We start from the raw sequence: 144,179 nt of genomic DNA on the forward strand, positions 1-144,179 counted from the left end.
CAAAAAAAAACGCCAAAAGCTCCAAAACCATCAGTTTAGGAGCAGCAGTGTGCATGAGTCCTTAACTTTAAACTGATTTTCACAAACCTTTTTTGAAATGTACAGCTACTAAGGACACTATACACTTATTATGAATGAAGATTTGGTTGTATGAACAGATCCACATATTTTACTGTTAGTAATACTGAGATATGGTACTGTATATATATATATATATATATATAATTATTTTCCTATAAAAAATTATCAATAATAACAAACTATTTACAATTGACAGAAACTACAAATATAATTAACAGAAGAGTAAACATCAATAAACTGATCTTGCAGGTCTTCAGTCAGATCCCACCACTGGTGGCTTTGGAATGTGACGTCACTTAAGCACTAGTGCGGTGCCCTGCTGCAGCTTATTTCCGGGATCTTTGCTGTTATGTTAGTTGCCACGTCAGAAGACTGTGAATTTCCATCACCATACTTTTCTAAATTTGATGACCTTGTTTTTAGATAACTGTCCTCACAGTGATTTTATTATAAGGTGATGACCTCTCTCTGGTTTCCTAAGACCATGGCAACAGCAACAAACAGCAAGATTTAACCTCAGCATCCACCTTGAACAAGATCATCCCCAGAGCGTTTTGTCACTGTAAGGGCGGTGAAAATCTGAAAGCAAACATAATGTTGACATATATTAGAACAGTGAACAGTCTGTCCTTTAATCTAAGTTAGGTATTCTTACACACGTTGACCCTTTTAATAGGAGTTATAAGGTAATCTCATCATCTTTCGTGTTTGTAATCAAAGGGAGGCGTACTGCGTTATTAGAAGGAGCCACACTGAGTTTAAGTCCTTTGTTCTTGAGGCGAAAGGCAATTAAGGAGCATTTAACTGTCACACACCAATCAAAGTTAAATGCTTTATAAAAGTGTGCAGCATGAATAGAAATTTCTCTCTAAGTGTGCAGAATTATTCAGCGAAATTCAGCAGTAAGCAGCAACAGTCACAATTTGAAAACATAGAATGTCATGGCTTGCCAAATCACATATTCATTAACCTTCTAGGATGCCCCCTAACTTAATGCATGATAGCCTAGGTCTACAATATCTAAATCTACCATCATAATTACTGTGTGAATGGGCATGAAATGATAGACAGGGGACCATATATGTAAATTGGTTAGAGAGGGGTATTCCTTTAGCTATAAAACAGTTCTTTTTAAGGTACTGAATGAGTTAAAAATATATGTGACTCAAATTTAAATATGGAAAGCACAACTGCAATATGTCATGCTGCATAGTATAAATTAAAGAGAAATTGCAGTTGTAACAGAGTAATTATAGGGAATCACATTGTGTCAGCCTATGGTTCTTCAAAGGCTTTAATTAACTGTATCAAAAATGTCTTTTGTAAGAGCATCAATGTACTGCATGAACAAGTGCACTGTACAGTTTGTCAGCTAAACATGTTTGATGTCTCTTCATTGAAGCAGCCTCACAGAAGGCCACGGCATCTTTCAATAGCAAAACAATTAAGCACATATTTCCATGTCAAAATACAGATAGGGGGGTAATATTAAGCAGAACTCCGTGCAAACACAAAAACCCTTTCAGCTGAGATTAATACAGTGGCTTCAGGTGCTTTTAAAAATATTAGTTGCCATCTGGTCTCAAGATGTTAACCGACCTGGAAAAAGCATGGAAATTAGACATTTAGATTGAACACAGAGGTTTTCATCTGCAAACTTGTTCCAGGTCAGTGTCTCAGAAACAACTAAGACCACCAGGTCAGCATAACGACCAGGAAACTAGCATTTTTAGACAAGGTGTTCAGCAATAGCAGCATCCATAAGTGGAGGCTTCATCTCCCACCATGATCAAGGAAAGGAGAGATCTGTGCTGAGCCAGAAGGTGGTTGGAGAGCAAGGCTGAACCCACTCATTCCGAGGACTGAACTGCTACAAGGAACTGGAGATGGACCAGAAGCTGCTGGGAGCAGTGAGCATGTACCAAGCCAGAGAGACGCCAGGGTGTGGCAGATCAATATAGGGCACAGCCACAAAGAACTGTGTCCAGAGCTGCTAAGTGTTGTTCAGAGCTTCTGAGAGTGAAACTGCAGACTCCAGAGGTGAGAGGCAGGCACCGAGGAGCTACTGTGGCAGAAAAAAAAAACAAAGCCGAGCCACAGATAGTCAGGGAACCTGAGCCACAGAGAGACTGGGACTTCTGGAGAGGGGGGTCTCTATTCTAGCTAACGCTGGTTGAGGGGGGAGCCCAATAAGTGCATATCTATTTGCAAGGGCCTATAGAGGACTGCAGGAGACCAATATCATATTTCTAGTGAAAGGTATTTTGACCACCCATTGTTTCTGACACTTTGCTGACACCCTCAATTGAGTGCCTCCCCAGGCGTATCATAGCACCAACATTGGCAGACTGTTTATGGACCCACTGGTTGGTGGCTAAAGGGCTGTGCATATGAGCCGAATATTTGGCATCATCGGCAGGTTCAACAAAAACTGTCCGACATTTGGCGTGTGTGTATGTAGCTGGTCCGACGGAAGCTGGCTATTCAGCTGGCTTTTGTCAAAAGGTCATGACTGCAAAAAGAGAGCGCTGACTAGTGTGTTCTGGAGGGGAGAGGGGGGGCACCCCCTTTTTAGAACACAATAGCTCAACGAGGGAGATCGCTGTACTAACATCAAGATGTCAGTACAGTGGCTCCCCCTGAGCTCTTCAGTTTTTTTTGTTCAGCCCTCTGGATTAAAGGAAAAAAAAATACTAGTGTGTACAAGGCTTTAGGCACGACCCCTTTAATTCTTGGAGGTCTGGTACATTTATGTTCGGTTCTAAATTCATCAGTGATTTAGTATTGTTTCTGTTCTGTTGCTGAACATCTCTGCAGGGTTTTTGTTTATTAAAGTATAAATTTCTACTTTAATAAAGCCCACCTTAGGCCACAAGTGTGTCATTGCATTTGGGTTCAGACAGTGTGCATCATCACTAGGGAACAGCAAAAGAACCTATTTATCCAGCAAAAATATGGGGGGTAGCTCTACACATCTTCAACAAGTGATTAGGTGTCAAAAGTAGATTTCAGTCTTTTAAAATCTGCAGCTTTTATTAAAATAATACCTTGTGATCCTGCTACGAAGGCCCTTGTTCTCCCTCCTATACGGTGACCGTGTTTTTTTTTCCTGCCTCCCTATTGCTTTACTGTCTGTCATGTGCGTTAACAATGGAGATTTCCAGTACACATTATGCTGAAATGTTCCTCTATTATCACCACTAAGAAACCCCCCCAGAGCAATATTGTGCAGCCAAAGCAACAGCCAATGCATGTACAAAATGCTTTTAGGGGCCACAGGAGAAGAAGAATTCGGAGGCAAAAAAAATTGAAACAAAATAATAAGGCCTGTAAGGGTCACACACTTCCATCTATCGTATTAGCACTATGCCCAGTAGAGTGGCGTCCTGCATCTTAAATGCTAGCACTCTTGAAATAGAGAATCTGATGCCTGCTCCCATTTCCTGCACACCGGTAGGGAAGTATTTCTGCCTCGGCTTGGATCAGCGGTTTAAGCCCTTCATGTTTAATGGAATAAGTCTTCATGCACACTGAACACTGTTAGGGGCGATTGGCATTTTTTTTTCTGCCTCTAAACACCCCTGAACGTTAGTGTTAGTTTGTGTCCATGCACACATAGGCATTTACAGGAGTTTAGAGGCGGGGGCGTTTAGAGGCAGAAAAAAGAAAAAAATCTGCCAGCATGTCCAGGAACAAAGTTTTCGCAGAAATGGCATGTAAACGCACTTAAAGGCACATTAATGCTAGCGCATCAAATGCCTGAGCGTTAAAGAGTCATTTTTATTGAAAAAAAAAAAAATTCCATTCTGGGTGATCTCTGTAAATTACAAGGATTTTAACAAACGTTGTTGCAGATTCCTAACTTTTGTTATTCTGAAGAAATCACTGTGGTGCAACACTACATATAAACCAATCAGCTTTCAGGTTTTATTGCCAAACTTAAGGGATAACTCCACTTTTGTGAGAAAAAGAATAGCAAATAAAGAAAAAATATTATAGAATATACAATTGCGACAAGTCATATTGTAATTGAATTTTATTAAAAAATTACCTTTCCTTTTTAATCTGCAGCCACTGTAATTTTCTGAAAATGCAATACAATATGGCTACTTGGAGGTATTCTGTACACAGAATGTGTACTGACCACACCCCAGACACAACATTTCCTGCTTGTGTGATTGGCTCACCAATTTTCCCAGAAGTCTGCCTAAGATACAAGTCAGATGAGATATGTCATTTTTGGTGAGATACTCCCAATAGGAACACGTCTAAAGGGATGCAGGCCCAGCAGATTTTTTCATTAATGCTCTGCAGCTGCGCAGCTAATTGATAATTATGAAACCACTCCCATTAGGCTACCTCAGCACATGGGAACAAACAGAGATTTCTTCAGAATAACAAAGGGTAGGAATCTGCAGCAAAGGTTGTTATAATCCTTGTAAAGTGCATAGATCACCGAAAGGGGAATTTCTTTTCTCATCAAAAGTGAACAAGCTGAAGTTAGAAGCTGATTGGCTACCATGTACAGCTGCACCAGATTTTAAGTGCACCAGTTTTAGTAAATCTACCCCAGTGTGTTTCTCTGTGTTGATATGGAAAGTGAATGTGAACTGGAGTGGTGTCATAATTATCAGTCAGCTTCTGCACTTGCAGGGCTTTAATGAGGAAAATTGCTGGGTCTGCATCCCTTTAGATGTGATTTCCTATTGGGAGTATCTCACCAAAAATTACATTTTTGTTGCAGGGGATACCTGAAATTTGACTTGTATCTTAGTGAAGACTAAGGAAGGAAATTATGTTTCTGGGGGTTGTTCTGTACATTCTGTGTACAGGACACCACCAGGTAGCCATATTGCATTGCATTTTACAAAAAATTACAGCACTGCAGATTGAAAAGGAAAGGTAATTTTTAATAACATCTAATTACAATATGACTTGAGTCACAATTGTACAGTATATGCTATATATTTTTTTTATTTGCTATTTTTTTTTCCCATAAAACTGGAGTTCCCCCTAAAATTTATTTCAATGGCCAGATTAATGGGATTTTTGTACTTACCATAAAATCCATTTCTCTGAGTTCATGGACGGACACAGTGCTCCATAAATCATAACTACTGGGTTATATTGCCTCCTCCAGGAGTAGGACTAGGCAGAAAAAAAAACCCTGTCTATGCCCATGGGCCGTCCTAAGCTTGGTATATAACCCCCTTCTCTGCTCTAGGTAATCAGTTTAGTAGCAAGCAATATTAGAAGTATCAGAGCTCCATAGAGGGGTGGGTGCTGTGTCCGTCAAACTCAGAGAAATGGATTTTACGGTAAGTACAAAAATCCCATTTTCTCTTTCGTTCATCGACGGACACAGCACTCCATAAATCAAAATTACTGGGATGTCCAAAAGCAGTGCCAAAAGGAAAATGAGGGGTGAGGAAAATAACCCAAGGCTAAACATAAGTGCCCTTAACCAGAACACAGGAGCCTTAACTGGGTCACAAGAGCCCTGTCTGAAAAAATAAAAGTTTAAAGAAAAACACCCCTCAAGAGGGAACAGCCCCCCTTAAACAGCAGCCTGCAAAACTCTGTGGCCAAAAGAAGCATCCGCAGATGTCAAAGTATCTACATTATAGAATTTTGTGAAGGTATGCACCGACGTCCAAGTGGCCGCCTTGCAAACTTGCGATATTGATGCCTGATGACGGAAGGCCCAAGAAGCACTCAGCGCCCTAGTAGAATGCGCCGTGACAGGGAAAGTTGGAACCTGACTTTTAAAGGAATAGACCTGAGACACCATCTGTCTGATCCATCTGGAGATGGTAGCCGAAGAAGCAGCCAGCCCTTTTCTTGGTCTGTCCGTAACCACAAAAAGCAAGTCTAACCCCGAAAGAACTCAGTAGCTGCCAGATACACCCGAATCGCACTAACCACATTCAAGGTATGCAAAGCAAATTCCTTGGGATGAGCCGGCTTGGGACACAAGGAAGGCAACACAATGCCCTCATTTAAATGGAAGTCATGTACAACTTTGAGCAGGAATGATGGACAGGGATGAAGAACCTCTTTATCCCTATGGACCACCAAAAAGTGACTGCGACAGGATAATGCCGCCAATTCCGATACCCTGCGGGCTGAGGTAATAACCACCAAGAATGTCAGCTTCTGGGATAATGTAGACAAGGGAATCTACCGAATATTCTCAAATGGAAGTTTCTGGAGAACCGAAAACACTAAATTTAAATCCCATGGTGGCAAAAGAGACTGTACAGGTGGAGCCACATGTCGAACCCCCTGAATGAAGGTACCAACTAAAGAGTGTGTGGCAAGGGGTTTCTGAAATATGATTGCCAAGGCAGACACCTGGCCATTGATGGTACTCAAGGCCAACTTCTGAACAACACCCCGTTGAAGAAAGGTTAAGATCCGAGCCACAGAAAAGGTTCGAGGATAAGCGCCAATCTACTCACACCAAGAAAGGTACGCTTTCCTTGTACGATGGTATATCTTGCTGGAAGACGACTTCCTTGCCTTCAACATAGTGAGCATCACTGATCCAGACAAACCTCTATACCTCAGTACCTGGCTTTCATTATCTAAACCATTAAAACCAGTGACTGTAAAGCAGGATGGTATATTAGCCCTTGGGACAACTGGTCTTCTCTGACAGGAAGCCTCCAAGGGACGTTTATGGCCACCAGACTGATTGGAAAACCTCACCCTTGATTCCTCACAGAAATTACGGAAGAAGCCTGGGCCGAGGATGATACTGGCCTTACCATGGCCCTTCGACGCCTGCGCCGCCTGCCAGAGGAACCTGTGATCTCGCCATGAACCTTGGTATCTACCTGTGGAGCCAAACCTGCTAAAGGAACTGCGTGTAGGACTGTGCAAACAGAACTGTCTTGAATGTGGATACCACCAGACTCAGAACCTGTATGCAAAATGAGAGAGAGAACTATCTGTGTGTCAGCAGCCGATGAATGATGGCCTGTGGTTCCTGAAGTTTGTCCAGAGAAAGGACCACCCTGGTCAGAATTAGAATCAGACCTAGGTAAACCAATTCCCTGGACAGGAATATAGGGGACCTTAAGTAGTTCGGAAAGACATCACCTGAACCTTTGAAGGAATTAAATCTGCACAAGGAGACTCAGGACCTAAAAAAACAGAAAAAAAACATTTTGCAGATCTTCTTGACGCCCACAAAAGAAGTCCATGGGGACGGAAACCAGTGAAGATGTCCCCCCACCCCAATAATGGGTGAGGGCAGACCTTCATGATGAAGGGGTCTTGTCTGCGGGTCCGGAGAAACTAGCCCAAGACTTACCAGACAAAGGTTGCTTGGAACCTCCCGGGGAAGATTTGAAAGCTCTATTTCCCTTATTCTCAGTCCAAGAAGGAGAAGGAGGGCCCCCGTTTGTGACGAGGGTGCTTCCCTTTCCTGGATTGTGGCAGGAAGGTACTCTTCCCCCCGTGATACCCTTAATGATGTCATCCATGGTGGCCCCAAACAAGCGATCGCCTTGAAAGGGCAAATCAATGAGAGCTTTCTTGTAGGCTTGGTCTGCGGACCAATTCTTAAGCCACAGCACGTGCCTAATCATAGCCCATGGACAACTGGTCCGCTAAATCAACATAAGCAGCGGGAACCTGCTCACCTCCCAGGCCCTGGCGCAAAAGCTTGGCCCATTCAGTAAGAGTCTGAGACACCAGGTCTGAGGCAAAGGCTGGTCGCAATGCCGAACCAGCCATAGTAACCATGCTGCGTGCCACAGCCTCAACTTTCCTGTCAGCCGGATCCTTAAAGGATGGGTATTCCTCTACTAGGATCATGGTTGCTTTATTCAACCTGAAAACAGGAGGGTCCATCACTGGTGAACTAGTCTATTTTTTTTCAAAATTGATTTCTCAAAAGGGTAATGTGCAGCAAAATGTTTTGGGCCACAAAGGGTAATTTTGGTTGTTGCTATTCTTTACAGGAAAACCTGTCAAAATAAGGCACATAAGGAAATACTTTTGGTGTACGAGGTGACTTATACGTACCAAACGACACAGCCACGTCCCTGGCTACATCAGCCACATCCTCCATTTTTAAAGTCTCACGCACTGCAGTGATAAGTGCACCTACCAGTGCTTCGCGACCATGGAGGAATCATCCTCACTATTGGATGGATCTGGGGGTTTAAGTCCCCTTGGACAGGCCATGTCCATGGTGGCATTAGGCTCAGAATCAGAATCAGATGAGACAGACTGAGCAGGGGAAGGCGGGGGATGCTTCCTCCTGGGCCTTTGCACACCACCTCCACCCAGGACACTAAAGATTGCAGGACCGCCGTTAGTGCAACCATGGAAAGCTGGGGTTCCGAGAGACCTGCAACCTCCATGAGGGGGTCAGTGGGCGAGATGTGACCCTGAGGCTCCATAAAGAAAGGAAGACCTTGCAGTACAAATATGATCTTTTGGCACCACTAAAGGATCCACTCAAGGCTAGAGATAACAGGGACCCCCAAGGACTCACCCTACCGACCGGAGGAGCGCCCAGAATTCTAACCCACCATTATCATGGACACCATCCCTGTTCATATGTCCTGGGCACAGGAAGAGGTAACTGAGGAGGAAGAGAAAGAGGAGGAGCTTCGGCATCCCCACAAGGCTTCGGTCATCTCCAGCATCTCCCAGGCTAAAGGAAAATGCCCCCCGTGACATCATTGGCTAAAGAAACATGGCCACCAACTGGAAACCAGCCAGACTAAGGGAAAATGGCCACCATTAGCTACAAACGCTGAAGCATGCTGCCAGGATCTTCCCTCACCCTCTGCAATGCTGCTACCTCTGCAAGGGGACCCCCCCCTCGAAGGTAGGACACATGTTAGGGGAGACTCTGCTGTGCACTCTGCACCGGTCTCTGCAATGGGACCCCCCTGCACTATACCCACACTGCAAACAGAGGGGCATGCACCTAGAGGTCTCCTGCACTGGGACCCCTCCAGACTACCAGGGCAGGACAAACTATCCCAGGACACTTACAGAGTGGGGATAGCGGGGGAAACCCCAGAGGTCTCCACTGCATTCTCTGCCCTGGGACCCCCACCAGACTCCAGGTCCAGACAGGGGGGAAAGGGACTAGGGGAAGCCCAGCTCATTGAGGGATTTAAAGATGGGAGGAGGGAACCTGCAGGCAGGTCCTACTGTCCCTGAAGGTTACCAGCGTCAACCCCAAAAAACTGCCAAAAGGGGAGAGGGGGGACTTTACTTACCCTTCCATGGTGCAGGTAACACTCCAGACAGAGTTCTCACCACTGAAGTAGAGGAGCTGTTGGCCAAGGAACTGCTGAGACTCAGACCCAAGCCTGGTCGTATGAGACCCTGCAAGACGTTTAACTCGCGGGCCAGCCTCTGTGAGGCTAAGTAGCGCTCACTGGCTGGGCTAGGAGGACCACTGGATCTAGATTATCCAGCCCATCAGCAAGGCTGGCAGTTGATTGTAGATCTCCCAAGAGAAAAAAAAAAAAAAAGATTTAAGGAAGGAGAAGAAATTGCTAGGACCAGGCATCTCAGCCAGAAGCCTGGGTCCTTACTCCTGACTAGACAGATGAAAACTGATTACCTAGAGTAGAGAGGGGGGTTATATACCAAGCTGAGGATGGCCCATGGGCGTAGCCAGGTGGTTTTTGTTCTGCCTAGTCCTACTCCTGGAGGAGGCAATATAACCCAGTAGTTATGATTTTTGGAGTGCTGTGTCCTTCGATGAACAAAAGAGAAAATGTATTATTCTGGCCATTGAAATTTGTTGCCACCCAAGCGCCTGAGACGCCTAAACGCATTTACAAGTGTCAAGGGTTTTTTTTCTGCCAAAACACTGCTGCCAGGAGGAAAGGCATCTAGGAGAGATGGGCAAACACCCCCCCTCCCCCCCCCCCAAAAAAAACATTGCTTTTGTTTATTATACACAGTGCTTTATAAAACTAAATGGCATTCATTTAGGGTTTAGATATACTTTTAATTGCATGATACTGTCAATCTAATAGGATGTTCGGGGAGGTGTTTTAACCATCCTACAGCTGGCATCCTACACAAAGGACCTTGCAGAAGTGTGTTTTTATGGAACGGCAGGACAGTATGGAGCTGCAGCAGTAAACAGTAGGTGATGGCGTCAAAGGCACAAAAGCAGTAGCACAAAATTACAAGTCGTTTGGCAGGTAAAACAGTTTACAGATATGTAATTCAATTGTGTATTGAACTGTTTGACTGAAGCTCTGCTCCAATATGAGCACGTCATTTGTCAATAGCACAAAGGTTAACATTTGTGCCAGTATTATTATTACTATTATTATAGTTCTGGAAAATGGGTATAAAATACTTGACATCCAAGCCATATTCTGTGGAAGTTAAAACCTTCTGCAATGCTGAACTCCCATTAGCATAGGCAGAAAATAAGTGCGCTCAGCTTTAACACTTTTTAATAAATTGTGGCCCTGGGCACTGCTCTGCAATGCCACTCACCACATTAGATGTCAGTTCTGACCTTGCCTAAGAGAGAACTCTAAAGCAAGGCCGTCAATAAAAGCGACAAATTGCTCTGGCTGGCATTAACTTTTCTGAAATTTCTTCTACGGCTGGATTTTATAATTTGGAAGCAATATTCTTTCTTCAGATAGCTGGCTCAGTAGCAGACTTCTAATGAGGAAATATGCTGCTAGAATTCATCAGTTTTGATCTTATGTAATGGCGAGTTCTAGGAGCTCTGACTTTATGATCTCTTCTAAATTAAAATACCTAAAGCGGAACTAAACTTTGTTGGCAGGGGTTGAGCTTTCACCATAATCTGCAAATATGCACAGCATATAACAGGAAGTTAAAGAAAGTGTCTCTAAAATATACAGGGATATAATCTTTGGCTGGGTTCACACTGATAAGGCAGCATATCCCAGCAGGGGGTCTGATGCATCCCTGTACACCGATTCAGGTGCGAATCAGGTCCAAATTTTTGGCCTGAATACTCCCTGAAATGGACCCAAAGACGCACAGGACCCTTTTCCAATATGGACCACGGCTGCCCTGGAGCTGGTTGAACCGGCTTTATTGAGAGTCAGCCATAGTCTCCTGTCATGCGAATTAGATGTGGGGAAAATCCGCATCCAATTTGCATCAGTGTAAACCCAGCCTTAGTCACTGGAAATACTGTTTCAGTTGGAAGATTTTTGTTTTACTCCAATTCCCATTACCCATCACCTTCTGTCCCACTGACAAGGGTCAGCGGTTCAATCAGAGAGGGAGAATCTTCAAAGTAGAGAGACAGCCCGCATTAAAAACCCAAAAGTTCATCATACCATTTAATACAGTTTTTGTATACCCTTGTGGTGGGGTGGGCACATGGCTAGAGGCTGGTGTCATTAAAATCCAATTGTAAAGAAAGCCAGCACACCGATGAATCCAAGCAAGAAGTTTACTGAAATTCCATATCAGGAAATAAACACAAATGTGTCAAAGAGTAAGGAAAATTGTTTTCATACTTACCGTAATTTTCCTTTCCTGGATCCTCCTCATGTCAGCCGAGGATTTCACACCCAGGTCTCTGTTGCGAGGCTTGTAAAGGAACAGTTTCCTAGGGGAGACAGCTACACTTTAAAGGCTAGTTAGAGGTTGTCCTAGAGGGGTCAGAGGGGCAGAGAGCGGACAACCTTTAACTAGCCTTTAAAGTGCGGCTGTCTCCCCTAGGAAACTGTTCCCTTACAAGCCTTGGGACGGAGACCTGGGTGGGAAATCCTCGGCTGACATGAGGAGGATCCAGGAAAGTGGAGTCCCCACTTGCCATCTTGATAAACAGGGCCACTGAGCCCTCAAAACTGTGTTATTTTCCTAATATGGGACTATGGGTTTAGATTTGTTGGCATGCTGGCTCTCTTTAGGATTAGAAATCAGATTCTAACAGGGACTTTATTTATACCCCACTCTATTCAAAATGTAAAACAAAACTGAGAATATTGCAGGTGAACATGAGTATTTAATTGATTTATCCATTACAGGTACTTTTATAGTGCCATCAATTTAAGCAGCGCTCCACATACAGTATATATTGTACATTCACATCAGTCCCTGCCCTACAGGAGCTTACAAGCTATGGTCCCTAACTCACATTCATACATCCACATACTAGGGCCAATTTGGATAGAAGCCAATTAACCTACCAGCATGTTTTAGGAGGGTGGGAGGAAACTGGAATACCCGGAGGAAATCCACACAGGCACAGGGAGAACATGCAAACTTCAGACAGGTAGTGCAGTGGTTGGAATTCAAACCAAATTTAAAGTGTTAATAAATCCAGGACCCTGCACTCACTATATCTGGTCTCCCAGAGTACACGGAACATGAAAATGCAATAGTTTTATGAAATATAAACTGCTAAATACGTTTTCTCTTGTGACTTCTGTCAGTGTCTGGTTAAAGCTTGTAGGAGGAGTTTTCCTTCTCCCCTGATTGTCCTATGAGGCTGCAGGACCCATGACCTTCTGTCTGGACAGTGCTGATTGGCCCTGTGCTGATTACATGCGTAAAAAACTCGCTAGCAATACACACCAAACTGAGCATGTGCAGTTTGCCCTCAAGGCTCTGTTCTATCAGGAGATGGTTTAGGAACTGTGGAAGAAGGGGAGGATGAGAGAAGACAGGATCAAACAGCCTTTTTACACAATGCAGAGGATTAACCCCTTCGGTCCCACAGTGAGTATAACAAGCATGCTTTACTGCATATACAAACTGATTTTACTGTTGTGGGTTTAGTAAGACTTTAAGACAAATACATATCCAGTAATTAGATGCTTACAGGCTTCACCTATACTTCTGAATAGACTGACCCTTCAGCTGCTTTGTCTGTAATCATGCATACGACAAATTATTAGGATGAAATGACTGTCTAGGTACAGTAATTTGAGCACCCTAACTAGATTGCTATGGCAGATACTGTCCATATACAGCAGTTGTTGTTTTACAATACCACATATCTTGGTTATGGGGCTGCCTATAAGATGAATGATCTGCAGGCAGCTGTTCTCAGTAGCTAGGTCTTATCATGAGCTCAGTTTGATAATAAACACATCAAATACCAATGATAGGAGAGGAACACACATACCTCTGCACATACTGGATGGATTCCTATCGTGCTGTCCAGTTGCTCTTTTGTGAGGCCACATTTTATTGCTACTGCAAATCCTTGTGTGATCTCTCCAGCATTAGGTGAAAGAACATGGAAGCCAACCACTCGTTCCTATAACGAAATGCAGTGGATATGACCTTTAAACATTATTTCATAATCAGTATGTGAAAAATGGTTACAGTTAGTTACACACAACAATTGTAATACATTATATAAACCAAATCATAACATTCCCTCCATGTACACAAAGCAGATTGAATGTACTGACACTATATACAAGTCATACAGAAGATTTCCCATGGGGTTCCTTTAGCATTACAAGCATTTTAAAGCTGTCATTGCTATCCCTAATTTTAAAATGAAAATGTTATTTGCTTGGTTTTACTGACCTGGCTTTAATATTTTCTGACTCACTAGCCTGGAACAGTATTCAGATTTGGGGAAGTCAGAGCAAAGTCATGTATCTTTGTATGGAAACTAATTCGGGGTCAGTGACTAAAGCCTAGTGCAGGCTACTCGTTTTTTTTTTTTTTTTCGTTCAACCCGCACAGCACTGTACTAACAATCTGATGTTAGTACAGCAATCTCCCCTGCTGTGCTATTGTATTCTGACAGGGGGAGGGCCCTCCTGCCAGAACACTCCGGTGAGCGCTCTAAGCCATGGGCTGAGAGCACTGATCAGGAGACGGTTCGCAGATCATTTTCGGTCATAAGCCTTCAATAGAAGCTGGCCGGCTTCTGTCGGAGCAGCTGCCATACACACGGGCCGAATGTTAGCAGGTTTCTACTGAACCGGCTGATGTCGACCATCATTCGGCCCGTGTGTACTAGGTTCTAAAGGGTTACCATGACATTCAGGAAACTAGATGCAAAAGTTAGCAATGGCAGCCTATATTTTTCCCTAAAGGTATCCATTAAAGAAAAACTATTGTGTATTTTAAATGACTGCAAAAGTATTATTACGTGCAGGTTATGTTACAGCAATACTTATGTTTTACAATTGTACATGCTTGTTGCTCAATACTTGTCATCATATTTTGTCCTCCATTTAGTTGTTTTTAGACCACAAGTGCAATTAGCTTTTTTGTTAAATTACTTTTAACCCCTCCATGTCTAAGCCTTTTTGTGACACTTGTTGCTCTCAAGTTAAAATCAGTATTTTGTGCTAGAAAGCTACTGAGAACCCAGAAAAAAATTATATATATATATATATATATATATATATATACTGTATATATATATATATATATACATTCACACACATACACACAATAAGTCCCCATTCACACAAGCGCGACTTGTCAGGTGACTTGGTCGCCTGACAAGTCGCGGTGGGTCACCTGCCATGGATTAGCACAGGACCCATTCTAATAGGAGCGACACAAGTCACTCCGACTTAGAAAAAGGGTCCTGTACTACTTTGGGGCGACCTGGAGGCGACTTGCATTGACTTCAATGATATGAAGTCCGTGCATGTTGCGCCGAGGTCGCGGTGCACGCTGTGCACAGCGACTTCACAGGTCGCCCCGGCAAGTCATGTCGCCCCTGTGTGAATGGGCTCTTAGAAGAACAATCAATTTAGAAACATTTTATAAACACAACAACTACCATTCTTTGCAGGTTTACATACAAAAAAAAGTAACTCATGATGAATCACAAGAACATAAGCAAAAAAGTAACAAATTCAACTCGAATACCTAGAATATGTAATATTGAAATGTCATGCTTACACAATAAAATTAGCAAAAAGAGAAATGATGTGCAGTAACTTATAACAACAATACCAGATGAATTGTAATGTTTACTGTCGGCTTATAGGATATTTGTTAAGATTCACTGTACAGCTCTGTAATATAACTAAAGAAATACTAAAATAAAAGTTAAAAGTTATTAAATACTAAAATAAAAGTTGTTAAATAATTGCAGGATAAGAGTGTTTAGATGTAAGTAAAAACTCACTTTCACTGTGGGGAGATGATATTTGATCTTTCTGAGATGAAGTCACTATATGTTAAATGTCTAGTTTCTAAGGCAATCACTATATCAGTTATGTAGCACATAAGTCAGCTTGTTTTATAGGGGTCAGCAGCCTTCACAAGCCAGGTTAGTAGAATTGATGCTATTCTCCGGCATTCATCATCTTTATGATTATGGCCTGTCGCATTACCATAGTCAGCACAACACAGGTGAGTGCTGCAAGGTGACAGCTACCTTCCAAGGAGAATAGGTATTTCAATTCCTTTTCTTATTTAGCCTATCATAATATGCCATGGATATCTGATGTGGAGGGAAACTGGAGGTTAGAAGTGACAATGATGGAAAAGTAATTGTGTTAATGTATATCAGCATATTTTACAGCATGTTTTATTAGAGTGGAGACATTAGTCAGTCTCATCATTCAAGAAAAGGCAGGCTTCATTCTAATGACAGAGATTATAAGCCTCTGTTTATAAAATACTTTGTATTTTAGGGCAAATCCGAAATCTGAATTCCAGATATATAAAGGACAAATTATTTCAGCTCTGTAAAACTCAATTCGATGTATTGTTTTTGAATACAAGCAGTGTCAGTATCTGACTTAAACTGCTTCTTGCAGTCTACTGCACAGCAGAGCTCAGAGAGGGCATGGGAAGAAGCACGAGGATACAAATACATGTGTTGCAGTGCAAAAAGCATTCTGATTGGAGAAGAGGGCTGAGATATTAGCTCATTAGTGTAGGCTTGTCACGGTCTAGTGACAGGTAGGGAGGAGACCGTAAAGTGAAACTTAAATTGCAGCAAAGAAAAATCAAGTCCACTCCTTTACCAGACAGGACTGGTAAAGGAGTGTTGTCTCTGCTGTGGAGCAGAGACGTGTTGGGCCGGCTACAAACTACTTGTTCTTTTTTCAATCTGGCTAATGGAAAGCGGATTGAAAAAAAAACCAAAATGGATATCCCCCTCCCATCAACACAAGTGAGGTGGATGGAAGAATCCTTCCCTCTGTGCCATTGTATTCTGACAGTGGAATTCCTCCGTTGTCAGAATACACTGATCAACGGCTGCAGCCGATTGGATATAGCCACATATGGACAAAAGTTTTCCAACATTCTCGTTGGACAGAAGTTGATCATTAGATCGACTTCTGTCGAGCAAAATCGGCCATACATGGATTAAAATTCAGCCAGTCCTGCCAAATACTGATCCATTTATAGCCAGCTTAAGGCTCCATTCACACTTGTGCGACTCCAAAGTTGTGCCCACTTTAGAGTGCACATTTGGTGCATCTTTGATGCAACTTGACGCAACTTTGGATGGCTGCAACTTGGATATGACTTTGGTTTTGACCAGTGATAATGGACAACTGTTGCATTGTATAACATTCAGGTACGACTTTCATGCAACTTTTGAGGGTTAACATTGAAGTCTATGGCCCTCAAGTTGCATGAAAGTCGGCCCAAAGTAGTGCATGAACTACTTTGAAGTTGCTGCAACTTTAGGTCATGCATAAATGATTGGTTACCATTGGAAAACATGGGAAATTACTTGTCATGTCCAAAGTTGCACGACAAGTTGCACAAGTGTGAATGGAGCCTTAGGCTGGCCATACATGTTTAATTTCCTTGTACAATTTTCTGTTAGATTTACCACAAACCACATAATATGACGTAAAGCTAAACAACACTTTCACTTGTATCCAATTAGGTAGGCCTTTGTACTACATAGTTGAAGGTAAATTTCAAGAAAATTGTACAGATAATTGTAAGAAAATTGTATAATGTATGGCCAGCCTTAATCTCAGGACTGAATGGACCACCAATAAAGACTGCAAGCATTGAACTTATTCTCTCTGGAGGAGAGACGCTTGAGAGGAGATATGATAGTGATATACAAATACCTTACTGGTAACCCTAGCATAGGGAAGAATCTTTTCAGTGGGAGGGAGTTTGAAAAGACATGCTGCTATTCAATTAAACTGGAGGAGAAGCGGTTTAACCTTAAACTGCATAAAAGGTTCCTTACTGTCAGCCTTAACAACTATGTACTAATTATGTATTATATGTGAATAGAAATCCTTTGGCAGGTAGAACAGCTCTCATATACAGTATGTATTTTATCTGTGTATTTAGCTATTTGTCTGGAGTGCAATTTTAAGGTATAGCAAAGTTCTCATTAGCCATTACAGACCCAAGTACTAATGAAGTCGCATTGCTAACCCATTAAAAAGAGAAGTGTGGGATTAAAAAAAAAAAAAATAAACATACATACTCACCTAGCTGGATGCTGCATTGGTCTTATGCTGTATCTGTGCCACACCACCTCCAAAACTGAGAGCTGAGCTATCAAAGACAGGTGACCATTCAGTTCTCGGTCTTCAGTGTGCAGAGAGCTGGTGACTGTCATGCACCGGCTCTCTGCTCTGCCCTTTCAGCGCTCACTGGAGCACTGGACTGTGGAGGGTGTGGGAGCAGCTGGCTCAGGCTCTCAGCGGCACGTTGGTGGTCAGGAATCTGGGCAAATCCTGAAATTAAAGTTGAGATCCTTACAGAGTCTGGAGTGGCCGAGTGATGTCAGCCAACAGCAGACTTTATGTAGTGCAAAGGTTAATGCCGCGCTATGGCAATAAATGAAATATAACCAAAAAAGTGCAGCTGTGCATAAATCAAAGTGATTTAGTGAATGATAGTGCAAATGAGGAACAGTGCAAAAAAAGGTATAGCCAACCTACATGAGGTGGTTAATGTGTCAAATAATGAAATAAGTGATCCAAACAATAATAGATATATACGTAAATAAAAGAAGTATATAAAAATATATATATACACACTTCTAGTAGTGTAGTTACAACTCCCAGTGATCTGGATAATCAATTTCAATAAATAAATAAATAAATAAATGCTATCTGATAGTCCAAAGAAGAAAAATTACAAATAGTATTAAAATTAGAAACAATAGTCCCAATTAAATGTGTTCAGCAAGTAGCCAGTGAAGGTTTCAAAAGACAGCCAAATAAAGTGCTCAGGTGCTGGAAAACAAACACATGTTGCCGTAGTGCGATGCTAAAGTGGTTGGTTCCTCTCCCCAAGAGTGATTCCACTTACCGGACGGCGTGGACCCCCAGACCTTATGGTGTAAGGGTCTCACAAGCAGAGTCCGGTATGTAATCCGGGCACTTATCCTTTAAACCGGTATGGTAGCCAATATGGGTCTCCTATACTCTCTCAGCGGATAATAGCCATATAAGGGAAGAAAGGGATACCAATAGCGTAATACTGCTACAAAATGTTTATTGATAAGAAAACAAAGTATAAAACTCACATTTCATTATGGGAAAATCAAGCGATATGGTATACAAGGTGGTAGATCCTCTCAGGATGACGGTGCGCAGCGGGGCTTGGCTCCGGCGTGCGTTCCACCACTACCGGAAGTGACATTACAAAGGGCGTGAGCCGGAAATTGCATCGACGCGTTTCGCCAGCCAATAGGCGTTCTCACAGACGTATTTACGGCCACTGGATAGGCGGTCTCTTTATACCGCTCCTCATTGATCTTAATTAAGCATTTCCTTTTCCTGTTGGGTGTACCTGGCCTCATGTACACCCAACCGGAAGTCAGCTCCGGTGTGTAGTCTTTCAAACTGACATTTATATTATCACATAATAATAACAAAATGCCTTAATGTTGCATAAGAGGACATAACCCACCAGAATGTGCATACATTTCTGATACTGGTCCGTTTGTTTATCGCACAGGTTTTATTAAAATATTTGCAACAAATTAATTAAGGTGTCCAACAGGGTCTCATATAACAAAAACTATTCAATTGCTAAAATTACATAAAATTCAAAGGTGAATATATTTCAAACTTATAGATGGGGATACTCTAATATTCTATATATTCCGGGATTACGGATGGGGTTACTTTGATATTCCATTTGTTGGATTATTCTGGTGGGGATGACCATCTCCGCTAATACCAGTCCCCAATCCTTGGGATACCCCCATCTTAAGAGGAATACTTTATAAATATGTTTACAAATGGTGAAGTAAATGATCTGCTGTGAATAAATTATAAGAAAAAAGAAAAAGGAAGAAACTGAAATAGTAAAAATGTGTAATAATAAAATAATGATGTAAAAGGTAATGTTTTCTTCCTTTGGTAATGGGGTATCTAAAAATATATATAGATTGGTCAGTATTAAGTCAGAGGCTAGGCCCTATTCCTAATAACAGGTACTGGGGGGCCCTCATACAGAATCCTTATGCCTAAATACCAATTATATAACAGGGTAAAAACTATGAATAAAATCATGGATAAAACCCAAAAAATTTTACTAAAAAGTATTAAAACAGGGTCATTAGCAGGATAAAAACTCTTTTCTCGTCACCAATTGGATAAAAAGCAATTTAGATCGAAATCTATATTTAACCCATGGGGGTGAAGGGTTTTTAAAAAATATATCCATTTCCCTTCGTTCTGTGAAATGCCCTGGGTCAGATTTCCACCTCTCCAGTTTGGTATTACCCTATCAATACCACAAAATTTTAGTCCAGTGGGGTCTCTGTTGTGAAACAATCGAAAATGGTTCGAGAGACTGTGCTTTTTGAAACCATTTTTTATATTGGTGACATGCTCTCTTAACCGAACCCCTAATGGACGGGTAGTCCGTCCGACATACTGGAGTTTGCATGTGCATTCCAAAAGGTACGTCACATGAGTGGTATTGCATGTGATGAATTTATCAATAGTATAAATCCTGCCATTGCTGTTGGACTTAAAATGTGTAGTTTTTCTGACCCTATTTTTAGAAGTCCTACATATAACACATTTGCCACATGAATAAAACCCTACCAAGTCTAAAAAAGTCCCTAGAGTAAAACCCTCCCAAGCCTCTAGGGACTTTTTTAGACTTGGTTCACAACAGAGACCCCACTGGACTAAAATTTTGTGGTATTGATAGGGTAATACCAAACTGGAGAGGTGGAAATCTGACCCAGGGCATTTCACAGAACGAAGGGAAATGGATATATTTTTTTAAAAACCCTTCACCCCCATGGGTTAAATATAGATTTCGATCTAAATTGCTTTTTATCCAATTGGTGACGAGAAAAGAGTTTTTATCCTGCTAATGACCCTGTTTTAATACTTTTTAGTAAAATGTTTTGGGTTTTATCCATGGTTTTATTCATAGTTTTTACCCTGTTATATAATTGGTATTTAGGCATAAGGATTCTGTATGAGGGCCCCTCAGTACCTGTTATTAGGAATAGGGCCTAGCCTCTGACTTAATACTGACCAATCTATATATATTTTTTGATATTTTTAGATACCCCATTACCAAAGGAAGAAAACATTACCTTTTACATCATTATTTTATTATTACACATTTTTACTATTTCAGTTTCTTCCTTTTTCTTTTTTCTTATAATTTATTCACAGCAGATCATTTACTTCACCATTTGTAAACATATTTATAAAGTATTCCTCTTAAGATGGGGGTATCCCAAGGATTGGGGACTGGTATTAGCGGAGATGGTCATCCCCACCAGAATAATCCAACAAATGGAATATCAAAGTAACCCCATCCGTAATCCCGGAATATATAGAATATTAGAGTATCCCCATCTATAAGTTTGAAATATATTCACCTTTGAATTTTATGTAATTTTAGCAATTGAATAGTTTTTGTTATATGAGACCCTGTTGGACACCTTAATTAATTTGGTGCAAATATTTTAATAAAACCTGTGCGATAAACAAACGGACCAGTATCAGAAATGTATGCACATTCTGGTGGGTTATGTCCTCTTACGCAACATTAAGGCATTTTGTTATTATTATGTGATAATATAAATTTCAGTTTGAAAGACTACACACCGGAGCTGACTTCCGGTTGGGTGTACATGAGGCCAGGTACACCCAACAGGAAAAGGAAATGCTTAATTAAGATCAATGAGGAGCGGTATAAAGAGACCGCCTATCCAGTGGCCGGAAATACGTCTGTGAGAACGCCTATTGGCTGGCGAAACGCGTCAACGCAATTTCTGGCTCACGCCCTTTGTAACGTCATTTCCGTTAGCGGTGGAACGCACGCCGGAGCCAAGCCCCGCTGCGCACCGTCATCCTGAGAGGATCTACCACCTTGTATACCATATCACTTGATTTTCCCATACGAAATGTGAGTTTTATACTTTGTTTTCTTATCAATAAAAATTTTGTAGCAGTATTACGCTATTGGTATCCCTTTCTTCCCTTATATGGCTATTAACAGCAGACTTTAGCCTGCTGACAGCTGAATACGGGTCATAGGAGTGCACTTTGTTATGCACAAAAGAACTTTGGACCTACTTCTCCTCACAGCTGTTATGTCTCCATATTCTTTTTGCCCAACTAAGAATATGGTTGTTATTTTTTTGCTGAAAAATCACAATATTGCTGGAAAGAAATGTCAGCTTAAAGTACCATCCCATCACAAATGATAAGTTATAACACTCTTTAAAGTGCCAGTACACCCAAAAGTTGAATTTACACTAAAATAAAAAAATATACATTTTGAGTGGATTGACCCTTTAATACATTAACAAACACACCACAAGTTCTGAATCTTAGATAAAATGTCCTCATTGTAACCGCAATAAAAATCTTCAGCTATACTGTAAATGGCTGTCCTGATATGCACTCTAATTATACACAATAAGCCTAAACGCTCACTTTCTGCAGAGATAAAGATATTGTCACATACATGAGCGCCATCTGTTCCCTGTGGTTGTAATTTTTACTTTATGTTAATAAATTCCTTGGTTAAGTAGTTACCAGGCAATGTTCACATTTATCAGCTGAACCAGTAAACTGATTTTGTAAAGTGCAATTTAAAGGAAATCTGGAGTATTTTTTTATATTGTGTTCCATACCAAAAACTAAATGCTTTAAAATTGTCCTTTTACATAATTATAGTCATGTCAGTTTGAAATTGTATGTGGTTAATATTTCATAATTGCAGCAAGAAGGTGGCGAGCTTGAAGCTACTTTCCACTTTTATAAAAGATTATTTACTGGCATAAATGAATAACAGTAATAAATAACAGTGAACAAACCTGAATAGGAGATTGACAACAACACAATTGAGACTCAGATGAGGGAAACACCCCCCCCCCCTCTCTCCTAGCAGAGATGGCAATTTTTGAACTAGTCAGTTCACCCAGGCAACCAAAATTCAAACTTATCTGTCATTGATGCATCATTCGGCAAATGTTTATTACAGTTTTTTTTTTTATTATTATTATTATTATTATTATTATTATTATTATTATTATTAATATTATTATTATTATTGTTACTAATAACTAAACAAAACTCATATTGAATATCAGTTTGTAAATATGTGAATCAAAAAACAATATTAAACATAAAAAAATTGCATTTTAGACATGCTCATGTCATAACACAACTAAAATACAGCTTGAACAAAAGTGTTATAGTGTACCAAATTAAATATAACCTCTTTATTTAAAGAAGCTGTTTATGATTGTCTACATTAATATTAAATAATAATTAAATATAACCTCTTTCTTTAAAGAAGCTGTTTATGATTGTCTACATTAATCTGCAGTTTTTTTTTAGGGTAAGTATCTTTTAAGGTGCTGACAGGACTTTAAAACACTTTAAGGAACTATCCAAATACTGAAATCCTAAGATGAGGAATAAAAAACTCTGTAAAATGATCTAGGGAATTGCTGACAGTGAAACATTTCTCTTATTCATTAAAATAGATAACAACTCTAGGCAGTTTAATTTAAGGTCAATGTTTTACTAAAATGTATCATTTTTATAACAGAAAAATTGGAATAATTATGTTGATCTTTCCCGACAAATAATGTTATATGTGTATGATATCTTATCTTTATTTATAGATTCCTTTGATATTTATTACTGGGTATCACACGGCCACCAATCAGACTAAAATTTGAAGTTTCTAACCATCAAAAGTTGAAGAATATGACTGGAGGCTATATGTAGTAACTCCCAAATAATAAATGAGTGTGAGTGAGACTGCAACATGCCTTTAGGAAATATTCCACTGTGCTATACACTGATTAGAGTGGGGGCTCTAATTAGTCCATTTAGTTAGTCCCTTCTCATTAACTTATTGTAGGAAATATTCCAAAAAGATATACATGGCCTTAATAAAGCAAGCATTTTGGCAACTGTCTCCATTTATTTTTGAAAGATGTAATTAGTTGTAGATTATCATATTATAGAAGATATGTCAGCGGACAGTATTAATGGAATGATCACCTGACAGGCAGCATTAAATATGCAAATAAAAGGTAAGAATTTATCTGCACACAGGGCTGGTTAAGCCCAGAGGGCTGAACAAAAAAAAACAAAGGGCTTGAGAGGAGCCGCTGTACTAATAATTCAATGTAAGTACAGCAATCTCCCCCACTGAACTACTGTGTTCTGCCAGGGGGACAGCCTCCCAGCCAGAATACACCGGTCGGAGCTATTAGCCATTGGCTGAGAGCATTCATCGGATGCCGATCGGCAGACCTTTTGCAGTCATGACCCTTTTATAGAAGCCAGACTGGCCCCCATACACATGGGCCAAATGCCGGCTGGTGCCTATAGCACAGTTAGACCAAAGGCCCATAGAGGGAAATGTCCCAGCATCAGCTTGGGAGCAACGAAACCTGTTTTTTTTTTTTTTTTAAATGAACATGAGCACTCATTCCTGGTGTCAAGGAAGCACAGCATTAGTTTCTAGCACGTAACACAAAAGATTTAACAGAGTTAATTATGTTCCATTAACATACAGGTAAATTAGGAGAGAACACAGTTATAGCCATTAGCCCCATTAACTGAACATTAAAAGCCTAGGTAGTTTTCCATGTGCTGTCACCCACAGGCACACAGCCCCTGGTCAATGCAAAATCAGTTATCTAACCTTTACAGTTGTTAAATAATCAATGTGGAGCATGTAGTTGACTATTATAACATAAATCATTTAGCATTCAATAAAACCCTGCAAAAAAATTCTTTAAAGCAATATAATAAAAAAAAAATTGTCTATACATTTTCAAAATTCTTGATATAGATATATTTAGATAGGCATTCAGTGCGATTTCTCCGAAAAATGAAAAACACTTTCTAAGTTATTATCAAAGCCTGTCTCCAAAATACATACAGACTGCTTGGAATGGCTGCATAAGCTACAGAGCAGAAAATACTCTATGTATATTTACAGTTTTGTCTTTTTTTTTTTTTTAGAAATTAAAGTATAATGCTTGAGAGTCTATTGACCTGCAAACATGAACCTGGGCTACAAATATACAGTATAACTGATAACAATTAAAATAATCTTCTTTGAATATTAGCGGAATTAGACTATTTAAACTGGGTTTGGGGTTTGAGTTTTCTATAGCCAGTCTCTTGTCAGAGATACAGGGGACCAAACCTTTAAATAAAATTCAGAACTAACCGAGAGCCCTGATGATAAGTTAATTGATATTAACTAGAAAATCAGGTAGAAAATTAGCCAATTACTCAAGTTATAATGATAATCAGTGAATTGATATTGTGGCTTATGCTAGTTATAAGGAGGTTAGTATTACACAATGTGGTCAAATCACTAAAGCATAAAGCATTTTCACTACTCTGCCTTGTTTTTACAATTAGAAGCATTCAATGAGCTTCTAATGTTATGCAGTAAAACACTGTACTTAAAGCAGAACTCCAGCCAAAAATAACAACAGAAAAAATGAATAGCCAATGATAAGATAAATAAAGCATTGTTTGCTAAATTGCTCACCTTCAATCCAGAGCTGGCCCTCAGTACTTCTTTAACACCACTATATTATTTTAGTCTGATATTCAACCTCACTTCACCTACTTCCTCTGAGCCCAACCTGTCTTGGACCCTCCCGACCCTTGACTTTACATGAGAAAGGAGAGGCAGCAGAGTGATAAGCTCATCTCTCTGTCAGTCCACTCTGTCATTCTGCAATATTTTTCCAGCACATGAACTGATGTACTCCTTTTATTGCTTTTTATTCTCACAGTCAAGCCCTACTGTACAGGGACCAAAGGAGGTTGATATCAGGTCAAACTTAGATACTTTCCCTGTTTACATTTAGCAAATGCATAATTAATAAATTAATAATGTTTGATCATAGAGCTGCATTATTTGTGTCTTTTCTATCAGTCTAGAATTTAGCATTAAAGTCAAACTACCCTAGCAGTGTGGCCCCCCACATTGTAAGAATTAAATGCCGGTAATGTCTAGTGGGTGGAGGAACTGGCTTTATTACTTACTCCATCCCCTGCTATGGACCTGCACACTTCTCCCCAAAAATCAAGTCTGTGGATGTGTGAGCGGGGCTTACTGCACTCAAATGAGAACCCAGAGAGAGCAATTGCTAGTGCCCCCAATGGCGGGTTGAGGCTGCCATTTAACACAATATTGGTGTTAAGGCAGCACTCCAACTTAATGGTGAGACTTCTCCAGTAGAACACAATTACCTCCTTGTAGTTTGTGGTACAGTTCATAACTGATTACACTCTGTATATGTTAGATCACAGTTCCTCATTATACTTTTTAACTCTTTTCTCTTTTGCTGTGCAGCCTGTGCAACATTTCCGAGCCAGTACTGCTTAGCTTGCACTGGACTACACCAGCCCAGTAATTAGTTACTTCACTCCAAGTGACATTGATTTGTATGTTTCACTTGAATACTAGGAAGCTGAACTTGTATATAACCTGTGCCTATTATTTCCTGAGGTCTCACTCCATCTTCTGTGACTTCCAGGCTGGGTCCCTAAGACGCCCCCTGCCGTGATGCTGGACCCATTAGTGACCAGCTGTCTGCTTATTCACCCAACACTAGTACTGTAGTCATTAGCAAGGACAATATAGCCTCATCTGAATAGCTTTTTGTATCTTCTCTATCTCTCCTTGTATCCGGATTAAGCCCTGTTCTTTCTGATATGCCATGCATTGCACTCCTTTAAGATCGTTCTCAAGTAACTTCAGACCGGGCTAAGTTGAATAACAATAAATATTCTTTACTGAAATTGTTTAAATGTAACAAATGAACAGTTTAACAAGTTATTCTTACTACACATTCCTGCACACAATCTTCTAAGTGCCCCTAAGTCCACTGGTACCCCTGAATGCCCTATGATGTTGCCAAACCTCAATTAGGTGAGAAAGTCCCTTTAAGTCCAAAGCATAGATCCACATCCCTAGAACCCCAACTGCAATTACATCTTAGCTCAGCTTCTGTTCCTTAAATGGTGAGACCTGGAACTGTACCTCCAGCCATCTTACTAACTACAGCGCCCCAAAAAAATGGTTTCCTTCTCTTTATATGTGTTTTCTCCAGCAGAGGGAAGCACTTCCCCAAAAAGCCAAGAAAACCTGGCCAGCAGAGTTAATCCTTACCTCTCAAGGAGTACCACCTCAGCACGGCAAACACAACTTAACAGTGCAATATTCTAATACATAAATATAGCCATTGACAGCAATTGAAAACAACAGAACCTTTTAATAAAACATAAACATGTAACATCCACATGCTAACAGGTGGTCTCTCTACATTACCACTTTTAATGCAGGACTAATAATCCTGCAATGTACATAGAGTGGGCAACTGTGGCCTTGTTTGGCTTAGAGAGGAGGCTGCAGAACCCATGACTGGAAGGACCATGCAGGAGAGAAGAATAAGGTTTTTCTCCATATTCCAGCACCCCTAGACATAATACCCACTGCAAGGGTATTTTTGTTGTGCCCACTGTTGGGCTTTAAAGTAGATATATACCCTTCCTGAATAGTTTTCAGTTTGTTAAAGCACAATTTATCTTGCCATTTTTTTTAAATAAATACTGAGTTTACCTTTTTTTTCATCCTATGTTGCATATCAGCACTGCTGATTTCCTGCAACCACTTCATATCTACATGCATGTTCTTTAGCAACCGCTGTACATCATTTCAGAGTACCATGCTTATTCAATGGCACAGCTACCTGTAGTCTCCATCATAGGAGTGGGGGACAATGCTGAAGAAAAATTGGTGGAGTAGGCTGTCACCCTATATCAGCAAGTGTCTAAATAAGGAGCTTCATAACAGATCACCAGATGTTATTTTAGTGAAAGCTGCAAATTTAAAATGATTGAAAATGACTTTTAAACCGATAACAATGTGGGAAAGAATAAATGAGATTTGTGTTGTTAGTATAGTAAGTATAGTATAGTATAGTATAGTGTAAATTCACTCAGGTTATTACAGTATGTAATTCGTCTGCATATCAGAAAACACCTGTTATGAGAGCGTCTAACAATTCTGGCTTCCTGACTATGCCTAGCTTTAGTACTTTTGTGTCATAACCCATGAAAAAGCATATAGCACAAATGTCAGCTTTCATTATGTGTATACTTGTTCCATGTTATTGACCACCCCGTTCATATTAGGAACTGCTTGGAATTGCAGGCAGACTCATTGGCATTCTACCTGTGAAATTGTGGCAAACCAAGCAACATGGGTTTGGGTGCCATTTTTCTTAATGGCACCCCAACCAAGTGTGATTCTGCCCTGACTGATGAACAAAAAAACATGCATTTAAAAATCATGCTAAGCTTGTCACCCAAAAATGAGCAGGAGCGTCTTTTGGGCGACAAATGCGCATACGGCAGGCAATTGAAGTGAATGGGCTACCCTATGTGCGCACGTGATATCCGAACAGAGCCCTAGAAATTATTGAAGAGTATCAACATGACAGCCAGATAACTAGCATTTTCAGAAAGAAAGTCAGAATCTGCAGCCTCTTTCTTTCATGATAATTTTCATTTAAGCATGTCTGTTTCCTGCATCAATAATTCACATTCTATCTTGTATAAATAGGTCCCTTTTTAAAAAAAATTGTGTAATATGACATAGATTATACAAGAATCCAGTTATTGTAATGGGATTGTCCCATATTAAATTTGGATAATCTGTTAATACTGCCTTCTTCCCACTGATTAAACAATGCATTTAAATAAAACCTTTGTATCCATATTAAATATTGACATTAATATCAAACATTTCAACATGGACATTTAATTTTAATGGCTTGTATAAAATTAATGAAGCCTTTGATAGTTATGGTCAGCAAATAACTCTTTAGGTTGATAAACTTTATGTCTCTTCAGAAAATTAATTTAATGCACATGAAATAAAATAATCACATTATTTTAATGTAGCATGGGATCAGAAATCCCACCATACTAGAAAGTTGTAAGAATAGTTACTTGGTTATTTCATAGTTTATGTCATATATGAATTAATGAGCTAGTGAATTAATTATCTTGTTTTATATAAAAAAATAAATTAATAACACTTATAGGTTTTGTCATAAAGAAACTGGTGTGATTACCCACTTTCCCTTCGCATACATGTTAAAATTTGTATTTTTGGCTTGGTAATGACATAAAACTACCAAAGATTATATATTTTCTGAAAGCAAAGGCACTGACGGTAGTTGCAGTTTTTATGTTGCATGATATTTACGCAAGTGTTCATAAAATCTAAGATTGGAGAAAAAGATACACAAAATTAAATTTTAGTGCACACAAACACAATTTAAACCCCAATTTTTGTATAGAAAAAAATATGAGTTTGTGTCAAGTAAACAGATACCAAATGTGTTAAACCTTGACTTTCTACCAAATTGCCCAATAATCCAAATAAAGGACATTACAGGCATCTACTAAGTAGCTAAGAGCAACTATAGAATGAGTGCAAGGAACAGAAAGGGGCTAAATCTACATGACACATGCAATTTTTAGTAGTTGCCAGGTGTGGGGAATCTTTGTACTGAATTTTACAACAGCATGAGTAAAAGCAACAAAAGATAAGCAATACATGGGAATCAATGGAGCAATAATGATAGTTTACCTTTATAAAGCATTATTGATTTTTTAGTCTAAAGCAGTGTTTCAGCTGGGGAGTAAAAAATTAAAAGTCAGCAGCTACTAATACTGTAGCTTCTGACTTTTAAGATATAGACACTTACCTGTCCAGGGAGCCCGCGATGTCTGCACCCCAGCCGATTTTCGGATCGGCTGCCGGGTGCTGCCACTGCCTTTCATTGTAAGAGAAACTGGCAGTGAAGCCTTTCTAATTGGCGGTTGTGGGGAAAGGAGGAGGGGGGCAAAACTTCAGAAGAACGATGCCTCGTGGCTGTCTCCTGGAAGTGGGGAGGGGTACCCGTTCCCCCTCCCCCCCCTGAAAGGTGCCAAATGTGGCACCGGAGGGGGGAGGAAGCAGATCTGCGTAAGTTCCACTTTTGGGTGGAACTCGGCTTTACATTTCCAAAGTATTCTTGAATGCTATACAATGGCCAATATTAACTATTTAGAGTTCTAGTTCATCTAGTTATCATTTCTATTTTAAATAAATGCAACCATAAGCCATAAACACATACAATATTTTTAATATACAATATATATATAGCTATATATAAATATATAGACAGTATACACATAAGATATATACAGTGAGGAAAAAAAGTATTTGATCCCCTGCTGATTTTGTATGTTTACCCACTGAGAAAGAAATGATCCATCTATAATTTTAATTGTAGGTTTATTTTAACAGTAAGAGACAGAATAACAACAAAAAAAATCCAGAAAAATGCATTTCAAAAAGTTAGAAATTGATTTGAATTTTAATGAGTGAAATAAGTATTTGACCCCTTCTCAAAACATGACTTAGTACTTGGTGGCAAAACCCTTGTTGGCAATCACAGAAGTAATACGTTCCTTGTAGTTGGCCACCAGGTGTGCACACATTTTGTCTCATTCCTCTTTGCAGATCCTCTCAAAGTCATGAGGGTTTTGAGGCTGACATTTGGTAACTCGAACCTTCAGCTCCCCCCATATATTTTCTATGGGATTAAGGTCTGGAGACTGGCTAGGCCACTCCAGGACCTAATGTGCTTCTTCTTGAGCAACTCTTTTGTTGCCATGGCCGTGTGTTTTGGGCCATTGTCATGCTGAAATACGCATCCACGACCCACTTTCAATGCCTTGGCTGAGGGAAGGAGGTTCCCCATCCAAGATTTGACGGTACATGGCCCCATCTATCATCCCTTTGATGCGGTGAAGTTGTCCTGTCTCCTTTGTAGGAAAACCCCCCCAAAACATAATGTTTCCACCTCCATGTTTGATGGTGGAGATGGAATTCTTGGGGACATAGGCAGCATTCCTCCTCCAAACACGGCGAGTTAAGTTAATGCCAAAGAGCTTGATTTTGGCCTTATCCACAACACTTTCACCCAGTTCTCCTCTGAATCATTCAGATGTTTATTAGCAAACTTCAGACGGGCCTGTAAATGTGCTTTCTTGAACAGGGGGACCTTTCTGGGGCTGCAGTATTTCAGTCCTTCACGGCGCAATGTGCTACCAATTGTTTTCTTGGTGACTATGGTCCCAGCTGCCTTGAGATCATTGACAAGATTCTCCTGTGTAGTTCTGGGCTGATTCCTTACCGTTCTTCTGATCATTGAAACTCCATGAGGTGAGATCTTGCATGAAGCCCCAGACTGAGGGAGATTGACAGTTATTTTGTATTTTTTCCATTTGCGAATAATCACACCAACTGTTATCACCCTCTTACCAAGCTGCTTGGGGATGGTCTTGTAGCCCATTCCAGCCTTGTGTAGTTCTGCAATCTTGTCCCTGACATCCTTGGACAGCTCTTAGGTCTTGGCCGTGGTGGAGAGATTGGAATCTGGTTGATTGATTGATTCTGTGTACAAGTGTCTTTTAAATAGGTAACAAGCTGAGATTAGGAGCACTCCCTTTAAGTGAGTGCTCCTAATCTCAGTTCCTTACCTGTATAGAAGACACCTTGGAGCCAGAAATATTGCTGATTGATAGGAGATCAAATACTTATTTCACTCATTAAACTGCAAATCAATTTACAACTTTTTTTAAATGCGCTTTTCTGGATATTTTTGTTGTAATTCTGTTTCTCACTGTTAAAATAAACCTACCATTAAAATTATAGACTGATCATTTCTTTGTCAGTGGACAAATGTACAAAATCAACAGGAGATCAAATACGTTTTTCCCTCACTGTATATAAATATATATATACAAACACCCACACGTCCTCACTTACATTGTCTTTTATATTGCAGATGATTTTAGCATAGCATTTATTGCTGTCTCTCTCTGGAACTGTCCATTCCAGGGGCCAGAAATAACTGTGATAGACCTGCAAGAGGAAATAATACAAGCTTACAAAATTAAAACTACACACAAAGTAAAAGAGAAAATGTAGATCATGTATTAATTTCATAAATATGTCTGCGTTTCTCTGTGCCATGCAAAGCAATGGATGGGCCATAAAATCACAAGTTTAGGAACTGAACTATTGAAGCTGCACCTAAAAAGGTAAGCAGAGGGAAAGGAACTCACCAGTATTGTCTGTGGCTTCCATCCAACTGATGTTCCTGATTACTGACCTACCATGCTCTGACCTACACTGTGTCTCTGTGTGGAGGCAGCCATCTTGGAAGAGGCAGGGTTTTGCTTTGTTGTGTCAGAGCTTCCAGCAAGGAGAACACAGCAGCTTGGTATACAATACCACCAAATCTCACTCCAAATTTAGGGAGAATAGCAGTTGGAGACAGAAGTCCCTGAGATCTCATCTACGTACAGCTATGAGGATGTAAGCACTGGAGTGCCTAGCCACCCTCTCATACCAGAAAGTGCAAGATAAAATATTTTGGGGTGCAGCTAAGGCACAATTAACATTTTTTGAATGTTCTCTATAGATTGCATATCTTCACTTTTTGAAATGAGGTTTACTTTAAGTGATAGATTCATTTTTGCCATCACGGATTATTGTCCTAAAATGATTACAGGGAAACTGGTTGTTTTGGGTCAATGTGTTTTTTTTAAGTTTCTATTTTAAAATGTTGTTTTGTATCTAGTCATTAACTGTATACAACCTGTTCTATAAATATAGAAATGTTTCATAAATGACAAAGCATTCCCAAAGCACTATGGATTAGCAAAATGGACCGCATCATAGAGCAGCTTGCTTTGCAACTCCTTTTGTCAGATTGAAATCTCCTACTGAATCATTGAAGAATGAGCTTCTGTTGTGATGGCACATCGGTTTTGTAAACAACTAGATTCTTTAAGCTAAGCTGAGGGTGATACTTCTACAGGAAACTCGAGCTTTATCTACTGGACATATAGAAGACTGCATAATGTTATGTATGCAATATTTAAGTGAACAAAAAAGAATAAGGAATTCATTTTGAGCAAAATCCATATATTAAAAATACTATGCACTCCTTTTAATAAGCTCTACAGTGACAGAACGTGAATGGTACCATCACATTTGTGTTTGGTTGGCTGTGTCTTACCTCTATATTATCCTCCCCATACTTGGCAATAGCATTTTCTTCTGATAGCCCACATGCTCCATATTCCAGTGGTGTAAATACAGTAGTTGGGACACTTACATAGTCACACTATTTGGGAGATTGTAAATAAGAATAGTTACACTCAGCTCTGTTATTAGCTATTGACATTTCTCTAGAAAGGTGTTTCTCAACCTTTATATTTTTGCACAATCTTGAGGCACCCCATTCTAAAATGTAAAAAACTAAACAAATAGTTTTACATAGCAAAATAGCATAGCAGCATGCACACATGTAGGACACCCTATGTTAGAGGTGATTTAATTATCCAAAATAATACACTTTCATGCACAGGTACTGACTAGCATTCCAATGTTTCTCTCCTACCTCAGTTTCTCTCTCTCATTCAACTAATGTTAGCCCAGTGGTGATGGAGAGGGCCAGGGGTGGTGAATACAAGGATGCTGTGCAAGCGCCCGACATCCTCTATATCAGTGGTCCTCAACTCCGGTCCTCGGGCCCACTAACAGGCCAGGTTTGCAACATAACTAAATTATATCACAGGTGATCTCATTTGCTGCTCAGTGATTCCAGTATTCTAGTCTGCATCTCACCAAGCTAATACTTAAAATCTGGCCTGTTAGTGGGCCCCGAGGACCGGAGTTGAGGACCACTGCTCCTATATCAACCAAAGACGTCATTGGTTGTTAAGGGGCTGGGTGCTGGAAGGTTGTAAGGGTGCACAATAAAAACCTGTGGGTTTCTGTAACTAAAAGATAGGCTTGAGCCACCCGCTGACTTGTTAACAATTTTTTGGAAATTTTTAGACATTTTGCCAAGGCACCCCTGAAGAAAATTAAAGGCACCCTGGCTGAAAAAAGCTGCTGTAGAAGGCCATGATCTTCACAACTGCTTAGGTATTTGTAATGTCTCCATCAAAAAAAATTCTTGTTTGTGCAAGAATCCTGGTCTGTGTACTACCCATGAGGACTGGACTTCCTTGTACCATGAACACATAATACAAAGTTATATTTTTGGATAACTGACCTGTGCAGTGGATCCACCATAGAGTCTCTGAGCCAGAAGGCGACCTGCTTGGATAGCCACTGGAGTAAGTTCTATTTTATTTTCTAGTATATCGCCGATAGCATAGATATACGGTACATTTGTCTGCTCCTCATCATTGACTGGGATTTTTCCTGTCCTGTAGGAGATTAATTAGAAAATTGTATTTAAAAAATATTTAAATTAACAGCTATAGCAAAACATTACAGGAACTTCTAAATAGTCACACTGAAACAATCTTTTCCAAAATTGATTATTCTGTTTTCAGCAGACTTCTACAGGGTTTGATCCTGCAACGTGCTTTTTATTAGGGTGACTGAACATGTCTCCCATTTCACATCATGCTGTAATCAGGACAACGTCTGTCATGTTCAGATGTACCAATGTCACTCAGTCCCATATGACTTACATATAACCCCAGGATACCATTTGCTGTTTAGTGGCATGTATGTAATTTATTTTATTATTAGATACACAAGTATTTTTGCTGGTTTTTGCCATACTTTTCATTGATCTTTACTCCAGGTATATCCAAGCCAATTTTTCTTGTGCACGCATCTCTTCCAATTGCAAGCAACACCTAGCAAGTATATAATATCTCATTATCATTGTTGATAAAAAACAGACATTTATTTACAGATACATAACATAGAATATTAAGGTGCCGTTCACATCTAGGTGTTGCTATTTTTACAGGCATTTTTCTAGCGTTTTGAGTTAACAAGTGACCAATGAAAAGCAGTAAAATGCTTGTAATCTGCCAGAAAAGAAGCTCATTTACTTTTTTGAGCAACGGCCTTTTTCTTAAGGCGATTAAGTTCTCAGATGTGAACAGGAGCCATTGAAATGAATGGGATTTGTCTTGTTGGGTGTTTTTAGAGCTGAGGCTTAGAGCAGAAAATCGCCCAAAAACGTCTAGATGTGAACAGAGCCAAAATGAAAGCCTCACTGATAAATAAAGATTATACCTCCAATATAAATCCTCAATCAGATCCAAGCTAAAGTATCAGTTGCAAAATTAAAAATAACTTCTAACTGGCTTCTCAGGAAAGCATCCCTATTCTTTTTTCTTTTTATGGATCATTTGCCATATTAAAATCAATTACTCTAAATATTATAGACACATGTTAGAACTGACTTTTATCCCTAACAAATATCTAATAAACTTTATATCTGCAATAGAGCTCCCTGTTTGTGTGCACATACAGGGGCTGAAAACTGCATATTTCTTAGCTCAGTAAACATGTGCTTGAAATACTTAATGAGGTTAAAGGGAAATTGCAATGCATAAGGGTTAATTCCCATCAGCAGCTGCATTATACCACCTAAAAAGATTAAAGGGAACTAGTTTCATTGATGCATCACACGGTTTCATTTTTCTCTACTTTATTACGTAAGGTGACACTTCATTCATCTTTATTCACAGCTGCGGGTTACTGCATGTCAACATGCTGCACTAAAAAAAAAGTACAGCACTTCAAATTATTTTCAATGCACACCATTACAGCTCAGGAGTGTCAACTGAATTAATGGGACATAAGGCAAATTGCCCTGTCTATGCTTTGGTATTGTTTATCATGTTGTGATAGATATGATGCCAACTAATTGAAGTTATAAGAAGTTTGAATGTGCTCTTTGTTTACTTAAATATTTTTTCACTCGCCATCATTTTTCTATTTGATGTACAACTGCTACTGACTTGTTAGTCATTAATGACACATCTTTTATTCCTATATCTGACCCCAGTTGTACACTATATTCCATTAAAAAAATAAGTTATATATCAAATTCCGCACCAGGAAGCCACTTCCCATTGTTATCTGTGGTATAAAATCTGACATTGTGTTATCATTAGCCAATCTACTCAGCAAAAAAGGACTGGTTTTCTAAAGCTATAAGTCATTTACATTGAAAAACTGAATTTCATAGAACACAGCACACACACAATAAATATATATTCAAATCTAATATTTAAAAAAAAAATCAAATTAAAGAAACATGATCCAAATAATATAAAGTGCATATTAAATAAATGTGTAGTCACAATTGACACATAATACCATCCCAAATACCTGAGTCCAAAAAAGTGCACTTAAAGATAAAGTACAAATATACAGTAATTGATTCATCAGTGGTAACCCATAACAACCATAAAGATATGGTAATATTTATATGCTTGCTTGTCTGTGAGAGATAAAGGATCTAACGTTTGCAGAACAATAAATATTTGGGTTGTTCTTGTGAAGTAAGGGGGGGGTCTAATTTCTGGATTTTTTTATCTATTAGTTTCCAGATAGATAAGGTCTATCCAGCATTGGAACAAAAAGTATAGGAGTGGGTCTCTATCAGCGTGGTATTATCACTCTAGTTAGAGACAAATCCACCCAAAACCAGTATTTTAGGTATAGGTAAAATCTAGTGATCCAATGCCTCATTTACAGGTGGTGAGGATGCATTATATCACCTCCTTTTTTTAACACCTTACCCCCCCCCGAATTGCATTACATGTGTTGCTGGGCACCCCCATTCAGATAAAGCAGGCAGGCCTTAGCCCCTGGTTTTTCTAATTGTCAATAGTAAGATTTCTTTCCCAACTCTGTTTCTGCCCACTTAGGAGGTGTGCAAACCTAGGAATTTGAGCACAGAAATACAGTCTTCGAAAGATCAAAGAAAGTATCAGATGGTTTAGTTCTCCAGCACCAGTATCAAAAAAGAATCAGTTTTGGTTGGACTGACAATTTAACTGTAGAACATTTTATGATGAAACTGCATAAATAGTATGTTGGCCTAGAAACTTCATCTGAATTAGCACGTCATGCAAATAATAGTCCACTAAAATGATATATTTCACATTCTCTGTAAGAAAAAATACTAATATATGTACCTGTCATCGTTACAAAGACTTTTGGTTAGTATTGAAGGGATGTCATTTTCCAGTAATTGGGCAGGATAATTATGGCGGGTTTAGTACTCACTGTATTGTATTCTTCAACAATCTCTTTACCGTCAGCTGACTGAGATGTCACTTTTAGCCTCCCAGGTGCTCCTACTTCTATCTGCTCTATCTGCCAGAAGAAGATAACGAGATATCATATGCAAGCATAATGACAAAAAAGTAATCCCACACATAAGAATGAATCACTGAACAAGTCATATATTAAATGAACAAGATTCTGTTTACTATCGTAAAGACAGTATTTTTTGATGGCATTATTAAGTAATTATCTCCACTTAGGAAGAACTCCTTATTTCTATAATTAATGGATAAGGCACAGTAATACTCAATGTAGTTAAAACAAATGGTGAACAATAAGAATATAATACATTATATTTGACCATATGATGATGAGCATTTTCCTAATAAAACATTTAGTTGGGTGAAAAAAATGTATATAGAGACAAAGAGGGAAAGAGAAAAAGAGAACAAAAAACAAAACAAAAAACTAAAATAAAACACAGGGCTGGGCATTTCAAACAAAACATATAAATCATAAGCAGAGATTGATTACCTAGAATTAAATCCATATAACCAGCAGGTCACCTGCTTCAAGCCAGTTTTGCATTCCCATATATGTGTTTGGGAATGCAAAACCAGTTCAACACAAACAAAAGCCCATCAGCACCCTAAAAGTATAATTAAAGTTTTGGTAGTTCATACACAAAAAGATACAGTATCTTCACAGCTGTTGTACAAAATTAGGAATTTGGAGGGTACCTTTTTAGGCACATATTCTTTAATGAACTTGACTCCATGCTCTTCCATGTGTTCACCAATTTTATTAGCTATTTCCTGATCAAAACCTCTTAACAGAATGGAGCGCACCATTACAGTAACATCCAGACCAAGTCCAGCTAGAAACCCAGCACACTCTAATGCCACATAGGAGGCACCAACCACCAGAGTCTTTCCTGGGCAGTATGGCAAAGAAAAGAGGTCATCGCTGAAATTAAACAGAAACAGAAATGATTACTGGTGTATAATGTAAAATAAAAAACACATTAATAAATGTTCACCTGAGAAGATTTTGAAATCCCATTAAAAGTTAGGGTTAGTATCAACAATGTCATTTTCCCAAGTTAAAGTGTGTGTTTAGTCAAAACATTTTCTTTCCTTTAGATGGAGTAGAAAAGGATTAGAACCCCTTTAAAGTTTGAACGGTTGTCTGTCACCCTTGCTAAGATGATTCGCCCTATTTGTCCTAGTGATCATTGTTATTGAGACAGGAAGTAAAGGGAAAACCAAAATGTTACAGTTGTCACCAGAACAAGATGTCAGGGCAGATGTTCCAGTGAGGACACTTGTTCCAGTAACAACTGCTTAAGAGGTGAATTCCCTTCACTTTGGAGAGATTTCCTGTTGCGTCTCCAACACAGAGAGTTAAAGAAATCTCAGGACACAGACAGCAAAAAATATACTGTCAGGGTTTTTAACCTTTCCCGATTCTATCTAAAATAAAAAATAAATGTTTTGGCTACACATATACTGCTTTATGACCAAATAAAAGGTCTTATTGAAAACACAAGTTATATATTATCATTTATGTATGGACAATCATACAAATACCATAAGAATGTCACAAGACTGTAATACCCCTATATTTTATTTATCAGGTATTGCTCAGTACACATTGGATCACAAAAACATCCACGAAACAAACAAAAATGATCTAGGTTGGTACCTGGTAATACAGTATTCCTTGTCTCCAGGTATACCAAGGTAGCGCGGCCTTTCTCCTGTAGCTATGAGAAACGTCTTGGCAGTATGATATTTCACTCTTCCTTTTGGATTTGTTGACTGCAGAACAAAATTGGTATTTTAGGGAAAATGTGAAATACATATTTAAAAGAGACCTATCATCACATAAACATGGACGCTGCCATTGCTGACTTCCTTTTCTGCATATGGGTCAATGACTCAATGTATGAAAGCAAGAGGGTCAGCATGACAGCCATGCAACAAACATTTTCATAAAGAGCAATGTGACAGTGCTAGGCCTTGCTTCTATATGAGTATAGAGAAAGGTAAAATAGGGTTCACACGAATGCAGAATTCAGGGCTTCGGAGTATTGTGTCTAAGCAGAGAGAACTGTTTGGGACAAAGACTTTAAAATTGTGTCCAGGTCTTACTGGAGACTTGCAGGCTGTGTGAGTGGGCAGGTGTGCTCACTCATTATAAGCAAGGACCTGACCATAGCTTAGGGTTCCTGTCAGGAGGCAGGTGTGTGCTACATCTAGTAGACAAAAATACTCCTATTAGAAGTGTTCTACTCAGGAGACATCACTCCATGTTAGAGGAGAACATTTCTAACCCCACAGGACTGAAAGAATCAGGTTAGCTAAGTCAGTCTGGAGGACTGGGGGAGCTGAAGTGGAAAAGCCTGATGTACAGAAAAGGGCTTTGCTTTTCTTTATGTTTGTGTAAAGAAAACTGGGATGGCAAGTACTAAAACCACAATTTGGGCTGGCTGGGACTCACTACAAATGCTTCTAACACTGAGCTGAATTTCTCAATATCACAGCAGTCAGCAAAGGTGGAATGCATTTTTTTCAAGTTTTCTTAACACTGTGTAAAACAACACTTGATGGTCAGACATTTAAGCACAAACCAAACATCTAACAATGTCTTATTATACAGTTTGAACCCTAAATAGGAAGCCTTCAGTTACATAAGTATTTCCGTTTACACTGTGACAATAGGTCGTGGGGAAGCACAGCACCTACACCATCATGACTGTCTCTGGAAAGACAATATTCAACCGAAAAGAAAATCTATCATGTCCAATTGCTTATTCTCCTAAAATCTGTTGGCTGGGGATGTTGCTCACACACATGAGATCATCTCTTAATCCAGACATGATACTATTATTCCATGTCCATAGGCACCTTTCCAGTGCCTAAAAACCATTCTATGACCGAATAGCACATCTCTTCAACAGAGAAAATAACAGTATTAATTATTATGTTTAGTGAGGAATGATTGGATACCCTGCTTTTATTGATACATCACCATTGGGGAAATTACCTCCGACGTATTTTCCCATTGACATATTACAATGGCTATAGGCAGGAGAATGTGATAGTTCAGAATGTGTGGTTAGACCTTCAGATGCTTAAAATCTTACGCCTGACATGTACATCTGCTGTGAATGGCAGTAATAAGATGTTGGTGTTAACTGTTCATCTCTACTTTACCAGCAAAATTAACAGAACATCAAATGAAACAATCCAACACACCCATCTGTTTTCTGTATTAAACCAAAATGACAATCTATACACCCTACACTGGGTGATTAATTCACAGTAACACTGAGGACAATTGTATTTTGTGATAATCTCTACCTTTATATGGCATGCACTTTATGTAAGCCATCGCCGTATGTAGTAATACAGCCTAATCTGTCTATAAAAAGGGAATAAAATCCAATACCTTAATCTTGTGTGCTTCTACAAACTCTCCAAAACCATTTTCATATTCCACATTGTTTTGTATGAGTGACACCCTGTAGTTCCAGTTCAGAGAGCGAATGTGGCCCTGGATTGACTTTGTCATTATCTCCCAATTGTGTTGCACTGGTAATAGAGAGCAAAAGAGACATTTTTATATTGTAAAAATAGCTAGTTAAATACTCAGAAATCCAATGTATATCAAAATGGTATTCTAAAAAGGTGCAGTACATTTTTAGTACATACTAAATTAGAATTATTACTATAAAGTTTTTCTGTGATTCATTTTTTTAATGTGAATCAGTTTTAATTGCTTGCTGTGCCATATTCTTTGAAGATATAGGTTTGTAAATGTTTCCACTATCGGTGCTCTCTCTGTCAGATAGTGCAATCAGCTCTTTTACTGAATCACTGCTGACTAATGACTGGCAAATGAATAACAGGATGCAATTCTATTGGTTTCAGTGAATCAATGTGATTCTCAGCTGACCTATAGATCAGATACAAAAAAGCAACAGCTAAAAGGGACAGCATGCAAATCTGGCTATCAAGGGGAGCAGGTATCATTGGGACAGGAAGACAGAAAGTAATAGTAACCTTTTTTTTTTTGTCCCCACTGTAGAGACTTCCCATCACTTCCTAACCTAACAGGTAGCAAAGGGAAATCTTTCCAATAGACCCGGAAGAGATCCAACTCCAAAAATTAGTTTTAAGTCATCATTCAATTTATTATGTTTAATTCAATACATTTTGCTAAAAATGTTTTACATTTTTAAAAAGGAAACTTTGAATTTTTTTTGTATAAATATTTGTTATATATCATTGGCAGCCAAAGGCTGGCACATTTGAAGCTCACTGATCCTTTGTGAATACACCTGAACAGCAGGAAATCAAACTACACACATGACAGGGACACTTCCCCTTTCACTCTCTAGTCTCTTGTTTCAGAGATAGGAATATCTTAACTTCACAACGGCAGAATAAGCAAGCCAGTTGTGCTGTCCTATCTGATTAGAAAGCCTGCATCCTCCTTAAACTTTGGGTCATGGGAAGCTCCCTGTAAAAAATACTATAAACCATTAATGTTTAACATTAATTAAAATCATATATTGTTTACTGAACAGTTTTCCAAGCTATTAACCACTTAAGCCCCGGAGGATTTGGCTGCTAAACGACCAGGGAGTATTTTGCGATTCGGCACTGCGTGACTTTAACGGACAATTGCGCGGTCGTGCGACGCTGTACCTAAACGAATTTGGCGTCCTTTTTTTCCCACAAACAGAGCTTTCTTTTGGCGGTATTTGATCACCTGTGCGATTTTTTGATCACGCGCTATAAACAAAAAAAGAGCGTAAATTTTGCAAAAATAGCAATATTTTTCCCTTTTTTTTATATGAAATTCCCCCCAAAAAAAATGTAAAAATCAAAATTTTTTAACATTTTCGGCCAATTTGTTTTATGCTACCTATGTTTGGTAAAAAAAAATCGCAAAACGCGTATTTTGATTGGTTTGCGCAAAAGTTATTGCGTTTACTAACTAAGGGAAAGATTTTTGTCATTTTTGTTGTTTTTTTTTTAACGCGTAATGGCGGCGATCTGCGATTTTTTTTGCGGTACTGCGACATTGCGGCGGACAGATCGGACCCTTGACTGACATTTTTGACACTTTTGGGGTTACCAGTGACATTTCTACAGTAATCAGTGCTATATATATGCACTGTTACTGTAAAAATACACTGGTAGTGAAGGGGTTAACTTTATTTGAGAGGGAGGGGCTGTGTGTGTCCCTAGGGGCGTGATTCTAACTGTGATTGGCTGTGGCTTCAGCTGTATGCAGAGTGATCAACGGATCTACATAGTAGATCCATATGATCATCTCTCATACAGAGGGGAGAATGACAGGCAGCTTGTTTACACAAGCTGCCTGACTTTCTCCCTCTCCCCCGCCGATCGCAGAGTGGCCGGCGGACATCGGGTCCGCCGGTCACACGCGCGGGGGAGTCCGTGACCCCGCGAGAGCGCGCCTCCGGCGGCGCGCGCTCGCTCCCTAGACCCTCACAAGCTAGTGACGTAGCCCTACGTCACTTTGCCTGTGATGGGCTGACCGCCGCCGTAGATAGTCGTGCGGCGGTCGGCAAGTGGTTAAAGTAATCGATATAAAATTATTACTAAAAACCCAGTCTGAATTGTGGTTGGATTATTATAGAATAGAAAAGCTGATTTCTAGGCCTAGTAACAGCCATTATTCTGTCTAGGAACATATAACCTGACCAGGGTGAGTCCAGATCTGAACCCCTGTGCGGATTTGAACTTTAGAAACAATGCACCCCCTATCAGGATAAGAGATTGACAAAATGAAAATTTTCTGTTTTCTTACTGCTAAATCAGTGAAGTGTAAAAAGAAATTATGCAGATAATCACTTCAAACAATTCTTTACAATTCTATGTAATCATCATGAATGTTCATGATATCATTGCCAGTATCGATGTGGATGCTTCCATAAATAATTATGGCATTCAGTACTAATTGTATGTTATGCTGCACCTATTGTTTTGCTATTATCACCTGATAAGTAATGTATATGCTAACTAAAATATACTGTAGAGGAAAGCAATAAGTCCATAAAATAATATATATAATAGGGGGGGGTATCACTTTTCTTTTTACAGTAAAAATGTAAATTGTAACCAATTCAGTGGCACTTCATTGCAACAAGCAACGATGAAAGTGCAGTGACCCAAACAACTAAACATATTTATACTTATTTAAGGCAAATCAGTAAAACAATTGATTTTTGGCTTGTGAGTAGGGTTGAGCGGACACCTAGATGTCCGTGTTCGACGGGTTCGGCCGAACTTTAAAAAAAAGTCCGGGTCCGTGTCCCGGACTTTTACCGAACTTTTCCCGGACACCGAACCCCATTGAAGTCAATGGGGACCCGAACTTTAAGGCACTAAAATGGCTCTAAAACACCAAAGGAAAGGGCTAGAGTGATGCAAATGGCAGCAAAACGTAATTAAGAGCATGGCAAGTGCTCTGCAAACAAATGTGGATAGGGAAATAACTTAAAACAACAAAAAAAAACAGAAAAATAAAACAATGTTCTTCTTCATCTCTGAAGGACGAGGCCCATATGGAGTAGGAGGGAGGTTGAGGTGGTGGTGGATGTGGCGGTGACATAGGCGTGCGCACAGGGTGTGCTGGGTGTGCCTGGGCACACCCTAATCACCTAGGGCACATAGCATTGCCAGTGAGGAGATGGGAAAGATCTCCCTGGGACCTGCTCTGCTCTATTTCTCCTTGCCTACAGGTACATGGCCCCGATACATTACTCTCCCTGCTGGCAAACACATGCATGTGTATTTCAACTTTGGGGTGCACACCTTAATGCAATAGGCTGCGCACACCTATGGGCGGTGTAGGTGGAAGCGGCGGTGGAGGAGGACCAGGGCCGGATTAACAGCATCATGGGCTTGGTGCTGAGGATTTTGAAGGGCCTTAAGGGCCGTGCCTTGCCATGCACCCAGAGGAGGAAGGGTGCAGCCATGCATGCCTAATTCAACATGGGATGCTGTCTCTGAAGCCCATAAACACATCCATGCATCGCCAACTGTCCCTCCTTGTCCGGCCTTCACGCTGTGTGGGGAGGTTCTGAGGGTGCTGCCTGGGGAAGCGAGCATAGAAGCCAGACTTCTGTGTTTACAAGTGACAGAAGAGCGGTAACAGTGAATATGGCCAACCCGGGGCCTATATAAAAGGTAGGGGCCTGGAGCTGCAGCTCCAATAGCCCCTACATTAATCTGGCCCTGAGGAGGAGGACGAGGTAGCCAACACTGCTTCTTTTCAAAAATTTTAAATGAGGGTACACCCCAAAAGAGTGAGAAAGAGCAAAAATGGAACAATGGGTGGGTAAGGTCGGTATCCATTGCTATTCTGCATAAGGTACGGAAAAGTCCCGTGGGATCCATGCCTGGTTCATTTTAATGAACGTGAGCTTGTCCACATTGTCTCTGGACAGGCGGCTGCGCTTGTCTGTTATAACGCCCCCAGCCGTGCTAAATACCCGTTCAGATAATACACTGGCTGCAGGGCACGCCAGCACCTCCAAGGCGTAAAGGGCAAGCTCAGGCCATGTGCCCAATTTGGAGACCCAGAAGTTGAAGGGGGCAGACCCGTCATTCACTACATGTAGGCGTGTGCACACATACTGCTCCACCATGTTGGTAAAATGCTGCCTCCTGCTAAGACGTTCCATCTGAGCTGTTGGTGCTGCTGTTTGTTGTGGCGTGCTGACAAAGCTTTTCCACATTTCGGCCATGCTAACCCTGCCTTCTGAGGTGCTGGCGGTGCCCTGGTTGCGTTGGCGACCTCCTCCTCCTCCTCTGCCTTGTGCTTCCACTGTGGCCCCGCTGTCAGATGGGAATGCCAGCAGCATGGCGTCTACCAGCGTGCGCTTGTACTCGCGCATCTTGCGATCGCGTTCCAGTGAGTGAATTAAGGACGGTACGTTGTCCTTGTAACGGGGATCCAGCAGCGTGGCCACCCAGTAATCAGCACAAGTTAGAATGTGGGCAACTCGGCGGTCGTTGTGGAGACACTGCAGCATGTAATCGCTCATGTGTGCCAGGCTGCCCAGAGGCGACGAAAGGCTGTCCTCTGTGGGAGGTGTATCGTCCGTGTCCTCTGTATCCCCCCAGCCACGCACCAGTGATGGCCATGAGCTGGCCTGGGTGCCACCCTGCTGTGAACATGGTTCCATCTCCTCCTCCAGCTCCTCCTCCTCCTCATCCTCCTCATCCTCCAGAACTGTGCCCCTGCTGGACAATTGTGTCCCTGGCGTTTGTGTGTGCAGGAACCCACCCTCGGAGCCCCTTGCGAATGACTGCCCTGAAAGCCTTTGAAATGTTACCTCTTCATCCTCCTCCTCCTCCTCCTCATCCTGTGCCACATCCTCTTCCATCATCGCCCAAATTGTTTTTTCAAGGAGGCATAGAAGTGGGATAGTTAAGCTGAGAATGGCGTCATTGCCACTGGCCATGTTGGTGGAGTACCCAAAACAGCGCAACAAGGCACAATATATGCAAATGTCAAATATGCAAACTATGCCGCAATTTAATGTTTTTTACACCAAAAGGGTGTGTATTGAATAGCGGAATAGGATAAAAAACTGTGTATCTCACACGTACAAACACAGACTAGGCCCGATTAAATTTTTTCCTACCCTAAAGGGAGGATGAGGAAGAGGAGTATGGAACATGCAGCACCCTCAAATCTTCAGAAGTATGAGATGAACCCCAAAAACTTGGAAAGGTGGATCTCTCTCACACGTACCAACACAGACTATCCCCCAATTTAACTGATCCCCAAAGGTTTTTGATTAAATAGCGGAATAGAAAATATGATCCAAAAAAAGTGTATGTATATCACACGTACACAACCACACTAGGCCCCAATTACTATTGTTTGTACCCCTAAAAGGCTAGATGAGGAGTAGGGGGGGTATGGAACAGGCAGCACCCTCAAACCTTCAGAAGTATGAGATGAACCCCAACAACTTGGAAAGGTGGATCTCTCTCACACGTACCAACACAGACTATCCCCCAATTTAACTGATCCCCAAAGGTTTTTGATTAAATAGCGGAATAGAAAATATGATCCAAAAAAAGTGTATGTATATCACACGTACACAACCACACTAGGCCCCAATTACTATTGTTTGTACCCCTAAAAGGCTAGATGAGGAGTAGGGGGGGTATGGAACAGGCAGCACCCTCAAACCTTCAGAAGTATGAGATGAACCCCAACAACTTGGAAAGGTGGATCTCTCTCACACGTACCAACACAGACTATCCCCCAATTTAACTGATCCCCAAAGGTTTTTGATTAAATAGCGGAATAGAAAATATGATCCAAAAAAAGTGTATGTATATCACACGTACACAACCACACTGGGCCCCAATTACTATTGTTTGTACCCCTAAAAGGCTAGATGAGGAGTAGGGGGAGTATGGAACAGGCAGCACCCTCAAACCTTCAGAAGTATGAGATGAACCCCAACAACTTGGAAAGGTGGATCTCTCTCACACGTACCAACACAGACTATCCCCCAATTTAACTGATCCCCAAAGGTTTTTGATTAAATAGCGGAATAGAAAATATGATCCAAAAAAAGTGTATGTATATCACACGTACACAACCACACTAGGCCCCAATTACTATTGTTTGTACCCCTAAAAGGCTAGATGAGGAGTAGGGGGGGTATGGAACAGGCAGCACCCTCAAACCTTCAGAAGTATGAGATGAACCCCAACAACTTGGAAAGGTGGATCTCTCTCACACGTACCAACACAGACTATCCCCCAATTTAACTGATCCCCAAAGGTTTTTGATTAAATAGCGGAATAGAAAATATGATCCAAAAAAAGTGTATGTATATCACACGTACACAACCACACTAGGCCCCAATTACTATTGTTTGTACCCCTAAAAGGCTAGGAGTAGGGGGAGTATGGAACAGGCAGCACCCTCAAATCTTCAGAAGTATGAGATGAACCCCAACAACTTGGAAAGGTGGATCTCTCTCACACGTACCAACACAGACTATCCCCCAATTTAACTGATCCCCAAAGGTTTTTGATTAAATAGCGGAATAGAAAATATGATCCAAAAAAAGTGTATGTATATCACACGTACACAACCACACTAGGCCCCAATTACTATTGTTTGTACCCCTAAAAGGCTAGATGAGGAGTAGGGGGGGTATGGAACAGGCAGCACCCTCAAATCTTCAGAAGTATGAGATGAACCCCAAAAACTTGGAAAGGTGGATCTCTCTCACACGTACCAACACAGACTATCCCCCAATTTAACTGATCCCCAAAGGTTTTTGATTAAATAGCGGAATAGAAAATATGATCCAAAAAAAGTGTATGTATATCACACGTACACAACCACACTAGGCCCCAATTACTATTGTTTGTACCCCTAAAAGGCTAGATGAGGAGTAGGGGGGGTATGGAACAGGCAGCACCCTCAAACCTTCAGAAGTATGAGATGAACCCCAACAACTTGGAAAGGTGGATCTCTCTCACACGTACCAACACAGACTATCCCCCAATTTAACTGATCCCCAAAGGTTTTTGATTAAATAGCGGAATAGAAAATATGATCCAAAAAAAGTGTATGTATATCACACGTACACAACCACACTAGGCCCCAATTACTATTGTTTGTACCCCTAAAAGGCTAGATGAGGAGTAGGGGGGGTATGGAACAGGCAGCACCCTCAAATCTTCAGAAGTATGAGATGAACCCCAAAAACTTGGAAAGGTGGATCTCTCTCACACGTACCAACACAGACTATCCCCCAATTTAACTGATCCCCAAAGGTTTTTGATTAAATAGCGGAATAGAAAATATGATCCAAAAAAAGTGTATGTATATCACACGTACACAACCACACTAGGCCCCAATTACTATTGTTTGTACCCCTAAAAGGCTAGATGAGGAGTAGGGGGGGTATGGAACAGGCAGCACCCTCAAACCTTCAGAAGTATGAGATGAACCCCAACAACTTGGAAAGGTGGATCTCTCTCACACGTACCAACACAGACTATCCCCCAATTTAACTGATCCCCAAAGGTTTTTGATTAAATAGCGGAATAGAAAATATGATCCAAAAAAAGTGTATGTATATCACACGTACACAACCACACTAGGCCCCAATTACTATTGTTTGTACCCCTAAAAGGCTAGATGAGGAGTAGGGGGGGTATGGAACAGGCAGCACCCTCAAACCTTCAGAAGTATGAGATGAACCCCAACAACTTGGAAAGGTGGATCTCTCTCACACGTACCAACACAGACTATCCCCCAATTTAACTGATCCCCAAAGGTTTTTGATTAAATAGCGGAATAGAAAATATGATCCAAAAAAAGTGTATGTATATCACACGTACACAACCACACTGGGCCCCAATTACTATTGTTTGTACCCCTAAAAGGCTAGATGAGGAGTAGGGGGAGTATGGAACAGGCAGCACCCTCAAACCTTCAGAAGTATGAGATGAACCCCAACAACTTGGAAAGGTGGATCTCTCTCACACGTACCAACACAGACTATCCCCCAATTTAACTGATCCCCAAAGGTTTTTGATTAAATAGCGGAATAGAAAATATGATCCAAAAAAAGTGTATGTATATCACACGTACACAACCACACTAGGCCCCAATTACTATTGTTTGTACCCCTAAAAGGCTAGATGAGGAGTAGGGGGGGTATGGAACAGGCAGCACCCTCAAACCTTCAGAAGTATGAGATGAACCCCAACAACTTGGAAAGGTGGATCTCTCTCACACGTACCAACACAGACTATCCCCCAATTTAACTGATCCCCAAAGGTTTTTGATTAAATAGCGGAATAGAAAATATGATCCAAAAAAAGTGTATGTATATCACACGTACACAACCACACTAGGCCCCAATTACTATTGTTTGTACCCCTAAAAGGCTAGGAGTAGGGGGAGTATGGAACAGGCAGCACCCTCAAACCTTCAGAAGTATGAGATGAACCCCAACAACTTGGAAAGGTGGATCTCTCTCACACGTACCAACACAGACTATCCCCCAATTTAACTGATCCCCAAAGGTTTTTGATTAAATAGCGGAATAGAAAATATGATCCAAAAAAAGTGTATGTATATCACACGTACACAACCACACTGGGCCCCAATTACTATTGTTTGTACCCCTAAAAGGCTAGATGAGGAGTAGGGGGAGTATGGAACAGGCAGCACCCTCAAATCTTCAGAAGTATGAGATTGTGTTCACTGTACCCCACAAAGATTGAGTTCACTGCACCCCACAATGATTGTGTTCACTGCACCCCACAAAGATTGTGTTCACTGCACCTCACAAAGATTGTGTTCACTGTACCCCCCAAAGATTGTGTTCACTGCACCCCACAAAGATTCTGTTCACTGTACCCCACAAAGATTGTGTTCACTGCACCCTAAAAGGATGTTGTTCACTGCACCCCACAAAGATTGTGTTCACTGCACCCTAAAAGGATGTTGTTCACTGCACCCCAAAAAGATTGTGTTCACTGTACCCCCCCAAAGATTGTGTTCACTGCACCCCACAAAGATTGTGTTCACTGCACCCCAAAAAGATTGTGTTCACTGTACCCCCCAAAGATTGTGTTCACTGCACCCCAAAAAGATTGTGTTCACTGTACCCCCCAAAGATTGTGTTCACTGCACCCCACAAAGATTCTGTTCACTGTACCCCACAAAGATTGTGTTCACTGCACCCCAAAAAGATTGTGTTCACTGTACCCCCCCAAAGATTGTGTTCACTGCACCCCACAAAGATTCTGTTCACTGCACCCCACAAAGGATTTTGTTCACTGCACCCCAAAAAGATTGTGTTCACTGCACCCCAAAAAGGATTTTGATCACTGCACCCCAAAAAGGATGTTGTTCACTGCACCCCAAAAATGATTTTGTTCACTCCACCCCAAAAAGATTGTGTTCACTGCACCCCACAAAGATTGTGTTCACTGCACCCCAAAAAGATTGTGTTCACTGTACCCCCCAAAGATTGTGTTCACTGCACCCCACAAAGATTCTGTTCACTGTACCCCACAAAGATTGTGTTCACTGCACCCCAAAAAGATTGTGTTCACTGCACCCCAAAAAGGATGTTGTTCACTGCACCCCAAAAAGGATGTTGTTCACTCCACCCCAAAAAGATTGTGTTCACTGCACCCCACAAAGATTGTGTTCACTGCACCCCAAAAAGATTGTGTTCACTGCACCCCAAAAATGATTTTGTTCACTGCACCCCAAAAAGGATTTTGTTCACTGCACCCCAAAAAGGATGTTGTTCACTCCACCCCAAAAAGATTGTGTTCACTGCACCCCAAAAAGATTGTGTTCACTGCACCCCACAAAGGATTTTGTTCACTGCACCCCAAAAAGATTGTGTTCACTGCACCCCAAAAAGGATGTTGTTCACTGCACCCCAAAAAGGATTTTGTTCACTGCACCCCAAAAAGATTGTGTTCACTGCACCCCACAAAGGATTTTGTTCACTGCACCCCACAAAGATTGTGTTCACTGCACACCAAAAAGGATTGTGTTCACTGCACCCCAAAAAGATTTTGTTCACTGCACCCCAAAAAGATTGTGTTCACTGCAGCCCAAAAAGATTGTGTTCACTGCAGCCCAAAAAGATTGTGTTCACTGCAGCCCAAAAAGATTGTGTTCACTGCAGCTCACACACAGAAAAATGGATGTGGATCACTGACACCTGCCTATCTCCAATCCCACACCACACAGCAATATCGATTGTAGTTTGTAGAACACAGTTTCCCTAAAATTCAGCAGACTCTGTCCCTAACAGGATTGAGAAGAGATCGTAGATCAGGATTGAGTGCAGATTCACCCCACCCCCCACACAGCAATATCGATTGTAGTTTGTAGAAGACACTGACCCTATAATTCAGCAGACTCTATCCCTAAAATGCCTACAACTCGCCCTGCCTAAACACTCCGACCTGTCCCTCAATTCTATCCGGACACAAATGGTTTTTTCCTGCCTATCTTTCCCTAATCAGCAGCCAGCACATTGATGTGTGCTCTGTCCCTTAGCTAAGCAGCAGAATGACGCTGCTGCGGCGGCTGCCTCGAACTTATAAAGACTTGGTCACATGCTTCAGACGGCCAATCACAGCTACTAAGACATTTGCAGGCATGGCTGGGATGGCTTAAGGCACACCAGTTAAACGATTGTTGATTGGCTGTTGAAAGCCCGCCATGAAAAGAGCGCCAAAGCATGCAAAACCCGGAAATAAAACGACCGAACACGGATTTTTACCCGAACATACAGTAAAGTGTCCGTGTCCGTGTTCGGGTAAAAAAAATCCAATTATTCGGTACGAACACGAATAATACAGTCCGTGTTCGCTCAACACTACTTGTGAGTTATTGCATCTTGCTCCTTATCCTAATAAATTGTAGTTTGCATGCAGCAGACATTTTTAAAACAATGAGTATAACATTTTTTTACTTGATTGCCTCTTTACTACAATGGAAAATACATACTTATCATAGATGCACAGTAATGATGTTAACAAATTCAACACTTCTGTGTTTTATTGGCACCAGGAATGATAGGGCATTCAGCTACTGGCATTTAAATGAATCCCTTCCCTCTCATCATGTTGTGCGGCCTCACTATGAGTTAGTGGAGCCAAGAGAATAAGTGCTGTTTAGGAACACTGCTTTATTAATGACATACCATTATCTTCAATTTGCCAGCCATATTTGTTTGAATCTTTCAAAGCCTGTCTCAGTAGGGCTGCTTGATGCATTAGCTTCTTGGGAATGCAGCCCACATTTACGCATGTGCCTCCAAGACCTATAAAAGAGAAAAATACATTACTGGAATGAAAAATGAATGCAGATGGTTATTTACTAAGAAAAAATAACACCAGGAGTTCATGCAAATCTATAACATGGTGTACTGAGCAATGGTTTTGTGGAATCCTGCATATCTGTACACTGTTATTTATAATTGTATGATAACAGGTAGACCTATGTTTGGTATAAACTGAACCACAAAAAGTGAACCACAAACAGAAATTGGCCTGTGCTATTGTAAAGCTAGCATCCTAGCTATTAGGAATCTATTTATCAGTGGTTTTACATAAGATTCATACAACTTTCATCCAGGATTTACACATTTTTCTCAATTAGTTAACCTTGTGTGAAAACATGTATAAATAGATCACTAAGTTTCATCTGAACTCTGATTTGTTGTGTCATTTTTTTAAGTTTTCTAGCTGTTCCCAGTAGATGAGCTTGGAAAAAATCATTGGAATACTACAGATAAACTTAGAAGGCATAATATTAGTATATGTTTAAATAGTCCTTTTCATCTTACCCCATTTGGATCCTACAGGAGATGGGGTAACGTAATCCAGCACCAACACTTTCTTGCCATACTTTGCAGCCTCCTAAGTAACAACAAATATAAGCTTTTTTTAGTGTTCTCCTTCCACTTAATATCTTTACAAATAGATTTTTTTTTGTTTTTACCTTAGAAGCTGCTAGACCTCCAGAGCCTCCACCAATAACGATGAGGTCAAAATCATAGGTATCTGCTTTGGGGTTATCTTCCTTACCTTCCAACAGTTTCTGGAAAAGACCATCCTTAGACAACTGAAAGATAAATAATTTTAGCTCTAGTTAGTGTAGTCATACTTTGTCAAAAATCTGAAAACATCAATAAAGGAAAGGTATCACTTCCTCTTGGCTATGTATGTACAGCAGAATTTTAAAACGTATTTTAAAACTAAAACGTATGTACAGCAGAATTTTCCGTGAAGCATGCACGTGTAATGCATGTGTAAAGCATGCATAGGTATCCAAATAGAGGAGAAAATTTAGCATTAGCCATATCAACCTTTATTACAGCCTTATTTTGTTCATCCACTTGGGCCAGAATCCCTTTATCAAGGTGAATGCAAACTCCCCATTATGGAGAGCTCACCTCATTTTCAGTCACAGGAACAGAAAGACACAGACAGTAATAATACCCTGAGGTTTGCCTACCTACTGTGTCCAAAAATTAAAAAAAAAGTTTTGCCTGGATTTGGGATGAAGAAGTATGACTGATATGCAAAAACTGTCTGTCTCCCTTGAATATTTTCTGTAGCCAAAGATTGATCTATGTTATTCTGTTACTGGGTAACTATTATTTTGTAGAACAGAAACAATCACTGATAACAGTGAACATGTGACAATTCCTATCATAGTTCAGTTTGGGTTGAATTTTTGGGTTATGAATCTTGATCATTTTTATAAGTATCAATCAAGAGAATCATTTTTTTTTTTATAATTTTTTGACAAGGCAGCTATCAGCTCTGGCAAGTTGTTTTCAGCTACAGGTAGCAGGTGGGTAGCAAAAGAGTCAAGTGCTTTTAAGCATCAGGCACCACTACTTTGAAGAACTTTAACCTTTTGCTGGGTACCTTCTCAAAGTTACCCGCTAATGCTGAAGGTGATTTGGATAAGTATCACCATGCTCATACTATATGGATACTAGCATGCATGCCTGGTGTGTCACGCTAATAACATCAAGAAGACATGTGCAAACTATAAAAAAAAAAAAGAGTGGCAAACTTGTGTGAAAAACTAAGAACTGTAAGCTGTAAAGTAGAAAGAGTCCCTACTTATTTTTTATTTTTATTTTATTTCAGGTACTTATATAGCGCTGTCAATTTACGCAGTGCTTTACATATGCATTGCACATTCACATCAGTCCCTGCCCTCAAGGAGCGAACAATCTAAGGTCCCTAACTCACATTCATATATACATAGTAGAGCCAATTTATTTTATACAGGATCCAATTAACCTACCAATATAAACAAATGTTCTAATTCTTTCCCACTATCTTCAAAATAAATTATAGCAGCAGTGTGCATATTCACTAACAAATGAAATGCCTGCCTAGTACCTAAAAATATGTCACAAAACCGTTAATTATATCAGTCATACTAACGTGATCAGATGGGCTCACAATATATGCAAGGAAACATGAATTTATTTTCTGACTCATCCATATTCCGGTTCTGCTTATTTAAGCTGGCACGTGGGAAAATCCCAGCACCTTACGCGTCACTTTCCCAACTGAAGAAACCTCTCCTGTTTTTTGGGTGTGTCAGCAGTATGACTGTACTTCTCAGAAATAACCTAAAATGTTGTTCCATAACAGATAGGATATGCTAATCAACTCATAAGTACTGTCTTTCTTAGAGTTTTCATGTGATCATCAAATGACAATTGTTATTAAAATGTCTATTTGCAAGTACTGGCGTTTGGTACAAGCATGTGTTAACATTACCCATAGTTCAGAGAGGTGACTAACTTGGCTAATTAGCTTGCTTTCATTATAAATATTTTATAATATTTTACATTTTATAATAATATTATACGTTTTATAATAGTTTACTCTATATATAGCTATTCTGGGCTTACCTCGTGTGCCTTTTGTTAAATGTAACAGTACTATCTGACAAAAAATTGTTAGCATGCTGTATATACAGACATAGCTGTAACAACCATTCTCATATTCTTTATTGGTTATTATTGGTATTAGTAGTTCTTCCACTAGGTGGCCATGATTAATGCTTGTATAATGTATTGTTCTTCCTAGAGGAACTACATGGTTATAATGTAGTTTTCCTGTTTCTGTTTCCTCCAATAAAATAGGAAGACGCAACTATGTGTCCAGTACCATTTGACTGGTAAGAGTCATATCTGCAGCAGCTTTCTATCTAATTATAGCAGTGTCCTGTATATAGTAATTCTCAACCCTTATTGGAGGTAATTTAGTTTGCTAATGCACTATGTAAAAAAAACAATTATTCTAGGCTGATTTACGAATAGTGGCAATGGTGGACTATTGCTGTGTAGCATGTGTTGGAATGATTGCTTTTCATCTCCCCCAGGGGTGCATGTGAAAGGGTGACATCACAGGAGCACAAATAGGAAACACGCCATCCTGCCCTTTGTGTATGTGTGCTGTGGGACAGGGAATGACCTAGCCTGCAACTGGTTGGATTTTAACTTAACGTGATTCGATCATTCAGATAAAGATGACTTCAAAGGACGCCCAAGCTCATCTCTGGAATGTACCAATGCCAAAATAAAAAAATTAAAAAAAAAGAGAAAACGGTATCCCTCCCTGACACTAAATTGTCAGCCCTCCCTTACAGGTCCAACACACACTTTTGATATGGCTGATGTGAGCCCTCCCCTTTTATAGAAAGGGGGCTCAGCTATCCATTTCTTTAATTATTGACTCTTGTGGCTCAGCTGACCAGGGGGCTCTGCATTATAGATTGTTCCTTATTTCTGTCAGCGAACCTGCAAACATTTCGGCAAGAGGCTTTTAGTTCATGAACTTTGCAAATGCCCAGAAATTGCTATGGATCCATTTGTAATGGTGAACCCATTCCTCATCCATAACCCACATATGTCTGTCCTTCAGTGTCTGTCAGTCTGTTTTCCCCAGCGTAGTCTTCATCAATCAGTGTCTGTGAGTCTGTGTTTTTGACAGAGTTTGCCCCTCACCATCTGTCACCAGTGTCCATTATGGCCGGAATACACGATAAGAAAATCGGTCGAAAATTTCCGTTCAGCGAAGGATCGGCCGATATTCTACTCGTTAATGCCCAGCCATCAGTGATCGATATCGATATTGTGAACAAAAAAATCCTGTTTGAAAAAAACGAAAAATTCTGTCGTCTCGTTTGCGAACGAACGATATTCTATACGTTGGTGTTAAGGTCGTTCATTTAAAATCTGTAGAACATCATCACGCATGCACTGTTTCGATGGTTGGCGGTCAAACGGTCGGGCGATATTCAGCCTGTGTATGTTGGCAACGTTTTTGACCAAGGAACACTTTTTCATAAGTTGGTGGTCGAATGATCGGGCGATATTCGGCCCGTGTATTCCAGCCATTAGTCTTTGTATGTAAGCCTCTGTAAATGCTAGTTTTGGTTTATTATGAGTACATGCTGCACTAAAAAATTTTAAAGTGTATGTAAACTCTAACAATACAAGGCATTTGTTTTTTTTAAACTACCTATCCACACCGATCGTGACATTTGACCCTGACCATGATCTTTGATTGATCATTGCCTTTGACTTTGAATCTGATACAAACCTAGATCAAGCCCTGATCTAGCCATTTTTAATCCAATTTTATCTTTAGATTTTTTTTACACACACATTTTTATTTACACTCTTCTCCTCTGACTTGGAGGAAAAGATGCACTGTATTTTTTTTCTCCATTCAGAGAAGAAAAACAGTTTTGGGTGGGTTTTATGGAGTGATCACTGTGAAAAGCACCCACAGGCTATCATAGTAATTATGTGATCGAGAACCTGTCCTTCCAGCTCCCAATTGTTAGTAACAGACTAGGAGCTGTCAGTGACAACTTGGTCATTGTGCTAGGATAGTCCTTTAGAAGAAGGCCTACTTACGTGAAGCTGCATTTATGTGTGAGCTCAGCATAAACAATTTAAAGGCTGTCAGGATGGTAAGATCTATTCTTATATAAAAAGCTAAGATTTCAATGCCTGTGTTGTACACAATGAAAATTAATTTCTCAACAATGCTTACAGATACAGAGATAAATTAAGGCTTGCTTTAAAGTGCTTTTACTGCTTGTTCAGAATATGTAAATTAGGGGTCTTCAAACTATGGCCCTCCAGTTGTTCAGGAACTACAATTTCCATCATGCCTAGTCATGGCTGTGAATGTCAGAGTTTTACAATGTCTCATGGGTTGTGTAGTTCTGCAACAGCTGGAGGGCCGTAGTGTGAGGATCCCTGATGTAAATACTTTTGATATTTACTCTGGAACACATGCATGTACTGTACAGGCTGGTGTTCTTTTTTTAGGGGCACTGTGATGTGTTGTTACAATGCAACACACTGTTTACTTTTTAATTTACCTTACATAAGTGTCAAAAAATGACAGTCCACTGCACAGTAATGCATTGCAGCAAGCTGTGGCAACATGAGATGCCTTGCACTGTGTAAAAATGCAGACATGCTGCATCATTACACATTGCACCTCAATGTAGAGCAGGGCACAAAGAAGTTGATCATCATAGCACAAAAGGCTTGGTATTAAAGAGCTCTTAGGTCCCTTACACGTTGGGTGGGCCCGCTTGTTCAGTCAGTTCTCCGCTCATGTAGAATAAACACAGACACAGCCCACACTCCTCCATGGGCGGTTGAATGAAAACAGATTGTTCGTGCCATCCGATCTGCAAGAAGGATGGGGAATGGATCCCCATCCATTTGTTAGCAGAGAGGATCAGATCGGATGTCGGCAGCCGTCAACAGACACATATCTGTTAAAACCCGCCGCTGCACAGAGGAGACTGGAGGGTCCGATCGGGTCCGCCTGAAAAACTGGCAGGTGAACCTGATCGGTCTGCCCGTGTGAAAGTGTTACTAAACCCAAGACCCTGCATTTACTATATATGGTCTCCCACAGTACACAGAACATGGAAATGCAATACATTTAGTAAATATAAACTGCTAAATACCTTTTTTTTTATCGGCAGTATTTAGCAGTCTTGTGACTTTTGTCAGTGTCTGGTTAAAGCTTTTAGGAAGAGTTTTCATTCTTCTCTGACTGTCCTATAAGGCTGTAGGACCCCTGACCCTCTGTTTGGACAGTGCTGATTTTCCCTGTGCTGATCGCATGCACTCTCCCAAGAAATAAAAAACTCTCTAGCAGTACACACCAAACTGTGCATGTGCAGCTTGTCCTCTAGCCTCTGTTCTATCAGCAGATGGATTGGGGACAGTGGAAGAAGGATTAGAGGAGACAAGATCAAACAGCCTTTTTACACAAAGCAGAGGATTGACCGCTTAGGCTAAACCTAAGAGGATATACCATGAGATTAACCTCATGGTGTAATAAGCATGACACTTTATTATGCATGATTTGGATACAATTTGCAGTTCTGAGTATGGTGCGTTTCTGTTCACTGTTTCAGGTGTGATTCAAGTGCAAATTTTTACCTGAATTTGCAACAGAACCAAACCCAAAAACGCACAGGACCCCTTTCAAAACCGCACCGCGGCTGCCCCGCCCATGTGTGAATCAGCTCCATTGAATGCCGGTCACATTTTACGGGTTATGCGAATTGGATGCAGTTAAAAATGCATCCAGTTCGCATATGTGTGACCCCAGCCTTAGGCTTAATAGCTTCAAGACAGATAGTCTCCTGGAAGTAAGTGCCTAAACATAGAACTGTCTTTATTGCCTGTCAGAGGCATAACTAGAACTTTCAGTGCCCCGTTGCAAGAAACCATGAAGGGCCCCCCGGACCCCTGGACGAGCCCTTCCCTTCAAGACTGGGGCTCTTCTCACTGATCCTGGGGCCCTTTACTCTCATTACGGGGCCCATTATTATGGTCCCGCAGTGGGACCATTTCACAAGTTCTTCAGTGGGCCCCCGTTCCTGCCACCGTTGGGCCCCCCATGGTGTTGGAATTGCCAGGGCTCGGTCGCAAGTGTGACCTTTGCGATCCTGGAAGACAGTGATTTCTCTACATGCTGCCCCCGCCACCCCTTCTATCCAGGTGTACAGGGGAGCCACACAGGCCCCCTGGAGCATGGGGCCCGGTTGCAACTGCAACTCCTGCAACCCCTGTAGTTACGTCCCTGGTATCTGTATCAACCTTTCAGATTCTCAAACTCATTTTTCCAGTAAGTAAAAAATGGAAGAGAGTATCTGGTTGAATGCTATGCACAATACAGTTCTTTCAGACAGTTTGAAAAATTTAGAGGACTGTTTCATAAACAAATGTTAACATATTTAGGTTATTGCTAGCAGCAGTAGTTGTAAAAGAGTAAAGAGTAAAATGTCTTCCTCTGCATTTGCATCTTGAACAAGATGCATTAATAAGATTGAATTAACCTTGGGCAAAGAATAAAAGAACATATAGATTTAAAACAGAGGAAGGTTTTTTCACTGCAGCTATACTGCATTTCCTGTTATCTGTATTTAGCTTTATAGGTAAACTTATTTGACACTTTACTGCAATCATGGTTTATGGTTTGTGATACATTTAAGTAATCTGTTATGCCTGTCAGGTGCTGCAAATTTAAAGTAATTACTTTGGATGATGCCAAAGAATACACAAACAAATAAGATTATAGCCATTACAACTTACTTTGCTTTGAATGTCTAGCATTCAAGAAACTACTTGTGCAGCACATCGGTAAATTGTTATATAAGAATGAATATATAATAGGGAGAATGAAAAATGTATGTGCTCTCCATAGCAACCAATGAGATTTTAGTAGTCATTTTCCACTAAAGGTGTTTAGAAAATATCATTTGGATGGCTGGAATCTAATTTTACTGACGGTTTACTGAGGCATGGCATTCCACTAAATTCTCCATAGCTGAGAATACTGAATTCAGTTATTGTGGCCTAAATGTACTGCCAGGCTTAAAGCTAAAGATAGCAGAATTGCATTAGAGTAAACTAAAATATAATAATATATCGGTTTAACAATAAACTTGACTTGTCCATTTTGAATTTTGTAGGTTCCATTGTATATTGCTTGTGCATTATGCTGTATGTTCATATTAACCGGTTGCATTTCTAATTGCTACACATGTAGACTCCCTTAAACTGAACTCGAGGTAAAATAAATACACCACTAAAATAAAGATATGGTTGCTGTTTTACTTGTCAAAGGAATTGTAATTCTGTCCATCCAATCCTGAGATTTACACAGCCCTGCCAGAACACAGATCAAGTTTGGTGACCTGACTTTTCTCTATTTCATTTAAGAAAAGGCCCCCAGCCTGTGATTGGACAGTGAACAAATAGCACCAGACTGATAGAATAATCTCATTGTAAATTGTAAGTATATGTACATGCAAGACACCTAAATGGCTCCAAGTGCTGCCCCTCCTGCTCCTAGTCACAGCAGGGGATCCAGGGGTGGGGGGGCCGGTGCTACAGTAATGTGTTACATGTTATACCCTGAATATAGGTGTAACCTGTAACATGTTAAAAAAGGTGAACTTATCCTTTAATATTAAAAAAAATCAGGAGATATTTGTTACCATTTACCACCAAATGAAAGCTCAATTTTTCCTAAAAAAAAAAGGTAAAATGTACCTAGATACACAAAGTAGTTGCGATCATATGTACAGTTTTACTAACACATGTCAAGGTTGCAAAATTGGGTCTGGGCGTTAAGGTTTGTTTTACCTTACCCTCTGTCATGAAGGGGTTAAGGATGCATATTGTTTTTTCTTCTATATACAAGTCTACAGAAACTGAGGAAAGGGTCAAAAGTATAATAATTCAAGCATCTTTCAAACATTTGGTTCTGGTTCATAAAATTATATTTTGCTCCTGGTAAATACAGCCTATCTTACATTTCCAAAGAGGTGATTGACATTAGATAATGGTTGTTGAAAACCATCACATTAATGAAGAATCCCATGTGAAGCCATCATACTGAAACACTACACTGATCAGCAGAAAATATACAAGCAAACAGCTTTTTATCTTTACATTCAGAAAGATAAATCACGGGATAATTGGTGATCAAGCTCAAGAGAGTTTCCATTTAACATGAGTGCCCTGAGGTTGCTTGTTAAAATTTTTTTTATCAGATACTATCAAATTTCCAGTTTTGAAAACTGCACCTAGATTTCAAGTTACAGATTACCATAATCTAAAGAGGCAGCATAATGGCTAAACAGTTATTCCTGTGGCCTTGCAGCACTTGAGTCATGAGAAATTTAGACCTAGGGTGGCCTGGGGCTGGTTTAGGGGGCCCATTATACACAGAGTTGGTTTACATTCTCGATGACAATCACACCTTTTTTAAAATGCATGGCACAATGTTTTTTCTGTGGTCAAACATGCTCACACACATGCAGTCATAGTGCTCTATCTGTGGTTTGCTTGAGCAGCCAAAAATGTATTTTGAAAAAGGATACAATATACCAGTTCCGAGTTTTACAGATGATGGCCCGCAAAATATTACTTTCCAGGATACATTTAATAATAGTATGTTTTTTATTTTACATTTTATATTATTTATTTTTTTATTATTTTATATATTTTTTATATGGTTTTACATAATTTTTGTATTAGGGGCTTCTATCAGGGGGCCCCCGGGGCAATAGCTCCTTTTGCCCCCTTACCTTAAAAATCTGGTCCTGACTCCAGCTCTCTTATAGTATATCTAAAGTCAATTTCTTTTTAGTTTTAAATTGAGAAGGGAAAGGGTTGGAACCCTGGTGCTCAACCTGGGCTCATGGACTTCATACCATCCTTTGACACTTTTTGCTTGACCTTAGAATCTCATTATTTCTTTCACACTATCTTACGTTTTCTTTACTGTCCATCCTTTTTCTCTGTTTATGTTTCTAATTAATACTAATAAAGACTAAGACTAACAAATAGGCATCAGGTTATTCTTATGGGGTTTGTATGGACCACAAATGGGGAAGCACTGATTTGTGAAGGGGCTGTAATAGCAGTGATCTCTAGCAGTCTGGTGTAATGTTTCTCCAGTCTATCCCTAGTCTTTGACAACCCATTTAGCATATTTTCAGTGTCTGACCACCTTCTGTAACAGATCTGCAGTCTCTGACACAGATTTCTTTAGTATTAAATTCACTTATTATTATTCACCATTTGGTGATTTTAGGGGATGCACTTGAAGCCTCTTAAATCAAGTGAGTTAACCACCACTAAGTGTCCATTCACACTAGCAGGACTTGTCAGGCGACTTGGTCAGCCTGACAAGTCGTGCACCGTCACTCCCACTGTGTAGTACAGGAGCTGTTCTAATAGGAGCGACACAAGTCGCTCAGACTTAGAAAAAGGGTCCTGTACTACTTCGGGGTGACCTGGAGGCGACTTGCATTGACTTCCATTATGTGAAGCCCGTGCATGCAACTTCACAGGTCGCCCCCTACGTCGGAGCGACCTAATATGAACGGGGACTAAATCAGAACCTATGTCAGGTTTTTATTGATGTTTGTGTCTCTGCTGGGGATATTTCTCTGTTTGTTATGGTGACCGTTGAATGAAAGCGTGAGAACATCTAGAATTTTAAGAAGAAATCTTTCAATGGGGATACTTAATCCAGAGCACTTTGCATTGTATCTCAAGAAAGGGAATAAGGGTAAATCTCCACAATGGGAAACAGACAGCAACAAATATTGACTGGTGTTTTAACCATTCCCTATTACATCCAAAACACAAAAAAAACAACAAAATTGTTTTAGACATATTTTAAGGGACCCCTTTTACACAGCTTTTGCATTGTTTTCATGTTTTTCTGTGGGAGCTCTGGTTAGATCCCACAACCCAGAATCTTACTGAATCATTAACTAGCATCTATCCTAAAGTGTGAAGTAAAGTGAACATTTAACTCACGTGAGACGCATAATGAATATTACGTATGTGCTATGTAAATGAATATACTTGGTAAATTAATTCAATATAAAATTGATATTCCTCCCTGTCAACTACTCAACTATTTTTCTTTAACCCCAGCCTCCTCCCCTTTAGAGGATGGGACATATACTGGTGATGATACCACAAACACAATGCTCCCGCCTTAATAATGTAAAACCGTTGAACTAACTATTGCTTACATTGCCTTTTCTTGCTAGCCCAGGGATGTTCCATGGGAGGAATGAATTCCTCTGGGGATGTGTAAATTTGAATGGTTATACTTCCTGTACTTTTGACAAAATCCAAATGAACAGATTTATTAAAAAAATGTGAACTGATAGGAGTAAAGATATATGTCTTCCTTGTCTTGTTAATGTGTCAATGCAATTCATATGAGATATAATATGTAATTCATATATCTTCATATCAAATCAACATAAACAACATTTTACATACTAATAAAACATATTTGACTGTTATAGAAGTTCTATAGGAGTCCACAAGATTTTACTTAAAGTCTTTGAAAATATAAATAACTGCCTTTCCAAGATACAAATACAGATGTCTTTCAGCATGACAAATCTTACAAGGTAAGGTAAGCATACCTGAATAACGTGATCGTAGCCACCAATAAGTTTCTCCTTCACAAAAACGTTAGGTAAGGCCGTTTCCATGGTATATTCGTAAAGTTCTTCTTCAAGCATCAGTCCTGAGTCTGTGAAGAAATCCTAGGTGAGCACTACATTTATAAACTGACAGGATGAGCCAAACAGGGAGGGACAAGGAACTTTCACAACCTTATTATCACTTCCGCCCTTACACATCTAATAATTCACCACCAAATGTGTCATCAATTGTGACTTGCAAATCTCAAAAGATACAAGGAAGATAGTTCAACTTTCCAAAGGACTTGGCAGGGGATTGAAGATATGTATGAAGTGGAAGTCTTGTTTTGATGTCTAAGTATTGGTATATATATTACTAAACTGTTTTCTCTTTCCCTTTCACTAAAAGATTTAATATCCCCACCTGAGCTAATGCTCACTGCTTATTCTTTTTATATTACACTGATAACAAAGGCATGCAAAGTATAAAGTTCCTATAGTCTTAAACTGTGTTTTCCAAACTTTTCATCATGTATTATTAATCAAATGCATTTTTTAGAGTACCAATTAGAATGGGTTTAAAAGGCTAATTTATATATATATATATATATATATATATATATATATATATAGATCTGTAAAAAGAGATGAAAGTCTATGAATGATTTTTTTATAGGCATTGTTCACAGCCTATATATAGAATTAAACCATAACATAAATTAGAGTATACACAAAAATGAAAAAAATAAAAAACTTCAAAGTGTTGCCCTTAATATTCTTCACAATAAACAGTTTTTTTTTGGGGGGTCCCCATAACAGTGCCAAGTTGTTGCTAGTGTCTCCTCGTGTTTTCGAAGAAAAATCTCCTTCCCAATAGAAATGAACTCTTCACACTGGAAACAGTCAAGGCTGGATTTATGCTTCCTCCATCTACCTCAACTGGCCAGTCACACAGTCACACAGAAAGATGCCAACAGCCTGTGAGTACAACATTGATGACTAGAAGAGTAGGGCAAACGGTTACCCTTTTTTAATAGGTTGTAGATGTTTGGGGCCAAGAATTGGTGAACCATAATTATGCAGTAAGCAATTCCATCAACAAAAACGTACAAACTTTACATGAACAGCAATAATGAAAACCGAGTTAGGCTGTGCTGGCAGGCAGGGCAGCAGTCTGCAACCTATTATTATTACATACAGGGGTTGATTTACCAAAACTGGAGAGTGTAAAATCTGGTGCAGCTCTGCATAAAACCAATCAGCTTTCAGGTTTTTTTTTTTTTTTTTTGCCAATGCTTAGTTGAACAAGTTGATGTTAGAAACTGGTTGGCTACCATGCACAGCTGGACCAGATTTTACACTCTCCCGTTTCAGCTCCCGTTCACACTGAATCTGACTTTGTAATCTTGCACCTTCACTTGAAATCACGTGATTTCAAAGCAACGTGTCAGTGCGACTTCAGGTGCAACTTGGCTGATAGCTGTCCAACTTCATGCACATACTGTATGTCTATGCAAGTCGCACCTAAAATTGGCAAAAATAGTGCAGGAACTTCTTTTTCAAATTGGTGCAGCACTGCAAAGTTGATGTCACACCGTTTTGAACACTTCCATTGCCGACAATAGGGTGCCACTTGTCATTTGATTTGGACCTGTCAAATCGCATGACAAATAGTACTGGTGTGAATGGGAGCTTAGTAAGTCAACCGACAGAGTCAGAAGTCTAGCATGTACTTTTTCTCAGGTCTCTCAGTCTGTCTTCACCTGTTTCTGGTCTGTTCTGAGCTTTTGCTTTAGAAGGACATTACCCTCACCAGCCAGTGCTGGTGCATATGCATACCTCCCAACTTTATGAGATGGGAATAACTACTGGAGGGACAACTACTGTATTAGCAAAAGTATGTAGGCATAGGACACACCTCCTGTAATATCATCTTAAAGGAGAACTGTACAAAAAAAATGAACAGTTAAAGTGCTTTTTTTGCTACTACTATTCCTTTATTCTGGCTCATGGAATTTACAAAGCAGCAATTTAAAAACTGGATGAAAGGTTTAGCTCTGTAAAACACTTTTTGATAAGTAGTGCATTTTAAAAACAACTGTGAAGATCAGACCAAAATGAGGGACAAATGAGGAGGAAGAAGGAACAGAGGGACTTTGTTCCAAATCAGGAACAGTCCCTCTAAATCAGGGACAGTTGGGAGCTATGCATATGTCTGAGTAGGGTTTACTGACTCTAGCACTTCCGCCTTTTGTCTATTTCTGCATACGTATGCTTTGAATATTGTGAATAGATGCTGACTTCTATTGACTTTGCTTCTAGTCCTGCTTTTATGTGAAGCCTGTTGCTCCAGGTTATGACTCCTCTGTTCCCGTCTGTTGTGTACTGACATTTTGTCTGCTTATCTGTGATTATTCAACTAGGCAACTCCATGAGCTACATATGGGGAACTGTCTGGGCACAATCCATTCATATTCTTCACAGCTCTGACAAAGACCAGACTCTCTAGTCCTCAGCCTATGTTGGCTTTGCTAAAAATCCACCCTAAATACAGTGCCAAAGCTAATTAGTTAAAAGGAAATAGGAAAAAGGGCAATGATACATGCCAGTTTGTGAAGAGGGAGCAGGCTTAGAAAGTGGTTGGAGGCCAAGAAGAAAGGGGGCATTTATAAAACCTGCCCAGACTGAAAAACAAAGCACTCTAAGGCACCTTTCACACGGGCATGTCGAATGTTTTATCAGTTCAGTCATTTTTTTAATTTTTTTTTAAGGAAAAATGGATTCAGTTTCACATTGGTTGTTCATTAGGTTTACATCAGTTTTACATCAGTATTTCACCAGGTTTTTTTTACATCCACTACTAATGCAAAAACAGATGTCAAAACTGAGTGTTTGTCCTTTTTACATCCATTTTTCGTCTATGTCATTTTTTAAATGGAAGAATAATAGGGCTTTCTTCAGTTTAAAAAAAAACGGTTTAACGGAGGCGGATCTCAGTGGATGTCAGCAGATGATCATCCACTGACATCTGCTTGCCCATAGAAATACATTGGTGTCTGTTTTTTATCTGTCAACGGATGGATGAAAAATGGACAAACGGAACGCCCATGTGAAAGGGGCCTAAATATATATTATTTTTCTCATTCATTATTTTGTAAGATTGTAGACAAAATAAAAATTGTACATTATAACGAATGTATATTTCCAAAATATACTGTAGCACAGCACAGAAATGGACCATAATTCAATCTGTTCACATTGGATAAATGTTCAAATGTCCTCTAGAGAGAACACATATTTTTCATATTTCAGTCTTTATAACTCTGCTCAGAGTGACACTTGGGTCTCATTGGATATAACTATCTATTGATTGTTAGACTGATTCCATTATGGTAGCTTGATTTTAGTATTGATTGCTGTTTCTTTAGACACAACGCAGTCCATGGATTTTTGTTATATGTGGAGATTTCTCTTTTGGTAACAACCGGTTTAACATGCACATAAGAGAGAGAGATATAATTAGCTTATAGGAAAAAGTTTTGGTAGTAGCACTTGCTTGCTTCATAATGACAAAGCAAAAATCTCAGGTTATATATGTAAATGTGTTAATGCTCTAGATGTACTTTTTATTAGGTTTCTACTTCCTCACCTTGGACTTTTCACATTTGTAGTGGTAAAATTTAGGAATAAAATGGATGTAATGCGGATTCATGACTTTGCCATACAGGAAATAATCTGTAATGTTAATGTGGGAGAAATCTACAGTCTTTAGGAGTATTAACAAAAAAACCTGGAACACCTATGTTGCGTAAATCTGCACCCCCCCCCCCTTATTATGAAACCCCTATACAATCTCTAGCACAGATAACTGCCTTCATATTTCATACATTTAACTGAATGGAGCCCTCCTGTCTGCAATTAGTATCACATGGTCTAAAATGAAATTCTACACATCTACTAGGGATAAGTGAATGTGCCTGTGTTCAGTTTGCTCTGCGTTTGTCAAACCCATCACGAAGTTCAAAAATTGCCAACTTAAAACCATACCCCAATGAAGTCTAATGGAGGGGGATCTTGATAATGTTTGGCCTATTTTGGGCTAATAGGAAAAGAACTGTTAAGGGGACAGTACCAAGCATGGGGAGCTGGGCACTGCCATGCCATTTCCAAATACAAAAGACATTTTTTTAAAATACAGCAGGAAGAAGGTCCAATTTAAATGCAAATTCAAGGGTGGCATGGGGAAAACACCAATCCTTTAACCACTTGAAGACTGAAATGTTATCCACCTCCCCTTCCTGCCTAGGCTATTTTTCATTACTGTCATATTTGAATGGGAATTACTTAGTCATGCAACACTGTACCCAAATGAATTGTATATCATGTTTTTAAGACAGATATAACTTTATTTTGGTAGTATTTATTTAGTGTGGAGGGGAGGGAAAGGGGATGGCGCTGCCTGTAGAGATAGAGGATGCGGCAAAGTATATGTTGATATAGAAGAGATGACCCGAGTGCACAGGCTGGGTACTAAATACTGGTAAGCAAGGTATGTTCAGCAACACATAAGGATGGTAGGTAATAAATATAACAATCACAGTGTAGATTGGTAATCAATAAGTTTTAGTGGCACATACAAAGCACTAAACATATAATGAATAAAGTGACTGGTGCCATAAAGTGCAAAGGACCATTTTCACTGATCAGGAAGTATAGGAGGCTGAAGAATATAGGATCAAAATAGTTCCTGTGGTTTCAGGAGTGCAATTGTCAACAGAGGATGGCTGGGACTGGAAAATAGGCAGTGGGACATGCAGATGGGTCAATTCAGGCAGCAGGCAGAGACATGGTTAGCAAACAGGCAAAAAATTACTCCAGGCAGCAGGCGGAAACATGTTCTATAAACAGACCAGGGTCAGTACATGTAGCAGGCAGAGGCAACACTGAAATTGTATGGCGGAAATTAGGGATACTGTTGCTGGCTGCATTGGTGACACTGTACATATGTGGCTGCAATAAGGGACATGGTTGATGGCTGCACTGGCTCTGAGGACACTGGTGTGGCTAGCAATCGGAAACATTTTTGCTGGCTGCAGTAGTCTGGTGACATTTTAACTGGTGTAGTAGTAGTCAGGAACACTGTTGTTGGAGTTCACTGATTTAGTGACACTGGGATTGGGGTGGCGGTCATCATGGACACTGTTGCTTGTTGCACTGGTCTGGTGTGGCAGCGATCAGGAACACTCTTTCTGGCCTACACTGGTCTAGTGACACTGAACTTATGTGGCAGCGATCAAGAACACTGATGCTGCCATACACTGGTCTGGTAACACTAAAACTGGAGTGGAAGTGATCAGGAACACTGTTGCTGGCATACAGTGGTCTGGTGTGGCAGCAATCATAAATGCTGTTGCTGGCTTACACTGGTCTGGTGACACTGGGTTATGTGGCAGCAATGAGTAACACTGTTACACTGTTCTGGAAAGAAAAGCAGAGATGGAAGGAGGGACACAGCACAAGAGCTATAGTGTAGAATCATCAATAAAATGCTTTATTAGAAAAAAAAAGCACCCCACTCACATGATTAAAAAGATCACTGCCGAAGGAACATGAGAAACTGCTGAAAAAATGAAAATGGGGCAGCTATGGTATCCTCCAAGCACCCTGGACAGAGATGGGTAGAGATAGAGAAGCAGTGTCTGGACTAGACATAGGTAGAGAGAGAAGCAGTGTCTGGACAGCTGGTGCTCTGGAAAGTCTGGTATGATACAGATGAGCCACACTCATTCCCAGTTCCGACAGTGCCGGCCGCTCGTGTGATGTCACCACCCTGGGGTGGATAGCCCTGTAAGGTAAACTAAGGAAGAAGAAGCTGCCTCGAAACATGTTCTGAGCATGCTCTGGTTGTGATGTCACATGGGGGGGGGAACTCTCGGAACTGGGGACAAGCACTTTAAATGTAACAGGCTTTCAATGGTACCAGCAGTTCAGACACTGCTTTTTCATCTGTACTTGTACATCTGTGCTTGAAGGAGAACATAGCATAATACCCCATTTTCATCTTTCTAGCAGTTACTAATTTTTCTCCACCAGTGATGTTTTTAACCCTGTGAGTAGGATACTTTATGTCTAATAAAGCATTTTATTGATAATACTACACTATTTTTTTTTTTTTGCACTGTGTTCCTCCCTCCCCCTCTACTTTATTTACCAGACCAGTGTACTCTATCAACAGTGTTTCTGATCACCTCCACCCAGTTCCAGTTTACACAGATAGAGTTCTCCCTCCAGAGCAAGCAGCATACCTAGTTTAGTGTCCGTAATATATGTCTAGTTTTTTGGGCTACCCATATGTCAGTAATACATATAATGTATATTTTTTAGCTGCATATTGGCTGCACTTTGGCTTTTTATATGGTGTTGAATATTGTATATCACATATTTTAGGTTATTGTGAGTTTGATATACTTTTGTCCCACTGTGTGCTGAGCGCCTTTGGCATTTAGCAGTTTTTTGTTTTTGTTTGCATGGTCTGGTGACATTTGGACTGGTGTGGCAGGGATCAGGAACATTTTTGCTTGCATACACTGGTCAGGTGACACTGGAATTGGTATAGCAGTGATCAGCAGTGCTGGCTTACACTTTCTTTAACAGAAGCCATGCTATGAACACTGCTACCCAGGCTTATTCTGGCTTATACTTAAACAGTTTTTTTCAGCATCCTTTTCTTTCTCTTATTGGCACTGAGCCTTATATTATCTTATTGTAGCAGGTTTACCAGGCATGGGGTCTGAGGTGGGTCTGCCATTGTTACCGGTAACACTCCCAGCCCATTTGAGCTGTAACTCCAGGTGTGAGCACTGAGATAATGACAATTCCGGCATCTTTGGTTTGTGTGTTTTATTATGTTTTGGGGATAGGAGAAGGGAATGAGTGGGATACTCCTCTGACTAAACTAGGTACAATTTTGGGACTCTTCTAGAGAAAAATGCCTGTCAGTGCTGTCTTGACGCCAGCTGACACTAGCCAAAGCTTCCTGATGCTTGGATATACTGTAACACTGAAAACTGTGCTGGAACCTCGACCTTAGTCCAGAAGATCCAGGACTGTAGAACACTTCACTTCTGACACTGCTATGCTCAGAAGTCACTGAATAGCTCCCTCCAGCCCTGCGCTGGCTTGAGGTAGCTCTTTGTAAATTCCTGTGCTGCTGCAACTCTCAACTAATACACTCCACACTGTACAATGACTCTTCAGGGCCCAAACTGCAGGTACCCCCTCTATACTTCAGGGACCTCAACCTAGGTGCCCCCTCTACTGCTTCAGGGTCCTCCGACCAGGCACCCCCTTTACTGCTAGCTGACTCTTGGATCCCAGAACCTTCTCTGGAGTGGTCCCCTCTGACACTAGGCAGACCCCCAGGGGCAATCCACAGTACTCACAACCTTTGTAGGCTTTCCTGGGACTGGACCCCTCTCTCTCCGCTGGTTCTCGGCACACCGGATCCCCTTCAGCTCAACTCAGCACCCAGAGACATCCACTTCCTCTGACAGGAGGAGACACAGCCGTACTCTCCCTCCTGGGATTCTGCTTCCCACCAAAGACACTGAGTCATGCACTCCCCTCAAACTTATACCCACTCCCAGAATCCTCTGCAGCAGAATCTGCCTTCTGGGGTAGTTACAAGCCTGAATGTGTCCCTGATTTGGTTTCCTCCACTGCCCTGCGAGAAGCCTCTCACAGAGCCAGTGGGGAAACTCCCCTCTCAGCAAACACACCTGAGAGCCATGACACCCTGACCAAAAATAAATCATGGCCTTGCTGTTAGGCAAACAAGGCCCACTATGCATTTACCTAGCACCTACCTGTAGGGTGCTACATCAAGATAGATATTTTTTTAATTGTGTTTCCATTTTAGAAGCTTTTATTAGCCATTACTGAACAAAAATGTATCTATGATCTTCTGTATATCATGATTTGATTGGTCCTCTGAAGTCAGCAATGGTGCAATTGGGCCTTGCTTCTTCTACTACTTGCTTTTTGTAAAGTCATGAATCAACAGGTAAGAAATTAGTAGAGCATTTAGGAGCCTTTATTGACAGCAAAAAAAGGATACTAACCCTTAAGTATATAATATAAAATATAAATACAGTAGTATAGTCTTTTAACATACTAATAATATGAACTTACTAATAATATATATGATTTAGTAAACTCAAATAAACTCCACAAAATATATGATTTTCAGTTTTCCGTGAAGACATCTTTTATTAGGATTTAACAGAGAGCCAAGTCCAGAGGAAGGTTCAGGTTATAAAAAAAAAAAAAAAAAGTGTAACTTGCTCTTTAGAGTTCCCAAAGGGATTTCTTGTTTAAAAAGGAAAGGTAAGTCCTTTGATGCACTAGTCATGCAGCCCGTTTTGTAATTTTGTAACAGGACAAAAATGGTCTTTGAACCGAATAAGGAAAAGAGACGACAATAGGACACAACTACCTTCATACATTAAAACAGATAAAATGTAAAAAAACTCACAATGAAGCAATGAATATGCCTCTCCCCAGGCTCATGACAGGCGTATTAACTTCTGCTTCATTGTGAGTGCAGTATTATTGTTTTTTTATACATAATATATTATATTATATAAGCACTGACATCTTCTCAATACCTGGATTATTTTAGGTTACCTAAGGACAGACAACCTGAAACATGATTTTCTGAGTTAAGATGTTCTACCCTGCAGGCTTTCGAGCTTATGTCTCACCTGTTTTGTCTATTTCCACTGCCAAATATGGAACATCCAGTTCATCGAAGAGGTTCTTAACCTATGGGGAAAAAAATCATGTCTTTAATAGTAATTCTGTTGTCCATTTAGTAGCCACAGTGTGTGCTTTTTGCTTTGCAATGCAACAGAATGGTTTTGCTTTACTGCTTCTTCTTACGATGAAAACCATTGTAGAGTGGAAAACGTATAACCTGGATATAGTGTTTCTGGTGATTGGGTTTCCCACTCCTGCACAGCCAGGTAACTAGTATTCTCCACACTTTCTCCAGACACAAGGAACAGTCTTTGAGCTTGGGTTTTATGTTTTATTAGGGGTAATAACTTAAATGGGGAATAGGAATTATGGGATGCCCAACTTGATACTAACAAAAACCAAGGACAATTCCCTCCCTATGTACAACTCCAATTTGTTTCCACTTATTTTCTATGTACAACTCTGTATGATAACCTTTCCCATTGTAAATATCTGACCATGCTGAAGTATTCACACTATACTCTTTGCTCTCGCTTTTTGCTAGGCAAAATTTCTTTCAAGTCATGATGATGCACGAATCATCTCAGGCCAGGCCCTGCAGGTTTTCCTCAAGGGTCTCCTCAGCACTCCATCTTCCACCTGACTCTCTGTCAGCATGCCCTATCCATATTCAAGGGCTGGCTCAGCTGCCAGGCCAACTGCCTGGGGATTAGCTGAGCTCCTCTAAGTATGCAGATGAACTCTCCTGGCCTCCAGTTTAACCACTTGCCGCCCGCCCACCGTCAAATGACGGCGGGACGGTGCGGCCATTGTTCTGGGCGGACGTCATATGACGTCGCTCATTCAGGCAGGGCAGGCGCGCGATCGTGTGCGCGCCGCCCTGCACTGCCAGTGTCGGCGTGTCCCCGGGACACAGCCCGTCACCGGCAGGGGGGAAACAGAAATGGGCGTGGCTGTTTCCCACGTGATCGGCTGTGTTCCAATGACACAGCCGATCACAATAGAGGAGCCCGGAAGAAGACCGCGCATGCGCGATCGGGAGCGCGCAGTGCGGTCATGTCGGTGGCTCTGTGTTCCCTAGGAACACAGCTAGTCACCGGCAGTAGTAAACAGTCACTGACAGTGACTGTTTACTTTGTGATCGGCTGTGAATCCATTCACAGCCGATCACAAAATGTAAACACAGAGCAGTAATTCACTGTTACTAGCTCTTCTCCCCTCACACAGTTTCCAGTGTGAGGAGAGCAGAGCTAGAAACAGTGAGTTACTGCTCTGTACACCTGTCACAATGTAAAATCACAGAAATAAAGGTACCCACACAGTCCTCAGCCCCCCCCCCAATTGCACCTGTCACCCAACAGTCACCTCATCAGTGCCCAGAAATTGACACCTATAACGTTCACATGTGAGCGTTGCGATCGCGGGCAGAATCACCGCGATTCTGCCCGCGATCCGGAAATCATTGCAAATCGCGGGACACCTGTGCGTTGCCTGTGATTTGCAATAGCACCCCAAACGCTGTGCAATGTTGCAGCGATTTTCGCCTGCCGAATCGCAGTAACATCGCGCAAACAACGCATGACACCCAAAAAAGGTACAAGAGCTCTTTGGGGCGTCATGCGTTGTTTGCGTGATGTTACCTCGATTCGGCAGGCAGAAATCGCAGCAACATCGCACAGCGTTTGGGGTGCTATTGCAAATCACGGGCAACGCACAGGCGCCCCGTGATTTGCAATGATTTCCGGAATGCGGGCAGAATCGCGGTGATTCTGCCCATGATCGCTACGCTCACATGTGAACGTAGCCTAAAGTGCACCTGTCACCAGAGACTGCCATCAGTACCGCCGTGCACCATCGCCCGTCACCTGTCACCCATCGGTGACCATCACCCGTCACCTGTCACCCCATCAATCACCGTCACCTGTCACCCCATCAGTCATCGTCACCTGTCACCCAATCAATCATCGTCACTTGTCACCCCATCACTGATCGTCATCTGTCACCCCATCAATCATCGTCACCTGGCTGTCACCCCATCAGTGATCGTCATCTGTCACCCCATCAATCATCGTCACCTGTCACCCCATCAATCATCGTCACCTGTCACCCCATCAGTCATCGTTACCTGTCACCCCATCAGTCATCGTCATCTATCACCCCATCAGTCATCGTCACCTGTCACCCCACCACTCATCGTCATCTGTCAACCCATCAGTAATCGTCATCTGTCACCCCATCAGTGACCGTCACCTGCCACCTATCAGTCACCTGCCACCCATCAGTGATCATCCGCAGTCAACCGTCACCCGTCGCACAGCCCATCACAGCCAGCACGTCAAAAAGGATGTACAGCAACGAGGAGGCCCTTCAGGTCCTCTCCATGACTGATGAGAGCACCGGGGAGCTCTCATCAGTATACGAATCCATATCCAAATCCGATTCGGAATTTGAAATCCCTAATAGTAGCGGATCGGAGATGGACTCGGACTATTCCTGTACACTTTCCTTTATACAATGTATTTTGGGGTGCAATTTTTGCTATATACATGCAACAACTTACTGACCGCCTAACGACTATATACGTCGGCCATTAAAAGCTAAATACTGGGGTTATGGCAGCAGATAGCTGCCATAACCCCAGTATTTTTTTAAACGGCGAGCGGTCGGCTTTCAGATAAGGGTGGTCCCAGTGGTGGATTCGCCGTGGAATTACCCTTACGGTGCAGCGGAATAGGTGCCCCCCACCCGCCGCGTCCCAGACGTTTTCCCAGCTTACCGGACCCGCCGGCAGCGGGGAAAACTATCCGGTCCCGGATCCTCAGAGACAGGAAGTCAAGTGAGGGCAAGATGGCCCTCACTCGACTCTATGGTCTTGGAGGACCGGAGCCAAGTCAAAATTTGTATGCCTGTTTAAAACCGGTTTAAAGGGCCGCTTTTTTTTTTTTTTTTCAACTTTTTTTTTTTTTCCTTTTTTAGTGTAGTTGTGAGGTCTGAGGTCTTTTTGACTCGAGATCTCACAATAAAGAGGACCTGTCATGCCTATTTCTATTACAAGGGATGTTTACATTCCTTGTAATAGGAATAAAAATGATCAAAAACATTTTTTTTTTTAAACTGTGTAAAAATAAAAAAAATAATAAATAAAATAAATAGGAAAAAAAAAAATTAAAGCGACCTGTCCCCCGTTAGCTCGCGCACAGAAGCGAACGCATACGCAAGTCCCGCCCACATATGTAAACGGTGTTCAAACCACACATGTGAGGTATCGCCGCAATCGTAAGCGAGAGCAATAATTTGAGCCCTAGAACTCCTCTGTAACTCTAAGCTGGTAACCTGTAGAAATTTTTAAAATGTTGCCTATGGGGATTTTTAAGTACCAATGTTTGGCGCCATTCTGTGAGCGTGCGCAATTTTGAAGCATGACATGTTGGGTATCTAATTACTCGGCGTAACATTATCTTTCACATTATGGAAACAAATTGGGCTAAATTTACTGTTTTCTTATTTTTTAATTTAAAAAAAGTGAATTTTTTTCAAAAAAATTGCATTTGGAAGACTGCTGCGCAGATATGGTGTGATAAAAAATATTGCATCTCTAGGGTCTCTGCTAAAAGAAATATATAATGTTTGGGGGTTCTAAGTAGTTTTCTAGCTAAAAAAAATGATTTTAGCTAGTAAACACCAAGTGTCGAAAATAGGCCCAGTCTTAAAGTGGATAAATGGACAACTTTGTGTAAAGTGCTACTTCAATGTTAGGCCTCTGTATGTGGCTAGGCTGTGTAAAAGTGTTACACATGTGGTATCACCATACTCAGGAGGAATAGCAGAATGTATTTTGGGGTGTCATTTTTGCTATGTACATGCTATGTGTTGGAAATATTTCATAAATGGACAACTTTGTGTAAAAAAAAATGCATTTTCATTTTCTTTCCACAGTTTCCAAAAACTTGTGGAAAAAAATGACACGTTCAAAAGACTCATTATGCCTCAAAAATTTTACGTTGGGGCGTTTGCATTCCAAAATCGGGTCATTTTATGGGGGTTTCCATTGTCCTGGTGCTCCAGGGCCTTCAAAAGTGCGATAGGTTGTCAGGAAATTATATGTGTAATTTATGCTTCTAGAATGCCGGACGGTGCTACTTGGATGTTAGGCCTCTGTATGTGGCCAGCCTGTGAAAAAGTCTCACACATGTGGTATGGCCATACTCAGGAGGAGTAGTAGAATGTGTTTTGGGGTGTAGTTGCAAGTATATATGCTGTGTGAGAGAAATAACCTGTTAATACGTCAATTTGTAAAAAAAAAAAAAAATCTTCATTTTGCAAAGAATTGTGGGAAAAAATTACAACTTCAAAAAACTCACCATGCCCCTTATTAAATACATTGGAATGTCTACTTTCCAAAAAGGGGTCATTTGGGGGGTATTTGTACTTTCCTGACTTTTTAGTGTCTCAAGAAATGAGATAGGCCTTCAGTACATCAGGTGTGATCAAGTAAGGTCAATTTTCAATGATTAGCGCCATAACTTGTGGACTCTAGAACTTTCACAAAGACCAAATAATATACACTTATTTGGGTTATTTTTTACCAAAGATAAGTAGCAGTATAAATTTTGGCCAAAATTTGTGAAGAAAAAAGACTAATTTGCAAGATTTTATGACAGAAACAAAGAAAAATGCGTTTTTTCACAATATTTTCAGTCTTTTTTTATTTATAGCACAAAAAATAAAAAACCCAGTAGTGATTAAACACCATCAAAAGAAAGCTCAATTTGTGTGAAAAAAAGGACACAAATTTTTTATGGGTACAGTGTTGCATGACTGAGTAATTGTCATTCAAAGTGTGAGAGCGCTGAAAGCTGAAAATCGGTCTGGGCAGGAAGGGGGTGAAAGTGCACTGTAGGCAAGTGGTTAAAGAAGGTTCTGCAACCTTCCAGAACTAGGGGGAGACACCAGAGATCTGCCTGTATGAGTCATCCAGCCCTGAATGGCAATAAACTTATGACTCAGATTCAAAGACACATTTTACCATGAACCAAAATAAAACATAGATTTGCCTGCACTGCCACTAATTTCACACTAGAAGGTGCTACACCTGGACCAATGACAAAGAAGAACTATGATGAGAAAGCTAGAACTATGGTCACAAAGCTCCAGAAGTAGCAGAGATAACATTGCCAAAATCATCACTACAATTTCCTTTACCTAGTTTCTGGCTCAAAGACAGTAAAGAATTCCATCAAGCAGTAACTATATATATATATATATATATATATATATATATATATATATATATATTGTGAGGGATTAGCTCGGTGGCGGGTGTGGATGACACCTTGGGGGGGTTCGTTACACAAGGAGATAGCCGAGAAGTGGTTGCAAACAACAGTTTGGTTTATTCATGCAATTTTTTTCACCTGACTGCAAGCGTCAAAAACATACAAAATAAAATAAAACACAAAATAAATCCTTGCCACTGTGGGCGGCTACCTTCTCACACACAGGAACCTACCTAAGGAAGTCTGTCCCCAACCTACTGTTGGGCAGACTTGGCTGATCATACAGCAGACTATCAATGGTCCATTTATTATCTCTTCACATAGAGAATGTTCCTTTTCTCTTCACACAGCACATGTTCATTGGACTTTCCTTTCACATAGAAAACATTTATTGGTTTTTCTCTTCACACTCTTCACATAGAAACAGTTCATTTTCTCACCTTGAGAAGTCTTCACACTTTTTACCCTCCTCAGCGCACATCGTTCCAGGAGGTCTTCCCCATGCTCACACAGCTTCAGGGGGCATTCCTTCTCCCATGCTCACACAGCGTCATGAGGCACACATCTGACTGTCCTCCTCTCCCCAGCTCACACAGTGTCAGGAGGCAGCAATCCTTCTCCCATGCTCACACAGCGTCGGGAGGCACACATCTGACTGTCCTCCTCTCCCCAGCTCACACAGTGTCAGGAGGCAGAAATCCTTAGACTTCCTCTGGACAAATTATAGAGGCCTAAATTTCCTCATTCTGAACAGCTGAAGTCTGTTCAACGTCCTTAGACAGTTCTGGCTACCTTTGCAGCCGACACCCTATAGTAATTGGTGAATTTTCTAAACCAGGTGGAGATGTCTCCTGTCTGTGACAACATCCACAGATTTACCTGACTTCCTGTCACAATATATATATATATATATATATATATATATATATATATATATATATATATATATATATATTTATATATACAGTGCCTTGCGAAAGTATTCGGCTCCCATGAACTTTGCGACCTTTTGCCACATTTCAGGCTTCAAACATAAAGATACAAAACTGTATTTTTTTGTGAAGAATCAAGAACAAGTGGGACACAATCATGAAGTGGAACGAAATTTATTGGATGTTTCAAACTTTTTTAACAAATAAAAAACTGGAAAATTGGGCTTGCAAAATTATTCAGCCCCCTTAAGTTAATACTTTGTAGCGCCACCTTTTTGCTGCGATTACAGCTGTAAGTCGCTTGGGGTATGTCAAGAGGCCCATGATCAAAGTTCAAGGGGGCCGAATACTTTTGCAAGGCACTGTATATATATATTGACCCATTGACAGAGAACTGTAAGGGATCTTCATTCAGTGACATTATGTTTGAATCTCCAGATAGAAGATTTTAAAGGAAAACGTGACTTGCACATGCTAGTAAATAGTGACAGTATAAAGGGACTGAGCAGGCTGAGTAAGATTAAGGCTATTATCTATTACAATATGTAAGTACAGCCAAGATTTGCCTAGAAAAACAAGCCAGAACATTCATACAATGTCTTATGGTAAACTGCCATGAAACAAAGTTGAATACTATCAGCTTACCATCTGTTGCTAAGTTTACAGCTCACATATTCTGCTTATAAAATCAAAAACAGCTTTCTACTCAATTTTAATTTAATATTGAAGCTGATAAGAATGCAGAAGTTGTTAATGCAGAGTTAATGTTCAATTTTACAGCACATTACTGCTTATTTAATGTTGTTTTATTCAGTTTAAGAAGAGTATTGATTTTCATAAGATGTGTAGCAAGAATCGACTGGTTAATTAAATGTGCCAGGCAAAGCTAAGGGCATTGTTTATATGAGTAGAAAACTCTGTGGTTATTAAACTTCAAATAACATGAATAATGTTTTGCCCATGACTGAGCTTAAAAAATTCTAGGTGGTTGTGTCAAGACTTGTTCACACAGGATATGTGTCTTCATGTACATTCAATGCATTTAAAATACTATTTCCAAAATCACTGGGGCTAAAGGCAAGAAAAAAATACAAAGGTTTGAGTTGTCACTGGAACAGGAAAGGAGGGGAAATCCTTTGATGGGGACACTTGTACCAGTATTAACTGTCTAGTAAAGGCTTCCCTACGTTTGAAGAGATCTCCTATCACTACAATACAATATGTGGAGTGAAGGAAAAGCCACATCGCATCAGTTTAAAAACACTCTAATAATGGCTTCAATCAATCCCTACACTATCCAAAACTAAAACGTTTTTGATTTAGAAATATTTAAACTAGGGATAAGCAAACGGTTCGGCCCGAGCATGAGTTTGAGCAGAACGAGCTCTTCGCCCGTTCGATGAACACCCGAATTAGTCCCACCCTTCACTATAAAAGTATTCCTAAAATAGCAGCCATTTGTAGTGTGATATCGGCATGGAGAGAAATAGAACAGGGCTTTGTTTAGTGCTGCCAGAGAGTTAGTGTGCTATAGGGTGCTATTCTGATTCTATTGTCAGTGAAGAATATCAGTTTAGTGTGAATCTAATAATAGATCAGACAGTGTGAGTGTAGTGACTAGAGATCAACCGATCATCGGCAAAGCCGATATATCAAGGGCCGATATGCACTTTCCCTGATATATCGGAATCGGCCTCTGAATTACCGATATTGCAGTGACGTCATCGCGTATGTTGTGCCACGCGCCTCTGCGCACTCTGGGACAGCTTCGGCCACTATCAGATGCATGCACAACAGTCAGTGTGTTTAACAGGAAACACAGTCGCCGCGGACAAGCCAGTAGAGTCTCTGGACTCTGGAGTCGGCCGGTCAGTTAGTAATTCTTGCTCATTCAGTGACAGTTACAGACTACACACTGCACAGTTTAACACAGCCGCCGGCAAGCTGTGGCCACATACAGGCCTGTAGTGTAGCCCTGTGCCAGCCAGCCACAGGCACTGCCTGACTGTACCAGATAGCTAGCCACAGGCCCCAGGCCTGTACCAGCCAGCCACCCACCACACAGGGTGCCAGCCAGCCACCCACCACACAGGGTGCCAGCCAGCCACCCACCTCAGGGTGCCAGCCAGCCAGCCATTAAAGGGTGCTAGCCAGCCACCACAAGGTGCCAGTCAGCCACTAAAGGGTGCCAGCCAGCCACCCACCACAGGGTGCCAGCCAGTCAACCACCACAGGGTGCCAGCCAGCCACCATAGGGTGCCAGCCAGCCACCCACCACAGGGTGCCAGCCAGCCAGCCACCAAAGGGTGCCAGCCAGCCACCCACGACAGGGTGCCAGCCAGCCAGCTACCACAGGGTGCCAGCCAGCCAGCCACTAAAGGGTGCCAGCCAGACACCCACCACAGGGTGCCAGCCACCACACAGGGTGCCAGCCAGCCAGCCAGCCACCCACCACAGGGTGCCAGCCAGCCAGCCACCCACCTCAGGGTGCCAGCCAGCCAGCCATCAAAGGGTGCTAGCCAGCCACCAGAAGGTGCCAGCCAGCCACCCACCACAGGGTGCAAGCCAGCCAACCACCACAGGGTGCCAGCCAGCCACCAAAGGGTGCCAGCCAGCCACCCACCACAGGGTGCCAGCCACCAAAGGGTGCCAGCCAGCCACCACAAGGTGCCAGCCAGTCAGCCACCAAAGGGTGCCAGCCAGCCACCCACCACAGGGTTCCAGCCAGCCAGCCACACAGGGTGCCAGCCAGCCACCAAAGGGAGCCAGCCAGCCACCCACCACAGGGTGCCAGCCAGCCACCAAAGGGTGCCAGCCAGCCACCCATGACAGGGTGCCAGCCACCACAGGGTGCAAGCCAGCCAGCCACTAAAGGGTGCCAGCCAGACACCCACCACAGGGTGACAGACAGCCACCCACCACAGGGTGCCAGCCAGCCAGCCACCAAAGGGTGCCAGCCAGCCAGCCACCCACCACACGGTGCCAGCCAGCCAACCACCACACGGTGCCAGCCACCACAGGGTGCAAGCCAGCCACTCACCCACCACAGGGTGAAAGCCAGCCACCAAAGGGTGCCAGCCAGCCACTCAACACAGGGTGCCAGCCAGCCACCCACCACAGGGTGCCAGCCAGCCACCAAAAAGTGCTAGCCAGCCACCCACCCACCCACCACAGGGTGCCAGCCAGCCAGCCAGCCACCAAAGGGTGCTAGCCAGCCACCCACCACATGGTTCCAGCCAGCCACCACAGGGTGCCAGTCAGCCAACCACCACAGGGTGCCAGCCATCCAGCCACCAAAGGGTGCCAGCCAGCCAGCCACTAAAGGGTGCCAGCCAGACACCCACCACAGGGTGCCAGCCAGCCACCACAGCACAGTAATTGACAGAAAATGTGGTGATCCTCTTCAGTGGTGGAAAGAAAATGAGGCACGCTACAAAAGACTTGCTGCCCATGCTAGAAGATACCTTTTTTGCTCCTCCTTCCTCAGTACCAAGTGAGCGTGTTTATAGTGAAGTGGCAGCAATTTGTGAGAAAAAAATAAGCCGTTTAACTGGTTATCATGCTTAAATGGTATGCTTTCTGCACTATAATATTGTTCTACTTAACTGGGAGTATTGAAAATGTAGTAGTATAGTACTAGTGTCCGCTCCACTGTCTCCAATCCATTCCACTGTCTAGCTTTTGTCTAGCTTTTTTTCTAGCAGTTTTGCACTGACTGCGCTGAGCTGCCCCCGTCGACGTGAGCTCGCCCACTAAAGAAAATACATACAGAAGTCACGCCCGCAAATGAAAGCACTGTTCAAACCAGACATGTGAGGTATCGCCACAATCGCCAAAGCGAGAGCAATAATAAAAAAAGAGCTACTCTGTTACTCTAAACTGGTAACGTTAAAACATTTTTAAAGCATCGCCATTCCGCAGGTGTGCGTAATTTTAAACCGTAACATGTTAGGTATCTATTTACTCGGCGTGACATCATCTTTCACAATATACAAAAAATGGGCTTACTTTACTGTTTAGTTTTCTTTAAATGCAGTGAAATATATTTTTTTCCCAAAAAACAATGGTGTTTGAAAGACCGCTGCGCAAATACTGTGTGACAAAAAATATTGCAACGACCGCCATTTTATTCTCCAGAGTCTTTGCTAAATATATATATATATATATATATATATATATATATATATATATAATGTTTGGGGTTCTAAGTAATTCTTTAGCTAAAAATACAGATTTTAACTTGTAAACAACATGTGTCAGAAATGGGCTCGGTCCAGAAGTGGTCAACCACTTTACCACCGGAGGATTTTCCTGCTAAAAGACCAGGGTTTTTTTTGCGATTTTTTTTTACTGCTTGACTTTAACGGACAATTGCGCGGTCGTGCGACGCTGTACCTAAACGAATTTCACGTCCTTTTTTTCCCACAAACAGAGCTTTCTTTTGGTGGTATTTGATCACCTGTGCGATTTTTTGATCACGCGCTATAAACAAAAAAAGAGCGTAATTTTTGCAAAAATAACAATATTTTTCACTTTTTTTTATATGAAATTCCTCCCAAAAAAATGTAAAAATCAAAAATTTTTAACATTTTCGGCCAATTTGTTTTATGCTACCTATGTTTGGTAAAAAAAAAAATCGCAAAAAGCGTATTTTGATTGGTTTGCGCAAAAGTTATCGCGTTTACTAACAAAGGGAAAGATTTTTGTCATTTTTGGTGGTTTTTTTTTAACGAGTAATGGCGGCGATCTGCGATTTTTTTTTTTGCGGTACTGCGACATTGCGGCGTACAGATCGGACCCTTGACTGACATTTTTGACACTTTTGGGGGTACCAGTGACATTACTGCAGTAATCAGTGCTATATATATGCACTGTTACTGCAAAAATGACACTGGCAGGGAAGGGGTTAACTGTATTGGACAGGGAGGGGTTAAGTGTGTCCTAGGGGCGTGCTTCTAACTGTAGTGGGACATTGCTATTGGTGTAAAAACAAAGATCAACGGTTCTACATAGTAGAACTGTCTGATCTTCATTTTTACACAGGGAGAACTGACAGGCGGCTTGTATACATAAGCCGCTCTGTCTTTCTCCCGCTGTACCGGCGATCGTAGTGTGACCGGCGGACATCGGGTCCGCCAGTCACACTCCCGCACTCCTCCGTGAACGAGCCGAGGCGGGCGCGCGCTCGCCCGCTATTGGCTCTAGAAGGAGTGACAGGCGAGCGACGTAGACCTACGTCACTCTGCCTGGCCGGGGCCGACTGCCGCAGTAAATATACTGTGAGCAGTCGGCAAGTGGTTAATAAAACTACATGCAATAAAACTCATACTCAGTCATTTTGGGTTTAAAGTGTCTGGAAAATTTTAAGCATTATGAGAATCTCAGGGTTTACTAATTCGACAACAAACCATTTCAAACTATGAAATACCCAAGAGAACAGGAAGCTTGTGTAATTCATTTTTTTGCAAAGTAGTAAGAAAACTGCTGACTGAATAAAACACACAGCAAACAATGAAATGTGCATGGAGGTGCAAATGTGCATTTTTCTAAAGGGGTGACCCTTTAGAAAGCATATATGGTACCTTGGAGCAGTTTTCACAGGTCGTCTTGCTGAAGATCACAACATCACTACTGCTGACGTATTCCTGGATTTGAATCATTAATTTAGTCCTTTCTGTCTTCTGCCCTTGTGCATTTCGGCCTTTCCCATTCATATTAAGTGGTCTGTTTTCAGGTGTCTTCACACATTGATCCCCTGCAGCTACAGCTGGTAAATTTAAAGCACCATTGGTGAAAAATATTGGTGAAAAATGACTTTTATATTTTGTATAAATACTTTTTTTAAGATAAATAGTAAAATAGGTACAAGTATACCAAATTTTCTTAGCATTCTGATAACACTGATACTGGTCAGTAAAATTATAAACTTTGCGAATAGTATTTATTATCTTGTTTCCTAAAGATTAAACTGTAGAATTTGTTCAGTATTTTTAATACACATGTAAATGTTATTAGTTTAAAAAAAGTTTTATTTGTTTAATAATTGATTGTGACTCTGGAGGTGCCCGCAAATATGTATAGTGACTTTAAAGGAGTTGTAAAGTCAGGAAGTTTTTTTTATCTTAATGCATTCTAAGCATTAATATTTAAAGCCTTCTGTGTCTAGCAGCCACCCCAGCACCCCAAATACTTACCTGTGCTCCCTCTCTGTCCAGCGATGTCCACGAATCCCTCGGCCGTCCTGGGACTCTCCCTCCTGATTGGCTGTCAATCAAAGTCAGTGAACCAATCAGGAGAGAGAGGGGGGCGGGGTCGAACGGCAGCTCCGTGTCTGAATGGAGCTGCAGCTTAGCTCGGGTGCCCCAATATCAAGCTGCTTGCTGTGGGGGCACTCAATAGGAAGGAGGGGCCAGGAGCAGGAACGAGGGACCAGAGAAGAGGAGGATCCATACTGCTCTGTGCAAAACCAACTGCACAGAGCAGGTAAGTATACCATGTTTGTTATTTTTATAAAAAAATAAAAATAAAAAAAACGAGACTTTACAATCAGGAGGGGCGGTGGGCAGGAGGGGCAGTTGCCCTGGGTGCAATAGTTTACTGTAGGGATGGGGGTGTCTTCCATCTGTTGCAGGGCTGACAGGAGTAGTGACAGCTGCAGTGATTTTTACAAGTGGGTGACTACTGGGTGTAGGATCCCCTAAGCTTGCACATCACGAACGGGAGAGGGGGACGCAGTTTGGCATTTTTGCCCTGGGCACTGGATGACCTTATCTTGGCACTGCTTCGGGGTAGTGTCGGAGCTTGTTTGTTTCCTCCTACTTTCCGTCATTCCCATTGGTCCATCGCTATGATCAATAGGGATGCATGGTAGGTAGGAGGTTGTGTAAAGAGGAGGATTCTAAAAGGTACAGGAGGGCTCATGGTAATGCTAAAAAGAAAAGTTTCTCTCTTTAGTGCTTTCAGTAGGTCATTTTCAAAAAGGTAATCAGCAATGACAGCATTTGGCATTATACTGTGCATTACCGCTTGTCTCTCTCTTGACAGGTCTATGGTCCAACTTTAGGAACATTCGTCTGTTGTTTAAGAATGCTGAAGTGATTGTTCCCTTTTCTTTGGAGAGAGGAGCAAGATCCTAAAATAGTTTAATGTGGGAAACCCTCTATAAGCAATTACAGACACTTCTGATGCTCATATTTGCTTGTTGTTAATCCCCATGTTATCCAATTATGACAAGTGATTTAGGCCGGTCATACATGGATCGAAACTCTTCTGATTAGGCAGGAACTGGTCGAATTTCAATCCATGTATGTGCTAGCTGGTTGTACACAAGTCAATCTATTGATCGACTTGTGTTCAATCGGCCTGTCAGGTTTTTATCAAATGATCAGTGCTGCTGGCTATAGCCAGCAACACTGATTATTGTGTACTATGGGCAGGGAAGCATCCGGCCACCAGAATAAAAGAGTTCAGTGGGAGTGATTGTCCCATCCACATCGAGTGTGTGGATGGGGAAATCAGTTCATTTTTTATTTTGTTCAACCAGCTGGTTGAACGAAAAAAATAAATGAATCATGTATGGCCTGTCTTAGTTGAATCACTTCCAAATACTAGATTGTGTACAGGCAACCTAATGTTTAAACTAATTGTTTTGAAGCATCCACTTTATCCAAAATTAGATGTTTAAATTTAATAGAAATCGTAAACAGGTGCATTCAGCTAGTCTGCCAATTGGTGGCTCTGTCCCAGAATAGTGTATGACAGAGAATAGTGTAATCAGGAGCTGGGTCCTTTTTGGCTATAGCCCTTCTGCAGTGATATCATGAGTGAGCCAGTGCTCATATATAAGCCAGGCTGGGAGGAGCCTCAGTGCAGTCAGGGCATGTGAGCCAGATACCCCACCAGCATGAAGATGTAGTCAGCTAAGTGGTGGCCCTGGACAGGGCTGGAGGACAGGGTGAGGTAGTCCTGCACTCAGAAGAGCTGGCTGTCGTCGCCTTGTCTCTTATGGTGGTGGAGGCTAGAGTGGGTTGCGAAAGGCTCTTTAGGCTAGGCAAAGTATTTCCTGAAGTGAGTCTATCCCCCTGGAGTACCTGGTAGAAGAGTACTAAAGCAGAGGTAAACTGCAGTGATCCTGTCTCAGAAACTACATGCAAAAAGTTGCGAGCTGGATAGAGATAGCTTAAGGCAAGCCAGAGCCCTCCGAGTGAGTACTAATGACCCTGTAAAGGACAGAGACTGGGTAAGGGAAGATGGCTTAATGGAAGTGTGTTGCTTTCACATGTGACTGCTGCAGGTCGCCCACTATATGTGCATGACAAAGCACTGTCAAGTCACCCCAGATTGTATGTCTAATTGATGTGACTGTAAATGCCATCTTGAAGTAACATCAGTACATTGCAGAAACTTTCCTATCAACAGCAGACATTCCTTTCTTTGGGATACAAAGGCTAATTGCCAGGAATGTCATGGGGAGGAGGCCTTTGGCATGGAGATGGGCACAATATGTACCACGATTAAGGCTTCGAGTTGGAGGTTTGTTCTAGCAGGAAGAAGTGGGGCAGGGACATGTGCTCTTGATGTCAATACACAGCCTTTTGCAAGAACCCTTACATATTTATTATAAAAAATAATAGGCCTCACAAATATCTGCTCCTGTAAGCCATGCTAACCACTAAAACATTTTTTCTCTGTCGCTCATTGACAGACGCAGGACTCATATCTTGATATCCGTAGGGTTATACTGCCCCCTACAGGAGTAGGACACTAGGCAGAAAAAAAGTTCTGGCTACGTCTATGGGCAGTCCCAGGGGGTACACTTCCTGCTATAGGATGTCAGTTTTTTTCTGCCTAGTCAGGAGTAAGGACCTAAGTTCCTTGCTGGGATCTCTGGTCCTGGCAAGCTTTTTTAGATATTCTTTTTTTTAGCTAGTTTTTCTCCGGATTGTTCCTGTGAGATCTACAAGCAATTATGCCGGATCTGGGCGACGGGCTGGATGTTGAGATCCAGTGGTCACCCCAGCCGGCCTACGAGCACGTGCAGGCCCTAGCTCCGCGCTGGGTCGGTCGCGACATAGTCCCACTGGACGGGGACTGGCCCGCGAGTTAAACGTCTCGCCAGGTCGCATACGACCGGTCTGCGACTGAGTCGCAGCGTTCCTAATGGCCGACATCCCCCCCCCACTACGGCGGCGAGGGGTTTCTGTCAGGAGTTGGCGCCCGCCTGTTCCGGTATGGTGAGTAAATGTTCCCCCTTTTCCTCATGTCGGGTTCTGGGGTGGACGCGGGCCCCTCCCTGGGACGGTCAGACCCCCAATTTTCCGGGTTCCCCTCTGTTCCACTGTGCACCCCCCACCTATGGTGCCCCCTTCCTCCCCCCTTCCCACCTCATGGGGGGTCTCTGTCGCTACTGGGTATATGTGGGGAGGCTGGATCTGCATGCAGGCCGCTGAGGGGGTGGGAGGTCCCGCCGGTGCAGACGGCTGTTGTGCAGGGAAGTTTCCTACCTGACTCCCCAGGGTCCATCTGCCGGTCGATCATCTGTCAGTCAGGAGGGGGGTCCCCAGGGGCCCCCTTTACCACCGCTGCGGCGCGGGCCGCCATTTTCTTGTAGCCTCCATGTGCTTCACATGTCGGTGGCCATCTTGGTACACCCAGTTCATTTTTTTTCCTCAGAGCTGGGCTTCTGTGGGAGTTCCTGGAGGCGTGTGAGTGGGTGGAGCCCCTCCCTAGACCCGGGCACATCACTCTGCAGGCCTTCCTTTTGTGAGGACAAGCGCTGCTGAGTCATCCTGGGACTTCTGGTGCATCTTCCTGCGGGGGTTTCTAGGCACGCTGCCTGGACACTGGGGGACGCTGTAGCGCGGGGAGAATTTTGCGAACGGGTTCCTTTGGTATCCCATGGACCCTGCTGATTATGTGTCTCCACCTGATCCCCTCTTGGTGGCTGCACGGTCCTCCGGTTCACAGCTCACTATTGATGCACTTTCGGTGGTCCTGGAATCATTTGTGTCCCGGGTGGGGGTGGCCTTTCAGGGGCGCGGTGCTAAACAACGACCTCTGCCTACCCCTGCCTCAGAGTCTCGGCTGACGCGGGTCTCCCCTCTGGGGCTGCTGTCTTGCGCCCTGTCTCCTCTGATAGTGAGGATGACCTTTCTGCCTCTGCTGTCGCGCAAGATGAGGCGCTGGTGGACGCGCTGATTGTGTCTGTCCGGGATACCCTAAAGCTGAAGGACGCGGCTACAACTGTTACGCAGGTTGCCGTTGGCACTCGCAAGCCCTCCAGGGTGACAAAGGTTTTTTCCTTGTCCCGCATGTCTAACGCAGATGGCTGAGGCGCTATCCATTTGAGGAGTACCTCATTAAAAAGTGGACGGTGCCTCTTACTGTCCTTTGGGTAGTCTGTGTCTTGCACTATGTTCTCCCTGGCATGATCTGCCTTCAGACCAGTGTTTACCAGGTTCCTACGCCGTGACCTGGAGGGGAGAAACCTCCCCCCTGCCAAGTCGGAGTTACTGGACATGATGGTGCAGGGGCTGCAATTTGTTTGCGACACCACACTGGATACTGCTCCAATGCTGGGGCATTTGTCATTTCGGCAGTGGTCCTCCGGCGCATGCTGTGGCTGTAGTGCTGGTCGGCGGATCAGGCTTCTAAGAAAGCCTTGACTAGTCCCCCTTTTTAGGGAGATCACCTGTTTGGTGTTACCCTGGATAATATTATCAAAGGTCTCGCTGGAGGCAAGAGCACCTTTCTCCCACAGGCTACCAAGGGTAAGGACCCTCGTCGCAGACGGGGACCCTCCATTTCAGCTCCCGAGCTGTTTTTTCGTTCCTCTGGAGTGGTGGACAAGGCGAAGCCCTTCCGGGCCCCCTCGGGGGGTTCCAAGTGACCCTGGTTTGGTAATGGGAAATCGAGTTCCTCCAGCCCTGGAGACAAGTCCGTTTGGGCATGAGGGTGCGCCCCCACCCATGTCAGGGGTGGGGGGGGGGACGTCTTGCTGGCTCTCAGATCCGTGGCTCTCCAGGATTCAAGACTAATGGGTCACAAGGTCATGCGGTCGGGGTACTGGGCTACTGGATACAACTAGAGAACGTTTTTCTGGGTTTTTACTCACATCTGTTCACGGTGCCCAGAAATGGTGGCCTCCCTGCATCGGGGGACTTTTTGGCCTCCATTGACATCAAATGTGCCTACCTTCACATTCCCATTTGCGCAGGACACCATTTTCTGAGCTTTGCAGTGGGTGAGGACCATTATCTGTTTGTGGCGTTACCCTTTGGTCTCGCCTCTGCTCCCCAGGTCTTCTCACAGGTTTTGGCTCCGGTTTTGGCGCTGTTGCGGCAACGGGGGATATCGGTCCTGGGCTACCTGGATGACCTCCTCCTCCATGCGGAGTCTCCGCAGGTTCTGATAGCGAATTTGGAGATCACCATGACCTCTCTGGAAGAGTTCGGGTGGCTTGTGTGCCTGCTGACGTCGTCCCTGGTCCCCTCCAGAAGCCGGGACTATCTGGGCCTGGTTTTGGCCGAGTCCTTGGCCAAGGTGTTTCTCCCTGTGGAAAAACTCCAGAAAGTCCAAACAGCGACTCGGCTGTTGCTGTCCACCAAATGATTGTCCATTCGGACCTGCTGTAGCGTTCTGGGACTGATGGTGGCGTCTTTTTAGGCGGTTCCTTTTGCTCAGTTTCATACGAGGACCCTCCGAAGGAGATCTTCTCACATGGAACAGGAATCCCGATTCTCTGGAAATCAGTTCAGGCTGAGTCCCTGCTATGGTGGCTTCGGTCTCCGTTGCTCAGTCGAGGGAAATCCTTTCTTCCGATCTATTGGACGATTGTCACACGGATGCCAGTCTATCCGGGTGGGGAGGGGTTCTCGGCAGGTTATCTGGTCCCTGGAAGCATCCAGGTTGCCGATAAATGTATTGGAACTGAGAGCGATCAGGCTTTGCCTGGTTCACTGGACCAAGCATCTTCGGGGATGGCCGGTGCAGGTTCAGTTGGACAATGCCACGGCCGTGGCTTATGTCACTCACCGAGGAGGCACCAAGAGTGTACTTGCGGGCTTGGAAGTGGCCGGCATCCTCGTTTGGCGGAACACTTGTTCCGGCTCTCTCAGATGTTCACATTCCAGGTGTGGAAAATTGGCAGGCGGATTTTTTCTCAGCCGACAGACCTTCGATCAAGGGGGGTGTCTCTTTGTCCGGAGGTGTTTCACCAGTTGTGCCTTCGTTGGGGCACCCCGGATGTGGATCTGTTGGCATCCTGGCTCAACAGGAGGGTGCAGAGGTTTGTAGCCCGCTCCTAAGATCCTCTGGCAGACGCCACAGACGCGCTGGTGGCCCCGTGGGGGCAGTATCAGCTGCTGTATGCCTTTCCTCCTCTCAAGTTGCGGCCTGAGGCTTCTTCACAGGATTGAGGTGGAAGGAATTCCAGTCATTCTTGTGGCCCCGGACTGGCCTCGTCGAGCCTGGTACGTCGACTTGGTCAGGCTGGTCGCAGACGCTCCTTGGAGGCTTCCTCTCAGGGAGGATCTGCTGTCTCAGGGGCCGATCTTCCATCCTGCTTTACGGTCGCTGGCTTGACGGCTAGGCTGTTGAGAGCCAGGTGCTGAAGGACAGGGGATTGTCTGCTTCAGTTATGCCTACCCTGCTTACAGTGCGGGAAGCGACTTCTAGAATGCTCTCTCATCGTGCATGGAAGTCTTATATTGCGTGGTGTGAGTACCTCGGGGTTCATCCACGTTCTTATTCGGTGGCTCGGGTCTTGACCTTCTTTCAACGGGGGTGGGGGGGGGGGGTTGAGCAGAAGCTCGCTTTGAGTTCTATCAAGGGTCAGGTCTCGGCCTTGGCGATTTTCTCCCAGAGGCCACTGGCCACTCATTCCCTGGTGCAAACTTTCATCCAGGGGGTGCGGCACCTGGTTCCTCCGGTGCGCTCTTCCTTACCGCCCTGGGACCTTAGTTTGGTGTTGTCGGTTCTCCAGAAACCTCCCTTTGAAAGTACTAGGGAGATTCCCCTGCCTACCTTATCCCAGAAGGTGACCTTTTTGGTGGCTTTTACTTCTGCACGCAGGGTGTCGGAACTGGCTGCGTTGTCCTTTTGTTCCCCCTATCTGGTGGTTCATGGGGATTAAGTGGTTCTTCGACCGGATCCGTCCTTCTTTCCTAAGGTGGTCTCCGTTTTCACTTAAATAAGGATATTGTGTTAACTTCCCTGTGTCCTCAGCCCAGCCATCCTAAGGAATTTGCACACCTTGGATGTGGTTCGGGCACTCATGGTGTCCCTGGCCACTACTGACTCTTTTTCGTCAGTTGGATTCGCTCTTTGTGATCGCGGATGGCCCTAGGAAGGGTTTGCCTGCGTCTGCTGCAACTTTCTCCGGATAGATCAGGCAGACGGGGGTGCAGGCTTGTTCGATTTAGGGTTAGGTTCCTCCTTTCCCTGTTAAGGCGCACTCTACTCGGGCACTTAGAGCTTCCTGGGTTTTCCGGCATCAGGCATCTGTGCTTCAGGTTTGCAAGGCGGCTACCTGGTCGTCTGTTCCTAACTTTACAATGTTTTATGCGGTTGTGGGCTGGCATCTACGGATGCCTCTTTTGGCCGCAAGGTTTTGCAGGCTGCTGTTTGAGGGGACCCTTGGTCTACCTCGGGGGTTCTGTTTTTGGTTTTCAGGTGGGTCTCATCTTTTGTTCCGATGAGTCCTGTGTTTCCTGGTTGGCTATGTTTTTGGCCTTATGGGATGTATTCTTCTGTTATCCCACCCCTCATTCATGGCACTACTTTGGGACATCCCTATGGATATCAAGATATGAGTCCTGCGTCTGTCAATGAGCGACAGAGAAAACTGGATTTTTGACTTACCGTAAAATCCTTTTCTCTTAAGCTCATTGACAGATGCAGTACCCGCCCCTATATGTTTGAGTTGGGTTGGTATGATTTCACTGACACGGCTTTGATACAAAACTGACATCCTATAGCAGGAAGTGAGAGGGTATACCCACTGGGACTGCCCATAGGCGTAGACAGAACTTTTTTCTGCCTAGTGTCCTACTCCTGTAGGGGGCAGTATAACCCTAGGGATATCAAGATATGAGTCCTGCATCTGTCAATGAGCTTAAGAGTAAAGGATTTTACGGTAAGTCAAAAATCCAGTTATTTTCTTAAACTACATTAGAAGCATGAAGGGATGACCCTTATAAGCTGCTATGGCTATGATAGGGATAGCCATAGGGAATTTCTAGCATCTGGGGCAGAATCATAGAAATATCCCAATAAAGAAAAAAGGCAGGGATTATTCTATAAGGCTCTATCCTTTAGGTTTACACATGAGACTCCCATACATAGCATTGTAATTAAAGGTTATTTTGTGAGGACAAGGACTGCAGAGTGTGTCATTTGTACACTATGGTGGATTTAGATTCCATTTAACCATTCCCTATATGCAAGACCTAATATTACGTGCAAGGTGGATATACCCATTCTCACAAGTTACAGTACTAAACTTTCAAAGATGGGAGATTTGCCACACTCTTGTTACCAGACAGGCAGTAGGGGAAAATCAATAATCGACACAGCAAAGTGAGTTCCAAATTCCCCATTTTACTCAAAATAAACCTTTTTTGGGGTTGTCTGTATCCCTTTTGGAGATTTTCCCTCACTTTCTGTCCTGGTGACAGCATTGACAAGGAACCCAAAACCACAAAAAGAGTAAATAGATGTACTAAGCCTTTCCTGCTGTATCCAAAATGTAAAAAAAAAAAAAGTTTTACCTTGGGATACATTATAATAACAATATTAACATTTAAACACATGACATATAGACACATCTATTTATGTATCATATAAACCCCCGAAAAAATAGATCCCCTCCAGCAACAATAGATTTACCAACAGCCAGCATCAGTAAACCCTCCAGCACACCCCAGCACCCTTTGTTATTATAAACAATCAGTTCTGGAGGTGATGGAACTCTGTTCCCCCACGTTCCTGCTATATATTCTACCTTTGACTGAAATGCGTTTCATAGTCTTTTAAATCAGAAAGAGCCAATCAATCAATAATGATAGCACTATGTTACAAAGTCTATCTTGGGTAATTGCTTGGGGTGGTTCTTTTATCAGTCTAATAGCTTCATTGACTTTAAAGACATATATGGACATGTTCAGCATGTTGAAAGCATCGAATTGAAAACATAGACAAGCTGTACAATGAAATATGAAATAAAGCTAAAAGAGAAAATCAGTCTTTAACAATTGTTTTCTATGTTTCCTATGCACACTACAGTATACACACGTGGTGTGCAGAAAAATTCAGTTCAATGGACATGGCATGAAAAAACCCTTAAAGAGATTGTCGCCACAACTTTATTTTCAACAAAAACCTTCTAATAAGATTATATGTGTATTTAACATATTTTATGCAATGCTATATACCTGTAAAAGCCTCCCTTTTGTAGATGTAGCGGTCAGAGGAGTAGGGGACCGCAATGCAGAATTCAAGTACGGTACAGCAGACAGAGAGGCTGAAGCAGATACCGGCTTCATTAACCAACAGAGTATAATGGCCGGAGAATGATGTTAACAGTAATAACAGATTACATAGGTTTACAGCAAAGTTAACTGCAACGTGATACTTAAAATGGCGCTCCCGCCAATGCACACACAGAAATACAGGCTACTCTGCTATATGATCCTATCTGATTCCCGCTAACCGGGACACGTTGTTGCAACGCTCTGTCTACAGAAACCTGCTCTATGCCCTGCCACAGGTTAGCACTGGTGCACACTCACAGTTCTGTAGGTACAGCTGCTTTATCTCAGTGCCTGTGATGGTGGATGCAGTCAAGTTTCTGGATCTGTCCCTTGCTGTCTGTAGCTGCAGTCTCTTATGCACTGGTCTGGGTTTCTTTGCAGGTTGTTTATCTTGTTCTGTCACGTGGAGGTCACTGCAGTCTGGCCCCTTGCTCTGTAACTTTCTTGAGGTGCTCTGGGATGTTCTCTCCTCTCTTTCTTTGGTTCTCAGCTGCAGTCCGTAGTACCACAGTTCAGCTCTGTCTCCTCTGGCAAGATCCTGTTGCTCTGTCCCTGGATTATACAGTCTATATCCCCTCTCAAGGCCACAGCATGCAGTACCTTACCTCAGCTCAGCACAGCCATAGAGACAAACACCACACCGTCCCAGGAACTTCCTGCTTCCTCAACTGTGGCTTATTCTCATTAACAACAGTGACATCTTGTGGCTGAAAGATGCATGACAGTCTGTGGGAATTTCTCAATAGAAGTACAGTGTAATGGTGTTTAGTCATTTAAGGCCGTGCTCCACTATCATTCACTTGATGTCAGCAGTCCTAACAGACTCACTCAACTGACACTCTATAGCAGGGATATGCAAACTGTGGCCCTCCAGCTTTGGCAAAACTGCAAGTTCCATCATGCCTCTGCCTCTGAGTTTCATGCTTGTGGATGTTAGTCTTGTTATGCCTCATGGGACTTGTAGTTCTGCAACATCTGGAGGGCCACAGTTTGCATATCCCTGCTCTATAGTATTACACTTCTCTCCTCCACCAACAACTTCATAAATGATTATGCAGGGAGGTGAAGGGAGAGGCGGAGGAGCTGGGCCAGCAGAGAGACTAGTTACACACTCCCAAAACCCAAAACTGACAGAAGTTTTAGAGTATTAATTGTTTTGGGAAATCCCATTATACACAGCTGGCCATTTAATTAAATTACACAAATAAATGTGTTGCCCAGTAATGGCCCATGTAGGGTCCAATATCTTGTCTAGAAAGACATATTCAAGTCTAGCTTGACAATAAAATGTGGTCTGTGCCTGTGGAGATTCCTAACAGGAAGTAAATTCTTAGCAAATATATAAGCTGTTTATGCAACTAGATGTCTGATAACAAAAGTTATATCACTTTGCAAAACCAAGTGTAACTTCTTGTAATAGCCTCCTGGCTATTTTGTTGCACTGCTCTGTCTATTTCCTCACCAAGACAAAGCTGCATCAGTGCCAGGAGGGAGTGTAGGAGGGGTGCAACGTGGTCCAGAGGCAATAATTCACACAGTTAGGTGCAATATAAAATTTGTATTGAAGTAATGCAGCAACAATTCACAATAAACCCGGTGGAAAGGCAGCCCAGTCGGGTGCACTCACAGTTTCCAGCAACGTAAACAGAGCGTGTTCTAGCCAGACTGACAGCATCTGTAGAAAGGGGCAGAATGTGGCCTGGCCGTCTCGTGCCCAGTTGGGAAGATGTCCAGAAGAGTGCTTTCCCAGATGTGGGGTACATATCCCTACTCTGCTAACTTGCTAAACCTGGGAGCCAGGGCCTTATATAGGCTCTGCCTGCCCCAAGATGACAGCTGAAGTCACATGGAGTTGCATAGGATAGCTTCCCTAGTGACTCAGGAACCCTTTCCTCTTTGCTTCCTCTCCAACAACAATTCCGCTGCAAAAGAGCGCTACCTGCAGTGGAGAAAACAAAATGCCTCTGCCTACAAGCCTTTCTGGTGGACTGGTTCTCTAATTCACCAAACCGGGACATCCGACTGATTGTACACAGGCTAGTGGTTGTTCAGCTCAGACACAGACTCCCTCTGTCTTTCAACAGCTTCCAGCTCTCATTGATTCAGGTGCCTGTCTGTTGGACCAGATAGGCCTACAAATGGGTTCTTTATGTGTCCTCATACATGCTACTATTCCAGTAGACAGGAACCTTGACTGACTGGAAACATCTTACCACTGGTAGGCAACACCTGTCTGTCCACAGTCAGACTCCTCTGTTGGGAATGCCTGTTCTGATCATTCTGGGACTCTTTAGTGCCCAAACAGGCTCTCCCCTTTTCACTTACTTATCACATGGCTAGAAGGTTTTGTATCCTAGCAATCTGTGCAAGACAGTTTGCATTCAGAGGCAAATTTCCCCAGAGGAGAACTAGAGTATTCCCCAGTGGTTCCACTATTTCTTACTGTGTAAACACACATATCTGACACTCCCCTCTCCTACCGTTTGCTTGGTAAGTCATTGTAGACAGAAGATCATTCACTAAAACCCTGGATCGGAGTTCCAGCTGTTTTGTGTTTATTAAAAGTCAGCTACAAAAAGTGTAGCTGCTGACCTTTAATAAACACTCACTCCCCGGTCCCAGAATCCAGTGATGCAGCTTCACGAAGCCTCGGTTCTCTCCCTCGGCTCTCACTGGCACCAGCATCACTAGTGTGGGCACCTGGCTGTGACAGCTTGCGGCTTCTAAACCGGGGGCGTACTGCGCATGCGCGAGTCACACTGTGCATCATGAATGGCCGAGCAATCCTCTGAGACCTGTGACGTGTCCGAGAACATTGCCAGAAGGGAGAGGGAGAGGAGAACTTCCGCTCAAGCCACCTAGGAAGTGGGAGCGGGTACTTGTCAAAACTAGGTACCTACGCCCCCCCCCCCCCCCAAAAAAAAATGACATACCAAATGCGGCACGTCAGGGGGTCAGGAGAACTTAAGGAGGAAGTTCCACTTTTGGGTGGAACTCAGCTTTAACTGTTTCCAATTTGATGTGTTACATAACATAGAGGTGCAGGGAATCAAAGGAAGTTTCCATCGCACCCCAGCAGTCACATAATGTGAGAGTAGGCCTGCTTCTTGTGTCTGCACTGACTGCAAAGGTAGCTTCTCTACAGTATTTAATATTCCCTGACCTCTTAGACTATAACCCCATTTGGTCAGAAGTGAGGGCTGCCTTTTTCCTGATGTATCATATTCCAGACTTGTCTGAAGTTTGTAATTTCATTCCTTAATGTGTTATTACAATACTGATAAAAATGTAGGTGCTTCATAAAACAGTAATAGTGATAAGTAACTTTTAGGAGATCCAGGGAAGGAAGGGCGATATAGCAGGATGGTAGATCTAGTGATGCACATAATTTCAAAAAGAATAAAGATATGAAAAGTTTGTCCAGTACATCATGTGGAAAATAAAAAGATAAATAATTAAAAAAAAAAACATATAAAGCTAATAAAATTAGTGCTTCAGTTTTTCTGGGTAAATAAAAATATTTGTCTTGTCCACCTATAAGAGCCGGTTCACACTAATCCGACTGGTCAGGCGACTTGGTCGCCTGACAAGTAGCTTCCAATGCTGTGCAATGGAACCGTTCTGATCAGAGGGACTCAAGTCGCTCTCCGACTGAGAAAAAGGTTCCTGCACTATTTTTTGGCAAATTATGAGAAGTCGCTGCAAGTCGCGCTGCATGGGCAACTTCATTAGTCGCCCGAAGTCGGGGTGACATTGAGTCGGATTAGTGTGAACCGACTCTAATGCTAGTATTTAAATACCACAAATTGTTTGATGTCAGGGAGAAAAAAATGTATACAAACAGCACATGTAGGTTTCAGAGCCGGTTCACATATATGCGATGACAAACATCACATGTGATTTGGAGCGCACTGCTCTGCAAATCACGTGATGTCTGTGCATGTCCAAACTGACAGTTCGCACTTCGATATGCAAACTGATCTGGGAGTGTCGTTAACATTGTTTTGAAACCCCAGTAATTTGCATATGGCAGTGTGAACTGCCTGCGAGTTGAATGCGATGTGTGAACCGGGACTGTGTGAAATTATATTTAATATAACATTGAGTTTAAATCCCGCAAGTCTCCTAAATGTTGATTATTTCATCCTATAACAATTTAAATAAACATTCATAGACATGAGCTAAGGGCTTAATAAACATTTTCTAGCAGACCAGTGCAATATAATACTAAAAGCCAAAGTGACTGGGACATATGCTAATTATCAAATTGTCTGTAAATCCTAAATCTGTCAGGTAATGAAAAATATCAGGACTTTCTTTGTATGACTCAATAATCACATCACTAAAAAACTAAACCGGTTATTTAATTGTTGTAAATTATAATTAAAATATGTTAATAGAGATTTACTGTGGAGTACCATTAAAATTAATTGCAGTAATTTATATATTATATCTTAAATGTCAATGTAGGGCAAATAATGTATTCTGGAAAACGGTTTGACACATTTCATGGAACAACATTCTTTTTTCACATCCCATACTTGGAGTGTTCACATCCCATATTTGAGGCCCGATCTGACGGGGATCTGTGGCAGTTTTCTATACGAATACTGCCACAAACCCATTATTAAAACTCAACTGAACACCCCCCCATTGTTTTTTCCCCCCTCTTACTTGTAGAGCTGCATTCTATTCAAAACAGATACTTACCCACAGAGCAAATCTTGGCCTGCTTCAGCTGCTTTCTGGGTTCAAGCAGCCAGGTGCTGATGACACATGACACTTGCCCTCCGGCCTTGCCCTTAGCTGATCTGTGTGCTTGATCCTGCAGCCTCCTTGGAGATGTGATCTAAATATCCCAGGAGGTTGCAGGAACACAGACAAGGCATTCTAGGACAAGGTAGAGCCAAAGAAAAACAAATAATAAATAGATAAACACAGAAAAAAAAGCAAAATAAAACTGCAATTTTATTTGGGGAGAGGAAGTGACTAAACAGAACTAACCCTTTGAACTAACCCAGATTTACTGTTACATTGTGGCTGTTCTGTGCAGAATGATGTACTGTATATATGTGCGATTCTGCACTTCTGGGCAGGGGGCGTACACTGCTTCTACTGCGATTACGAGCGAACAGCAATGCCAATGGACGTCCACCGGCACCCGCTAATCGGCATGGGGAGAGGCAGGAAGGAGTTCTGCATTTGCAAACAATACAAAGCTTCGTCTTGTCATCGGAGATGTGTGGGATTTTTCACAAAAGTATCTCACAAAAGTGAATACACCCCTCACATTTTTGTAAATATTTTATTATATCTTTTCATGTGACAACACTGAAGAAATGACATTTTGCTACAATGTAAAGTAGTGAGTGTACAGATTGTATAACAGTGTAAAATTGCTGTCCCCTCAAAATAACTCAACACACAGCCATTAATGTCTAAACCACTGGACACAAATGAGTACACCCCTAAGTGACAATGTCCAAATTGGGCCCAATTAGCCATTTTCCCTCCCCGGTGTCATGTTATTGGTTAGTGTTACAAGGTCTCAGGTGTGAATGGGGGAGCAGGTGTGTTAAATTTGGTGTTATCACTCGAACTCTCTCATACTGGTCACTGGAAGTTCAGCATGGCACCTCATGGCAAAGAGCTCTCTGAGAATTGTTGCTCTACATAAAGATGGCCTAGGCCAAGGGTGTCAAACGCAATTTAATCTCGGGCCACATCAGCATTATGATTGTCCTCAGAGGGCCGGTTGTATATTTAAGACTAGATGTCCAGAGCATCCCCTACCATTACATAAGATGTTAAGAGCCTCACCACCATCAGAAGTTGAGTCCCTCACCCTTCCTTACATCACAGTTAACCCCTTCTTATCTTGTGCAGCTGCTGGAAAGAAGGTGTAGGCAGTGCTGGAAAGCAAAAAGTTAAGGGTCTGGAGGAGGACCAGAGCAGGGCTGGAGCTCTCATGCAGCTGCAGGAGAGGTGCGAGGGCCACATGAAATGGCCTGAAGGGCCGGATTCAGCCCGCGGGCCTTGTGTTTGACACATGTGGCCTAGGCTATAAGAAGATTGCCAAGACCCTGAAACTGAGCTGCAGCACAGTGGCCAAGACCATACAGCGGTTTAACAGGACAGGTTCCACTCAGAACAGGCCTCACCATGGTCAACCAAAGAAGTTGAGTGCACGTGCTCAGCCTCATATCCACAGGTTGTCTTTTGGAAATAGACATATGAGTGCTGCCAGCATTGCTGCAGAGGTTGAAGGGGTGGGGGGTCAGCCTGTCAGTGCTCAGACCATACGTAGCACACTGCAAATTAGTCTGCATGGCTGTCGTCCTAGAAGGAAGCCTCTTCTAAAGTAAGAAATAAACCTATGCGCTGCCAAAGGAAAAAAGAAAGCAGATCACCTGGAGGAGAAGAATAGTCTGGAATGGAGAAAGTCACCCTTGAGAAAGTCACATGTTTTTGTGACGCAACGCGTCGGGACACTGTGGTGACGTCACTTCCAGATCGACGGCCGTGACCGGAAGTAGGAAGTCGTTTGTGAGAACGAATGCTGTGACCGCATCGGCGGTTCTGAATGTTGTTCTAAGGCGCTGTTTGTTCATCCTTGATGTAAGTGCAATACTTTTACTCATCCTTATTAAATTGTTGGAAATACTGCACCATGAGTTTCTCTCCCGATTTTTTTGGCATATGAGTACCACAAATCCACCCTGGTAGCAATTATCCCTATTTGAGGTCCATTTGAGGATTGGACTGCAAGACACCCAGGATCTAGAGGAGATACCCCTAAAAGGTCTGCAGGTTGACAAGTGATACCTGATACGCTCTATCAAGTGTTAGTGGAGGTGAGCGGCCATTACACTCATTCCTTTTGATATCTCAGCTCACTAAAGAATCGCACTGGGAATCACCGGAAATATTTTTAATTTTTTCTCCACCGATTATTATTCAGTTTGGGAATTTTGGACTTTGTTATTGAACTTCCAATGCATGTTTCACCTTGTGATAATATTATCTACCACGTCACCTTTATATTTTGAATATTTTAATTGAAGAGTTGACAGTGGTTCACTCTTCAGAGGATATTTTTGTTTCTTATAATATTGTATTATTTTGTCTTTTCACTGTTTGATACCCTTCACCTTTCATCATTGTGTCACTGCATTTTCTGTTTATCGTCTTTAAGGAAGTACAGTGGTTCACTCTCCATAGGGCACTTTTACTTTTGACCAATTTTTGGTTAATTTGCTCTTTCACTACACTTGTGTAGACACCTGTTTTAGTGTTCTTCTAGTCATTATTGAGCACTTAATATTGGAAGAATTTACCATTTTTCCTTACTCTTCATTTGCATTGAGTTTGGGTTCACGAATTTTATATCCTCACGTTGATCACCTCTTCACATATGTTTAATTTGATATTATGATTTACACAGATTGATTATCTTATATTGTATATTTCCTAGCGAGTTTCTTTTACTGATGGTTCACCAACTATAGAGTACCTGCGCTGATTTTATTTCTTTAATCATTCTCTTCTAAAGTAGATGCACAAGAAAGCCCGCAAACAGTTTGCTGAAGACAAGTAGTCTAAGGACATGGATTACTGGAACCATGTCCCGTGGTCTGATGAGACCAAGATAAACTTATTTGGTTCAGATGGTGTTAAACGTGTGTGGCGGCAACCAAGTGAGGAGTACAAAGGCAAGTGTGTCTTGTCTACAGTCAAGCATGGTGGTTGGAGAGTCATGGTCTGGGGCTGCATGAGTGCTGCCGGGACTGGGGAGCTACAGTTCATTGAGGGAACCATCAATGCCAACGTGTAATGTGACATACTGAAGCAAAGCATGATCCCCTCCCTGGGCTGCAGGGCAGTATTCCAACATGATAACAACCCCAAACACACCTTTAAGATGACCACTGCCTTGCTAAAGAAGCTGAGGGTAAAGGTGATGGACTGGCCAAGCATGTCTCCAGACCCTTAACCCTATGAGCATCTGTGAGGCATCCTCAAACGGGAGATGGAGGAGCGCAAGATCTCTAACATCCACCAGCTCTGTGATGTAATCATGGAGGAGTAGAAGAGGACTCCAGTGGCAACCTGTGAAGCTCTGGTCAACTCCATGCCCAAGAGGGTTAAGGGGTTAAGGCAGTGCTGGAAAATAATGGTGGCCACACAAAATATTGACACTTTGGGCCCAATTTGGACATTATCCCTTAGGGGTGTACACACTTTTGTTGCCAACGGTTTAGACATTAATGGCTGTGTGTTGAGTTATTTTGAGGGGACAGCAAATTGACACTGTTATACAAGCTGTACACTCACTACTTTACATTGTAGCAAAGTGTCATTTCTTCAGTGTTGTCACATGAAAAGATATAATAAAGTATTTACAAAATTTTGGAGGGGTGTACTCACTTTTGTGAGATACTGTATATATATATATATATATATATTGGAGATTGACTGATTATCGGCAACACCGATATATCGGGGTCCGATATGCACTTTCCCCGATATATCGGAATTAGCCCCTGAGGTTACCAATATTACCGATATTTAGGGACAGTGCATGTCCTGCGGTGATGCCTGCAGCTAGAGGCATCACCCCGGTACCGGGGTCCATAGCCGACGGTCGACTGACTTGTAATGACAACCGATGTGGCTGAGAAGCCGCTCGGCTGTCATTACAAGGAGCGGGAGGGGACGCCCCCCCCTCCCGCCGCCTTCCATGACTCAACCGGGTCTCCCGTCCCTCCGGGAGACCTGGGCATCCTACCTTCACCACCGAAGAGAAGACCCGGTGTAGCATGAAGATGTGTCCCCATAAAAGCCGGTATCCCTGCCGCAAGTGCGCATGCGCCGGTCTCCATGTAAAAAACCCAGAAGTGATGTCATGACATCACTTCCGGGTACTCGAGCCGAATTAAAAAACTTGGCGTTTTGAATGCTTTTCAGTGCCGAGGAGGGGTTTGGGGTCTTTTAGACCCCCAGATCCCTTCACAAGGAGTACCTTTAGAAAAAAAAAAAAAAAAGATTTTACATGTCTGAAAATATCGGTGGATATCGGCCGATACCGATATCCGATGACCAAAATATCATCGGTATCGGCATTAAAAAAACGATATCGGTCGATCACTAATATATATAAATAAAGTAGATTGTAGATGCTATAACTTTTGTGCAAACCAATTTTTTTTCTACCAAAAATATGTAGCAGAATACATATTGGCCTAAACGTATTAAAAAATTTGATTCTTTAAAAAGTTTATTGGATATGTTTTATAGCAGAACGTAAAAAGTATTGTTTTGGGTTTTTTTTTTTTTCACAAAATTGTCAGCATTTTTTTGTTTATAGTGCAAAAAAATTAAAAAAAACCCAGTGGTGATCAAATACCATACCACCAAAAGAAAGCCCTATTTGTGGGGGAAAGAATGACAAAAATTTTAAATATGTAAAGCATTAAATGACCGTGCAATTGTTGTTAAAGTAACGCAGTGCTGTATTGCAAAAAATGGCCTGATCATGAAGGGGGATAAATCTTCCAGATGTCAAGTGGTTAATTAGGAGCAGTCCCAGTGCCATTTTCAATTTCACTCTAAAATAGAAAAAGACATGGGTGGCATAGAGAGACCTGAAAGTGTCACTAAAGGCAAAACTTTTTTCATTACGGATAAAGTAAGGGAGGTTTATAACCCCTGTTAATGTTTTTTTGTCATCTGTGTCCCATTAAGGAGATTTCCCTTCTCTTGTTGTGCCATAGTCAAAACAGGAAGTGAGAGGAAATACCTGCAAACTGACAGAATCACAGTGTGTAACCAGAACTAGTGTCATTATTGGAAACAAGTATAGCCTGACACTAGTAAAGCAATTCTAATGCAATAAAAAGTCCAGCATAAAATAAGTCCTTGGACATTGCTTCTATTAGAAGTAGAGTGAAAAGTCCACAGATTCAGGGCTTGCCTTGTGAGGGGGAGAAGAAGTGATCTCCAGAACGTGCAAAAGAGAGAGAAAACAGGCGAGTGTAGACTGTTAAAAGAAATTTATTCCAAAATAAATTTATTCCAACAAGACTATAAGTGCCGGTTCTTGTGACTTGTGTTGCTCCTATTAGAACGGTTCCTGTACCACACAATGGACCGCGACGGTGCGTGACTTGTCAGGCTGACCAAGTCCCCTGACAAGTCGTACCAGTGTGAATGGTGACTTACTCACATGGGGGAAGTGAAAAGTAGGCACATTAGTAAGGCTTTAAAACAAAACGTCTGGTGGCGTTGGGGCTTCATAAGCCTATACTGCAGCTGTCTCTGCCGTTTGTGCTCGCAACGCATTTCAGAGCATGTGCACTCAGCAGTGGGGAGAGATGAGCGCATTTCTGCACAGAGAAATGGGAGAAAGGAGCTCGCGTCTCTCATCTGATGAATGCGCATGTGAGCACGCCGGTGACATCATCTCGGCCAGAGCTGCGTTCCAGGCCTTGCTTCTAACGCTTCCCTTCGCTCCACCAGCCAGCTGGCAGGAACAACCTTACGAGCAGCAGAGACAGCTGCAGAACGGGCTTATGAAGCCTTACTGATGTGCCTACTTTTCACTTCCCCCATGTGAGTTATATTTTTTGGGTCATTACTGACAGATATTAAAATTTGGGATTTCCTTTTATTTTCAATGATAACAATAAACAGGACAAACAGGGTGAATCTCTCTAATGGGGACCCATACAGCAATAAAAAATTAACACGTGTTCTAATCCTTCCCCATTCTATCCAATATTATAAGAAAGTTCTGCCTTTAGTTACACTTAATGTCACGCACGCCACAAACACCACTATAATGGCGCAGGTACTTGTGTTTTTTCCTCCATTGTTTTTAATAGAACCGCATAGTGAACATCAATGGAGAATTTTAATTATAATCATTAACAACATAATAACCTGTTTTATTAGTTTGTAAAATGATAATTGAGTCATAGCAAGAAAGTCCTTATTATTTTCCATTTACTTATGCTTCTCTGAGATGAAGATATGTTTGAGTGAGAATATAGATTTCCTTGTGAATATTGCATTTCTTTTTTTTTTATTAACCCTAAATCAGTTTTTCACTATGTTTCACATAATGCCTCACCATACACACTTTTCTTAAAGCAGAATGATGGCCTACAAATAACAAAAATTATATATGGCAGCACAGTGGCTATGTGGTGGGCAGCACAGTAGTTAGCACTTACGCCTAATAGCACTAGGGTTCGAATCCCAACCATGACACTATTGGCCTGGAAGTTGCATGTTCTCCCTGTGCCTGTGTTCTGCAACCGGACAAGAACAACTTACTGCGCATGCGCCATGCGTTCCAACATGGCCGCTATGCGTTCCAATAGGTTTCCTGATGTGACAGAACACGAAGCAGAGGCCGACATCTTCTTACACTCAAGCAAGTCTTGAATTTTACACTCATTTTAGCAGTAAACTTACCTTAAATACTGAGTCACAGTATTAAATTTTGTAATTTAAATTGTAAAGTAATTAAATTATTATTGCATTCTAGTAAATATGGCCAGAAACCTGCAAGCAGAAGGAGGCGACGGCCATCTTGGTACACCCCGCACTGCTCAGCGACTAACTGAATATATAGTGAAATAGACTTTCGTGGGTGTAAGATGTCCCTGCTGCTGCTTCGTGTTCAGTCACATTAGGAAACCGATTGGAAGCGGCCATGTTGGAACGCATGGAGCATGTGCAGTAAGTTGTTCTCATCCAAACGTCACTTCCATTTGCAGAATCTGATAGGTAGCGGTATTCTGATAGAACACCTGCATGGGTTTACTCCAGTTTCCTCCCTCATTCCAAAGAGGTGCTGATAGGTTAATTGAATCCTGTCTAAATTGGCCCCAGTATATTTATGAATGTGAGATAGGGACCTTAGATTGTAAGCTCCTTGGGGGCAGGGACTGATGTAAATGTGATACATATGTGAAGCGCTACGTAAATTGATGGCGCTATAAAAGTTCCTATAATAAATATATATGTAGCAATACTCCCAAGGGAGCTGCTGAAGATGGGTTCCCCTGGGTTACCATTAGCAACAGTAGAATATTCAGACATGTTTCCAAGTGATTTTACCTCAGACAAAGACCAGTCCTGTTTCTTTGGTTTTTGTGTTTTATTTGTAACTTGGATAGGAGAAGGGATGAGTGGGATACTCCAATAACTGAACTATGCACAAAAAGGCAGGGACTGTACAAAAAATGCTGACTGACGCTGGTTAATGCTGACGCTGGTTAATGCTGATTGAGCTAGTCATGTCTAGGCCGCTTACTGTATTTCACCTGACTGTGAAAGAGTCCTTTTAGCTTCCTAAGGCACTCTTTTCCTGAGGTAACTGTCCTTTATAGAAGACTGCACTGCTGAACAACTTCAGGGCCCTTCCTGGTGCCCCCTTTACCCTCTAATCTTCAGGGTTTAACAACTTGGCACCCCCTTTACCGTATCACTCTGGGTTAGCTGACTTCTGGATCCCCCCTTGACCCCACTGGAGTGGCCCCCTCTCTTAGGCAGACCCCTGGGCAGATGCTTGAGTACTCACGATACTGTTTTTCCAGAAGTATTCTGCTCAGCAGGTCCACTGGGTCAGCACACTGGATCCTTCTGCAGCACAGCTCAACCCCTGGTCCCTAGGCCGACTGCCTGGATCACCTTCCTCAGCAACAGGAGGAGAGACAGCCGTCACCCTCCTCATGGGACCTGGCTTCCCGCCCAAAGACACCGTGTCACATGCTTCACTCCTATTTATGTGCAATCCCAGGATGCATTGCAGGCATGCCCTGCCACTGGAACTGAGATAAAACAGAGTGTGCCACTGGCTAGGTTTCCTCCACTGTCCAATGAGCTCCCTCATTGGCTGCAGTGGGGACACTCCCTCAGACCCAGGGAATCACACTTGGAAACCTGTGACAGGCTAAACTAACAAATCAGACCCTCCTGATAAGCAGAACAGGGTCACAGATACTGTATGTTTTACCTAGCACCTACCTAGGAGGGTGCTACATATATATATATATATATATATATATATATATATATATATATATATATGTGTGTATTTTGTGAGGGATTAGCTCGGTGGTAGGCGTGGATGACCCCTTGGGGGTGCGTTTTCACAAGAAGATAGCCGAGAAGTGCTTGCAAACAACAGTTTGGTTTATTAAAGCATTTTTCTTCACCAGACTGCAAGCGTCAAAACCAGCAAAATAAAATAAAACACCAAAATAAATCCTTGCCTCTGTGGGCGGCTACCTTCTCACACTGGAACCTACCTAAGAGTCTGTCCCCAACCTACTGTTGGGCAGACTTTGCTGATCCTACAGCCGACCATCAATAGTTCATTTATAATCTCTTCACACAGCAAACAGTTCATTTAACATGTCCCTTTTCCTCTTCATATGGAACATGTCCCTTTGTTTTCTCTCCACATAGAAAAACAGTCCATGTCCTCACCTTTGAGAAGTCTTCAGTCTTACTTAATTTCCCCTTCACACAGGAAATGTCCTTTGGTTTCTTTTCACCTAGAAACCATCCAAGACCTCACTTCGAGTAGTCTTCACACTTGTTTACCCTCCTTAGCGCACATCACTTCAGGGGGTCTTCTCCCATGCTCACCAGCTTGTCGGGAGGCACTCATCTGTCTATCCTCCTCTCCCAGCCCACACGGCGACAGGAGGCAGCAGTCCTTCTCCCAGGCTTCCTCAGCGTCGGGAGGCACACATCTGTCTGTCCTCCTCTCCCAGCCCACACGGCGACAGGAGGCAGCTTCCTTCTCCCAGGCTTCCTCAGCGTCGGGAGGTACACATCCTTCTGTCCTCCTCTCCCAGCCCACACGGCGACAGGAGGCAGCAATCAATAGGACTTCCTTTGGACAAATTATAGAGGCCTTCATTTCCTCATTATGAACAGCTAAAGTCTGTTCAACTTCCTGCTGGCTAGCTCTGTAGCCAACACCCTATAGTAATTGGTGAACTTTCTAAATCAGATGGAAATGTATCTCCTGCCTGTGACTACATTCCCAGATTTACCTGACTTCCTATCACATACCCCCCCTCTTGTTTCAACCCTAGGGTTGGGACACAGATTTCCAGGCACGCATGTGTCAAGCACTGCTGACTCTCACTGATAAGCCTCCTATTATCCTCACGCTGACGGATGAAACTGTTTCTGTCATCTTCATTGACAGATTTCTCATAAATGTCACACAGTTTGTCTCTCATCTCATATACACATTCTTCCACTGCATTTTTGGCATCATTTCGCTTCTTCTCAAGTTTCTCTTGCATACAAGTTTGTCCTATCCGCCATGGAGGACCGTGATCCATAGGCAACTCAATTGGGCTAGTCTTAATGTCTTCAACATTCTTGAGCCGCCTCTCTCTGCAATCCATAAATGTTTTCCACAAAACTTTGAGAACCTCTGCTTCACTAAGCTTTGTTCCAAGTAGGGACTCTTGACGTCCCTCTGTGACTTGAGTTGCCTCTCCATACAGCTGTACACAATCATTGACTCTTTGTTTCTTGAGCTTAGCTTGCTCTAAGATGTTGTGCAGAGGGCCTTCCATTTGCCACAACAGGCTGTCACACATTTCTTCAAAGTGACCCCTGTTCATTTTTCCAGCGACATCATCAACTTTCCTTCCACCAACATATGGGTCAAAGGCAACAACACAGTTGAACCCAGCGATCTGGGTGGTATCCATTATAGACCTCCTCTCTGCATCAGTGAAGAAGCATGGAACTGCAACACATTCTTTTACAGGTTTCTTCAATGCACTTTCTGCTGAACTATTTGACCGCTCAAGGTCACCTAGTTCCTTTTCTCTATCTGAATTCCACATGGAATGCATCTCAAGATCACGATCAAACTTCTGCCACCTGTCTTTCACCAGTTCCATTTTGGAAATATTCCCTGAAAGGCACTTGAAATTCATTTGCTTCACGTTTTCACCAACAGCCTTAGTTTTCTCCACTAGGTGGCGTTTGCTTTTTTCTCCCAGATTTATATCACTTGCTTTAGTTTTCTCCGATTTAGTTTTCTCCACTAGGTTTTCAGCCTGAACTGAGAAATCATCACATTTCTTACACAGCTCCTTTGTTTGCTGAAGTTCTAATGATACATTTTCCAATGCTTGAAGTTTTTGAAGGAACGGTTTATTCCAAAGGGGTGATTCAAGCCACATGTCATCACATTTCTGAGGCTCACTCAGGACAGACCCCAAAACACTGACCTTTTAAAAACTGCATCAGGCACACTATCCCCTCTTTGGGACAGATCCTCTGTTTCCTGTAATTCCTCTTCCAGTTCCTGCAACGGAATCTTCATCTCTTCTACTTGCTGTTCTAAGGCTCACTTAGACTTTTCTAGCTCCTGAAAGCTTTTCCCAACATCATCCTTGGAGCTGACCAAATCCTCCATTTCTGTACACAGCTGTTCTTTCTAGTAGCACTGCTTCTGTTGCTGTAACCCTTCCACTGTGAGCTGCAGTGCCTGGGAGGGGAAGCAGGTGAGAAACAACAGAAAGAGGATTTGATCGAGTCAAGGAAGGAAAAGGAAGTTTTTTTTTTTAACTTTATGAGGCTTGTGCATCAGATAGTAACTGTTATTCGGCGACCTTTAGTTGTACTTTAAGAAAATCTTTTTTTTAATCCATTGCTAAGATTCTTACCTGGAGATCCTGCCAGTAATAGCACTTCCTGCTGTAGGGTGACAATGCTAAGCTATTACCTCTTAATTAATAAGAGTCTGTTGTGTTCACTTCTTTAGTTGCCTGCTGGCCTGCCTACCAGGTCTGTAATAGACATGCACACCTATCATTTCAAACTGGGCTTAACCATTTAGAGAATTTCACTTATTCTAGTTTTCTAAAAAAAAACAATAAATAAACATATATATAAATATATATATATATATATATATATATATATATATATATATATATACAGTTGGGAGAACAAGTATTTGATACACTGCCAATATTTCCTATGGTCTGTAATTTTTATCATAGGTACTCTTCAACTGTGAGAGACGGAAACTAAAATAAAAATCCTGAAAATAACAATGTATGATTTTTAAATAATTAATTTGCATTTTATTGCATGACGTAAGTATTTGATCATATACCAACCAGTAAGAATTCCGGCTCACACAGACCTGTGTTTTTTTTCTTTAAGAAGCCCTCCTGTTTTCCACCCATTACCTGTATTAACTGCACCTGTTTGAACTCGTTACCTGTATAAAAGACACCTGTCCACACACTCAATCAAACAGACTCCAACTGTTGGCGCAATTATTAGAAAATTGAAGAAGTTCAAGATGACAGTCAATCTCCCTCGGTCTGGGGCTCCATGCAAGATCTCACCTCGTGGGGCATCAATGATCATGGGGAAGTTGAGGGATCAGCCCAGACCTACACGGCAGGACCTGGTCAGTGACCTGAAGAGAGCTGGGACCACAGTCTCAAAGAAAATCATTAGTAACACACTAAGCCATCATGGAATAAAATCCTGCAGCACAGGACTTAAGCAGGTCCCCCTGCTTAAGTCAGCGCATGTCCAGGCCCATCTGAAGTTTGCCAATTACCAACTGGATGATCCAGAGGAAGAATGGGAGAAGGTCATGTGGTCTGATGAGACAAAAATAGAGCTTTTTGGTCTAAACTAAACTCGCCGTGTTTGGAGGAAGAAGGATGAGTACAATCCCAAGAACACCATTCCAACTGTTAAGCATGGAGCTGGAAACATTCTCTGGGGATGCTTTTCTGCAAAGGGGATAAGACGACTGCCCCATATTGAGGGGAGGATGGCTGGGGCCATGTATCGCGACATCTTGGCCAACAACCTTCTTCCCTCAGTAAGAGCATTAAAGATGGGTCATGGCTGGGTCTTCCAGCATGACATTGACCCGAAACACACAGCCAGGGAAACTAAGGAGTGGCTCCATAAGAAGCATCTCAAGGTCCTGGAGTGGCCTAGCCAGTCTCCAGACCTGAACCCAATAGAAAATCTTTGGAGGGAGCTGAAAGTCCGTGTTGCCCAGCAACCGCCCCGAAAACCTGAAGGATCAGGAGAAAGCTCTGTATAGAGGAGTGGGCCAAAATCCCTGCTGCAGTGTGTGCAAACCTGGCGGAGAACTACAGGAAACGTATGATCTCTGTAATTGCAAACAAAGGTTTTCTGTACCAAATATTAGGTTCTGCTTTTCTTATGTATCAAATACTTATGTCATGTAATAAAATGCAAATTAATTACTAAAAGATCATACAATGTGATTTTCTGGATTTTTGTTTTAGATTCCGTCTCTCACAGTTGAAGAGTACCTAAGCTAAAAATTACAGACCTCTACATGCTTTGTAAGTAGGAAAACCTGCAAAATCAGCAGTGTATCAAATACTTGTTCTCCCCACTGTGTATATATATATATATATATATATACTGTATATATATATATATATATTTATATGTATATATATTTATATATATATATATATATATATATATATATATATATATATATATATATATATATATATATATATATATATATAAAATCATACCCAACAAATGATGCAGCTCTGAATAAGGTATGTAACAATATCTCTGAGACTTGTTTATTAAAATTGTATTAATAAGAACCTTTATCGTGTGCTAACAGCAACCAGTTAGCTTCTATGCAATGCAGAAATGAAAATGAGCTAATAAATCTTATTGGTTCCTACAGCCAACTGAAACCTTTTTTAACTTTTAATACATAAGCCTGTTTGTCATATTTTCTGCTCCGATACATTAATGGTAGAAGAGATAGTTTAAGCAAGACGTTTCTAGTTCTGGAGCTACAGCATTAGCAGTTCAAAGGACACACCTATGCTTTCCTAACTATATAGTAAAAAGATTAGTTATATTGCAATAACTCATTGCAACCAATCCAATCCATTTTGGAAAAATTAGTTTATTTCTGACTTGTTGCTGATATTACTTCTCTTCGACCAAATAGGCTGATTTAATACTGCTTCAGTAAAATGAATGCAGTGTTAACAAACATGCAATTACATTAAGCACAAAGAAGTCAAGTAAAATAAAAAAGCTATATATGAAAGTTTAGTCTTGATATAATTTAATCCCCTAAAATAATATAATAAATAAAAAAGAAAAAGGAAAATAAATATTTTAATATGTAATATACTAATTAGAAGTGATATACAAATAAACATATTAAGACAAACAAAATGCCAGCTTACCTGCTTTGTAGAGACGCAGGCTTTTAACTTTATTCTGATCTGCTAAAACAACCTTCCCTTTCTTCACCGAATTACCCATTGTGTAGCTTAGGAAGCATCATGTGCACAGTCCCAGAGTGAGGATCAGGTCTGTTGCCTGTCATCTATTATCACCACCTGTGTGTGTTGACCTTAGATACCACAACAAGAAAAAAAAAAAAGACAATGGATGTTCTTATTCGTCCTTCTGCAGTCACCAATAAAACCTTTGTACCTGGCAGTATGTCACCTGTGTTATCATTGTATTCTAGGAATAGAAAAAAAATGTGCATGTGGCCTCAATAAAAAATGTATGTTATTAGTGTATTTGTAGATGCAACATGGGACATATAAGGCAACAAATCTCCCTTTGAGGATAGCTTTTATTGTTTAGCTTTGTTACATGTATCAGGGATTGGGATTCGGTCCCTTGATACAAGTTAAAAAGAGCTGTCATTGCCTGTATAGTTCATGATCTGCTTTTATCCCCTGCTTGATATATTGTTAAAGAATGACCTCTGCTGGCATGTGCTGATCATTGCAATAATGGAAACCTGTGCAGAGGAATATGTAGGCTTCCACTGATTGCTTTCTGAATCATTGAACAGTGGGGATGAGGTTCAGGTTTACAGCGACCATGAATTTGAGGTAAACCCTGAATTCTGCAGGTTTAAGATTAGCAGTTCCAACAAATTTATTTGTAGAATTTTTTAAACCATATTACCCTGCATGACCTTTAGCATATGGCCAGCAGGATTAGAAGGACCAATAAGAGTGCTGCCTTTTATTGTTGGTATTATTGTGGTATATTTATTTTGTTTTTTGAGGCAAGGCAAAACTTGACTTTTTTTTCAGAGTAGTATTTCAGGGTTTTAACCACTTTACCACCGGAGGATTTTGCTGTCTTCCGTCCAGGCCACTTTTTGCGATTCGGCGCTGTGCGACTTCAACTGACAATTGCGCGGTCGTGCGACGCCGTACCCAAACGAAATTTACGTCCTTTTTTTCCCACAAACAGAGCTTTCTTTTGGTGGTATTTGATCACCTGTGCGATTTTTACTTTTTGCGCTATAAACAAAAAAAGAGCGTTTATTTTGAAAAAATAACAATATTTTTAACATTTTTTTATATGAAATTCCCCCCAAAAAAGATGTAAAACCAATTTTTTTAAAAATTTTTGGCCAATTTGTTTTATGCTACATATGTTTGGTAAAAAAAATCGCAATAAGCGTATTTTGATTGGTTTGCACAAAAGTTATTGCGTTTACTAACAAAGGGAAAGATTTCTGTCATTTTTGGTGTTTTTTTTTTAACGCGTAATGGCGGCGATCTGCGATTTTTTTTGCGGGACTGCGACATTGCGGCGGACAGACCGGACCCCTGACTGACATTTTTGACACTTTTGGGGGTACCAGTGACATTACTGCAGTAATCAGTGCTATAAATATGCACTGTTACTGTAAAAATGACACTGGCAGGGAAGGGGTTAATTTTATTGGAGAGGGAGGGGTTAATGTATGCCTGGTGCTTACTGACGTGTAGGGGGGGAGGTGACTGTGTGAGTCATGGACAGATCGGATGTCCAGCTATGCTGAACAGTCCGATCTGTCACTCCCTGTCACTATGGAGATCCGCCCGCTGTGTTTACACACAGCGGGCGGATCTCCAGACTCGATCCCCGACGATCGGGTAAGAGCAGCGGCGATCGCCGCTGCTCCTCCCCTGGCCCGACTCCCGCTGTGAATGAAAACAGCGGGAGCGAGCCTCCGGCGGCGCGCAAGCGCCGCCCAGAAGGGGGAGTGTCCAACGACGTTAATACTACGTGGCTGGACGATAACGAACCACTCTGCCGCAGTAGTATTACTGTGAGCGGTTGTAGAGTGGTTAATTTCTGAGGTTTTTGTGGGTGATTAAATATTTATTTTATGTTGATGTGGCCTTTGTTTAGGTTTTAGGTGCTTAAGCACAGCGTTCACTTTTTACTGACCATGTGTTCTTGGAGCTGCCTTTTGTTTGCAGCATGTCACACTTAAACCACCTCACAATTATAAAACTTACATTCACTGCACCCCCTTATCCCTATAAATAAATTTAAGTTAGGCAAATACCAGTGTTAGGGAATTCCTGTGAGACTTCAGGGTAACAGAAATGGGCATGCACACATGAATCTTCGCAAAAGGGCTATCAAGAATGCACATGCGCGTGGGAATGCGCGTAGGAATGCGTGCACGCGAACAGCCGTGTGCATGATGTATGTATACAGACTATTTAGGAATGTCTCTGTCTGTGCTCTAATGCTGACTGGTCTTCAGCTGTTCTCTGTGTCCCTGTATACTTCCAGTGTGTTTCCACGGTTGCTGACTTGGCTTACTCCTCTGACCTGGCTCGTTCACGACCTTGGTTCTGCTCCTGATTTGGTACCTCGCTGCCCACCTATTATGACCCTGGCTATCCTGTGACTACGCTCCTTTCTTCAATCCTGGTTTCCCGACTTGTTTGAGTGTCTGTCCAACTGGTTGTCTGCTATCACAATTCTGCGACCCGCTGTGCATTCTTGCTGCAAGGCTGCTGAAAGCCCAGACCTGGCACACGATCCATTCCTGCAGTGCAAGTGGAGTGCTTCTTTAACCTCATTCAAAATACCCCGCATCTACCCATGTCCTGGCTTAGGAAACTCAAATGGCACACAAAACAATACAAAGATTCCTTCTTAGGCATCAAACTCAAGAAAATACGTAGAGACTTTGACGATTACAACTTCAACCGCATCTTCCAATGGAAACGCACAAATAACACCACCACCAAACATCCCATTACTGAGGGAAAAACTACCCTCCCCCCCCCCCTCAGCCTTTACTTTCCTTATCTTTCCCATCCATTCGCTCTACAGAGAACCCTTCAACACACCCCTCTCATCCTAAGTCCAAACCCACAGCATTGCTCCCTAAGAGCACTCGTCCACCCCCTGCCAGCAGTCCGAAAATCCACCCTAAGAAACATTCTACAACTACTAAATTATTGCCTGCATCCAGCCACAGCTCAACACCAAAGTCCAAAAACGACAAAAAAACCTCCTCATCTTCCTGTGACAACCCTAAACAGAGGACGAAGGCTAATCATCCCATTTCTACCCAGACCTCAAAGGAACCAGACACCAATGTCGCAAAAGGCTCAAATTCAGCCCAACCCACACTACCCAGCTGTCTGGAAAATTTGTCTTTTTTAGTCCAAACCCCCCGTCCGTCTCCAAAAAGAAAAAACACCAAAGAGGCAAACGGGGGGGGGGGGGACGCAAAAGACAAAAAACGAAAGACCAGATGACCATTAAAATCTTCAATTTATCCAACCACACCCTAACACCCCCTGAAGTATCTCTGCTCAGCAGGGGTCTCACGTTTGCTCCAACCGCTGGCCCCAACCCATTCCAACTTTTCATAGACCTTAACCGGTTTATCAGAAATCTCACTGTAAAACGCTTCTTACATACATAGTTACATAGTAGGTGAGGTTGAATAAAGACAATAGTCCATCCAGTTCAACCTGTGTAGGTGTGTGTGGCTGTAATCATCTCACATACCCCTGAATGTTCTGATCCTTGAGATGTAAGTCTAAGAGTCTTTTGAAAGCCACCATACTACCCGCAGAAACCACCTCTTGTGGTAGAGAATTCCACAATCTTGTAGCCCTAACAGTAAAGAACCCCCCACGTTGCCTGAGGTTAAAACGCTTCTCCTCTAATCGCATTGTGTGCCCTCGAGTCCTCATGCAATCCCTTCGAATGAACAGCTTTTTTTCTAAGCTGGGATCCCCATTAAGATATTTATAAATTGCTATAATGTCCCCCCTCAGACGTCTCTTCTCCAGGGAGAATAAATCGAGCGATTGTAGACGCTCTTCATAGTCAAGGTCCTCCAATCCCCTAATTAGTTTAGTTGCCCTTCTCTGGACTCTCTCCAGCTCCAACACATCCCTCCTGAGGACTGGCGACCAGAACTGGACAGAATACTCCAGATGCGGTCGGACCAGAGTTTTATAAAGTTGAAGAATTATAGTCTTAGCTCTGGAATACATCCCTTTCTTTATGCATGCTAATATTCTGCTGGCTTTGGCAGCTGCCGCTTGACATTGCATGCTGTTGCCTAATCTATCATCAACCAAGACTCCCAGATCCTTCTCCATTTTTGATTCCCCCAAGGGTTCCCCTCCTAACGTGTATTGTGTTTTTATGTTTTTAGTCCCCAAGTGCAAAACCTTACACTTCTCCACGTTAAACCTCATTTGCCATGTCGTTGCCCACTCTGTAATTTTGTCCAGGTCATTCTGTAGGATATCTGCTTCATGCTGTGCAGTTATTGCCCTGGCCAATTTTGTGTCATCTGCAAAAACTGATATCGAACTACTGATCCCGACCTCAATGTTGTTTATGAATAAATTGAACAAGGTTGGTCCTAGGACTGAGCCCTGGGGCACCCCGCTTACTACCTCAGACCAGTCTGAGTATGCGCTGTTTATTACCACTCTTTGGACACGCCCTTTAAGCCAATTCCGTATCCAAGAGCAAACCCTGCTGTCGATACCTGCAGACCTTATTTTATAAATTAAGCGCTTGTGGGGAACTGTATCAAACGCCTTAGCGAAATCCAAGTACACCACATCCACTGGTCTCCCCCTATCTAGCTCACAGCTCACCTCCTCGTAGAATGTTAATAGATTGGTTTGACAAGAACGCCCATTTGTAAACCCGTGCTGATTACTGCTGATGATGTTGTTGTCTTTAGCAAACTCTACGATATAGTCCCTTATCATCCCCTCCAGAAGTTTACATGCTTCTTTCATATGAAAATCGAAAAAAGCAATGACAACAAGATTACAGAAGAAACGCTTGATTTCGACCCTATCCCCGACTCTGAGGACCTAAATTCAACTCCCTCCGATCTAACAGCCCTACTACATCTGGAGCAACTATACACCGAGAATGAGGACCTATATGTCGAATTTCTTAGCCAACATTTGCCTACCTCTCCACCAGTGTCGCACACGTCACTTCGCCCACCATCCATCTTCAACCCCACCTCCTCCAAAGGGTCCTACATACAAACTTTATACCAGGTAGTTTATAAAGACATCCAAAAACTTTGCCAACAAAACCGTACCACTCCAACCTTTCCACTGAAGAAAGTCTAGCCATGGCTAATCTCACCAAAAACAACAACATCATCATTAAGTCTGCCGACAAAGGTGGTGGGATCGTGGTCCAAAATAGATCCAACTACCTTCAAGAATCAGCCAGACTACTGTCAGACGCAAACACCTATACCAAATTAGAAAAAGACCCTTTACCAGAATTTACCTCAGAAGCACACCAACTCATCAATAATGCTGCATCAGAAGGAATTATTAACAAAACAGAAACAGCCTTCTTGAAACATGATCTCTACAGCAGACCATATTTCTATCACCTACCGAAGATTCACAAAGACCCAATCAATCCACCCGGCAGACCCATCGTGGCAGCCATGGAGAGTGTCACTAGCTATTTTTCTATTTATATCGACCAGTTTTTACAACCACTGGCACAAAATCTTCCATCTTATGTTAGAGACAGCATACATCTTCTCGACATGCTAGCCAACTACACATGGGAACCCACCTACATGTGGCTGTCACTGGACGTCTGCTCCCTATACACATCAATACCACATGATGTAGGCCTATAAGCAGTCAAACATTTTCTAGAAGAATACAATAATAAATAATCAGCGCAAACCAAAAATAAACAAAAAGGCAATCTACTGCACAAGGCTGCGAACAATCAGTGCCAAACACAAAAACACCTGTGAAATCAGAAAATAATAATATTGCTGCGGCAAGTGAAAATCAATCATTAGAGATAAAAATGGTTTAGTGTTCAAAATAATACCACAATTCAATCCATATAATAAAATATTGAGTAAAAAATATCGAGTGAAAAATAATCAGGTGATATATAAATCAATATAAATTGTCCCAATCAGGTGATATATAAATCAATATAAATCAATATAAATAAATTCTCCCCAATCACAAATGAAAAAGAGTGTCAAAAATCGTGACTAAAATCTTCATCCATAAACGTGATTAAAGGTGCTGCATGCTTCACTCCAAGTGCTCCAAGTGACTAGTGACAGACTAGCAGCTCACCTCAGGGAGAGACTCCTAAGAGTCAAAACACACTCTGGATAAATCCAAATAGCCTGGTTCGCCTTCCAATCACCGCCTTCTGCTACTTTCTCCAGGTGTAAACAGCATTGGTGTGGAAATAAAAACAAGATCTAGTGCTCTCTGCTATGAAGGGCTATTTATTATGCATAAACAATGATATCGCAATTACATTTCAATGCACTTAAAGCAGTGAGGACTGTCAGAACATCAAACCCTGCCTGTGGTCTCTGGGAATCGGCGTGATGACGTGCAGGCTCCTCCCCCTTAGGAGTCTCTCCCTGAGGTGAGCTGCTAGTCTGTCACTAGTCACTTGGAGCACTTGGAGTGAAGCATGCAGCACCTTTAATCACGTTTATGGATGAAGATTTTAGTCATGATTTTTGACACTATTTTTCATTTGTGATTGGGGACAATATCGCTCCGAGTAAAATCCAAAAATCTCCTACTACACCAAGTGCACCCCTAACCTTTCTAAACATCAAAGGCACGTTCCAATGCCGCAAAAAATTATGTCTCACCTGCAAGCATGTTACACACGGCCTAAAAGAATTTTCTACAAACTGACAAAAATAATATTCCAGATTTTTTCAACTGTTCCACGGAGTTCGTGAGTTCGTAATATACTGTATGTCATGTCCATGCAGCCTACTTTACGTAGGCCGCACCATCCGCACTCTACGCAAAAGATTTGGGGAACACAGAAGGTTTGTTGAAGCTGGCAACGACAAACACAGCATTCCCAAACATTTCCTGCAGCACCACCACCAATCTTCAGTGGACCTAAAAGTGTGGATTATTGAATCCATACCGAAAAATCTTCCTCCAACAGAAAGGTTTAAACGCCTATGTGCTCGAGAATCCTATTGGATATATCGCCTGGACTCCCTGACACCGGGGGGCTTAAACAAAGAAATTGAGGTGAACCCACTACTTTAAAACTACTACCGATTATCCTAAATATAGCAATACTTCATATCCTGCATTATTTCTCCAGAATACTTCATATTCTGCTTTTTCCTCTACCTTTAAATACTACCACCCTCATCTCAATTAACTATGAGAAGCCCCTCTCCATCATGGACTTATCTCATTCCTATCTTTACGTGCCTATACATATTAGTATATATGCATTATCTCTTATCTTTTCAAGGTTAAATATTATTAGTTTTTTCATTATTTTTTTTTTATTTTTTTATTTTTGTTTATTTCAAACTTCTTTTTTTTTTTTTTTTTTTTACAACTGATTGTATACACCGCATCTCCACAGCAACAGGCCCCCATCCCCGGAGACTCTCTGTCACATGACTTCCTGTTCTGACCTGATGACTCATTGTATATATCGCATCTCCACAGCAACAAGCTCCCGCCCCCTGAGTCCCTCAGCTATAAAACTCCCAGTCTGTCACACAAATCAGCATTGCCTGAGGAAGGAGCACGCATGCTCCGAACGCGAGCACCCCCCTGCCACTATTGGATGTAAGCCTGGATACTGAATGCTGCTAGAACCACAGGAAGTGTCAGACTCCACCGGCACAGCCAGGACCACGGCCGCCACAGTGTACTTCCCGAACATCCCTGCAGTGTTGCAGATGAACCATCACCATTTGCTGATCAACGATTTCCTCTGTGTGAGTTACTACGTTGTTTTTATGTAATAAATAACCTTTTAATCTACACTGAGGTGGCGCTGCTTTTTTTCTCCTACCCCTTTTTGAACTACAGTGTACGGCTACTGCTCCTGATCTGATGGTTCTCATGTCTCCTCAGAATCGCATCTCCGACTGCAAGTCCCGGGGTCTACACCTACAGGCACTCTTGTTCCTCCTGTTCCTTGGCATCCTCTGTTTCAATCTCAGAGGGTCCTGGGTTGGAGACACAAGAGAGGCCGACCTCGTCATTTCAGTCTCCCTTCAGGTGCGTGACAGTACCAGTCAACCAGTAATTGAGTCTGAAAGGGAGGCCTCTGCCGGACAGTTACTGCACTTTCCTACGTGGTGCACGGGTTGCATAAGGACAGCTGCAGTCCGCATCCAGCATTTCTTCCTCCTTTGATCATTCAGGGGTTAAAGATTTATCTGCACAGACTGCGACCTGTATCAATGATGAACTGTCTCTTCCTCCTGAGCCCAGAGTGCCTCTACCTGAACGTTTTTCCAAGGACCGTAACAGATTCAGGACTTTTCAGAATGCCTGTGAGTTATACTTCTCTCTTTTGCCGCAAACGTTCTCTACCGAGGAAGTGGAGGTGGGGTTCCTAATCTCTCTGCTGGAGGAGCCCCAGGCCTGGGCGCACCAGCTTCAGGAGCAACATGATCCTGCCCTGGCTTCTGAGAACTCCTTTTTCTCAGCCATGTCCCAATTATATGCTCATCCTTTCCGTCACCAGACTGCTGAAACCATGCTGAGCAACTTGCGACAGGGCCAAAGACCAGTGGAGGACTATGTATCTGATTTTTGGTTATGGAGCGCTGATCCTAACTGGAATAACTCAGCATTACGCTTCCAATTTCATCTTGGCTTGTCTGATTCTATCAAAGATGAACTTGCCAGGGTGGGAACACCCACCTCTCCAAACAAATGAATTAATCTCTGCATACAGATCGATCATCAGCTGAAGACAGTCTGAAAGGACGGTGAAGGACAGTCTGAAAGGTCTGAAAACCTCTGCCACATCCCTGTTAAGCCCAGGACCCTACTTGCTGTGTCCATTGCAGCTATGCCAAGGAACGCTTCAGACATTATGGAATCTCCACGATCCAGTTTCCCGAGACCTCCTCTGTCTGAACAAGAATGGTTACAATGCCGCTGTGGTAACCTCTGCCTTTACTATGGTGATGCAGGACACTTTTTAAGGACTTGTCCCAGAAGACACATTAGGAGACCTTCTCCTCCATCCCACACAGTTGCTGCTCTGAATTCTGGTCAAGCTCATACTAACCTGCCAGTTTCTTTCAGTTAACTGGAAAGATGATCTCTGTTCCTGCTGTTGTGGATTCTGGGGCTTGTAGCTGTTTTGTGGACTCCTCATTTGCAGCCCAGCATGAACTACCTCTGTGTGCCAAAAAAGAATAGTTTCTCGGTCCATCTGGCAGATGGTTCAGGCATCAAATCTGGGCCTGTCACTCTAGAGACTGTACCGATCTTGTGCTTTACGGCTTCAGGTCATTGTGAATTCTTACTTTTGGATGTCATTACTCCTCCTTTGTTCCCAGTTATCCTGGGGCAACCATGGTTGAAGGCCCACAATCCTCATATCGACTTGTCCACTGGGAAGTGACTTTTCAGCCTAACTACTGCAAGAAGTTCTGTCTGCCCCCTACACCAAGTCTGGGAGAACCACTCCTCAGTATTGATATAGACTCTGAAACCACTAAACTGGTACCCACAGCAGTGTTAATTTTGTTGCCTAAAATATTTTCGTCGACGAAATAATACTATTTTAATTGACTAAATTACGACAAAAACTAAAACAACTCAGATGACTAAAATACGAGTAAAACTAATATGACATTTTAGTCAAAAGACTGACTAAAACTAAATTTAATTTATATCACAATGGCTAAATCTGTGTCTGTAGTGCATGTTCAAAACTTAATACAATAAATAATAAACATGTTATTAGATTTTTACTCCAGGAGTATATCATGTTTGGCAGTTCTAACAAAATAATGCATTCAAATTTAACTAAACCCATTAGATTTTAGTTGACTAAAATGTACTGGAGATTTTAATTGACTTAAATACGACAAACTAAAACAACTCAGATGACTAACATAAGACTAAAACTAAAATGGCATTTTAATCAATAGACTAAAATATGACTAAAAATAAATAGCATTTTAGTCAAAAGACTATAACTAAAACTGAATAGAAACTTGATGTCAAAATTAACACTGACTCAGTCTATCATGAGTACCTAGACGTCTTCAATAAGAAGAATGCTGACACTCTTTCCCCTCACAGACCTTACGATTGTCCTATTGAGCTATTACCGGGAGCAAAAATCCCCTTTGGATGAATTTATCCACTGGATAATCTGAATTTATCAACTGGAGTTGGAGGATGTCAGGGACATTATTATTATTATTATTATACAGGATTTATATAGCGCCAACAGTTTGCGCAGCGCTTTACAATGTGAAGGAAGACAATACAGTTACAATACAGTTCAAAACAGGAGGAACTAGAGGGCCCTGCTCGTTAGAGCTTACAATCTAGAAGGGAGGGTCAAGTGAAACAAAAGGCAATAACTGTGGGGGATGGGTTTATGGAGAAAAGGAGGTACATTTGTTAGGGGTTGGTAGGATAGGCTTCTCTGAAGAGGAGGGTTTTCAGAGATCGCCTAAAAGCTAATAGAGTGGGGGATAATCGGACAGATAAGGGTAAGGAGTTCCATAGGATTGGAGAGGCTCTGGAAAAGTCCTGGAGGCGAGCATGGGAGGAGGTGATGAGTGAGCTAGAGAGCAGGAGGTTTTGAGAAGAACGAAGAGAGCGATTAGGTTGGTATTTTGAGATGAGGCTGGTGATGTAGCTGGGGGGCTAGGCTGTGGATTGCTTTGTAAGATGTTGTAAGTATTTTGAATTTAATTCGTTGGGTGAGCGGAAGCCAGTGGAGGGCTTGACAGAAAGGAGCGGCGGACACTGAGCGATTGGTGAGGTGGATGAGTCTGGCGGCAGCATTCATGATGGATTGAAGGGGGGATAGCCTGTGTAGAGGTAAGCCAATGAGAAGGGAATTGCAGTAGTCGAGGCGCGAGATGACCAGGGAGTGAACTAGGAGTTTTGTTGTGTTTTTGGTTAGAAAGGGGCGTATTTTGGAGATGTTGCGGAGGCTGAGGCGGCAAGATTTGGAGAGCGATTGGATGTGGGGTTTGAAGGAGAGTTCAGAGTCCAGGACAACACCTAAGACCTTGGCATGTGGGGATGGGCTGATGGTAATGCCATTGATATTGACGGAGAAATCAGGGGAAGGGGCACGCGGTGAAAGAAAAATTATAAGTTCGGTTTTGGATGGATTTAGTTTGAGGAAGTGGTGAGACATCCAGACCGATATATCTGATAGTAAATTAGTGATGCGTGAGGAGACTGAGGGAGAGAGCTGAGGAGTGGATAGGTAGATTTGGGTATCGTCAGCGTAGAGGTGGTATTGGAAGCCGTGGGAGGCTATCAACTGACCTAGAGAGGAGGTGTAGATTGAAAATAGGAGGGGTCCAAGAAGGGACATTCCAATAATAGGCAGATGCGCATGCGCGTGTGCAGGAAAGCGCGCATGCGTACAAAGATTTGCCAAATGTGAACGCTTATGAGCATGTGCGCGCTTTAGCCGTTTTAGCAATGGCGCCTAAATGGCATATATAAGGACAGCAGCTGCACTTGTGCAGTGCTTTCTGATCTGCAGCTTTATTCCTGTGTCTGTATTTGACTCCTGTATTGACCCGGCTTATCTGACCACGTTTGCTTGTCTCCAGTCCTGACCCCGACTTGCCTAGACTCTGCTATTGTCACAAGTTAGCCTATAGTTTTGTCTGTATATTCTTACCTCCTTGCTGCAGTGCTTCTGTCTTGCCTCCCTTCACATGTGGTGTTTGGGCTTCTATGAGCGTCGCCTGCTCCACTGTGGGTTATATCCTGTTCCTGTCAATTACTTCCCGGGTAACCTCCCTGTATGCTTCCCTATATATACACATGCTCAGTGCACTGCTCCTTGCTTGAGCAACATCGCTGTTCTCTGAGCTCCCATCCGTGTATCCCTTGGCTATTGTATCTGATCTCCTGTGTACCGACCCGGCTTCTGCTGCCTGTCCTGACCTTGGCTTGTCTCCTGGATCTCCTTATAGTCTCCTGTTTACCCTGCACACGCCAGAGGTCTCCACATCCTCAGCTGGGCCTAACTGGGGGCCGCGACCTGGTTCCAGTCTGCTGCAAGTCCATCCCCTCAGGGGCCCTGGTGAAGAAGCAGGCTGGGGCTTAGACTCCGCACCCTGGGGAATACTGAGCTGGGGATCTATAAGGGCTCACTACCACAGACTCGTTGACAGTTTGCTCAAGCCATGAGCTCGTCGGAGATACCGCAGCCACTTCAGAGTTTGGAGCAGAGAGTTAACGTTCAGCAGGCTTATCAAGAACAGATTATGCAGTGTCTGCAGGCTCTTTCTTCCCGTCTGGATCAGCTGCAGATTGTGCCTACTCCCGCTTCCTCCGTTCCAGCTCCTGTGTCCGCCCCCGTCGCTTCTGCTTCCACGGTCCCTCCAGCAGAGGTCAGTCCTGCAAAACTCCAGCTGCCTCCGCCATCTCGCTTCTTTGGGGACGCTTGTTGGGGATTCATCAATCAGTGCTCAATCCACTTTGAGCTAGCAGGCCATTACTTTCCTGCTAATCGTTCCAAGGTGGCATACATGATTTCACTCCTGTCGGGACCAGCCTTGGCATGGGCCTCGCCGCTGTGGGAGCGTCAAGATCCTACCTTTTCCAGTCTCTCTGCCTTCCTACAAGCTTTCCGTAATACCTTTGATGTGCCTGGCAGGGCCTCATCTACTTCTGGAGGCCTTCTTGGTCTTCGTCAAGGAAACATGACTGTTGGTCAATATGCAGTTCAGTTTCGCACCTTGGCTTCGGAACTGGCATGGAACAACGAGGCTCTTACTGCAACATTTTGGCAAGGTCTTGCAGATCGTATTAAGGACAAACTAGCTGGCAGAACTATACCCACCACCTTGGATGGCTTGATTTTCCTTAGCATCCAAATTGATGTCCGCTTCCAGGAGCGAGATCTGGAAAGGACTGTGTCACGTCAACCCCCGGTGGGTCACCTTGCTCCTGTTCAGAACATTCTGGAACAACCCATTTCTCCCGCAGTATTGGCTTCTGAAGAACCCATGCAATTAGGCCGGACAAGCCTCGCTCCACAAGAGAGGTCCCGTCGCCTGAGACTTGGCCTGTGTCTTTACTGCGGAGCTGGTGGTCATATGATAAAATCCTGCCCCCTCTTGGGTCTAGGTCGCTCAGAGGGAGGCGATCTAGACCAGAATCTGAACTCTGCCACCTACCCTCGATTTGTTATACCCGTTTCTATTCATTGGGCCCTAAATTCATATCAAATTTCTGCATATGTAGACTCTGGAGCAGCCGGGAATTTCATTGAGCAGTCTTTGACCACTGAACTGGGCATTCCTCTAGTTCCCCTGGCTATGCCTCTAGCTGTTTCGGCAGTGGATGGCTCGACTTTGGCCTTCGGACCCCTACGCTTCAGAACAGCCTCCATCACCATGCATGTCGGTGTCCTTCATCGGGAGGAAGTCTCCTTCCTGATACTTCCCAAGTCTTCTAGTCCCATCATTCTTGGACTTCCATGGTTGAAGAAACACTCACCTTATCTGGATTGGAACTCTGGCCAAGTGTTATCTTGGGGGTCGCAATGCCATCAGACCTGTCTCCCTAAGGTGTCTCCACCTCTCTGTGTACCTGTGGCTGAGGTCTCTACCTCTCCAATTCTTCCTCGGCAGTTTCTGGCTTTCCAAGATGTCTTTTGCAAAAAAGCTGCTGACAGTTTGCCTCCTCATAGCCCCTATGACAATTGACCTCCAACCTGAGGCTTCACCACCCCGAGGTAGAGTCTACCCTCTCTCCATCCCGGAGACCCAAGCCATGTCCAAGTACGTCCAGGAAAATCTGCAGAAAGGATTTATACGTAAATCCAATTCTCCTGCTGGGGCTGGGTTCTTCTTTGTGGAGAAAAAGGATGGTACACTCTGACCCTGCATTGATTATAGAGGTTTCAATGCCATCACCATTAAGAATCGGTACCCATTACCCTTGATTTCCGAACTTTTTGACAGGCTACGAGATGCTCATATTTTCACCAAGTTGGACCTCCGTGGAGCATACAATTTGATTAGGGTTCGAGAGGGAGATGAATGGAAAACCGCTTTTAACACCAGAGATGGGCACTATGAATATCTCGTAATGCCTTTTGGCTTGTGTAACGCCCAGCTGTCTGCCAGAACTTTGTTAATGACATTTTTTCTGATCTCCTATACGTTTGTGTCATCGTGTATCTGGATGACATTCTCCTCTTTTCTCCAGATTTGAACACTCATCACCAGCATGTTTGTACGGTTCTTCGACGTCTTCGGGACCACCGCTTGTATGTGAAGTTGGAGAAGTGCCTCTTCGAGCAAACCCAAGTTCCTTTCCTAGGCTACATAGTTACAAATAAAGGGCTGCTTATGGATCCTGCCAAACTTCAGGCCATCTCCAACTGGCCTCAGCCTTCTGGTCTAAAAGCTACGCAACGGTTCTTGGGATTCACCAATTTCTATCGCCAGTTTATCCCTCATTACTCCTCTCTGGTGGCACCCATTACCTCCTTGACCCGGAAGGGTGCCAATGCCAGAATCTGGCCTCCTGAAGCTGTCGAGGCTTTCCACAAGCTCAAATCAGCCTTCCGATCGGCATCTGTTCTCAAACGTCCTGACATTCTTTAGCCTTTCTTCTTGGAAGTAGATGCTTCGTCCTTGGGATTGGGGGCCGTCCTTCTCCAAAGTTTTCTGATGCAGAGAAAAATTACACCATCAGGGATCGGTAGCTTCTGGCTATCACTCTGGCACTGCAAGAATGGCGACATCTACTGGAGGGGTCTCCTCATCGTATTCTGAGCTATACTGATCATAAGAACCTCCAGTATCCGCAGTCCGCCGGACGTTTAAATTCCAGGCAAGCGCGATGGGCTCTCTTTTTGCCAGGTTTAATTTTGACATCACCTTCCGACCCAGCTCCAAGAATGCTCGTGCGGATGCCTTGTCCAGATCATTTGACGTTGCTGACTCCGAGTGTCATATTGAACCTGAACATATTATTCCTGCCAATTGTTTCCTGGCCTCCACTCACCTTCAGTCTCCACGTATCCCTCCCAGAAAGACCTTTGTGAGGCCCTCCCTTCGCCCCAAGCTTCTCAAATGGGCACATGACTCTAAACTCTCTGGACATCCTGGTGTGGAACGCACCTGTGCCTTCCTGCTGCATTACTACTGGTGGCCCTCACCCCGGAAGGATGTTGAGGAATATGTCCAGGCTTGCTCCATTTGCGTGCAGTCTAAGTCTTCTACTTCAGCTCCAGCAGGTCTCCTGTTACCTCTACCTGTTCCAGATGTACCATGGCGCTGCATCTCTATGGACTTCATATCAGAACTACCCCCATCAGCGGGCTCCTCCGTTATCTGGGTGGTGGTGGACAGGTTTTCTAAAATGTGTCACTTAACTCCACTTCCCTTTTTACATCTGGCAGCTTCCAGGTACAAGGTAGCTGCAGATCGTCATCGCCGTGTGAGCCCCAAAATTCTCCCTGGTGATAAAGTTTGGCTCTCTACCAAGAATATCCTTCTCAGGGTACCGTCTATGATGTTTTCTCCCCGTTTCATTGGTCCCTTTACAATCCTCTGCCAGGTTAACCCTGTCGCTTTTTATCTCCGTCTCCCGTCACATCTAAAAATCCCCAATATTTTCCATGTTTCTCTCCTTAGACCATACATCATCAATAGGTTTTCTCGTCCTATTCGTCGTCCTTCTCCAATAGCCAGTAATTCGGATCAGTATGAAATCAAGTAAATCTTGGATTCCAAATTCTCCAGGGGGAGGCTCTTGTATCTAGTGGACTGGAAAGGATATGGTCCTGAGGAGAGATGTTGGATTCCTTCCACTGATATTTCTGCACCTCGTTTGGTGAAACTTTTTCATCAGAAGTTTCCTCTCAAGGCTGGGCCCAAACGAGTGGGGAGGCCCCGTAAGAGGGGGGGGGGGGGTACTGTCACAAGTTAGCCTATAGTTTTGTCTGTATATTCTTACCTCCTTGCTGCAGTGCTTCTGTCTTGCCTCCCTTCACATGTGGTGTTTGGGCTTCTATGGGCGTCGCCTGCTCCACTGTGGGTTATATCCTGTTCCTGTCAATTACTTCCTGGGTCACCTCCCTGTATGCTTCCCTATATATACACATGCTCAGTGCACTGCTCCTTGCTTGAGCAACATCGCTGTTCTCTGAGCTCCCATCCGTGTATCCCTTGGCTATTGAATCTGATCTCCTGTGTACCGACCCGGCTTCGTTTCTCCATCTATGTTCGTCTGCTGCCTGTCCTGACCTCGGCTTGTCTCCTGGATCTCCTTATAGTCTCCTGTTTACCCTGCACACGCCAGAGGTCTCCACATCCTCAGCTGGGCCTACCTGAGGGCCGCGACCTGGTTCCAGTCTGCTGCAAGTCCATCTCCTCCATCAGGGGCCCTGGTGAAGAAGCAGGCTGGGGCTTAGACTCCGCGCCCTGGGGAATCCTGAGCTGGGAATCTATAAGGGCTCACTACCACAGACTCGTTGACAGCTATACTGTCATGGTCTTACCTTCTTGCTGTTCTCCTTCGTTTGACATGTGCTGGCGGCCATCTTGGTTTCTGGGTTTCTTGTAGCCTCCCACCCTGCGGCTCCTCCTTCCCACTGGGAGGAGCTGGATACCTAGCTCATATATATAGGAGGTCTGTGGCTTCAGTTCCCTGCTTGGTCCTCCTGTGTTCACATGCTACTAAGACTGCTGCTACTTCTGGTTCCTGTTCCTGGCTTCGTCTGACTACCCTGCTGGTTCCTGATCCTGGCTTCGTCTGACTACCCTGCTGGTTCCTGATCCTGGCTTCGTCTGACTACCCTGCTGGTTCCTGACCCCTGGCTTCGCAAAGACTCTGCATCGGTTTCGCCATCCGTTTGGACTTTTGCTTTATAGCTTGTTTTTCAATAAAGCTTTCTTATTTTCACTTATCTGTTGTTGTACGTCTGGTTCATGGTTCCGTGACATTAGGACCAAGCCATGAATTCTGACGGTACAGGGCCATCCTCGCTACCCACGCTGGTTGCCAGACTTGATCAGCAGGATCACCTGTTGGGTCGGTTCGCCGTGGCGTTGCAAACCCTGCTTGAACGCACGGTACCACAGGCCACAAATTCTGACGGTGCAGGGCCATCCTCACTACCCACGCTGGTTGCCAGACTTGATCAGCAGGATCACCTGTTGGGTCAGTTCGCCGTGGCGTTGCAAACCCTGCTTGAACGCACGGTTCATTTCGCTCCCGTTGCCGATGGGTCGGTTGTCGCTCCTGGGTCCGCTCCTACTGCCGCTCCGGTTGTTGCGCCAGAGTCTACCCCGACACCTGTTGTTGCGCCTGCGGTGTTTCGGGGTATGTCCGGTTCTGCCCCCCTTCCACAGCGCTTTGGGGGAGAGCCAACTCAGTGCCGAGGTTTCCTTAACCAGGTGGGCATTTATTTCGAGTTGCTGCCACATGCCTTTCCTACTGAGAGATCAAAGGTGGGCTTCTTAATCTCGCTGCTCTCGGACAAGGCCTTGGCCTGGGCCAGCCCTTTATGGGAGAACAACAATCCGGTGGTTGCCGAGTTTTCCGGTTTTGTTGCTTCTCTTCGGAAGGTATTCGATGTGCCGGCTCGTGCCGGCTCGTGCTGCCTCTGCTGCGAAGCTCCTTATGTCCATCAGACAGGGTTCACGATCCGTAGCTGAATACGCCATTGAGTTTCGTACCCTGGCAGCAGAGGTGGGCTGGAATAATGAGGCTCTGGTCGCTGCTTTCTCTCATGGTCTCTCGGATGCCTTGAAGGATGAGGTTGCAGCTAAGGACCTACCAGTGGAGCTCGAGTCTCTTATTTCTTTCCTGATTTTGATTGACACCAGACTCAGGGAGAGACCTTCCTTTAAGGAGAGTCTGCGGAGGCCTCCTAACAGATTGGCGCCTACCTTTGTTGTCCCACCCGTGCCTCCCTCTCCTCCCACGCCTCCTGGGGATGACTTGTCTGGGGGTGAACCCATGCGGCTGGGGTTTGCTCGCCTGTCCGAGGGGGAGAGGGTACTCTGGAGACGCGAGGCCCGATGCATGTACTGTGGTCTCGGTGGGCATTTTCGGTTGGCATGTCCGAACCGTCCAGGGAAACGCTCGCACCTGAGATCCTGTCGGGGGCAGATCTTGGGTGGAGTCTCCTCGTCCCCGGTTTCCCGTGTTGACAAACCACTGATCACTGTTGTCCTTTCCTGGGTCGGGGGCTCGGTGACGACCCAGGCGTTGGTGGACTCTGGTGCTGGTGGTTTGTTCATTGATAGTGTGTTCGCTGCCGCCAATTCCATTCCTCTGCAGGCTCGAGGTTCTCCTCTGGCTCTTGAGGCGATAGACGGCAGACCCCTTCTGCCGCCACACGTGACTCATGAGACCCTTCCAGTGGGGTTAGCCATTGGTGCCGTCCACAGAGAGTCGGTCTGCTTCCAGGTTATTTAGTCTCCACACTACTCGGTGGTCTTGGGGTACCCCTGGCTCCAGAAGCATAATCCGATTTTCGATTGGAGATCGGCCGAGATCCTCTCGTGGTCACCGCAGTGTGGGGCTAGTTGCATCCATGGGCCTGTCAAGTTGCTGTGTACTTCCTCGGACTCTCTGTTGCCCCCTGAATACGAGGAGTACCGGGATGTATTCGATAAGGTGCGCGTGGTTGCCCTACCTCCGCACCGCCCATACGATTGTGCCATCGAGTTACAATCTGGTGCCGTTCCTCCTCGTGGCAAAGTCTATCCACTGTCGGTAGCGGAGAATGAGGCCATGGAGGAGTACGTGAGGGAGGCGCTTTCACGTGGACACATTCGCAAATCCTCGTCCCCGGCAGGGGCTGGATTTTTCTTTGTGAAAAAGAAGGGCGGTGAGTTGAGGCCTTGCATCGATTACAGGGGTCTCAATCGCATCACGATCAAGAACGCTTACCCGATACCCTTGATTTCCGAGCTGTTCGATCGCCTTAAAGGGGCCACGGTCTTTACCAAACTCGACCTGAGGGCGGCATATAACCTCGTAAGGATCAAGGCGGGCGATGAGTGGAAGACCGCGTTTAACACCAGGACCGGTCATTATGAATCCTTGGTTATGCCCTTTGGGCTGTGCAATGCGCCCGCAGTCTTTCAGGAATTCATCAACGATGTTTTCCGTGACCTGTTGCAGCAGTGTGTGGTGGTCTACCTGGATGACATCTTGATATATTCTGAGTCCATGGAGACCCACATTCTGGATGTCAAACGAGTGTTGCAACGGTTACGAGAGAACAAGCTGTTCGGTAAGCTTGAGAAATGCGAATTTCACCGATCCCAGGTAACCTTCTTAGGTTACATCATTTCCGCTGAGGGGTTCTCCATGGATCCTGAGAAGGTTTCGGCTGTCTTACAGTGGCCCCAGCCCAGTGGTCTTCGCTCCCTGCAGCGCTTTTTGGGCTTCGCCAATTATTATCGGAAGTTCATCAGGGACTTTTCCATGCTAGCCAAGCCTCTCACGGATCTGACCAGGAAGGGCAGTAATTCCCAGGTCTGGCCGCCCGAGGCCATCCGAGCTTTTGAGGCTCTAAAGTCCGCCTTTGTGTCGGCTCCGATTCTGTCGCATCCCAACCCTGGGTTGCCCTTTGTCCTCGAGGTGGACGCGTCTGAGACGGGAGTAGGCGCCCTTCTGTCTCAGCGTAGAACACCAGAGGGTCCTCTGCTTCCTTGTGGGTTTTACTCCCGGAAACTGTCTTCCGCGGAGTGCAACTACCAGATTGGTGACAGGGAGTTATTGGCCATCGTGCAGGCTCTTAAAGAATGGAGGCACTTGCTCGAGGGTTCGGTGGTTCCGGTCCTCATCCTGACGGACCACAAGAATCTGACCTACCTCTCTGAGGCCAAGAGATTGACACCACGTCAGGCCAGATGGGCTCTGTTCTTGTCACGTTTTAATTACGTGGTCTCCTACCCACCCGGTTCCAAGAACATCAGGGCTGATGCCTTATCACGGCAGTACTCCGACCTGTCCAGGGAGGAGTCGATTCCGACTTCGGTCATACCTCCGAATCAGATCCTGGCTGCCATTCGCACCAGCCTGACCTCTCCCCTTGGTGAGCAGATTTTGGCGGCTCAATCTGGTGCTCCCTCTGGGAGACCCAACGGCAGATGTTTTGTGCCTGAGGAGTTGCGCACTCGGTTGTTGCGAACCTACCATAACTCCAAGACCGCGGGGCATCCTGGAAAGAATCAGCTGTCCTGGGCTGTTTCACGTCTGTTCTGGTGGCCTTCCCTACGTTCCGACATCGCCGCATATGTAGCGGCATGCTCCGTTTGTGCCCAGAGTAAGTCCCCTCGGCACCTTCCGTTGGGCCTTCTGCAACCCTTAGCCACCGGGGAGCGCCCATGGTCACACCTGGGGATGGATTTCATTGTGGACCTCCCTGCATCCCGAGGCCATACGGTCATTCTCATGATTGTGGATCGGTTTTCCAAAATGTGTCACTGTGTTCCTCTCAAGAAGTTACCCTCTGCACAGGAGTTGGCCACGATTTTTGCCAGGGAGGTCTTCCGGTTGCACGGTTTGCCCAAGGAGATTGTGTCGGATCGGGGGAGTCAGTTTGTGTCCAGGTTCTGGCGCGCCTTTTGCTCCCAGTTGGGGATTCATCTCTCCTTCTCCTCGGCCTACCACCCTCAGTCCAATGGGGCTGCAGAACGTTCCAATCAGGCCTTGGAGCAATTCCTTCGTTGCTATGTCTCCGATCACCAAGACAATTGGGTTGACCTCCTGCCTTGGGCTGAGTTTGCCAGGAACACGGCGGTGAACTCTTCCTCTGGGACGTCTCCCTTCATGGCCAACTATGGGTTCCAACCTGCCGTGTTACCGGAGGTATTCTCTCCCCAGGATATTCCGGCTGTGGAGGATCACCTTTCCGTCCTACGTGCTTCTTGGGTACAGATCCAGAAGTCCCTTGAGGTCTCTGCGCAGCGCCAGAGACTCCAGGCTGATCGCAGACGAGCGCCTGCTCCTTCCTACCAGGCCGGAGACCGTGTATGGTTGTCCACCCGCAACCTCAACCTTCGAGTGCCCACTCCCAAGCTGGCGCCTCGCTTTGTTGGTCCCTTCCGAGTGCTTCGCAGGGTAAACCCGGTAGCCTATGCCCTTGCGCTTCCTCCTGGCATGCGGATCTCCAACGTGTTTCATGTCTCCCTGTTGAAGCCTCTGGTGTGTAATCGTTTCACTTCCTCGGTTCCTCGGCCTCGTCCGGTCCGAGTGGGCAATCGTGAGGAGTATGAGGTGAGCAATATCCTGGACTCACGCCTGGTCCGCGGTCGGGTGCAGTTTTTGGTTCATTGGCGTGGTTATGGTCCAGAGGAGCGTTCCTGGGTTCCCTCCGCAGATGTCCATGCTCCTGCCTTGCTCCGAGCCTTCCACGCACGCTTCCCTCAGAAACCGTTCTTTACTCCGCGGAGGAGGGGCCCTTGAGGGGGAGGTACTGTCATGGTCTTACCTTCTTGCTGTTCTCCTTCGTTTGACATGTGCTGGCGGCCATCTTGGTTTCTGGGTTTCTTGTAGCCTCCCACCCTGCGGCTCCTCCTTCCCACTGGGAGGAGCTGGATACCTAGCTCATATATATAGGAGGTCTGTGGCTTCAGTTCCCTGCTTGGTCCTCCTGTGTTCACATGCTACTAAGACTGCTGCTACTTCTGGTTCCTGTTCCTGGCTTCGTCTGACTACCCTGCTGGTTCCTGATCCTGGCTTCGTCTGACTACCCTGCTGGTTCCTGATCCTGGCTTCGTCTGACTACCCTGCTGGTTCCTGACCCCTGGCTTCGCAAAGACTCTGCATCGGTTTCGCCATCCGTTTGGACTTTTGCTTTATAGCTTGTTTTTCAATAAAGCTTTCTTATTTTCACTTATCTGTTGTTGTACGTCTGGTTCATGGTTCCGTGACATATACCTGCTTTTCTGTCTGATATCCTGCTGCCAACCTCTGCCTGTACACTGACTATTCTCTGCCTGCCTCTGATACCATATCTGATTATCTGTGACCGATCCGGCTTGACTGACCCTGCTCCAGTCCTTTGCCTATCCTGCTCCATCCAGTGCCTGGTGACGCTGTGCTGCCGGCACTCTTACCCTACTGTGCTCTCGCATCAACTGTTGAAACTCCAGTGGGGCCTGAGCTAGGGCTGTCCAAGAGGTCTCCCTCTGAATGTAAGGCTCTGCTATAAGGTACGCGAAAGAGGAGCTGCGTAAATACATTGATGAGAATCTTGACAAAGGGTTTATACAGCCATCTACATTACCAGCTGGGGCAGGAATTTTTCTGAAAAGAAGGACCATACACTTTGACCTTGTGTCGACTTGACAAGGTACCCATTAAGAATCAGTATCCCTTGCCACTCATTCCGGAACTGTTCCAGAGACTACGGGAAGCATGTGTATTCACCAAATGAGATTTGAGGGGAGCATAAAACTTGATCAGAATCAGGGAAGGTGACAAATAGAAGATGGCCCTTAGGTCTCGTTTTGGACATTTTGAATATCCTGTGATGCCCTTTGGACTCTATAACGCACCAGCTACCTTTCAGCATTTTGTTAATGATATCTTTCGGGACTTTCTAGATTTGTTTGTTATCATCTACTTGGATGATATTCTTATTTTCTCTGCTTCACTAGAAATGTATCAGGTCCATGTAAGAAGTGTATTAAACAAGTTGAGAGAACATCACCTCTAGGCAAAACCCGAGAAATGCGAATTTGAGAAACTCACATCCAGTTCTTGAGACTTATTATCTCTGCAGATGGAATTGCCATGGATCCTCATAAGATGTCCGCAATACTTGACTGGCCTGATCCCACAGATAAAAAATCTGTGCAGCGGTTTGTGGGGTTTGCCAATTTTTACAGGAAGTTCATTAAGGACTTTTCTGGTATCATTTCCCCTATCTGACAAAACTACGCACAACTTTCATCTGGACTTTGCAAGCGCAAGCTGAAGGGTATATTTACATTTGCATCCATCTTAAAACATTCTGATCCTGCATTGCCATATGTTCTAGAGGTTGATGCTTCCAAGAACGCTGTAGGGGCATACTGTTTCAACGTCAGGGAGCAAAGTCCCTACTCCACCCTGTCGCCTTTTTCTCTGGGAAGCTAAGTGCTCCAGAAAGGAACTCTTATGTAGGAGATTGGGAATTACTTGCCATTAAATAAGCCTTGGAGGAATGGTATTATTTGCTAGAAGGAGCGACACATCCTGTTCTTGTGTTCACGGATCATAAAGAACCTGGAATATTTAAAGGCAGAGAAACGTCTAAGACCCCACCAGGCCAGATGAGCGCTTCTGGATCATCCTCCACCGCAGGAACTTCATCTTCAAATATGAGGATCTCTATTTCCATGGTGATCGGATCTTTGTTCCATAGCAATTTTGGGTGGCGGTCCATTACATGTGCCATAACCATCCCCTGGCAGGTCATTTTGGAGTTCATAAGACTTCAGACTTAGTTCTTTACTCATTCTGGTGGCCGGACCTGGTGCAGAATTGTGGAGACTATGTTAAATCATGAACGGTATGTTTACAGAGCAAGTCTGACAGAACTAAGAATTGGGGTCTGTTGTAACCCCTTTCCTGTGCCTAATGAATTATGGAGCATGATCTCCATGGACTTTATTGTTGAATTAACCACCATCTTTGTGATAGTGGATTGTTTGTCCAAGATGGCTCATTTTGTGCCTCTGAAAGGTACCCCCTTCATCACAGAGACTGTTTCTGCATTCATAAGGGAAATGGTACGGTTACACGGTATTCCCATTAACATTACTTCGGGCCGTGGGTTACAGTTCACTTCCAGGTTCTGGAAGGCTTTGTGTGAAGATTTAGGCATTGAACACTGTTTGTCATCAGCTTACCATCCACAAATGGTCAGACTGAGAGGACAAATCAGACCTTTGAACAATACTTATGTTGTTTTTCTTCCTTTGCACAAGATGATTGGTCATCCCTTCTCCCATAGGCAGAGTTTGCCTACAACAACTCTGTGCATTCTGCTATTAAACAAACACTTTTCTTTGCGAATTATGGATTTCACCCTTATTTTTTGCCAGATGTTCCTCGAGAATCTTCAGTACCAGCAGTGCAGGATCGTCTGAAATTCTGGAGATCCAATAATCAGTTCCTGCTTGAGGCTTTTACCAAGTCTCAAGCAAGCAATAAGAAATTCTTTGACAAGAAGAGGAGAGGTAATCTATACCTGAAACCTTGAGATAAGTTATATCTATCTACTGTTAACTTAAAGTTGGTCTGTCCTTCAAAGAAATTGGGGCCAAGATATATTGGGCCATTTCCTGTAAAGAGGAAGAAATAATGCAGTAGCTTTTGAGTTAATTCTGCCTAAAAGTTTAAGAATTCATCCTGTGTTTTATGTGTCTCTACTAAAACGATCTTTTTCTAATCCATTTTCTGATCGAGAACCTGAGATTCCTGCCACACTGCTTGTTGAAGGAAATGAAGAGTTTGAGGTTGAAGCCATCCTTGAATTGAATGGAAGGGCTACGGCCCCGAGGATATTTCTTGGGAACCTTCTTCTAATGTCCATGCTCCACGGTTGATGCAAGCCTACCTCCATCTTCATCCTGAAAAGCAGTCCATGGTGGGCATCTGGAGGCTGCCCCTAAGAGGGGGGGGCAATGTTATGGAAATTCTGTGAGACGTCTGGCTAACAGAAATGCGCATGCGCGCAAAAATCTCCACAGAAGGGCTATCGGGAATGCACACAGGAATGTGTACACGCGAACAGCCGCACGCACGTTGGCGCCAGACGGACTACTTAAAGATGCCTCTGTCTGTGCTCTAATGCTGACTGGTCTTCAGCTGTTCCCTGTGTCCTGTGTACTTCCAGTGTGTTTCCTCGGTTGCTGACTCGGCTTACTCCTGACCTGACCTTGGATCCTGCTTGTCCAGTCATTATTCCTGACCCGGCTCATTCCCAATCTTGGCTCTTCTCCTGATTTGGTACCTCACTGCCCACCTATTATGATCCTGGGTTTTCTGTGACTACGCTCCTGTCTTCAATCCTGGTTTCCCGACTTGTTTGAGTGTCTGTCTACCTAGCTGTCTGCGATCACAGTTCTGCGACCCGCTTTGCGTTCCTGTTGCAAGGCTGCTGAAAGCCCAGACCTACCACATACTCTGTTCCTGCAGTGCAAATTGAGTGCTTCTTTAACCTCAGCTGAACTATGGTGTATGGCTACTGCTCCTGATCTGATGGTTCTCCTGTCTACTCCGAATCGCATCTCCCGCTGCTAGTCCCCAGGTCTACACCTACAGGCACTCATGTTCCTCCTGCCCCTTGGCACCCTCTGTTTCACTCTCAGTGGGTCCTGGGTTTGAAATACAGGAGAGGCTGACCTAGTCATTTAAGTCTCCCTTCAGGTACGTGACAACCAGTTAGGCCCATTATCCCTATTGAAACTATCCTGCCACTGGCCAATTTTTCCTATTTCTGTATTCTTTGCGTATCCTAGTTCTTGTAATAAAACCATAGCTTGTGCAGTTTTTCGCTAGTAAATTTGCACCTAGCCTTACTATTTCAAACTATTCTGCCGGTATTAAACCCAAAAGCACCCATTTATTATATGTAGCATACCAATTCCTAGTCTTTTGTTTTCCAAAACAAGTTCTCCTGCAGATGTAAAATTAAAGTGCAAAAACCCCACGGAGTTATTCTCATAAAAAAACTAAATAAACTGAATTAATAAAAAACATCAAGAGCAGCTATCACTCCACAGTGCAATTACCACACTAGTCTCAATAAATGTATGCCCAATCACAATGAAGCAATCCTTCATAAAAAATGACCAAATGTTGCCAGGTTTGTGAGGAAACCTCTGGAGGAATTCTCTTGTTAATCTAGGGGCATAAGAGTTCTCCGTAGGCTCCCAAGAATTTTCTTCTGGCCCATACAGTATCCTTTCCATTTGACCAGATATTGCAATTTACATAGTTACATAGTTACATAGTAGGTGAGGTTGACTAAAGACAATAGTCCATCCAGTTCAACCTGTGTAGGTGTGTGTGTGGCCATAATCATCTTGCATACCCCTGAATGTTCTGATTCTTGAGATTTACGTCTAAGAGTCTTTTGAAAGCCACCATACTTCCCACAGAAACCACCTCTTGTGGTAGAGAATTCCACAATCTATTAGCCCTAACAGTAAAGAGCTCCCCTCGTTGCCTGAGGTTAAAACGCTTCTCCTCCAGACGCATTGCATGCCCTCTAGTCCTCATGAAATCTTTCTGACTGAATTTGTTCCTAAAGATCCTATAATCAAGAATTTGCTCCACCAAAAATTATTTGTTACCCTGAACCTCAACTGGTGGAGGAGGTGGAAGAATTCGTTCAGAAAAAGGATTTTCACAAAATGGTTTGAGTAGTGATTTTTGAAAAACAGGGTGAATCTTCATACTGTCTGGAAGTTTTAAGAAAAAGTTGACCCGATTGATTTGAGCAGAAATCTGTAAAGGTTCCACAAACTTTTGGCTCAACTTTGGAGATGGAACATGGACCCTCATATTTTTGGTTGATAACCAAACTTTGTCACCAACATGAAAGGTAGGAAGTGATCTGCGATGTCTATCAGCAGCCTTCTTGTAACAATACTGAGCCTCCGCCAAAGTGTCAATCAATTTCTCCTGAATCTCCCACAACGTAGGTAATCTGTTGGTAATAGAAGGAAATGGAGTTGAGATAGGGAGATCATGAAAAAAAACTGGATGATACCTGGTGTTTAAGTTTAAAGGACTTTGAGAAGCGGAGCTATGTTTAAAATTGTTATAAGCAAACTGCTGTAGGAATATAATCCTCCCAGTCATCCTGAAGATAACTGACAAAACATTGAAGGTTGTGCTCTGAGGTTTGATGGGTCCTTTCAGTCTGACAGAGGACATATTAACTGTTACACCTTAAGCTGAGCAAAAGCTTTTCCAAAATTTTGAAGCAAACTGTACTCTGTCTGACACCACATCATCAGGAATTTCATGTAGTTTAAAGACTTCTCGAACCATTAACTTTGCAATTTGTTCAACAGAAGATACCCCTTTAACAGGTATAAAATGAGCCATATTAGTGAGACAGTCAACTACGACCAAGATAGTGGTCTTTCCTTTTGAGGGAGGTAAATCTGCCATAAAGTCAATAGAAATTGACCTTCATGATCTTGATAGAAAGGGAAGTGGCTGGAGCAACCCCAAAGGAGAAACTCTGGGAGTCTTTCAGTGGTTGAGTGAATTCATGCATGCTTCATTGTTGGGAAAATTACTATCTATCGTATTTGTGATTCCTGATGGCTGGTGGCCAGCTATAATATTATTAATGTTAAACAAATATTTCCTCATTACAGTCTTTGAGCCACAACTTTCACACACATGCATTTGTCCAGAGCATTACAAACATTTAGAAGGAACACAACCAGCAATGAAAATTTAATTTAGTAAATGACAGTAAATATTGACAGATGTACAAAGATTTTATAGCTTTTATTATTTATAACCCAGCAGAATTAAAATACTAACTGGCCTTGTGGGCCCAGAAACCTCCTCGTTTTGTCCAGTCGATTTTGCGACTACCGAACTTCATGGGAGGTATGGCTCTTCTGAACGACAATCTTTATCTCTTGGCATGCCACCTGTCTAGAATTCTGGATTGGTGCCGCCACGGACCTCTAAAACAGTGGGTGAAGGTCGAGCAAGTGCTTTCTGGGATCCCAATGGAATCTGTGCCGTGGTGGGAAATGTACTTGCATACTTAGGTTCACACTCATCCTACGGTGGGGGAAACCTGGCGACTCTGCTCCAAGGCATTTTGTGAACTTGCTTTTGTCCTGAGCCTGTCCCCACTCACCCCAATAGTGGGCAACCCCGCCTTCAGCCCTGGCCTGAGTGACTCAAGATTCCAAGATTTGAAAGCTGCTGGGCTGTTTCAATCCCGGCACTTTATGATTAATGGTCAGTGGGTCACCGGACAACGAATCATGGATGACCCGAGGTTCGAGGGACTTTCTTTTTGGCAAAAACTTCAGCTGGCCCATTTTTTTACTCCTTACCTTCCCCAAATACCTACAACAGATGCCTTACTACGTTTGAGCTCCTATTTGTGGAGCAATCTCCTTTGCGCCATGCAATTTCTCAGACCTACCGCTTGTTAGTAACTCCGCCTCCGGATTTCAAACTTCCTTATATTGACAAGTTGGAACGAGACTTAGGGCTGACTTTCACAGAGAAACAGGTAGAAAGAATTCTCCTATTCTCATACAAAATCTCTAAAACAAGCACCAGGAATCCGGGTTTAAAATGTTGACCCGCTGGTACCATACACCTGTCAAAATTCATAGGATGTTCCCCCAATGTTCGGATCTTTGTTGGAGGTGCGGATAGGAATCTGGTTCTCTTCTCCACAATTTTTTGTCGTGCTGCTTACTTCAGCCTTACTGGACAGAGGCCCATCGTATAATTCAGAAATTCACTGATCGTGAGCTACCGAAGGATCCTGCGCTCTTCCTTCTGCTCCTTATACTAGAAATGGCAGTATACTGATACTGTACAAATGGCACTGGCTGGGAAGCGGTTAACCTCTAGGGTCAATCAAAGGGTTAAGTGTGTGCCTAATAAGTGTAATGTGTGTATTATGTGCTGTTTTTTTACAAAGAATCTCTTTCAGATAGAGTGCATCACTCAACAGAGAGACCGTTCCCTCTGTACAGAGCCCTGTGTTGTTTGTCAACACAGGGATCTGGGCTGTGATTGAACACAGCCAAACAGCAGGTCCTGGCCATGAATCATTGGCCGGGAACTGCTGACAAAATCCCACTGTGTCCAATCACATTGGGAGTTATTGGGTGGGGGAGCTTGCCAGAAAGCTGGAAACAATCAGCAACATACCAGTACATTGCTGTGCCTGTACAGGCCACCCATCCACACTACATTGCGACACAGCCAAACAGCAGGTCCTGGCCATAAATCATTGGCCGGGAACTACTGACAAAATCCCACTGTGTCCTATCACATTGGGAGTTATTGGGTGGGGGAGCTTGCCAGAAAGCTGGAAACAATCAGCAACATACTAGTACATTGCTGTGCCTGTACAGGCCACCCATCCACACTACATTGCGAGCAGGTGGTCCGGAAATAGTTAAAAGCTGCACGTGAATTCCTTTTGGGTCTACCCAGTTCTGCCCTTCTCCAATTGCATACTTAAGAATTATTGTGGTCTTGTTTGTCCCACATGAATTTTGTTCACTTCGTGGTTGTTATTTCATTTTCATCAAGCAATTTGATGTTTCGCTAAGTCACTTTGGATGTGAAGTATGGCAAAATCCTTCAGATTTATGAACTGAGATTGTCACAGTTTTTTTGAGTTTACAACCACATAAAAGCACAGCAATGTCTAAGGCTCAGTTCACACATGTCTGGCTGTGGTTTGAAGTCCGGGGTCCAGTGCGGTTTTGTTCACTGGTTCAGGTGCGATTCAGGCGCAATTTTTTACTTGAATTCGCACTTTAACCAGACCTAAAATTGCACTGAACACTTTTCGCCAACAGACCGTGGCCACCCTGAATATGTGTGAACCGGCTCTATTGAAAGCCATTCCGATTCACATGGTATGTAAAAGGAATGCGGTGAAAAAAGTATCAGATTTTCATATACAGTGCCTTGAAAAAATATTCATACCCCTTATAATTTTTCAAATTTTTTCATGTTACAACTAAAAACGTAAATGTATTTTATTGGGATTTTATGTGATAGAAAGTGGCACATAATTGTGGAGTGAAAGGAAAATGATAAATGGTTTTCGAAATTTTTTACAAATAAATATCTGAAAAGTGTGACGTGCATTTGAATTCAGCCCCCTAAGTCAATACTTTATAGAAACACCTTTCGCTGCAATTACAGCTGCAAGTCTTTTTGGGGATGTCTCTACCAGCTTTGTACGTCTAGAGAGTGAAATTTGCAAAATAGCTCAGGCTCTGTCAAATTGGATGGAGAGCATCTGTGAACAGCAATTTTCAAGTCTTGCCACATATTCTTAATTAGATTTAGGTCTGGACTTTGACTGGGTCATTCGAACACATGAATATGCTTTGATGTAAACCATTCCATTGTTGCTCTGGCTGTATGTTTAGGGTCGTTGTACTGCTGGAGGGTGAACCTCCACCCAAGCCTCAAGCCTTTTGCAGACTCTATCATGTTTTCGTCTAAGATTGCCCTGTATTTGGCTCCATCAATCTTCCCATCAACTCTGACTAGCTTCCCTGTCCATACTGAAGAAAAGCATTCAAAGTTTCATGGTTGGGTTGGTGTCTCCAGGGTTATGTGCAGTGCTATGCAGAATTTTGCTTTTAGGCCAAAAAGCTCAATTTTGGTCCCATCTTGCCAGAGCATCTTCTTTCAATTTAGGCCTGCACTGTAGCCGTCATCTCAGTATGAATACAGCTGTTCTGTGAATCCCTCAGAGGTTTGTTAGAAAACCTTAGTGAACAAACAGCATCATAAAGACCAAGGAACACACCAGACAGGTCAGGGATACAGTTTAAAGTAGGGTGAGGTTATAAAAAAATTTCCCAAGCTTTAAACATCTCATGGAGCACTGTTCAATTTATCATCCAAAAATGGAAAAAAGAGTATGGCACAACTGCAAACCTACCAAGACATGGCTGTCCACAGAAACTGAGAGTTGGGAAAGGAAAGCATTAATCAGAGAAGCAGGCTGCCCCCCCCCCCCCTCATGGCTTCTCGCAAACTGCAAACGGGACTTCTTTTGGCTTTCTTCTTGCCACTCTTCCATAAAGGCCAGATTTGTTGAGTGCACATTTAATAGTTGTCCTGTGGACAGATTCTCCCACCTGAGCTGTGGATCTCTGTAGCTCTGCAGAGTTACCAGGGCCTGTTGGCTGCTTCTCCGATTTAATGCTTTCCTTTCCCAACCTGTCAGTTTTCCGTGGACAGCCTAGGTTTGCAGTTGTGCCATACTCTTTTTCCATTTTCGGATGATAAATTGAACAGTGCTCCATGAGATGTTTAAAGCTTGGGAAATTTTTTTATAACCTCACCCTACTTTAAACTGTATCCCTGACCGGTCTGGTGTGTTCCTTGGTCTTTATGATGCTGTTTGTTCACTAAGGTTTTCTAACAAACCTCTGAGGGATTCACAAAACAGCTGTATTCATACTGAGATGACGGCTACAGCGCAGGCCTAAATTGCCGGGAGGGCATCCATTTACGTCCTTCTGTGCATAAGCTGCCTACGTGCTCCCTACGGGGAACGTGTAGCTCGCTCTGTGATTAGCGAGTCCATGAGACTCGGCTGTTCACATATCGGAGTAAGGCGCTGGTCCTGGCCCCTTACCACGTGAGCAGCTGTCAACCAGTGACAGCTGATCACATGATGTAAACAGAGCCAGCAACCAGTTTTTTTTTTTCCTCACGCTGATCGACTGCTGCCAGAGGGGCATCAGTCCCAAAGAGGAAGAGCCACTGCGTGCCCACCAGTGCCATCTACAATTGCCACCTACCATTGTCCACCAGTGCAGTTCAGTGCCACCTAACAGTGCCCACCAGTGCCACCTATCAGTGCCCAATCATCAGTGCTGCCTATGCGTGTCACCTACCAGTGCCATCTATCAGTGCCCATGAGTGCCCCCTACCAGTGCCACCTTTTAGTGCCCTTCAGTACCACCTATCAGTCCTGCCTTATCAGTGCCCATCCGTGCCGCCTCATCAGCACACATCAATAAAGGTGAAAAATTACCTGTTTGCAAAATTTTATAAACAAACTATAAAATCTTTTTTTTTTTTTTTTTAATTTTTGGTCTTTCTTTGATTGTTCAGAAAAAAATAAAAACCCCATTGATTAATAAATACCATCAAAAGAAAGCTCTATTTTTTGAAAAAAATTACAAAAATGTAATTTGGGTACTCTAATTACTAATTAGGTGACTTCTGAAGGCAATGGGTTCCACTAGATTTTAGTTAGGGGGATCAGAGTAAAGGGGGCTGAATACAAATGCACGCCACACTTTTCAGATATTTAATTGTAATACATTTTGAAAACGAATTATCATTTTCCTTCCACTTCACAATTATGTGCCACTTTGTGTTGGTCTATCACAATTTACATTTTTGATTGTAACATGACAAAATGTGGAAAATTTCAAAGGCGTATGAATATTTTTCCAAGGCACTGTATGTGAACCGAGCCTAAATAATGCTTTACATATATACAGTGCATTGCGAAAGTATTCGGCCCCCTTGAACTTTGCGACCTTTTGCCACATTTCAGGCTTCAAACATAAAGATATAAAACTGTAATTTTTTGTGAAGAATCAACAAGTGGGACACAATCATGAAGTGGAACGAAATTTATTCGATATTTCAAACTTTGTTAACAAATAAAAAACTGAAAAATTGGGCGTGCAAAATTATTCAGCCCCTTTACTTTCAGTGCAGCAAACTCTCTCCAGAAGTTCAGTGAGGATCTCTGAATGATCCAATGTTGACCTAAAAGACTAATGATGA

At 42.8% G+C, this 144,179-nt stretch overlaps 1 protein-coding gene across 1 annotated transcript; it reads right to left on the bottom strand.

The window, feature by feature from the left end:
* Nucleotides 1-218: 218 nt before the first annotated feature.
* TXNRD1 (thioredoxin reductase 1) lies at nucleotides 219-111,651 on the bottom strand. The gene is made up of 17 exons (XM_082253114.1): nucleotides 111,558-111,651; nucleotides 83,326-83,510; nucleotides 71,541-71,601; nucleotides 62,779-62,888; nucleotides 52,234-52,356; nucleotides 52,079-52,151; nucleotides 51,434-51,553; nucleotides 40,114-40,256; nucleotides 38,365-38,480; nucleotides 37,401-37,626; nucleotides 36,661-36,750; nucleotides 34,189-34,265; nucleotides 33,668-33,824; nucleotides 32,624-32,731; nucleotides 31,366-31,461; nucleotides 13,202-13,336; nucleotides 219-660 (listed from the first exon to the last, which is right to left on the bottom strand). Exons 1-17 carry the CDS (start codon nucleotides 111,634-111,636, stop codon nucleotides 598-600), a joined length of 1,962 nt encoding a protein of 653 aa, XP_082109240.1. The 5' UTR covers nucleotides 111,637-111,651; the 3' UTR covers nucleotides 219-597.
* Between the last annotated feature and the right edge of the window lie 32,528 nt (nucleotides 111,652-144,179).

The sequence above is a fragment of the Pelophylax lessonae genome, assembly GCF_965119305.1.
Source record: "Pelophylax lessonae genome assembly, chromosome: 4".
Taxonomy (NCBI): domain Eukaryota; kingdom Metazoa; phylum Chordata; class Amphibia; order Anura; family Ranidae; genus Pelophylax; species Pelophylax lessonae.

What these genes read in the sequence shown, in the direction of transcription:
- TXNRD1 (XM_082253114.1), bottom strand. Translation starts at nt 111,636, where the DNA reads ATGGGTAATTCGGTGAAGAAAGGGAAGGTTGTTTTAGCAGATCAGAAT. An exon ending in AGTGGAAATAGACAAAACAG is followed by an intron (nt 62,889 to 71,540) that starts GTGAGACATAAG and finishes ATTTCTTCACAG; the next exon opens with ACTCAGGACTGATGCTTGAA. An exon ending in ATGGTGGATCCACTGCACAG is followed by an intron (nt 32,732 to 33,667) that starts GTCAGTTATCCA and finishes TCTCCCAAATAG; the next exon opens with TGTGACTATGTAAGTGTCCC.